The sequence below is a fragment of the Lentinus tigrinus genome, assembly GCF_003813185.1.
Source record: "Lentinus tigrinus ALCF2SS1-7 unplaced genomic scaffold L226scaffold_5, whole genome shotgun sequence".
NCBI classification, from domain to species: Eukaryota; Fungi; Basidiomycota; class Agaricomycetes; order Polyporales; family Polyporaceae; genus Lentinus; species Lentinus tigrinus.
In genome coordinates, this window is record NW_027137914.1 from 1 (window position 1) to 120,818 (window position 120,818).

General features: G+C 55.9%; 45 protein-coding genes and 1 non-coding gene across 46 annotated transcripts; 19 read left to right on the forward strand and 27 right to left on the reverse strand.

Moving 5' to 3' along the window:
- Nucleotides 1-1,828: 1,828 nt before the first annotated feature.
- On the forward strand, nucleotides 1,829-4,886 carry L226DRAFT_456739 (uncharacterized protein; the record flags this gene model as incomplete). Its single annotated transcript, XM_067675319.1, has 12 exons — nucleotides 1,829-1,986; nucleotides 2,041-2,164; nucleotides 2,227-2,276; nucleotides 2,326-2,445; nucleotides 2,498-2,546; nucleotides 2,599-2,672; nucleotides 2,725-3,186; nucleotides 3,245-3,258; nucleotides 3,313-3,803; nucleotides 3,861-3,920; nucleotides 3,971-4,780; nucleotides 4,842-4,886. The coding sequence occupies 12 exons, from the start codon at nucleotides 1,829-1,831 to the stop codon at nucleotides 4,884-4,886; spliced, it is 2,457 nt and encodes an 818-aa protein (XP_067538617.1).
- Nucleotides 4,887-5,019: 133 nt separating this feature from the next.
- On the reverse strand, nucleotides 5,020-6,803 carry L226DRAFT_531432 (uncharacterized protein). Its single transcript, XM_067680082.1, has 6 exons — nucleotides 6,464-6,803; nucleotides 6,337-6,399; nucleotides 5,712-6,274; nucleotides 5,427-5,646; nucleotides 5,307-5,372; nucleotides 5,020-5,257 (listed from the first exon to the last, which is right to left on the reverse strand). The coding sequence occupies exons 1-6, from the start codon at nucleotides 6,650-6,652 to the stop codon at nucleotides 5,084-5,086; spliced, it is 1,275 nt and encodes a 424-aa protein (XP_067538618.1). The 5' UTR covers nucleotides 6,653-6,803; the 3' UTR covers nucleotides 5,020-5,083.
- Nucleotides 6,804-6,998: 195 nt separating this feature from the next.
- Nucleotides 6,999-7,792, reverse strand: L226DRAFT_502336 (21 kDa subunit of NADH dehydrogenase; the record flags this gene model as incomplete). The annotated part of the gene is made up of 4 exons (XM_067677875.1): nucleotides 7,640-7,792; nucleotides 7,469-7,582; nucleotides 7,283-7,406; nucleotides 6,999-7,224 (listed from the first exon to the last, which is right to left on the reverse strand). The coding sequence occupies exons 1-4, from the start codon at nucleotides 7,707-7,709 to the stop codon at nucleotides 6,999-7,001; spliced, it is 534 nt and encodes a 177-aa protein (XP_067538619.1). The 5' UTR covers nucleotides 7,710-7,792.
- A 341-nt stretch (nucleotides 7,793-8,133) lies between these two features.
- L226DRAFT_550950 (uncharacterized protein) lies at nucleotides 8,134-9,555 on the forward strand. Its single transcript, XM_067682790.1, has 3 exons — nucleotides 8,134-8,963; nucleotides 9,024-9,076; nucleotides 9,132-9,555. Exons 1-3 carry the CDS (start codon nucleotides 8,468-8,470, stop codon nucleotides 9,369-9,371), a joined length of 789 nt encoding a protein of 262 aa, XP_067538620.1. The 5' UTR covers nucleotides 8,134-8,467; the 3' UTR covers nucleotides 9,372-9,555.
- Nucleotides 9,467-11,809, reverse strand: L226DRAFT_502341 (serine carboxypeptidase). The gene is made up of 11 exons (XM_067677876.1): nucleotides 11,398-11,809; nucleotides 11,275-11,341; nucleotides 11,104-11,216; nucleotides 10,956-11,046; nucleotides 10,833-10,906; nucleotides 10,745-10,777; nucleotides 10,593-10,686; nucleotides 10,484-10,533; nucleotides 10,012-10,426; nucleotides 9,783-9,949; nucleotides 9,467-9,720 (listed from the first exon to the last, which is right to left on the reverse strand). Exons 1-11 carry the CDS (start codon nucleotides 11,580-11,582, stop codon nucleotides 9,621-9,623), a joined length of 1,389 nt encoding a protein of 462 aa, XP_067538621.1. The 5' UTR covers nucleotides 11,583-11,809; the 3' UTR covers nucleotides 9,467-9,620.
- An 866-nt stretch (nucleotides 11,810-12,675) lies between these two features.
- Nucleotides 12,676-15,060, reverse strand: L226DRAFT_610053 (uncharacterized protein; the record flags this gene model as incomplete). Its single annotated transcript, XM_067686117.1, has 3 exons — nucleotides 12,676-14,852; nucleotides 14,906-14,931; nucleotides 14,987-15,060. The coding sequence occupies 3 exons, from the start codon at nucleotides 15,058-15,060 to the stop codon at nucleotides 12,676-12,678; spliced, it is 2,277 nt and encodes a 758-aa protein (XP_067538622.1).
- Nucleotides 15,061-15,253: 193 nt separating this feature from the next.
- On the forward strand, nucleotides 15,254-17,968 carry L226DRAFT_531435 (gamma-glutamyltranspeptidase). Its single transcript, XM_067680083.1, has 11 exons — nucleotides 15,254-15,855; nucleotides 15,912-16,218; nucleotides 16,270-16,681; nucleotides 16,735-16,750; nucleotides 16,804-16,903; nucleotides 16,956-17,018; nucleotides 17,071-17,187; nucleotides 17,238-17,295; nucleotides 17,348-17,632; nucleotides 17,687-17,752; nucleotides 17,811-17,968. The coding sequence occupies exons 1-11, from the start codon at nucleotides 15,485-15,487 to the stop codon at nucleotides 17,852-17,854; spliced, it is 1,839 nt and encodes a 612-aa protein (XP_067538623.1). The 5' UTR covers nucleotides 15,254-15,484; the 3' UTR covers nucleotides 17,855-17,968.
- Nucleotides 17,969-18,385: 417 nt separating this feature from the next.
- On the forward strand, nucleotides 18,386-20,564 carry L226DRAFT_480625 (mannanase). The gene is made up of 14 exons (XM_067676892.1): nucleotides 18,386-18,485; nucleotides 18,541-18,571; nucleotides 18,631-18,865; nucleotides 18,919-19,020; nucleotides 19,082-19,182; nucleotides 19,238-19,289; nucleotides 19,347-19,446; nucleotides 19,506-19,612; nucleotides 19,671-19,820; nucleotides 19,874-19,940; nucleotides 20,004-20,012; nucleotides 20,070-20,260; nucleotides 20,313-20,364; nucleotides 20,417-20,564. The coding sequence occupies exons 1-14, from the start codon at nucleotides 18,408-18,410 to the stop codon at nucleotides 20,483-20,485; spliced, it is 1,344 nt and encodes a 447-aa protein (XP_067538624.1). The 5' UTR covers nucleotides 18,386-18,407; the 3' UTR covers nucleotides 20,486-20,564.
- A 450-nt stretch (nucleotides 20,565-21,014) lies between these two features.
- On the forward strand, nucleotides 21,015-22,157 carry L226DRAFT_567752 (uncharacterized protein; the record flags this gene model as incomplete). The annotated part of the gene is made up of 7 exons (XM_067684073.1): nucleotides 21,015-21,180; nucleotides 21,235-21,411; nucleotides 21,460-21,648; nucleotides 21,706-21,713; nucleotides 21,759-21,902; nucleotides 21,973-22,044; nucleotides 22,128-22,157. The coding sequence occupies 7 exons, from the start codon at nucleotides 21,015-21,017 to the stop codon at nucleotides 22,155-22,157; spliced, it is 786 nt and encodes a 261-aa protein (XP_067538625.1).
- A 491-nt stretch (nucleotides 22,158-22,648) lies between these two features.
- L226DRAFT_531437 (Metallo-hydrolase/oxidoreductase) lies at nucleotides 22,649-24,278 on the forward strand. Its single transcript, XM_067680084.1, has 4 exons — nucleotides 22,649-23,389; nucleotides 23,444-23,741; nucleotides 23,792-23,851; nucleotides 23,913-24,278. The coding sequence occupies exons 1-4, from the start codon at nucleotides 22,935-22,937 to the stop codon at nucleotides 24,225-24,227; spliced, it is 1,128 nt and encodes a 375-aa protein (XP_067538626.1). The 5' UTR covers nucleotides 22,649-22,934; the 3' UTR covers nucleotides 24,228-24,278.
- A 137-nt stretch (nucleotides 24,279-24,415) lies between these two features.
- L226DRAFT_502352 (uncharacterized protein) lies at nucleotides 24,416-26,239 on the forward strand. The gene is made up of 2 exons (XM_067677877.1): nucleotides 24,416-24,649; nucleotides 24,741-26,239. The coding sequence occupies exons 1-2, from the start codon at nucleotides 24,638-24,640 to the stop codon at nucleotides 26,043-26,045; spliced, it is 1,317 nt and encodes a 438-aa protein (XP_067538627.1). The 5' UTR covers nucleotides 24,416-24,637; the 3' UTR covers nucleotides 26,046-26,239.
- Nucleotides 26,240-27,433: 1,194 nt separating this feature from the next.
- L226DRAFT_480635 (meiotic nuclear division protein 1) lies at nucleotides 27,434-28,682 on the reverse strand. The gene is made up of 9 exons (XM_067676893.1): nucleotides 28,660-28,682; nucleotides 28,540-28,602; nucleotides 28,473-28,487; nucleotides 28,373-28,415; nucleotides 28,240-28,320; nucleotides 28,149-28,183; nucleotides 27,986-28,093; nucleotides 27,776-27,935; nucleotides 27,434-27,720 (listed from the first exon to the last, which is right to left on the reverse strand). The coding sequence occupies exons 1-9, from the start codon at nucleotides 28,660-28,662 to the stop codon at nucleotides 27,611-27,613; spliced, it is 618 nt and encodes a 205-aa protein (XP_067538628.1). The 5' UTR covers nucleotides 28,663-28,682; the 3' UTR covers nucleotides 27,434-27,610.
- A 753-nt stretch (nucleotides 28,683-29,435) lies between these two features.
- Nucleotides 29,436-32,784, reverse strand: L226DRAFT_567756 (uncharacterized protein; the record flags this gene model as incomplete). Its single annotated transcript, XM_067684074.1, has 3 exons — nucleotides 29,436-30,807; nucleotides 30,859-31,592; nucleotides 31,645-32,784. The coding sequence occupies 3 exons, from the start codon at nucleotides 32,782-32,784 to the stop codon at nucleotides 29,436-29,438; spliced, it is 3,246 nt and encodes a 1,081-aa protein (XP_067538629.1).
- A 384-nt stretch (nucleotides 32,785-33,168) lies between these two features.
- L226DRAFT_610060 (NADH-ubiquinone oxidoreductase 20 kDa subunit) lies at nucleotides 33,169-34,413 on the reverse strand (the record flags this gene model as incomplete). The annotated part of the gene is made up of 7 exons (XM_067686118.1): nucleotides 33,169-33,365; nucleotides 33,424-33,538; nucleotides 33,600-33,680; nucleotides 33,748-33,927; nucleotides 33,994-34,209; nucleotides 34,276-34,326; nucleotides 34,386-34,413. The coding sequence occupies 7 exons, from the start codon at nucleotides 34,411-34,413 to the stop codon at nucleotides 33,353-33,355; spliced, it is 684 nt and encodes a 227-aa protein (XP_067538630.1). The 3' UTR covers nucleotides 33,169-33,352.
- A 593-nt stretch (nucleotides 34,414-35,006) lies between these two features.
- Nucleotides 35,007-36,931, reverse strand: L226DRAFT_567758 (kinase-like protein; the record flags this gene model as incomplete). Its single annotated transcript, XM_067684075.1, has 3 exons — nucleotides 35,007-35,390; nucleotides 35,439-35,906; nucleotides 35,963-36,931. 3 exons carry the CDS (start codon nucleotides 36,929-36,931, stop codon nucleotides 35,007-35,009), a joined length of 1,821 nt encoding a protein of 606 aa, XP_067538631.1.
- A 725-nt stretch (nucleotides 36,932-37,656) lies between these two features.
- Nucleotides 37,657-39,895, reverse strand: L226DRAFT_531442 (DNA glycosylase). The gene is made up of 10 exons (XM_067680085.1): nucleotides 39,369-39,895; nucleotides 39,290-39,310; nucleotides 39,073-39,168; nucleotides 38,921-39,012; nucleotides 38,755-38,867; nucleotides 38,690-38,696; nucleotides 38,589-38,639; nucleotides 38,095-38,530; nucleotides 37,959-38,026; nucleotides 37,657-37,882 (listed from the first exon to the last, which is right to left on the reverse strand). Exons 1-10 carry the CDS (start codon nucleotides 39,845-39,847, stop codon nucleotides 37,842-37,844), a joined length of 1,404 nt encoding a protein of 467 aa, XP_067538632.1. The 5' UTR covers nucleotides 39,848-39,895; the 3' UTR covers nucleotides 37,657-37,841.
- A 675-nt stretch (nucleotides 39,896-40,570) lies between these two features.
- Nucleotides 40,571-41,704, forward strand: L226DRAFT_543568 (uncharacterized protein; the record flags this gene model as incomplete). The annotated part of the gene is made up of 5 exons (XM_067682209.1): nucleotides 40,571-40,725; nucleotides 40,778-40,853; nucleotides 40,912-40,950; nucleotides 41,002-41,304; nucleotides 41,360-41,704. 5 exons carry the CDS (start codon nucleotides 40,571-40,573, stop codon nucleotides 41,702-41,704), a joined length of 918 nt encoding a protein of 305 aa, XP_067538633.1.
- A 1,692-nt stretch (nucleotides 41,705-43,396) lies between these two features.
- L226DRAFT_610063 (uncharacterized protein) lies at nucleotides 43,397-44,455 on the forward strand (the record flags this gene model as incomplete). The annotated part of the gene is made up of 5 exons (XM_067686119.1): nucleotides 43,397-43,486; nucleotides 43,536-43,611; nucleotides 43,662-43,700; nucleotides 43,758-44,060; nucleotides 44,114-44,455. The coding sequence occupies exons 1-5, from the start codon at nucleotides 43,479-43,481 to the stop codon at nucleotides 44,453-44,455; spliced, it is 768 nt and encodes a 255-aa protein (XP_067538634.1). The 5' UTR covers nucleotides 43,397-43,478.
- A 538-nt stretch (nucleotides 44,456-44,993) lies between these two features.
- L226DRAFT_610064 (uncharacterized protein) lies at nucleotides 44,994-45,565 on the forward strand (the record flags this gene model as incomplete). The annotated part of the gene is made up of 5 exons (XM_067686120.1): nucleotides 44,994-45,003; nucleotides 45,070-45,144; nucleotides 45,192-45,229; nucleotides 45,291-45,366; nucleotides 45,537-45,565. The coding sequence occupies 5 exons, from the start codon at nucleotides 44,994-44,996 to the stop codon at nucleotides 45,563-45,565; spliced, it is 228 nt and encodes a 75-aa protein (XP_067538635.1).
- A 151-nt stretch (nucleotides 45,566-45,716) lies between these two features.
- Nucleotides 45,717-47,678, reverse strand: L226DRAFT_502366 (uncharacterized protein; the record flags this gene model as incomplete). Its single annotated transcript, XM_067677878.1, has 4 exons — nucleotides 45,717-46,640; nucleotides 46,695-46,747; nucleotides 46,799-47,114; nucleotides 47,166-47,678. The coding sequence occupies 4 exons, from the start codon at nucleotides 47,676-47,678 to the stop codon at nucleotides 46,035-46,037; spliced, it is 1,488 nt and encodes a 495-aa protein (XP_067538636.1). The 3' UTR covers nucleotides 45,717-46,034.
- Nucleotides 47,679-50,696: 3,018 nt separating this feature from the next.
- L226DRAFT_457144 (uncharacterized protein) lies at nucleotides 50,697-52,087 on the forward strand (the record flags this gene model as incomplete). Its single annotated transcript, XM_067675351.1, has 6 exons — nucleotides 50,697-50,864; nucleotides 50,923-51,119; nucleotides 51,171-51,246; nucleotides 51,303-51,341; nucleotides 51,391-51,693; nucleotides 51,743-52,087. 6 exons carry the CDS (start codon nucleotides 50,697-50,699, stop codon nucleotides 52,085-52,087), a joined length of 1,128 nt encoding a protein of 375 aa, XP_067538637.1.
- A 302-nt stretch (nucleotides 52,088-52,389) lies between these two features.
- L226DRAFT_610067 (uncharacterized protein) lies at nucleotides 52,390-53,787 on the forward strand. The gene is made up of 5 exons (XM_067686121.1): nucleotides 52,390-52,643; nucleotides 52,718-52,834; nucleotides 52,891-53,094; nucleotides 53,151-53,264; nucleotides 53,329-53,787. The coding sequence occupies exons 1-5, from the start codon at nucleotides 52,533-52,535 to the stop codon at nucleotides 53,560-53,562; spliced, it is 780 nt and encodes a 259-aa protein (XP_067538638.1). The 5' UTR covers nucleotides 52,390-52,532; the 3' UTR covers nucleotides 53,563-53,787.
- Nucleotides 53,788-53,844: 57 nt separating this feature from the next.
- L226DRAFT_531447 (DUF580-domain-containing protein) lies at nucleotides 53,845-56,747 on the reverse strand. The gene is made up of 18 exons (XM_067680086.1): nucleotides 56,324-56,747; nucleotides 56,150-56,265; nucleotides 55,966-56,097; nucleotides 55,875-55,912; nucleotides 55,628-55,805; nucleotides 55,542-55,568; nucleotides 55,456-55,484; nucleotides 55,265-55,399; nucleotides 55,173-55,210; nucleotides 54,964-55,111; nucleotides 54,830-54,905; nucleotides 54,746-54,765; nucleotides 54,588-54,689; nucleotides 54,470-54,535; nucleotides 54,329-54,409; nucleotides 54,229-54,271; nucleotides 54,106-54,166; nucleotides 53,845-54,033 (listed from the first exon to the last, which is right to left on the reverse strand). The coding sequence occupies exons 1-18, from the start codon at nucleotides 56,543-56,545 to the stop codon at nucleotides 53,983-53,985; spliced, it is 1,563 nt and encodes a 520-aa protein (XP_067538639.1). The 5' UTR covers nucleotides 56,546-56,747; the 3' UTR covers nucleotides 53,845-53,982.
- A 1,099-nt stretch (nucleotides 56,748-57,846) lies between these two features.
- On the reverse strand, nucleotides 57,847-59,210 carry L226DRAFT_567767 (protein serine/threonine phosphatase 2C; the record flags this gene model as incomplete). Its single annotated transcript, XM_067684076.1, has 5 exons — nucleotides 57,847-58,020; nucleotides 58,072-58,782; nucleotides 58,836-59,040; nucleotides 59,096-59,111; nucleotides 59,189-59,210. 5 exons carry the CDS (start codon nucleotides 59,208-59,210, stop codon nucleotides 57,847-57,849), a joined length of 1,128 nt encoding a protein of 375 aa, XP_067538640.1.
- A 279-nt stretch (nucleotides 59,211-59,489) lies between these two features.
- L226DRAFT_457810 (uncharacterized protein) lies at nucleotides 59,490-60,899 on the reverse strand (the record flags this gene model as incomplete). The annotated part of the gene is made up of 6 exons (XM_067675400.1): nucleotides 59,490-59,831; nucleotides 59,884-60,186; nucleotides 60,243-60,281; nucleotides 60,332-60,407; nucleotides 60,457-60,653; nucleotides 60,708-60,899. 6 exons carry the CDS (start codon nucleotides 60,897-60,899, stop codon nucleotides 59,490-59,492), a joined length of 1,149 nt encoding a protein of 382 aa, XP_067538641.1.
- A 917-nt stretch (nucleotides 60,900-61,816) lies between these two features.
- On the forward strand, nucleotides 61,817-62,579 carry L226DRAFT_456894 (kinase-like protein; the record flags this gene model as incomplete). The annotated part of the gene is made up of 5 exons (XM_067675333.1): nucleotides 61,817-62,005; nucleotides 62,057-62,145; nucleotides 62,204-62,300; nucleotides 62,356-62,463; nucleotides 62,517-62,579. Coding segments are annotated over 5 exons (546 nt in total), but the record flags the coding sequence as incomplete, so codon positions are not given.
- Nucleotides 62,580-63,407: 828 nt separating this feature from the next.
- Nucleotides 63,408-64,336, forward strand: L226DRAFT_281930 (uncharacterized protein). The gene is made up of 2 exons (XM_067673566.1): nucleotides 63,408-63,429; nucleotides 63,488-64,336. The coding sequence occupies exon 2, from the start codon at nucleotides 63,730-63,732 to the stop codon at nucleotides 64,249-64,251; it is 522 nt and encodes a 173-aa protein (XP_067538643.1). The 5' UTR covers nucleotides 63,408-63,429; nucleotides 63,488-63,729; the 3' UTR covers nucleotides 64,252-64,336.
- A 46-nt stretch (nucleotides 64,337-64,382) lies between these two features.
- L226DRAFT_531452 (eukaryotic translation initiation factor 5C) lies at nucleotides 64,383-66,361 on the forward strand. The gene is made up of 7 exons (XM_067680087.1): nucleotides 64,383-64,520; nucleotides 64,585-64,864; nucleotides 65,070-65,251; nucleotides 65,324-65,748; nucleotides 65,807-65,932; nucleotides 66,003-66,116; nucleotides 66,179-66,361. Exons 1-7 carry the CDS (start codon nucleotides 64,421-64,423, stop codon nucleotides 66,218-66,220), a joined length of 1,269 nt encoding a protein of 422 aa, XP_067538644.1. The 5' UTR covers nucleotides 64,383-64,420; the 3' UTR covers nucleotides 66,221-66,361.
- On the reverse strand, nucleotides 66,242-69,735 carry L226DRAFT_502386 (uncharacterized protein). The gene is made up of 11 exons (XM_067677879.1): nucleotides 69,415-69,735; nucleotides 69,216-69,310; nucleotides 69,096-69,126; nucleotides 68,784-69,035; nucleotides 68,551-68,720; nucleotides 68,436-68,499; nucleotides 68,339-68,379; nucleotides 67,901-68,286; nucleotides 67,647-67,832; nucleotides 67,469-67,588; nucleotides 66,242-67,415 (listed from the first exon to the last, which is right to left on the reverse strand). Exons 1-11 carry the CDS (start codon nucleotides 69,652-69,654, stop codon nucleotides 66,703-66,705), a joined length of 2,298 nt encoding a protein of 765 aa, XP_067538645.1. The 5' UTR covers nucleotides 69,655-69,735; the 3' UTR covers nucleotides 66,242-66,702.
- A 1,942-nt stretch (nucleotides 69,736-71,677) lies between these two features.
- L226DRAFT_550966 (uncharacterized protein) lies at nucleotides 71,678-73,455 on the reverse strand. The gene is made up of 5 exons (XM_067682791.1): nucleotides 72,519-73,455; nucleotides 72,368-72,459; nucleotides 72,131-72,310; nucleotides 71,960-72,068; nucleotides 71,678-71,901 (listed from the first exon to the last, which is right to left on the reverse strand). The coding sequence occupies exons 1-5, from the start codon at nucleotides 73,359-73,361 to the stop codon at nucleotides 71,821-71,823; spliced, it is 1,305 nt and encodes a 434-aa protein (XP_067538646.1). The 5' UTR covers nucleotides 73,362-73,455; the 3' UTR covers nucleotides 71,678-71,820.
- Nucleotides 73,456-73,591: 136 nt separating this feature from the next.
- On the reverse strand, nucleotides 73,592-77,976 carry L226DRAFT_610074 (uncharacterized protein). The gene is made up of 16 exons (XM_067686122.1): nucleotides 77,858-77,976; nucleotides 77,648-77,798; nucleotides 77,551-77,588; nucleotides 77,287-77,491; nucleotides 77,191-77,235; nucleotides 77,035-77,133; nucleotides 76,963-76,981; nucleotides 76,693-76,899; nucleotides 76,579-76,637; nucleotides 76,348-76,520; nucleotides 75,834-76,289; nucleotides 75,743-75,782; nucleotides 75,615-75,684; nucleotides 74,082-75,557; nucleotides 73,958-74,013; nucleotides 73,592-73,906 (listed from the first exon to the last, which is right to left on the reverse strand). Exons 1-16 carry the CDS (start codon nucleotides 77,950-77,952, stop codon nucleotides 73,742-73,744), a joined length of 3,354 nt encoding a protein of 1,117 aa, XP_067538647.1. The 5' UTR covers nucleotides 77,953-77,976; the 3' UTR covers nucleotides 73,592-73,741.
- A 6,631-nt stretch (nucleotides 77,977-84,607) lies between these two features.
- Nucleotides 84,608-89,187, reverse strand: L226DRAFT_610076 (uncharacterized protein; the record flags this gene model as incomplete). Its single annotated transcript, XM_067686123.1, has 14 exons — nucleotides 88,683-89,187; nucleotides 88,614-88,631; nucleotides 88,540-88,563; nucleotides 88,376-88,486; nucleotides 88,275-88,324; nucleotides 88,057-88,218; nucleotides 87,472-88,005; nucleotides 86,569-87,423; nucleotides 86,480-86,498; nucleotides 85,214-86,428; nucleotides 85,107-85,158; nucleotides 85,019-85,047; nucleotides 84,817-84,958; nucleotides 84,608-84,768 (listed from the first exon to the last, which is right to left on the reverse strand). The coding sequence occupies exons 1-14, from the start codon at nucleotides 88,932-88,934 to the stop codon at nucleotides 84,608-84,610; spliced, it is 3,624 nt and encodes a 1,207-aa protein (XP_067538648.1). The 5' UTR covers nucleotides 88,935-89,187.
- Nucleotides 89,188-90,019: 832 nt separating this feature from the next.
- Nucleotides 90,020-91,420, forward strand: L226DRAFT_550967 (electron transfer flavo protein alpha subunit). Its single transcript, XM_067682792.1, has 3 exons — nucleotides 90,020-90,264; nucleotides 90,317-91,046; nucleotides 91,104-91,420. Exons 1-3 carry the CDS (start codon nucleotides 90,044-90,046, stop codon nucleotides 91,194-91,196), a joined length of 1,044 nt encoding a protein of 347 aa, XP_067538649.1. The 5' UTR covers nucleotides 90,020-90,043; the 3' UTR covers nucleotides 91,197-91,420.
- L226DRAFT_281996 (FAD/NAD(P)-binding domain-containing protein) lies at nucleotides 91,227-93,176 on the reverse strand. The gene is made up of 9 exons (XM_067673567.1): nucleotides 93,000-93,176; nucleotides 92,729-92,934; nucleotides 92,609-92,680; nucleotides 92,158-92,543; nucleotides 92,088-92,105; nucleotides 91,849-92,022; nucleotides 91,704-91,793; nucleotides 91,598-91,648; nucleotides 91,227-91,545 (listed from the first exon to the last, which is right to left on the reverse strand). Exons 1-9 carry the CDS (start codon nucleotides 93,026-93,028, stop codon nucleotides 91,258-91,260), a joined length of 1,314 nt encoding a protein of 437 aa, XP_067538650.1. The 5' UTR covers nucleotides 93,029-93,176; the 3' UTR covers nucleotides 91,227-91,257.
- A 148-nt stretch (nucleotides 93,177-93,324) lies between these two features.
- L226DRAFT_457900 (ribosomal RNA-processing protein 12) lies at nucleotides 93,325-97,633 on the reverse strand (the record flags this gene model as incomplete). Its single annotated transcript, XM_067675408.1, has 9 exons — nucleotides 93,325-93,441; nucleotides 93,504-93,863; nucleotides 93,895-94,484; nucleotides 94,537-94,653; nucleotides 94,708-95,278; nucleotides 95,328-95,657; nucleotides 95,720-95,954; nucleotides 96,008-96,753; nucleotides 96,914-97,633. The coding sequence occupies 9 exons, from the start codon at nucleotides 97,631-97,633 to the stop codon at nucleotides 93,325-93,327; spliced, it is 3,786 nt and encodes a 1,261-aa protein (XP_067538651.1).
- Nucleotides 97,634-97,788: 155 nt separating this feature from the next.
- Nucleotides 97,789-97,878, reverse strand: L226DRAFT_t62. Its single transcript has one exon. It is a non-coding gene; the product is annotated as a tRNA-His (tRNA).
- A 107-nt stretch (nucleotides 97,879-97,985) lies between these two features.
- L226DRAFT_480681 (uncharacterized protein) lies at nucleotides 97,986-99,208 on the forward strand. Its single transcript, XM_067676894.1, has 5 exons — nucleotides 97,986-98,152; nucleotides 98,214-98,242; nucleotides 98,299-98,636; nucleotides 98,692-98,775; nucleotides 98,824-99,208. The coding sequence occupies exons 1-5, from the start codon at nucleotides 98,096-98,098 to the stop codon at nucleotides 98,961-98,963; spliced, it is 648 nt and encodes a 215-aa protein (XP_067538652.1). The 5' UTR covers nucleotides 97,986-98,095; the 3' UTR covers nucleotides 98,964-99,208.
- L226DRAFT_480684 (uncharacterized protein) lies at nucleotides 98,949-101,446 on the reverse strand. Its single transcript, XM_067676895.1, has 10 exons — nucleotides 101,321-101,446; nucleotides 101,173-101,259; nucleotides 101,078-101,119; nucleotides 100,995-101,022; nucleotides 100,780-100,941; nucleotides 100,502-100,586; nucleotides 100,360-100,447; nucleotides 100,243-100,309; nucleotides 99,870-100,193; nucleotides 98,949-99,819 (listed from the first exon to the last, which is right to left on the reverse strand). The coding sequence occupies exons 1-10, from the start codon at nucleotides 101,371-101,373 to the stop codon at nucleotides 99,139-99,141; spliced, it is 1,617 nt and encodes a 538-aa protein (XP_067538653.1). The 5' UTR covers nucleotides 101,374-101,446; the 3' UTR covers nucleotides 98,949-99,138.
- A 517-nt stretch (nucleotides 101,447-101,963) lies between these two features.
- L226DRAFT_531461 (uncharacterized protein) lies at nucleotides 101,964-104,650 on the forward strand. The gene is made up of 14 exons (XM_067680088.1): nucleotides 101,964-102,228; nucleotides 102,281-102,470; nucleotides 102,531-102,651; nucleotides 102,708-103,039; nucleotides 103,103-103,113; nucleotides 103,169-103,237; nucleotides 103,289-103,435; nucleotides 103,488-103,548; nucleotides 103,600-103,726; nucleotides 103,796-103,950; nucleotides 104,010-104,131; nucleotides 104,200-104,289; nucleotides 104,347-104,415; nucleotides 104,470-104,650. The coding sequence occupies exons 1-14, from the start codon at nucleotides 102,154-102,156 to the stop codon at nucleotides 104,569-104,571; spliced, it is 1,671 nt and encodes a 556-aa protein (XP_067538654.1). The 5' UTR covers nucleotides 101,964-102,153; the 3' UTR covers nucleotides 104,572-104,650.
- On the reverse strand, nucleotides 104,498-105,837 carry L226DRAFT_282176 (uncharacterized protein). The gene is made up of 5 exons (XM_067673569.1): nucleotides 105,823-105,837; nucleotides 105,516-105,751; nucleotides 105,149-105,402; nucleotides 104,933-105,025; nucleotides 104,498-104,876 (listed from the first exon to the last, which is right to left on the reverse strand). Exons 2-5 carry the CDS (start codon nucleotides 105,688-105,690, stop codon nucleotides 104,724-104,726), a joined length of 675 nt encoding a protein of 224 aa, XP_067538655.1. The 5' UTR covers nucleotides 105,691-105,751; nucleotides 105,823-105,837; the 3' UTR covers nucleotides 104,498-104,723.
- Nucleotides 105,838-106,675: 838 nt separating this feature from the next.
- Nucleotides 106,676-108,496, reverse strand: L226DRAFT_543584 (uncharacterized protein; the record flags this gene model as incomplete). The annotated part of the gene is made up of 8 exons (XM_067682210.1): nucleotides 106,676-106,819; nucleotides 106,875-106,967; nucleotides 107,028-107,278; nucleotides 107,353-107,707; nucleotides 107,808-108,006; nucleotides 108,064-108,109; nucleotides 108,163-108,367; nucleotides 108,431-108,496. 8 exons carry the CDS (start codon nucleotides 108,494-108,496, stop codon nucleotides 106,676-106,678), a joined length of 1,359 nt encoding a protein of 452 aa, XP_067538656.1.
- A 96-nt stretch (nucleotides 108,497-108,592) lies between these two features.
- On the reverse strand, nucleotides 108,593-109,138 carry L226DRAFT_282427 (uncharacterized protein). Its single transcript, XM_067673570.1, has one exon. The coding sequence runs from the start codon at nucleotides 109,001-109,003 to the stop codon at nucleotides 108,689-108,691; it is 315 nt and encodes a 104-aa protein (XP_067538657.1). The 5' UTR covers nucleotides 109,004-109,138; the 3' UTR covers nucleotides 108,593-108,688.
- L226DRAFT_282172 (uncharacterized protein) lies at nucleotides 109,036-110,017 on the reverse strand. Its single transcript, XM_067673568.1, has 3 exons — nucleotides 109,688-110,017; nucleotides 109,485-109,634; nucleotides 109,036-109,425 (listed from the first exon to the last, which is right to left on the reverse strand). The coding sequence occupies exons 1-3, from the start codon at nucleotides 109,894-109,896 to the stop codon at nucleotides 109,158-109,160; spliced, it is 627 nt and encodes a 208-aa protein (XP_067538658.1). The 5' UTR covers nucleotides 109,897-110,017; the 3' UTR covers nucleotides 109,036-109,157.
- A 701-nt stretch (nucleotides 110,018-110,718) lies between these two features.
- L226DRAFT_531464 (DUF803-domain-containing protein) lies at nucleotides 110,719-114,179 on the forward strand. The gene is made up of 14 exons (XM_067680089.1): nucleotides 110,719-111,247; nucleotides 111,303-111,431; nucleotides 111,482-111,506; nucleotides 111,557-111,589; nucleotides 111,637-111,665; nucleotides 111,718-111,822; nucleotides 111,882-111,909; nucleotides 111,968-112,094; nucleotides 112,152-112,272; nucleotides 112,331-112,382; nucleotides 112,430-112,477; nucleotides 112,535-112,540; nucleotides 112,594-112,617; nucleotides 112,676-114,179. Exons 1-14 carry the CDS (start codon nucleotides 111,146-111,148, stop codon nucleotides 113,866-113,868), a joined length of 2,022 nt encoding a protein of 673 aa, XP_067538659.1. The 5' UTR covers nucleotides 110,719-111,145; the 3' UTR covers nucleotides 113,869-114,179.
- A 1,274-nt stretch (nucleotides 114,180-115,453) lies between these two features.
- On the reverse strand, nucleotides 115,454-115,768 carry L226DRAFT_428245 (uncharacterized protein; the record flags this gene model as incomplete). The annotated part of the gene is made up of 2 exons (XM_067674673.1): nucleotides 115,454-115,577; nucleotides 115,638-115,768. Coding segments are annotated over 2 exons (255 nt in total), but the record flags the coding sequence as incomplete, so codon positions are not given.
- A 350-nt stretch (nucleotides 115,769-116,118) lies between these two features.
- Nucleotides 116,119-117,166, reverse strand: L226DRAFT_282489 (uncharacterized protein). Its single transcript, XM_067673571.1, has 4 exons — nucleotides 116,771-117,166; nucleotides 116,395-116,712; nucleotides 116,193-116,336; nucleotides 116,119-116,136 (listed from the first exon to the last, which is right to left on the reverse strand). The coding sequence occupies exons 1-3, from the start codon at nucleotides 117,041-117,043 to the stop codon at nucleotides 116,229-116,231; spliced, it is 699 nt and encodes a 232-aa protein (XP_067538661.1). The 5' UTR covers nucleotides 117,044-117,166; the 3' UTR covers nucleotides 116,119-116,136; nucleotides 116,193-116,228.
- Between the last annotated feature and the right edge of the window lie 3,652 nt (nucleotides 117,167-120,818).

Here is a 120,818-nt window from a genome sequence, read left to right on the forward strand (position 1 = left end):
CGTATTAGCCGGGAAAGGGGGGCGGAGTTCAGGGGTAGTCGGGTCGGGGTTGTGTCGGAGAGATGGCAGGGCGGACTTGGGCACGGGATGTGACACAAGCAGAAGCACTTCATTCTCTCAGCTTTGGACAGGTTCGGGATGGCAGGATGCACTCCAGTGTCCACACCGATGGATCCGAACGTGCGGCTCGTCAAGGGAACCGGAAGATGCGGACCTATCGGAAATGAAGGACGTTCCCTACCAAGCCGCAATTGGAACACTGATGTATGCGGCACTCGGAACTCGACCGGATATCAGTTACGCGGTCCAAACCTTGTCTCAGTTCAGTTCGCGGCCCGGAACGGCGCACTGGACTGCAGTCAAACGCGTGTTCCGATACCTCAAGGGGACATTGGACTACGGCATCACATACGGGCGCGAGGGGGAGCCACGTACACGGGCATACTACAAGAATTTCCGTCTGGAGGGGTACACAGACGCGGACTGGGGAGCGAATCCGGTAGACCGGAAATCCATTTCGGGCTACGCGTTCCTGATCGGCGGAGGACTAGTTGCTTGGAGTTCGAAGAAGCAGGTTGCCGTGGCACTCTCTTCGACAGAAGCTGAGTACATGGCCGTCTCTTACGCGGCCCGGCATGCGATCTGGATGCGCCAACTTCTTGCGGAACTCAGTTTCGAACAGAAGCGCGCGACGGACCTGCGAGCGGACAACAAGTCGGCCATTGCGCTATCGAAGGACAATATACAACATGCCCGAACGAAGCATATAGACATCAAGCATCACTTCATCCGGGAGTGCATCGATGTGGGGACCATTTTTTTGAAGTACGTACCAACTGCAGAGAACATCGCCGACTTATTTACGAAGGCTTTACCACGCGAGCGTTTTCATTACTTACGGAAGCAACTCGGCATCTTGTCCGATGACGAGTTGAGGGGGAGTGTTGGAGTATAAGTACGATACTTACTTACGATACTTATGACTCTTTGTATTGTTTACTTACTTCCTTTGTATTCGGATTACTTATGATACTTACATCTCAGCGTCTATGTATACAATCTATACTTGTTCCTCTCCTCGTACATTGTGCCACTCCAACAGGTTAGACATGCTACACACGTTGCCTGAGGCTGCTGCGAGCGAACATTTCGACCGAACCATATGTGTAAAGGTCTATTCATGGAACTCCTCTTACGAGAATGGAGGGCAGAACCCGAAGGTCCGCTGACAGCGGAGACAGTCGCACCTCGCAGCGTCCACACGGACAGTGACGGGAGGCCCATGGTGTTCCGGCCTCCCGATTCTCCGTGTCATGCTTCTGCCTTACGTGCTCCTCCGCCCTCCCGAAGCCTGCGAGCTCCTCCGAGAGCAAGACCACACCTAAACAAGTTCTATCTCTGACAGTGCGGGGCTGAGAAAGTTTGTTGACATAACACACCTATACTGTTGGCTCCCGACCGCCGACCATCGATCGAGCACATGCTGACACCGATCCTCGACGAGCATTGAACCAAGGGTGAAGCGCTTCGGACAGTTCGCATCATTTTACTGAGCTCCTTTGTCCGATTCTCTTCGACAACCATCTGTAAAGGATCCCCTCAATGTATGCATGCAGGGACTCGCTCGCTCGTGAAGACGATAGTAAACGACTTCAAATACGCCAACTGCCGAATCGGGATATGAGGGCGGAGGCTGTGCCGGTGCGCGTGCGTGGCACCGACATCGCGGTCGGGCTCAGGCTCAAGCTGCGCGCTCTACCCCGCGTCTTCCTCCTCCTCCTCCTCGTCCGCCGTTCCGTCTCCCCTCTATCTCCGTGCTGCTTGTTCGATGCCGCCAAATCGTTCCGAATACCAGCCGCTCGCCCAGAACGTGGACGAGGAGGAAGACGTCGCGGAGGGCCTGAGCCCGCAGCCGGCACGCGGCTTACGCAGGGCACAGAGACCGGTCCATATTGACTTGAGCAAGCTGGATCACGCCTTCAAACGGTACGCATATTGCCCACTTTTGATCAACGAATGAAGCACCGAAGGCGCATCAAGCTGGACAGAGTCTATTGCCCAGAAGGTCAAGCGAAAGAAGAAGGTCGAGGACAACTCCAAGAAGGAGATATGGCACAGCGTATTCGAGCCTCAATATGTTGCCGCTATCGTTCAGACAGGTCCTGTAAGTCTCATGAGTTTCTGTGATGTACCGCACTCCCAAACATCCGTTGCGTTGTGTGTCAGGTCAAGACGCTCGACCATAAACCCCCAATGACCGCGGCCGACTTTGAGTCGTGAGTGGTGTCGCTACAGATCGTCCGTCCCTCTGGCTGATGATACAAGATACGTGCAAGCAGTGCGCGATGCTATTGCGGAGGGTATCCATCCAAAGATGATCACAAAGGGGTCTTCTGGCTCGTACTTTGCGCGGGCCAAAGTTGATGGTCGCGTTCAGACCGTTGCGTATGTCGCCCACGGTCTCCCTCGTGACATCTGACTGAGCATATGACCACAGAGTGTTCAAGCCAAAAGACGAGGAGCCATATGGGCGGCTTAATCCCAAGGTAAGTCGTGCGCCGTTCGCCCTCCTATTGCTCCTCAACCGTATGGTACCAGACCACCAAATGGTTGCATAGGCAATTCCGCTGGATCATTCCATTTGGACGTGCGTGTCTCATTCCTAACTTGAGGTGAAGTTTGTCTGTTATTTCTCGTCAAGTTTTCGCGTTGACGGTTTCCCAGTTATATCTCCGAGGCTGCTGCATCACTGCTGGACGAGCGCTTGAGTCTCGACATCGTCCCAAGGACGCAACTTGTGTCTCTATCATCCCCAGCATTCTTCTACGATTGGCTTGACAGAAACGCGGCAAAGAAGGGCAAGCCACTCCCTGAGAAGATTGGTAGTATGCAGTTCTTCCTTCATGGCTACACGGACGCGTCGGACTTCCTGCGAAAACACCCCTGGCCTGGACGGGCTATCTCGGATACCTTTGACGATGACAGCCACCGAAAAGGCAGCTTCTACAAGAAGTTTGGAGGCGCGCTAAAGGTCATATGCGGGAGAACGGGTGCTGAAGATGATATGTACGACGATGACGACGATGCAGACAGCCGGATGTTGTACGACAGGTCGGAGAGCCGCTCAGGAGAACCGTTCTACTGGACACCAGCCTTACAAGACAACTTCCGAGAGGAGCTGGAGAAGTGCGTAGTTGATCCATCGTGCACAGGGATGCACCGCTTACACTCACTCATTCTGCAGACTTGTCATACTAGGTGAGGTAGATTGAGGGCTGTGTCGCAGAACGTTCTATTGACATCGTTGGACAGATTATCTTATGCTCAACACCGACCGCGGCGCGGACAATTACATGATCAAGTACTGCGAGGGCGACCACTCAAAGTCCCTCGTCGATGTCGCCCCTTCACGAACCTCACGACCTGAGATGCCCATGATGACAGAGCTGCGTCGGACCGAGACAGTCGGCGGCGGACAGACAATTATCGGCGGTACCTCGACACCCCCGCTCTACTCGCAGAACTATGCCTCCTCCAATCTCCCGTATACCAAGACACCCCACATACACATAGCCGCGATCGACAATTCCCTCTCCTTCCCGCACGAGCACCCGAAAGGCTGGCGCTCGTATACGTACGGATGGCTCTACCTGCCTGTGACCATCATAGGACGTCCGTTCAGCCAGAAGACCCGAGACCACTTCCTGCCGCTGTTGACGTCGAAGACGTGGTGGAGAGACACGACGTACGAGCTGCGGAAGCTCTTTGCGGTCGACCCCGACTTCCATCCCAAGATGTTCCGAGTGAGTTTGCGCGTTCGTCATGAGTGACGCACATCAGCGCTGAATGGAACGCTGCAGAGGCAACTGGCCGTCATCAAGGGACAAGCATGGAACATCGTGCAGTCTCTCAGACATGCGGTAAGTGACTGAGAAGAGTACTGAAATTTCACGCTTAACCGCCACTTTAGGATGAGGGTCCTCTGGAGCTCACGAGACGGAAGAAAGTCTTGGTCTGGGACGACGAGATCCCCGTAACAGAAGATATGCTCCCAGATCTCTCGAATGGGTCCTCGCACTCGGCACACGTCCCGACCATCTCCCCACACGCGTCAATAGCGTCCATGCCACCTTTGCCCCGCCGGACGCGCAGCCAGAGCATCTCCGGCTTCCCTCCCCCTATACGCCGCACGTCGACCGACATGACCGGCCTCTCCCGTCCCGTCTCCTTCTCTGCCAAGTTCCAGCGGGTCCACCCGGCGACGACCGGCGTCACGGTGCTCGAACACATGGAGCGCCTTGATGCCGTCGAGGCTGGGCTAAAGCGGCTTGGGGTGGACGACGCCGTGGAGGATGGTGAGGGAGAAGAGGTGGACGTCGGCGAGTCTTCGTCCTCTGTCCCAACCCGAATGCCCTCCTCGGCGCCGCCCACACAGACGACCTTCGGCTCACCCTCGATCTCGCGCGAGCCGTCAGGAGGCGAGGGCGCTCCCGCGGCAGGTCTACTGTCCCCAGCCGCGCTGTCAGATCGGCTGCCTGCGGTGCCCGAGGCGGAGGACGGCGATGGGTACGCGACGGACGCGCTGTCGATGTCGTTTGCGGAGGAAGACCTCGTCGCGATGTCGAAGAGCACGAGCCAGATCGAGGCGCCGCACTCGGCGCTGCACACGCGGTTTACGAGTCACCACTCACCGCCGATTCGCGAGGAGGAGCAACCGAGTTTGGACTGGATGCAGGCAGATGCCGCGGAGAGTCCGAAGGCGCGGACGGTCATTGTGGAGGTACGTGTCTGTTTCAGTGTGGCTTGCCGGCAGTTGCTGATATTAGGATGCGATGTTGCAGCGCCTCGAGACTATCGACGCGAAACCTCTGTGCTCGTGCTGGTGAAGGCATTGCGCGTTGTCTTGCGGGTTCCTTTGGATGGGATGTTCTTCGTTATTCTGCTTTCGCGATGCTTTGCATGTGGATCGTTGTCGCCGTTTCGCACGTTTCACTTTCGTGTACATTTAGATTACTATGCTTGGAGGCAAGATATAATGCATAGATGCTACTAGACTACAGAGGGATGTCTTCAAAGATCAATATCACTCTCCTTCAGCCATGAGCCACTTGGCAAAGTCATCGAGACGTTTCTTCTCGTTCTCCTCGTTGTCGCCGAGGAGGACGTCACTGCTCTGCCCGCTCCGCTTGAACCGCTGTCTGCCGGCGTACAGGGAGGCTTCTATCCGCCGACCGGAGAAGAACCTCCCGTTCATTTTCTGATGCTCGATGAGCCGGGAGTTACGGTATAGACAGGGTGGCACTCACAATCACGCATGCTTGTGCACTTAGGGGATCCTTGAACTTCACGGTCATTATACCCTCCGGTTCCTCCTACACAGGACTAGTCAATATGCGCTACAAAGATTTTGAAGGAATGGGACACACATCATATAATACAACGTTGGTAACCTCTCCTAGGGTTGAGCATTCTTCTCGTACGTCATCCTTCAGGTCAAGGAGGAGGGACTTGTCTTCCTCCAGCTCCTTGAGTGTGAACATGCGCTTGAGTACTACCACTCTTCCGTGCTTGTTCATGACGTTGGCCTTGTCTTCTTCTGTGATCGCGGGGCCGAATCCGTCTTCGTCGTCCCATTCCCCCAGCTTCCTGCAATGCAAGACAGCCGTCACAATGAGCAGACCTGAGGACAAGCGCAAAGGACAACTACGCACTTCTGCATCTTCCCAATTCGCCTTGTTGCTCTCTTCTTGTCCACCACCGTCTTCCTTGGCTTCGCCGCCGCTCCCCCACCACCGCCCTGGCCGTGGCCGTGGCCTTGCCCGCCACCCTCATGCTTGTGTGAGAACTCCGCTCTCTGTACGTGCATCGTTGTCGAGGGCTCGCCTACCCGCAGCTCCGCATCATCCAGCATCGTGATTGCAAGGTCCACCGACTCCTCCTTGAAATACACGACCAAAGCATCGCCCGAGAAGCTGCCGTCCTCGCGCGCGTACAGCTTCACCTTCGGGAATCCCTCGTCGTCCTCCTCGATGATCCCGAACTTGCCAAAACGCGCGACAATCTCGTCAGCGTCGGCGTCGGATGGGAGGCCGGTGATGTATATCGCGGTGTTCTTGGACTTGCGTTCGGGAGCGGCGGTGGAGGTGGAGGCGCCGTTGTTATTTGAGGGAGCGGCTTTCTTGCCGCGTTTGTTGCCTGCGGCAATGTTTACGGGCCCGTCTTCGGGCTCTTTGCGCTTCTTGGTGGTGCGTTTGAGGACCGGTGCGGCTGGGGTCTGGAAGGGCACGAGGAGGGGTGAGTTGGGATGAGTTGCATTACGAGGAGAAGCAGACGTACCTCCTCGTCCACGCCAGCAACAGAATACGCCGCCTGCTGGGCCTTCACGAGGTCCTCATCCAGCTAGAGTTCAAGCGGGGAGGTGAATATGGGGAGTCTGGTCGAGATCACATGCTGAAGCACTCACCACTGGCAGCCATGCACCCTTCCCCGCGTCATACTCGAGCTCGGTCCCATCGTCCTGCTCAAAACGCCATGCGCCCGCTTGCCGGTCGAAATGGACGCGTGGGTCGTTGGCGAACGCGGCGGCCTGGGCCTCTGCAGAGGACCCGCTTGCTAGTACGGCGGGAGGCGCGCCATCCTCTGACGTCGACATGTTGTATATTTGATTGCAGTCGTGGCGAAACTTCAGTGGATAGAAAGCAAAGTACAGCAATACCAGACAGGAACCAGAGCAAAAGACACAAGTGTAGATGAGACTCGCGACTCCAGGTGCATAAGAGAGGGTGTATGAGTTGGGTTTAGAGTAAGGTGGCGGTACCGGAAGTCCCTTCCCACGGTGGGAAGGACCACCAAAGTCTGAGTTGAAACGGCATAACGACAACAATATTCAACGTCTCACCACAGCGAAGACAGCACAGAGTATACGCTTCATTCAGATAGAAAGGACTCCGCACACAACCGAGTGTCAATGATGAGATAATGTATTGCCTGTCTCTACTCTACTTCACGAGCAACATCGGGAAGTACGCGTGAGGGTCGTGGGGCGCATCCTCGACGCGCTCTGGACGCCAACGCTTGAACGCCATGGGAGGAGTGGGAGGGAGCTTGGATTCGGAATAGGCCTTGCGAGCCGAGGCGATCGTCGCAATTGCTTGGGTGAGGTCGACGGCACCCTGCTGCTCAGCGGGAACGTCGGACTTCTCAGCTGCACCAGGAGCGGCGATACTAAAGTAGGCGTGCATCAGGATGAGGACAAGAGTCGCCGAATAGAGCCAAAACATACACTTGCTGCGCCTTGGCGTGGTCAAGGAGCAACGTTGACAGCTCTGACTGGGTCACCACAGAGAGTTGGGGGTATGCGCGGCGCACATCACGCTTCCAGTACGGGTTTTGCGCGGGATCGGAGGCTACAGGCAGAGTGATATGAGACACACCAATCATGCGGGTAAGATGCGTCCGTGTTTCCAACCTTTCGTGGCAGGCGTCGAGTACTTCTCTGGCCTCGAACCAGGAGGCGGATAGCGGTTGAGAGTAGGGATAGGGAGACCGCTGGAGATATTAGGGTCCACGACGACCACGTCTCCTGCAGAAGTGCAAGTGATGAGCACGTGTGTCGGATTCGCATGAAGGGGGAACGTACTGAATTTCTTCCAAAAGCCCTTGGGGCTCAGGTGGTAGAGCGTGTGGTCTGCGACCATACGAGACGCCATGGCCGACGAGCACGGGGGAGAAGGCAGCAGGGGTCGTTGTCGGCGAGTCGGACTCGAAGAGCCTCAGCGAACAGCGACGTCGCGGTTGCGCCCGTGCCGGTCACATGCTCTGCCTCCAGCCATTCGCGGCGGCCCAGCGCCCGTTTCAACGCATTCTCGAGAGTCCACGTCCTCGAAGCTTGACTGTTACTTGACATTGCCGCCGTTGCGCACACACATCCGCAAATGATCTGCCCGCTATTGCCTACCACGGGACACAGAGCGCGTTCCTCTGGCAGATGCTCGATACAGCTTTCCGGTTTTACGCGCTGGCGGGAGTAAGTGCCCGACGTCGGACACATTCGACGTGAAGTCGGTCCATTGCCACCCTCTCGTTTGCAACAGAGTTGACGTGGAATGGACGCGGGCGTATTGTAAGTGCTCAATTAGTTCTGTCCGACGCTGAAACTCTCGCCGAAACAGCGGAAGTTGTTGAGTACCCGCTCGATGAGCTCCCGATCGCGCAATCGCGAGCCTTGCTTTACACCACGTTGCACCATCCGTACAACGCTGGTCTCTTGCTGTGGTCGCGGCCGAACGGCGACTTCGCAATGTTACGTGGTTTGCCCCCGCTGTCGTGCTCGTTGTTCGATGACTGGTCAAAATGACCGCCGCCTATAAAACTTCAGGATGCGTCGCCAGATTTTTCACCGTCAGCTCCCCGCACTCGCCCTAGCCTCCCTCTACTACACTCTCCCGCTCTTCTCTCCTCCCTCACCATGCCCGAAGTCGCTTTCGCCGCTCCCGTCGCTTTGCCCGTTCCTAAGGAAGACGTTCTCGGTGGGTCCATAGAGACTCCTGAAGTCACCCGGGATACCCAGCAAACACCAGCAGCTGCAAAGGAGGCACGCGATCCTCACGTCCTCCCCACCTTCACGTCGCGCTCGCAGTCACCCATCCTCTATCTACCACCCCTGCTCTCTTCTCTGCCCACTGGAGTCGTTCATCCCGGCTACCCAACTTCGTCCCCAGCATTTTCCTCCCCGAGCGCACCGCGTCCGCTCTCGACCGAAACACGCCTTCCGTCCATCGACCCCGCGTCACTCTCTCTGCATCGCGCATTGCATAACTTCCGGCCGGTCACGGAGGAGTACGCCACCGTGCCGTACTCCGAGGCCTTCAATTGGGGAGAGCTTGAGCTCCCAGAGGACGATGAGCGCGAATGGTATTGCGTTGCCTTCCGTAGCAAGCGGAAGGAGGGCAGTGATGGTGGTCGTGAGTACATCCTCCTCCGTCGTCAATATACGTGCTTTGTTAACAGGCAAACCCTTGTAGCTCTCTACGATGCGGACAAGAAGGCTCATGAGGAGGCGGTCTCCAATGGCGGCGTATGTGCACGATTATCATCATCTGGTTCTCTACTTACGCTCCATTCCTGCGTAGTTGATTCTCTATTGGTATGGTACGCCGCATCAGACGACGGGTCTCAACCTTGCGACGTGCATCTGGCAATCCCGTGCCCACGCCGCCGCGGCGAACTCCCGCCCGCACCACATTCGCGCGATGCGTCTGGCTGCCGCATCTTACGAGCGGTATGAACTAGAGCGTTATCGTCTGCAGAAGGTCAAGGGCGAGCGTCGTGTGCGCGTGCAGCCCTACGATGGTGGGGATGTCGGCTGGTAGTTGTGCTGAGAGTGGTTCCTTCGATTGTTAGTCCCTTCCTCTTGTCGTCTTGTTATTCGCTGTCGATACGCTTTCGGTATATTATATCGCACTTTCTTGAACGGGCTCCTGAGTATCTCTATACACGTACCGTGGGATTCCGGTGTTACAAGGCTACCTCAACGCATTAATGTTCAACACCTTCATCGACCTAGAACGCAATTATCCATGTGCAGGCACAAAGGACCGCTGTCGTCGCAAACGTAGATATCATGCGATGGTCTGTCCGTGAATGGTTTGGTTGAAGAACGCAAGTGCAGCCTCGCCCCTACCCAGAGTCTCCGTTCCAAAGTTGCCAAGGTTGTGGCCGCTGGAAAGTATTTCGGTAGTGAGCTCGGCTGCCTGTCTTCTAGTGTAGAAGGCGATACTCACGCGCCAGTGAATCGGACGTAGCTAAACGGCGGAAGCTGTTTGAATTGACCGACGGTCTGGCCCCCCACTTTGTACGGGCTCCACTGGGTGAAGTAGAAGTCGAACGTGGCATTGGTGTTCAGGTCGCTAGCAAGTGCCTCAGTCATCATGTAGTTTCCAACGAAGTCCTGCGGGCCACAAGCAGTCAACTCAACCGTAAGGCGCTCCGAAGAGGACAACTCATGCTTACGGCGTCCCCAGACCACATTCCGACCAGGATGTTCTTGTTGATCAGTCCCTCGAGGAGCGGCCGAGAGTTGCGGATCCAGCTTCCGGTCGACTTGAAGTTGTACGCCACATCGATGTTGTTCTCTGTATACGTGGACGACGTGGCACCAATCTTAGACGTGATGGCCGGGTTGGTGAGGTACGTCGTCGTGGACAGGTCGCTCGCGTTCGAATTGACGTGAAGGGGGCTGTAGCTGCCGGAAAGCGGAGCGATGAAGTTTTCGTCGGCGGCCAGGCCGGCGTCCCAGCAAATGAGCCGGTTGTTGGTGTCGTTGGCGTAGCAGTTTTGGACCTTCAGCTGGATTCCGGAGTTGTCGGTGGCGTACCATAGGCGGTCTTGCTTGAGGATTGCTGATGCGGAGACGAGCTGGGTGTACCTGTCGATGGGGCAGCATGGGTGAATCCATATTGTGAATTGTGCTCTTTGCACTCACGGGTTGCCGACAGCATAGTCCAGGTAGTATGGGAGCTGGAGAAGAGGATCCTGTAATCTCATGGTTCTCAATGATATGTTGCAAGTATCAATGATAGTTTCGTACTGACCATGTAAGGTCCCCCGATGCCAATGTTCTTTACGTTAATCTTGACACCTGGGATAGTCCCGGCATCGATAGCGTCATTCTGATCCAAGAAATTCCTGGGTTATCAATGTCAGGGTCGACTGTGCAAATGCTCAATGTCCGCGGACGACCCACGTGGCGAAAGTAGAAACAAGGGTTCCTCCATAGCTGTTTGATCCCAGTCAGCCATCTGGGATGCATAGGGCAGGTGTATGGTACTGACTGTTCACTCCAGAGACCGAAGTCGTTCTTCTGATACTTTGCAAACCGGGAGTCCGCAAAAAAGATCTGAAGGAACTGCGCAGACTGTCAGTCTGATTGATCACCAGGCATTTCATGTACTAACCTGCCAGACGTCGGAGGCGGCCGTCTGTGTGTCACTAGTATTCCTTGACCCGTACGAGAAGCCAACGCCAATGGGCTGGTCGATGTAGAGTCTGACCACTCAGTTCAGTCTCAGTGTTCTACCATCCCATGACACGGTCGACACTCACACATTGGAGACTTGATTGAAAGAGTACATATTGAGGGTAACCGTCTTCTGGTCGTCGTTGAGACGGCATGGTCCGTTCTCCGTGAGCAGGCCGACCATGCTGGACGTGCCACCCTGCATTTATGCCAACCTCAACACCTTATATGACTGAACGAACCAATCGGCGACGTACCTCTCCTTGAAGCCATACCGTCAATGGAGCCGTGTCTGGGTTGTTACGGGCCTCGAAGAACCAGAACCTGTTCCCCGCCAACATTGAGACCTGCTTGGAAGGGATTAGAGGGCGAGAACTCACCAAACGCTACCATCAGTGGAAATGTCCCCATAGCCAGAGGCTTGGTAGACACCGGAGGTTGTCTCGCAGACCCCGCTGTTCTCAACAACGCCGCGGAGTTTTCCCGGAGTCAAGGCGCTTGCACCCACAGCGGAGGAGGCCACGGAAAGTACGGCGACAGCAGTGACAAGCAGAGCAGATAACATGACACACGTGGGTTACCGACGACGCAGTCTGGAGACGTCCCGGGGTGAAGCTCTCGCTTAAATACTCCAGGCTGACACACCCGGCGCAATAGGCACTTGAAATGCTCGCATGCCTCTCGGCTCAATCAACTCTGGCAGTCGTCTCGAAATCGCGATACCTACGAATTCGGGTTGAAATGGCACGGTGTGTCAACAGGGCATGTGTTGGAGGACAATGTGATCAGCGGTCGCGATTCCGCCGAGTGGGAGGTAACGCTATCCAAACGCCCGTGCGCTGAGTTGCATGTGGTAGAACTACTAGAAGGGCAGAGCACGTCGGAGGTGGTCGGTGCTTTCGACATGCGCTTGCTGAGGGGATGCCGCTCGAACCTTGAATAGGAGGAGATTAGTGAACTGCAAATCCCCGAAGATAACTGTCTCCAACGCACCCGTGGATGGTTGCGTGTGATGATGTTGCCAACTGGGGTACGGCGGCGAGTTGTTGGCAATCAGCATTCAACTTCAGGATTGACGATGACCTCACGGATGGAAGACAGTGAAGGTCGGCTCAGGGGCTCGGTGGATGTCCTCGCAAGGAACGTGGTCAGGAGAGCATAGAGCTACTGGTCCGAAGGCGCTCCCCGGCAAGCTCTGATGTTCCTGAGCTTAGAAGTCGTGCGGATTGTGAGCGGAAACAAGCTATCTTTCTAGAGCTACGGGATGCCCGAGGGATCTCGTGGCGAAGGAGGTTGAGCGGGAGATGGTTGGAAATCGCTCTCACTCTGAGACGACAAATCTCCTAGCCACGCGTGCTTCAATGACGCGCTTCATATCCCTAAGCACGCTATGCGTAGAGTTCACTGGATCGCCCTGCTCAGTATACAAGAGCAACGCTATATATACAACACTCACACCCATAATCGCTAGGGTTGCGCTGTCCAATCATCGTGCGTTATTTCGGCCCTGTCGGTGCGCCACTCGAGCTCCGGGGCGGACCTACATAGCGACTTTGGAAATGATCATGAAAAAGGTGGCGAGCGGGCGCCCCAAATGGTTCAGGTGAACAGATGGTATTTGAAAAGCAGCCCGACAATCCGGAGAAAAGTAAGTGCACTCAATCAGTCCACGACTCGATGGTGTCCCTGGACTCCTGAGAAGACCGTGCGGACTCGTCCGCCTCGATGTCATCCACCTCGGACGAAGAGCGCACCGAAGCGCGATGACCACTCCTCGAGGTCGACTGACTGATGTCTTCCACTGCGGATTCTTCATTCGTGGTCAAGTGCGGTCCGCGAGACAACTTCTTCGATGACAAACCAGCACGCATGGTACCCTTGCGAATGCTTCCATCAGAGGAGTAGTTCAACAGAGTTTCGCGTGCGTGACTCACCGCCCGAACATTATCTCTCGGAGGAAGTCCCGAATCCCCCACGCTTTCTCCCTCTCCATCATCGTCCTCGGCTCCCCGCAGAGGCGATACGTAGATACCAGGCGCAGGAGCGAAAGGCATTTTTGGAGGAGCGCTAGTCTCCGGCTCTCCTTCGTCCAGGTCATCGTCACCCCGGGGGCCATCCTGCGCATCATCGTACCGGGGCCATCGACCCTTCTCTGCCCAAGGCTCCTCGTTGCTGTATGCGGACTTCGTCAGCGAGTGCGGTGTGGACAGCGCCGGCCCGTCGCGATGAGTCATGGTCCAAGCAGATAAACCTCCACCTTCGCTCTGCTGCGAGTTGTGGGGTTCCTGGGCGTGGGGCGACGGGGTGCGTGGTTCCGTGTCGCCATGATGGTGGACCCTTGAACCTTCCAGGTCGGGTGTAGAGATCCCAGTGAGTCTGAGAGAGGCCGACGATGACTGGAGCACAGCTTCCGGAGGACGTGTTAGCTCAAGAGCATCGGCGTTGGGTATATGCGACGTTGGGGCTCTGGGCTGACTCCAAAATACTTCCTCAGAGTTGCTGTCCGCGGGAGGAGGCGAAGACGAAGAGGCATCTAGGACGATATCGCCGCGGTCGAACTTCTTCCATTTGAAGCCCAGCGTCTCATAGTCGACTTGCAGCTCAGGGGGAGTCGTGCCATCCTCGTTCTCAAGACAGTAGGGAGATGGAGCGAGTTCATGACTTCTAGATAACTCAGCCAAGAAGCGTTGCGCAGGTCCAGAAGCGGGTGATGGCGTGGGGGATATGATCCTCGAAGCGATGTTCATCCACCGAGCGTGTCCGAAGGCATGAGAAGGTTCCTGAAAGCGATCTTCAGCATACAAGGGCAGAGGTAGTTGCTGTGGGGAAGGATGGCGGAAATCCGCATGGACAGCGAGCGTCGGTCCCGGCGTTGAGAAAGGCGGTGCTGCCTGCAAAGGTGAGAGATAGGGTGATGGTCGGTTCAATCCTACGGTCGAAACACAAGCAGGGGAAAGAGGGACAAGATCTGTACCAGAAACGACGAGAGGCGGATTTCCAGTGAGACAGGCAGGTCCAGGAGTAGAGAACGGTACTGGCATCTGCGCAGTATACGGGTCAATAAACGCGGGGATAGCATATATTGAGGGAGTGGTTGGAAGAGCGCGAGCAGGGGTAGGGTCGACTATTGCTGAGAACGTTGACGCAGGTCCTGCAGTAGAAAAGGGAAGCTCGAGTCTCCCCGACGGCCCAGGCGTGGGCATTCGATCCTCAAGCTGTGCGAGAGACACTGGTGAAACCTCGCGGATCACGAGAGGCTCTTTGACGTAGTTCCAAGGTGGCTCCAAGGGCTGTGGGGTGAGATCATGAGGCCAAATTTCGGGAACTGTAGCTTCTTCAGATCCCTCAGGAGGAATGAAGGCAAATGGTGAGGCCTCGACCGCCGGCTGACTAGTGATATCGGGATCTTGGTCTGGCACCGGACGACTTGAGGGTGCTGTCGGAAGTAAGAGACGTAGGGGATGTTTCGAACCGAGAGTCGTGATTGTATTCCGCAGCCAAGGAGGCAGATGATTGGTCACGTCGAGGGCGGGAGGATCTTCATCGAAAGCAGAGCGATCGAACGGATCATGACCTTTCACGGATGACCTGGGGCCGTCCATCTTCAGGACAGAGAAGTCTTCCCCAAGGGCTCCGCGATCAAATGCAGTGGACGCATCCACCGGAGTTGGGGGAGCGTCGTACGTTGTTGTCGACGAGGACGAAGCTGCTCTCTGACGACGAGGGCGCGCTGCACTAGTGGAAGTGGCATGCAGAACGTTGACTGTCTGGATCATACGATCGTAGTGTGAGTTCATGCCATCTGTTCGTTGGCGTTTCGCTGAACGTCCAGAGCCTAACGCAACCAGCATTATTTATGGCTCATTGTATGGACATACGAACACTCACCATCAAGATGTCGCCGACCGGAACGTCTGCGCACATTCACAGTCAAATCCTGCACGCATCTAGATGTTCTACCATCCTCACCGATCAGGTTGGAGCCCGTTCAGTAGTAGTCTGTGGTCATCGAGTGGTATTGAATGCTTCAGGTGCATAGACATGGCTGTTGTAGCTCTGTCTGTCGAGTGCGAATAGGAAGGTGGTGGTGGGCAGGACAGGCTGGCGGCAAGACGCGTCGCGCCTCAACGCGTGGTGTCACCGTCACGTCACGGTGGGCGCTCGTCATCCTCGCCATCGCGGCCTTCGATTTCGCCATTTTGTTGGTTCCAGAGTCAATCGATGCCCCGCGTACTATGCATGCACCACGTCTCTACTGAACGCTTGTCATTATTCCAGCCATGCACCATCTGTCTCCCTCCTCCCGGAACCCTGCTCCATACTGTGCGACACTATGGTCGTCGCTTCAAGTTGAATCCTGCTGACTGAATAGGCTTATCACGATTACTCACGTCGCCGACCTGCCGGCAATCGTGGTCTGCACTTATCACGTCGCACGCGAGCTCCTCTGGAGCCAACGATCCCCTCATGCTAAAGCCAGGTCTCATCGCGGAACCCCAGAAATCGGGCTATCAGCAACTACAGGCTCGCTCGAATGCCTCCAGGTCCGTCTACTATGTGGTTCTAGTCGCTGCATGCACTGGCTATCTCCTCTATGGACTGTGGTCACACCCGCACCTTGGCTCAGCATTTCATTCTTGTCTGTCCGGAAGCTCGCGTACGCGGGTACCTTCCGCGTCGAAGAATCCAGCTTACATCATTCAGGCCACCCACGGAGCTGTTGCTAGCGAGAATGAGCTATGTTCCGAGATTGGGGTGGACACGATGAAGGCGGGAGGGAATGCCGTGGATGCTGCCGTGAGCACGACCCTATGCATTGGTGTGGTCAACATGTTCTCGTGAGTAGTCATGAGTATGATCTGCGAGGTATATTCATGATGATTTCGTATGCAAGCTCGGGCATCGGAGGAGGAGGCTTCATGACCGTTCGTATACCACCCTCGGTCGCCAATGGCAAGTCGGAAGTCTTCACCATTGACTTCCGAGAGACTGCGCCTGCACTCAGCAACAAGACAATGTACATTGACGATCCTCTTGCGTCGCGCTGGGGTGGACTCGCTGTAGGAGTGCCCGGAGAATTGCGCGGGCTCGAGGAGGCTCATAGACGGTGGGGAACGCTCCCTTGGAAGGATTTGGTCAAGCCCGCAGCGGACCTGGCGAAGGGTTGGACTGTGCAAACAGAGCTTGAGCGCAGGATCGAGGTGACTACATGTACCTACCGGTTTAAAGTGTCTCCTGAACATTCTCCGCAGATGTTCTCTCCCTTGATGCTCAATGCACCAGATTGGCGTGCTGTCTTCGCGCCTGACGGGCAGCTTCTCAAGAAAGGTGACATCATACGTCGAACGAACCTGTCCAGGACTCTCGAGACCATTGCGCAGGAAGGTCCCGGAGCGTTTTACGAAGGGCCCATCGCCGACGCTATTGTAGAGAAGATCAAAGCGACCGGTGGCATCTTGTCCCACGAGGACCTCGAGAACTACCAAGTCATCGTGCAGCCCGCGCTCCAGGGTTCATATCGGGGACGGAAGATTTACACCCCTCATGCGCCCACTTCCGGACCTGTCCTGTTACATATGCTCAACCTGATGGAGCACTATCCGGACCTCATCCAAGACGGTTCAACTTTGTTGAATATTCATAGGTCTATCGAAGCGATGAAGTGTGAGTCATGCATATGCCTAATGTTCCCGCATGACGTTAATCCTGTTTCCCAGTCGGTTTCGCTGCTCGGTGTGCCGTGTTCTGTCATCTAACACATACAGCTTAGCTGACATCAGGTCCAGTACTCGAGTTGGCGATCCCGCATTCCATGATCATGTCGAGCGCATAGCCGAGATCCCGACGAAGGAGTATGCGGATGACATTTTTGTGAATCTCACAGACGTGCGTATTCCGTTTTATATGAATACTTTCTCCGTCCTGAGCCCATCTCTAGGATCGGACTCACTCCCCGGAGTACTATAACCCTGTGTACGATGTGGTTATTGACCATGGCACTGTAAGTCGCTATGCGCATCTATCTGAAGAAGTGACTCACAGCGCATCCATAGAGCCATTCATCTATAGTGGACAAGTATGGTATGGCAGTCGCTTTGACGACTACTGTCAACCTTGTCTTTGGTTCTGCAGTATTAGATCCCATAACGGGTGTGATCCTTAACGACGAGGTCAGTGCAGTCCAGCGACGTATATGCAGTACTGAACATTATGGCTGCAGATGGATGACTTCTCTACTCCTGGCACTCCAAACGCATTCGGCCTGTATCCATCTCCCTGTATGTCTTCCAACTTTGATCCTGTTCTAGACTTGACGATGTGCCACCCCAGACAACTATCCCGAACCGGGGAAGCGTCCCTTGTCGTCTACCACCCCCACAATTATTGAGAACGCAGATGGAACCCTGTACCTTGCCATTGGCGGCTCTGGGGGCTCCCGTATCTTCCCCACCGTGTTCCAGGTACTCCTCAATCTAGACTGGGGCATGGACGTGAGTGCGGCGATCGAGCACGGCCGCGTGCACGACCAGCTCTTCCCCACCATGGTGGACGCGGACGACATTCTTCCGGCGGATCTTTTGAACGGCCTAAGGGACAAGGGACACAACATCACAGGTGAGCGACTTCGGTGTCCGGACGGTCCGCTCGGTAGGCTGACGCGTGAGGAAGTGTCGGACACGGGACGCGTTGCGGCTGTAATCCAGGCAGTGGTCAAGGTCAACGAGACTATCTACGGTATGTTTGATTTTCCTTCCTCGTGTCATGTCGACTAGATGAACTCACACTGTACCAGCGGCGAGCGATTCGAGGAAGAATGGCATTGCAGCTGGGTATTGAGTATGGCTACCTTTATCTCCGCTTCAATCAGATTCGGGTTTTAGTTGTGTATATGTCGAGTGCGCTTAGGATTACACGTTAGGTACGTTTGAAGTCTATGAATAGCTAACTGGCTTTCAAAGATGTGCGGCGTCATCCATCTTTGCTCAACTACCTCCGGTGCGCTGGCGGGCCCGGATCCAAGCGATGTCGCGGTGTTGTCACGTGCGCGGTGAGTTGCTGTCCGCCCAGCCTGTTCCGTCTCTTCTGATTGGTGTCTCTCGTGTTGTGACTTCTTCCGCTTCTTCCAGATGCGCCTTGCATAGGTCTCTCCTGTCACCTGGGACAAAGTTCCATCTGGATACTGTCCACGAGATCCAGTGTAGCCTCACATAAGTAGGCTCTGCGTTAAGAGGCAGGGATAAACTTCGCATGAATATGTGTTGCGGAGTAACGCCGGACCCGGTGCATCATGCCAGCTTCTAGTTCTGCGGACAGCTGGCGACTCGTTATAAGGAGCGCATGGCGTGCTGAAGCCCATCTGTTGTTCCGCGACCATTGACTTTGTACAGACATGTTTGGCCTCCGCCTTGTGGGACTGTCTGTCGCACTAGCACCATTCGTCGGTGCTGTGTCTCCGATATGGGGACAGGTGAGCTCACGTCGTGCCGCTTCACCTTGAACGCGAAACTGACTTTGCCCGGTAGTGCGGTGGTATTGGCTGGACCGGCGACACCAGTGCGTCCCGACCCATCAGTTCATGCTCACTACACGCAGAAATGACTGTTCATGTGCAGCTTGTGCAACCGGAAGCGTATGCACGGTTATGAACCCATACTACTTCCAATGTCTTCCTGGGACAAGTGCACCCACGCCTCCCCCGACGAGCTCCCCATCCACCACCACCACTGGCCCTACCACTACCTCAACGCCCGGGACGACCACCAGTGCTCCGCCTCCGTCTTCAACGGGCTTTGTCAAGGTCTCCGGGCAGAAGTTCACGCTCAACGGGGAGACTTACCCTCTTGTTGGGTGAGAGTGCATGGTAAAGGTCGCATGAGCAAGAAGCTGACACCCGCGCTCAGCGCGAACTCGTACTGGGTTGGGCTCATGGGCTATAGTACGGCAAACATGAACCAGGCCTTCTCTGATATCGCGAAGGCCGGGGGCACTACCGTCCGCACATGGTCTGTGCATCCCTTTCCTACTGTCCAGCTTTCCCTCTCATTCATGTGGTGGCTGTTGCAGGGGTTTCAACGATGTCACGACTGCAAATGGGATCTACTATCAGCTCTGGCAGAATGGCAAGGGCACAGTGAATACTGGAGCCACCGGCCTGTGGAACTTTGGTAGGTCATCCCTAGCAGTCGTTCTTGCTGGAAAATGACTAAGCTCGGTATGAAGACAACGTCATCGCTGCTGCGAAGGCGAATGGCATCCGCCTTATCGTCGCCTTGTAAGTCACTGGTCGACCTATCGTAGCTGGCCACTCAACCACCGTGTCTGCTTTCAGGACAAACAACTGGAGCGACTACGGCGGTATGGACGTCTATGTGTCGCAGATCACCGGGACCCAGAACCACGACTACTTCTACACGAATGCCAACGTGATCGTGAGTTTCAACGTCTGCTGCTGTGCGAGAAGCAGAAACGAGCTGAAGCGATGCACTAGGCTGCGTTCAAGTCTTACATCCAGACCTTTGTGACTCGGTACAAGGACGAGCCTACCATCTTGGGCTGGGAGCTCGCCAACGAGCCGAGGTGCAGGGGCAGCACCGGGTAAGGGGTCTTGCATTCTGTCAACGCTATGCAACTCTTATCATGTGCCCGACCGTAGCACGAGCAGCGGAACGTGCACAACCACGACTATCACTCAATGGGCTAGCAACATCTCAGCATTCATCAAGTCCATTGACTCTAACCACCTGGTTGCCATCGGTGATGAGGGCTTTTTCAACGACCCGGGTAACCCGAGTTACCCTTACCAGTTCGTCAATTGTTACATCTGTATACAAGCTCCCAAGCTAATCCTCGCGGCAGGGGCTCGGAGGGTATTGATTTTAACGCGAACCTGAACATCACTTCAATCGACTTCGGGACTGCTCACGTAAGTCTCAGCCCATTCACGTTGCGAAGTGTCGTTGTAACTTACTCGAACATTGAATTCCAGCTATACCCGGTTAGTGTGATTTTGCATACGGATACCGTGTACAGTACATGCTGATGTCATCTGCAGGAGAGCTGGGGGCAGACCACCGACCCCGTCGGCTGGGGTTCTCAGTGGATCACCGACCACGCCACGTCTGGAAAGGCCGTTAACAAGCCTGTCATCTTGGAGGAGTTCGGTGTCACGAACGACCAGGCGTCGACCTACACCTCTTGGTACAGCACGATCATCAGCTCCGGCCTCACTGGCGATCTCATCTGGTGCGTTCACCCTTGCGCGTCCGGATAAATTCATGTAACTGACAACTCGCAGGCAAGCTGGGTCCCACTTCTCTACAGGAAGTACTCCGGACGATGGCTATGCCGTAAGTGCTACTACTGTACGAGGTCTTCCAATGCGGCTGACCCGAGTGCTAGATCTATCCGGACGATCCCGTCTATCCCATCGAGTCGCAACACGCCGCCGCTATCAAGGCGAGAGGGTAGGCGTCCGCATGCTAACAAAGGGGAAACTTTGTCTTGTAATCTGCTTGTTGTATTCAATCGCAATCTTTTACTTCCAGAGTCCTGCTGCGCCCCCGGAAACCTTTGCGGTGTCTTAATTTGGAATGCTAAGCGCTCCCCGTTCAAGTCGACGTGGTTGCGTCACCGGGATTCTCCTTCTCGTATGACCACCATGAGGATCTCGTTCTCAACCTACATATATGCGCACATCAACACAGAACACCTGCCCCACCCCTACAAATACGCGAGAGAGCCTGACGAACTCAACTCCCACAGAGCAAATGCTCTTGTCGCGGTTGACGCGGTCAGGCTCGATCCAAATTTCAGAAGCCTGTCCGCCGACACGATCTCCCGCCAGAAAACGTGAGACATGCGGATGTCAGCCGCATGGGTATAACTGGCTCGCGCGCACGCTCAGCCTCCCCACCTATTCTTGCCCTTTTACTACGACCTGCTTGACGCAGTCGAACACCATTATTGCTATACTTTGACATCTCTACTTGCTTTCACAATGCCTAGGTCTACGAGCGACAGCTTCCGCGACAACGAGTACGCCTGTGCGACCTTTTCGACGCCGTTTGGTACTCCGTTCTTTGGCTGGGCTGAGGACGGGTATCGTAAGTTCACGATGGATGAGCTGAGGGTGCAATACGAGGCCTGGGAGGGGCATCAGGCCGGTGAGTCCTCTCGCACGTGCGTTCGTTCATTCGCCGACCTGAGTTCCGCTGTAGCTCTCAGGGCGCAAGCCTCGGCTCTGGAGCTTGAGTTGGAGATGAAACGGATGGAGGAAGAGGAGGCAGCGTGGATAGAGGAGGCAGCGTGGATCGAGGAGGCACTGTTCGAGGAGGAGAATGAGGAGGGGAAGGTCGGCGTTCAGAACCCGAACTACCTGACCGTAGAGGATTATGGTATGTTGCCACTCTACTTCTCAGTAGACACCGCTGATCGCCTTCTAGTCCCTGAGATCGCCTACGACACCAAGCCGCTGACAATCAGAGAAGTCGATACGAGCAGCCTCAGCTGGAAGGGCCCTTCGAAGTTCATCGTCATTGTCCAAGACGTTGAGGCTGACTCCGCTTACATCCAAGATAAGCTCGACGTCGGCGAGGCTTTTGTCACCTTGGAGGAGGTCTTACAGGACATTGGTCAGTACAAATTCGCTTGTACGCGCTATGGTTCGCATCGTCTGACTTCCAGCTTAGTTCTCGGAGTCAGCGACGCCACGGACACGCCACCCTGCAAGACTTCGACTTAGCTCATCGGCGCCGATCTTTTCGAGCGCGATGCGTCGCGTACAAATGACGATATCGCCGCGGAAGAGCTTGAAGATGAGCGCAAAGTCGAAGAGTGGCTGTTCGTCGGCGTTAAGAACGATGAACTCGATGACGAGGTCGTCGCTGTAAGTGTCGACATCTTGAAGAATGATTCTGTGGCTGACGAGATGATCCTTTGAGTGCAAAAATGTACAGAAGCAGCGGCGCCCGAGCATCGACAGAAGCGTCAAGCGCAGTCGACGGTCACTTGCACCTATCGGCAACAAGGTGCGGTGAAACTGGTCTTGCACGAAGGTGAGCGCCATACGATCCTTACCACAGTCCATTCGTTGACCGACTATCATGGATAGGCCGCAGCATACGGCCTAGTCGACATCTGATCGAGCGGGTGTAGGCGGCAGCGGGGTGTGAGCGGCGGTGTGGCTCCCGTCAATCATGCTTTGTTTCGTCCACAGCCGGGATACGGGGAGGTCCCTTCCCGAACAGGTGAGTGGTTCTTTCCCGAGGGAGGGACTTCGGTCCTGGCGCATACCTCTTCGTGGTCCTCGGGATGAGTACCTGCTCGTCCAATAGGCGACGAGCAGGGAAACCAAAATGCGCGGATTCGTGTCTTGGATGACTTGTCGGGTGTCTTATGTATCACGTTGCTGGTTGGTATCCGAATAGCATGAGTGCTTTCCGAATTACATGGGAATATACTGGTGTGCGCGAGTCAGCATTCGGAATGAACCAAGGTCGGAGTCGCGAATCTACCCTCCCGACCTCATAGGCGCCCGCTGACGGCATAATCCGGGAGACACGTGGACTGCGCAGTTGCTCGCCTGTTCTGAGTCTCGGCCTTTGCTGTCTTCCTCGCTCAGAGAGACGCTTTCTGGGCACATCGAGCCTGGCGACACAATCATGCAGAACCTACGACAGTCTCTGACAAGTCTCATGACCACTTGACATTGCTCAAGTCAGCTGTGGATAGCCATTCCGAATTGTAGCGGCTATTCGGAATTCGGAGCCAGAGCATGAAGCTGCTCCTCCTAGTCTCGCCCCTAGCTGCCACGATATAAAACCAGGTATCTCGGGGTGCGTCGTCAATCTCATACTCTTGGCCCGTTTCTCTCGCCGTCCGCACCTTGCCTTGCTTGTATCCATTCCCAAGGAGCACCATGTTTAGACTTGCCAGCCGCACTTCGTCGGTTCGCGCCTCGGGGACACACGTACGACCCCGTTCCGTCCACACCCATGCCGTACCACCGCGGGGAGTACTCCCATCTTTGGTGCGGAACACCCCCGGGCCTTTCCCTGCCGCTTCGGGATCGGCGTCACCGACCTCTGCGCGGGGAATTGCCTCCTTGTCGCGCGCGAGCATCAACAAGATTCCGCCTGCAGAACCCTGGAGGCGGCACCCCAGTTCTGACCCAGAGACACCCAACGTGTTTACGTTCTTCGAGAAGGCAACATCGACGTGGCAGTATATCGTCGTTGACCCCCACACTTCCGAGGCCGTCATCATCGACTCCGTTCTGGACTATGACCCCGCGTCTGGCGTCATATCCACTGCCACCGCCGATGGTCTCGTGTCTTTTGTAGAGCAGAATGGCTTGAAGGTCATCAAAATTCTGTGAGCGGCCTCATATATCCTTGGTAGTCCGGGCGCCCATTGACTCCTAAATAGCGAAACGCACGCTCACGCGGATCACCTCACAGCCGCGCAGTATCTCAAACAACAACTTGGTGGGGATGTCCCCGTCTGCATCGGGCAGCGTATCAAGCAGGTTCAGGAGACCTTCGCTCCTATCTATGGACTCGAACTCTCGTCGATGGACAACGCATTTGACGCCTACCTCAAGGATAACGAGGAGTTCAACCTTGGCTCTTTGTCATGCCATGTCCTCCATCTCCCCGGACATACTCCTGATCACGTTGGCTTTGTCATTGGCAAAGCCGTGTTCACTGGGGATTCCATCTTTAATGTACGCAATGTCAAATTCGAGGGGTTGACGCCTGCTAATGATCGGCTTAGCCTGATGTAGGTACTGCACGCGCAGACTTCCCGGGAGGCAATGCGGAGACGCTCTACGCAGTAAGTTGTCATCTCCGAAGTTGTCTGTTTCAAGAAGCTAACGCACTTGTGACGTCTGCAGTCCATGCAGCGGCTTCTGTCCCTGCCCGGGGAGTACCGCCTCTATGTCGGGCATGATTACCCACAGAATCGAGATCAGACGTGCTTCTCCACCGTCGCCGATCAGCGTGCAGAGAACAAGCACGTCAAGGAGGGCACAGATGCGACATCTTTCATTCAGTGGCGGAAGGATCGCGACGCCGTCCTCGGAGCCCCTCGACTACTGCATCCCTCCCTGCAGGTCAACATCCGGGCCGGAAGGCTTCCACCCGCGGACGAGCAAGGGAGAGTCTTTCTGCGCACGCCGGTCAAGTTTGATGCCGGCGTGAAGCTCTAGTGGGTGCTCGTGTGTCGTTGTTCCATGTTCCATAATACCATTCCGTCCACCGTCTCATATCTGCCCATGGCGCTTGGAGAGCGTCCGGCGTGAACGAGCCATGTGAACACATGTTCTTTCGCTTGGGTGTTCGCTTTCGCAATCGGGGGGGGGGGGGGGGGGGGGGGGGCGGGGTCCGGCCAGTCTGCGATGGTCTCATCCCATAAGTGGCAGTGCTAAAACACAGGAAGCTTGGTGATTCGGACATGACGGCCACGCCGTCTGGCACGGTCAAGTCATGATTTCCTGGACAGTATCGCTGATCTCATGATTAATGACCGTCACCAGTAACGCCCCTTACACGCTCGCCCTATATTCACCGGCCTGTCGTGACCTAAGGGTATAAAGTGAGAGGATCCCGAGTCAGAAGCATGATGTGCGATGTACGTCCACCTCGCTAGCCCCAATCCTCCTCCGGCTTACATGCCTTTGGACATTTTGGTGAACGCCTTACCTCTCGAAATTTGGCAGCAGATCTTTACCCATGCATGTACCGATGGAGGTTACACCGGAACCTCCTTGACGCTTGTCAACAAGTTCTTCCACGGAGCATCCCATCTTGTCCGCTTCCAATCTCTCTCTTTCTCTTCACTACGGCAGATCCAGGGATTCCTCTCATACATCCGGGCCTACCAACAGAAACAACACGATTCGAAACTCCGAATACGCCATCTCCTCCTCTCCTTCCCCAACGCCATATCCGCCGAACCGCCTTCGCAAGATGACGTCGGACCCTCTCAATCCCTCAACGTATGGTACATGATGCGGCAGCAGCGCGAGCACGAAAAGGCTGCTTGGGACATGCGGTTCATGCAACTCGTCCCGAGTCTCCTCCAGCTCGCGGCGCCCCACCTCGACACTCTCGCGCTACTGCAATCCGACGCATTCGCGATCCCGTCCATACGAACTGTCCTCCCACGCTTACGCGAACTCACCCTCCTTGTGGGCATCTCGGTCACGCTCAGCGACGACCAATCCGAATTCAAACCTTCATCGACATCCCCACCAGGCACGGTGGGCGGATCGTTGCCTCCCGAAACCGGCTACGCGCACTTCACGCTGCACGCGTTGACGTCTGCGACCGCATTTCGGACCGACACGGCAGCCGTTTCTGCGCAGAATCACTCAGTCTCCCCCACCACCACATCTGCAACATCATCTCTCGGGGACCGTCCGCACGCGCGCTTCCCCGCACTAGAGCGTCTGCACATGGTCTGCGGCCGGCACCGCGACTGGACGCTACGCGAGCCGCTAGCCCACCTCATGCAGCTTGCGCCTGCGCTAACCCACCTGCGCATATCAAACACGACGTACACCCATGGCCAAGATGATTCTATCCAGGAATTTCTGCGCGACGCGCTTGGGATGCCGAGTGCTCTTGTCACGCCCGGGGACGGTGGTGACGCTAGTGGCGGTCACACGCAGGGATCGATGCTCGCGCCCTCTGCGCCCCACCAGGCCCAGAACCCACCAGGGGACGAAGTTGCGAAGTCTGCTGGTTTGCCGCAGTTGCGCCGCGCGGTGCTGCACTCTGTTCCGCCGCCGGACGGAGGGCGCTGCGGGAACACGCACAAGAACTATTGCGGGCTCGTGGGCGCGGTGCAGGCGATTGCGGACGCCTGCGAGTGCTCCGAAGATGTAAGTGTGAGGTGGATCGAGGGCGAGCGCATGAGGTGCAAGGACTGGGGACGATTGATACGGGCACAGTGGATGGACAGGATCACGGGTGGAAACGGGTGTTGGGAAGACGACGGTCTCAAACAGACGTTGGAGGGTTAACCGGGGACGGGACACTGTGGACGTTGGGCTCTGGACTTGAATTGATGGTGATACATGCCTTGCTGTCGGACTGTTCCCGATCTTTGTATCGCTTAGGGCGCTTTGCTGTTGCTGTACTCGTTGGTTTCGACATGCTATCTGTGATTGCACTGCTCTGGATGCACAATGTAGTCGAAGACAGACAATATTCGACCACGGTCCACCGCGTTTCTGTCAATTTGAAACGGTCGGCCACAGTGTAACTGTTGATGTCATTTGCGTCGGCTTCATCAACGATCACACCAACTGCAATGCACCCCAAGGCTCGACTCGAGAACAAAGAAGCCGGTGACTTTCTCCATGAACGGATGTTTCCGTCGCTCGTCGAGACATCTACGTCGGTCGCCATAGGTAGAATACGTTAATTTGCAATACGTTGCGTGCAAACAAAAGCACCATCTTATCCACATATGAATTCATCTCAGAAGTACGTGATCCCGATTCCCTTGGAGGACTCGGACTGCCTTTCTTCTCCCACTCCAGACTCGAGGACTGGTCGGACGATTATGAAGAGCCGAAGATTTCAGTTCTCGTTCGGGGAGGGGAGCCCATGAAGCTACGTACCATGGCGATCTTCGGCAAGGCTGAGCAAGTAGACTTTACTAATAGTTCAGCTGTAGACTTCGAGGGTCACGATCGCACAACATTGTTGCATCACAACGTGCAGGTCAAGTGTCGAGAGGGGAAGGCCTGCTCCGAGAAACTCCGGCTGGCTCTTCGATCAAAAAGGTGTTCTGAGTTTGAAGGTGCCTTGCTTGTGCTTCGCGTCAGGGACAATTGTGCGAGGATGTTCACCAGATGGATTGAGGCACGGCAGGCATCTGGCGTTTCGGACGGGCGAAAAGGCGAGCCATATACGCCACGCGAGGATACCTTTTGTCTCATTTCGGAGCCCAACCAGCCAAAAGGTTTCCTTTCAGCCTGAAACCTGGCCAAAAGGTAACCTCGCACGGCGAATTTTGGCCCATTGGCGCGCCTTTTGTCCCGTCCGAAACGTCGGGATGTCTGTCATGAGGCCTACATACGCTAGCCGCTTCTCTGTGGCAGCTTGTGCGTTCAATGAGGTAGGGTTGAAACTATGTGTCCTTCAGTTATACCTGTTGAGCTGCCGGTCACGGCAGGCATCATTCTTGTAGAAAGAGTTGGCATTCTCCGGTGGAAGCTGTCGGGAAAATCTCGTCAGCACACAGCCATGACACAGTTCATTACGACCCACATTCGGCCAGATTCCACTCGCGCTCATCTGGGAGAACACCGCCCTTGAGCTCCATGTCGCGTTGGATGTCTCGGAGGGCGGTATCCTAGTTGCGAACCCACGGCATATGTAGTAAAACATCAATGTGGATAACAGATGTCGTATGCGTAGAGCAACATCTATCAGTACAAGAGAACATTTGATCAGTTAGACAATAGCATCAGCGGTACCGTGACAAGCATCGCGAGGCCCATACGGGCCCGAGTACACGCCCTCAACCTGAGCAAGAGCAGATTGCAAGGAGCCTTTTGCATCATAGAGCTCCTGGCCATCAGGTATCAATGTCCTCGTACTCTTCATCTATCCCCAAATACGTCCGGATGTCCGACGCCTCAATGCCGTTCTGACGCGTGAAGTGGGAAAGCAACATAGAATAATTGTCTGCGTACGAATGGCATCAGCAAGGTCGTTGAGTACATTCGCGCATGCGACCTACCCGTCCAACGCACGGCGGCCTCCTTCGCAAGGAAGAGTGCGCGACGCTTTTCCTCGAGTTTCACGGGGTCACACGCGCCGTACGCAGCCAACTCGGTTTCTAGCTGGGCGAACTCCTTCTTCAATTTTGACAGTTCCTCGAGGGCTTGAGCGCGGTCGTCCTGGGAAAATGTCAGGCCGAAGGGCAGGACATTTGCTGCAAGCTACTCACGCTCTCAGGTCTTGATGCTTTCTCAGCCTCCAGGGCTGAACGGAGGTCGGTAACCTGATTCCGTAGCGTCGTCTGTTGCTCCCTAACAGTAGCAAGACGGTTCTGCATCTGCATGGGGCGGTCAACCGCGAGTCTTTGGACAACTGTTGGGGGAAAGACGGACAATTGCACCTCGTTGTGACGGGAAGCTCCAGAAGACTGGATATATGTGCATATAATCAGTCCGAACCCCCGTGCAAAGAGACGTTACTCACAATTAGATGATCCAATCTTGTCCATCTGCACGAGCCCATCGTCTACCAGCGATTGCAACACTTCCTTTACCGATTGCGATACTGGGGATGCCAAGTTGTGGATGTTGATGCGAGTAGGAAGCCCAGTGCTCACCGATCCCCTTCATCTTGGGCGCCATCTTCTCCAACTCTTTGAGCTATTATATCGATCATTTCCTCCGTATATGCATGTCTCGAGGCTCTGATACGCCTACCTGGAAGAAGTCTTTCTGTGTCCCAGGCTCAGTAAGTTATACCCGATACGCCGACTCAAGTACTCACCGTTTCATGGAATATCTCGAGCAGCTTCACGCGCTTTTCTTCTGCGGAAAGTCCTCGCGGAGCCTAGGGGCACGCTCGAGGTTAGATGAGGTAGGCACGACAACTGCTGGCTTGACGCACCATGTCTACGCACTAGAAACCAGGGAGGATGCTGGAGGTATGAGAGAGAGAAGTCAGTCGAGGATCCGCTTGCACGAATGCGGATGCCCTCAGCTTCCATCGAAGAAGCAACATCAAAACTCTAAGCAAGAGCCAGCTTCTTGCCGCGGAACCGAACAAGCACTCACGGGAAGCACCTTGCTTATCGTCGGGCTATAGCAGCCCTTCCGGCGGTACAGAAAGAGCGAACGCGAATTAATAGGCAAACCTGGGGTCTACATATACATCGGCCACCGACAAGAGAGAGCAAAGACGATGGGCAACGATTACATTGGAGATGGAGGGAGGGAGGTGAGCATGTGAGGAAGGATGCAGGATGCAGGATGCGTGACGGTGATGCGATAATGCGCGATACGCAAGATGGCGCAGCGTTCGTGGAGACGAGCAGGGGCTGGGTGCAAAGCGCAAACAACAGCGTAGACGGCATACTGTGAGACAACGAGACAGGAACGCGGGAGCAGTGAGCGACGAGAAGCGGGAACCAGGCAGAAAGATGGCGCGGGTAAGACGGAGGCTGACGGAAGGTATGAAAGAGGGATGATGAGTGTCTGCGAGGGAGAATCGTCCGGTAGATCAGAAGGATGGGGTGGGACGAGAGGCAAGGGATGACTTGAGCGATGTATGTAACACGGAGCAGCATGATGCCCCATTTTGCATTAGCTGGTGGATATAGCAAAGTCGACTCTGGTGAGCCGAGGTAGACGTACAAGAACCACATAAACAAGAGATGGTGGTGACTACCGGAGGACCTCGAGACGCTGGTCGCTCGACGGATAGCGGTATGCAACGAATTCGGGGTCCTGGTCCACGAGCTCGGCGATGTTCTTCTTCGATGCAACCGACATCCTCGGCGCATTGCTGCTGTGGGCAGATCCGGGGCCACTGAAGCCGTTGTAGCTCTGCTCGTCCCGCTGCTCAGAGGTGGACGATCTATAGGGGTTGTAGTCCAGCGGTTCCACAGAACCGTTGGCTGTGCTGTTGGTGAACACCTGTGAGTCCCTGTCGACCTCCACAGACTTCTTGCCAAAGAGGGACGCGAGCCCAAACTTGCTCCGCCGCTGCTTCGGCTTATGCGGTGTGGTCAAAGATCGCTTGCCCGCCTGCGTAGCGCCCCATTGTGTCAGCGCGGGGCTTGACGCGCCGAACTCCGAGTACTTCTCCTCCGCCAGGAACGGAGGCACGTTGAGTTGGCCTCGCGCATAGGGGCTACGGCTAGGGAGAGTCTGCACGGCCGGATGCGGTGTCGAAGCCATGCCACCAAATGACTGCCGCCTGGTCTCCTGGGTTCGGAATGGCGCCTGCGGGGGCAAGAGGCCGCGACCGGTGGATGGCGTCTGGAGCAGGTCATACATGGTTTGAGGCCGTGCATCGGGCATGGGGTGTGACGGGAACTCGACACCGGCATCGCCAGGCAACGGCGGCAACGACTTGTCACGACTGACCATGACCACGGACTGTGGACGGTTAGGAGGAGAGGCACCAGGCGTCGCCGGCCCAAGGCTAGACAAGGTCCTTGACGAGCTGTGCGTCGTCCGTCCGCGGCCGTCGAGCTCATTCTCGTTGGAAGGACCAAGCTCGAGGGCAGATATACGGTGATCTGGGACAACGTCTTGCACGACCTGTTCCTTTTGACTGTCGCTGTTGAGCTGCGTCTCAGGAACAGGGTAGCGGGAAGACGTCGGCGAAGGCAGGGCACTGGAGGGCGCAGTGGGCGGTGAGGGAGCCCATTGAGATTGCGAGAATTGGTTAGGTGAGACTGAAGAAAGCAGCGATGGTGTAGAGACGTGCCGTCTCGATCCGCCTTCACGGTCGACTAAGTAGGACAGCGGTGGTGGTGGTGCAAGAGGCATGTCGTCCTCATGCCTGTCAACGGAGCGTGATACACTGGCGCCCTTGCCAGCAGCTTTGGAGTGGCCAGTGACCAACTTCCATATCTTCTTGAACCCGTTCTTCTTCTTGGTGGTAGCAGGCACAGAAGACGCAGGCGGCTCCGGCGAAGTGACCGCCCGAGGCCATGACTGCGACGCCCTCAACGTCGGTGTGTTGCTGCTGATATCGATAGCTGACGGGTGAGCAGCGAAGTAGGCTTGCTCTTGCTGCAATGCCACGCTACGGGGAAGTGTGAGCAAGAGACACCAAAGAGAAGTTGCTGAAACCTACTGCATATCAATCATGCTGCCAGACGGTGCCATACTGTCACGACTATGCCAGGCTGCACTGAGGTTCTTGAAGCCGAAGAAGCGGGATCGTCTAGGGGACGCGGAACCGAGGCTCTGCATGTCCGAGAAGGACGCTTGGGATTGGGCACGCAACAACGTTTGCGGGCGATCACCACCAACAGTGAGCACGCTGCTCGGGCGAGGCGAGAACGACTGTGAGTACCGCGAGTCCCGGGGATTAGAGAAAAAGCCGCTGTCCACTTGCGGCAGTGGGCTGGCGAGTGGCATCGAGTAGACCGACGCGACGTCCGCCGCGGACCGCGAGCTTCGCGACGATTTGCGCGCACGACTCCGCTCGCGCCTCTCCTCTTTCCGCTTGCGCTCCCGCTCCTCCTTCTCCTCCTTACGAAGGTCTACATGCTCCACGATCATTCCATTCTCGAGCAGCGTGACTTCCCGCGAATGACCTTGGACCGGGCCAGACGAAGAGGGCACCGCGGCAACACGTGGAGACTTGATGCGCAACACACCCGTATCGTCCGTAGGCTGCGAACTGCTGCCAAGCTCGTAGGCAGATCGGCGAAGCTGTGAGAAGGTGTCTCGCATCTTCTCGTCCAGCAAGCGAGACTCGCGCAGCGCCCGTGCACGGGCCAGAGCATCCGCCTCGAGGAGGGAACGTTGCGACTTGACATACTGATCGAGGGTCTGTTGGCGGGACGACGGTTCCTTGGGGTTCTGTACACATGTAAGGAGGTAGGGCAAAGAGAGATGGGCAAAAATGACGCACGATACTGAGCCAGAACTTCAGGTTCTCCTCCGTGAGTTTCCCACCCTTAGCCCGTGGACGAGAGTGATTGTCCGACGACGCATGACCTGACGCCTCTTCCTCCGCTTCTCTCCTGCACAGATCCTCGTAGAGAACGTCGCTCTCTCTCTCCCACACTCCAGGACTTGTAACGTCTACATCCGCCATGTCTTGGTCACGCATCGCACACTCCACGCAAATCTCCTCCTTGGGCACTTGCGGCGGGGAGAATGAAGGCTGCATAGCAGGCGCGGTGGAAGGAGTGATGTACGTAGGGTGCTGTGCGTACGCTCGGGGTTTCGGGGAAATAGGAATCTGCATGGTGGTGGGGTTATACGTGGGTCCAGCGGAGAGGGGTACGATGGGCGACATCCCAGATGCACTAGGACCAGCGCCGATGCCGCCTGCCGGAAGCGAAGGATGGCGAGGTGAGGACGCCGCACCAGACGACACGACAGGTGTACTTGGACCTGCACCAGGTGGGAGGGACAGGTTCACATTGCTTGGAGAGCCTGGAACATTGGAATCGTACTGATCACCACTGGGTCTGACACTTGACAACCGCTGGCCCATGTCTGTAGACTGAGGAGGTAGGTCCGCGTATGACCTTCGTAGATCCGCAGGAGGCTCGTTTGATAGTCCGTTTGCAGCCGGAGAGTCTGGGAAGGAGCTGTTGACAGGAGTCTTACCGGCCGCTGGCGAAGTGAGCTCGGCGCCGGAAGCCTGCGCCTCGAGGACAGCGGTATCCAGTGGGCCACTATGTGTAGCGGGGTCCCATCCTTCCACTGGTTCTGCAGTGATATTCTCGCCAATCCAGGCTTTCTGCGGAGGCGATGTACCCGGGGCGTGCGTCTTGTCATAACTGGCTCGCAGGGCTGCTGTCATGCCCGCGTCGATTGCGGGGTCAAAGCCGCCAGGTCGTGAACGAGCCGAGATGGGGGTCTTGAGAGAAGTAGGTCTTGGATAACGGTCGTCGCTATAGTCAAATTCGTTCAAGGAGAGTCTCTGGGAGTAGCTGTTGGAATGGGTGTGACCGGTGGGATTCGGCGAGACGAGCCCCATGGCGACCTCGTTGAGAGGCGCGCCAGAGTCTGGCGAAGGATGATGTACGGCGGTCGCCATGCTCTCCAGGTCAAGACTCCTTGAGCGAGTGCGCCAGGAGTGCGCCCGCGAGGAATGGGGAAAATGAGGCGGACAAGGTGGGTTGATGGGCGTGAAGGGAGGGCGGAGAACACAGCCCGGCGGATGAAATTACGTCTACGCCACAAAGGAGCTCACCAAGTCACCAGCGTTCGACTCGGTGTCGCTGCTGTACCGTTGTGCGTGAAAGCGAGCCTGAAGAGCTCGTCGTCGTCGAAGGTGGTGGACAGGAAAGCTTAGGGAAGCGGGGACTGTGACCGCGGGGTCCTGCCTGGAGCCCCGCCTGTTTGGTATTTGCGGTGTTTGCCGGAGCCTATGTACCTCGACTCTCGAGTTAGGCGACGGCTCGAACGGTTCTGAGCATTTCCCCAGTGTCTCCACATCTCTGATTACCAGAGTCTCGAATGCGAGTGCATTCTACATCATCGAGCAGCTGACACCAACTAGTGACTAGATAAATTTCGATAGACCAACCCACAAGGTACAACTCTGACTTGTGTCTACGGTACGAATGACGGGAGTGCTCCAGTAGTCTGCAATATGAGCTCAACTACTTCCGATACCTAGTAGATTCAAAGTCAGCTTCGACAGGCTTCTGGGGTACCGAAGTCAAACGCGTACCAGAGGACACCCTTGCGGCTTCGCCTCATCTTGCGTTGAAGCTGTAACATACCGTACAGCAGAGCCTCCGCTGTCGGAGGACAACCGGGAACGTAGATATCAACCGGGACAATACCTGTCATCCCGACATGACAATCAGTCATCCATGATTGCAGCTCGAAGGATGCAATACTCACGGTCACATCCCCGCACGACGGAGTAAGAGTAGTGGTAGTATCCACCACCATTCGCGCAGGAGCCCATGGAGATCACCCATCCTATGCGACGAGATACCACACGGTCAGCATATGTAGATGATGCGGTACAGAAGGGCCGGAAACGCACGAGGCTCGGGCATCTGGTCGTACACCTTGCGAAGGGCAGGGGCCATCTTGTTCGTCAGAGTGCCCGCGACAATCATGATGTCGGACTGCCTAGGACTGGCACGGAAGACAACACCCAGACGGTCCTGGTCGTACCGGGCGGCAGCCATGTGCATCATCTCGACGGCGCAGCAGGCGAGACCTGTATGGGAGGAAATAGGAGACATGATTGAGCGGAGAGGTTGGCGAAGATCGCTGTGTCACGCACCGAAAGTCATGGGCCACATAGATCCCTGTCGTGCCCAATTCGCGATCTTGTCCAGCGTCGAGAGGACATACTCCGCACGGTTCGAGGGAGTCTCCAAGCTCAGTTGGTTGGAACCACGCTTCGCAATTTGGGTGATAGGTACGGCAGGGTCGGTCGAGCTAGTGGGTACGGTTGAAGGCGACGAGACAGACTGTGATGAATGTATCTTGCGGCATGCTTATGTCGAATGTCGACGATTTATAAGAAACCTCGAAGATACAACAGAAACCCACAGGAGCGTACCGTAGACACCAACTTGGGGTCGCAAAGCAGCTCGCCGACCAGCGTTCGCAACTGAGAGCATACTGTCAGAAAAGAAAGCGTCGAAAAGCAAGTGTTAGGTGGACACGCACGAGCTGAGCTGAAAATAGGGAGCGACATGGTGGCGGAGGGGGGCAAAGTCTCGACGTGAGCAGTGTTGTGCTCGCCGTCGGTGACGATGGCGGAACCTGTTTGCTAAGCGCACATTCTGATTGGCCAGTCGGGCCAAAGCTCGTCCCGGGCGTCTCCGGCATGCCTCTCAAGTCGCTCTATTCGAACCCCGTGTCGGTCATGGCTATATTCAAAGGCACTCTACGTAACTCGTACATGCGCATGTTATGGCAAACATAGAAATGAATTGATGGTATTGTATCCGAGGCTACATGGACGAGAGCGCGGTCCTTGGCAGTACAGTATGCAATGGAGACAATGCGGTAAAGTGAACATGACATATTCAAATGCAATGGTATCTAACATGTGCGATAATGGCGGAGGAACGGAGGTCAACACATAATGAAGAGATTGTACGATAGTGATGGAAGCCGAACCCGGAATAAGAATACTAGGGACCGTTCATTGTCCATGCGCCGCCGCCAGAGCGGGCGCATTTACTTCCAAGTCAGACGGCCGCACGGACAGATTATGGACGCCACACGCCATTAGTGCGCATGCCTTGAGAGGAAGGGAGTGGTATCGGAGAACGGAGATGATCTTCAGTCGCGCCCTCGGCTTTCGAGCGCACCACGCAGCCATGAATGGTTGCGGACCTCGTGGATGTCCGCGCGGAACTCCGGCTCCTTTTCCAAGCAGCGCGCCATGAGTGAGATCGCCGACCTACTGAGACGGCCAGACTTGGGCTCGCGAATGACAACGCGTCCCTCCTTGGCGTCCTGCTCAGTCGGGAACGGAGAGTGACCGGTGAGGAGATAAGACAAGAGCACTCCCAACGTCCATATCTCGGCAGGGGGCGCTTGGTACTTCTTTTTGAGGAGGATCTCCGAAGAGGCATACGCGGTGGTGCCGAAGAACAGGTTATAGAATGGACGAGGGCGAGTTGGGTCTGCAACGACGGCACTGCCAAAATCGATCAACTTGACCTGAGTGATAGTGAGCGGATGTTCAATCATGAGGACACGACGGCGTACCTTCAGATCGGCGTCTACGACGAGGTTCTCGTCCTTGATATCACAGTGGGTAATCCCCTGCGCGTCCAGATAATAGACGGCCTCGACGACCTGCGCGAAGATGTAGCGCGCCTGATTCTCTGTCAGACGCTTATGCTTGCTTTGCTCAATGCATTCGAAAAGGTCGTGGGATGGCCGGCGCGTGAACTTCGGAGGTGCCTCAGGAGCAGGAGCGAGCAACTCGTCATCGTGGACTTCGGAGAGGGAATCGGCGAGCTTCTCAAAAGGAATGGGGATATGTAGCTCATCGATGTTCGTCAATGACTCGGAGGGTGTATGCGGCGCCGAGTCCAGGCTTGACCCGGCGGAAGACGAAGACGTCAGGTTGGGGGTTTCCGACGGCGGCGCGACGCGCTTCCCATGCGCAGAAGTGGCCTTGCCCTTCTTCTGCTTCCTGGACACCCACGGGGTACCGTGAAGCTCTTGGACCTGAGGTGACCGGAGTCAGTACGTTCCCTAATATAGCAGACGCGTAGATCACTCACCAAGTAAAAGTACACATCATCCTCGAACAGGTCGAGGCACCTAACGATGTTCTCGTGGTTCACGAGGCTAAGGAGCATGACCTCCGTCGGAATCCGACCATATACCTCGTCGTCCCACCAGGCGTGCTCGGGCACTTTGTCCTTGATGATGAACTTCACGGCGACCTCGTGACCCTCTGTCCTATGGCGGGCTGTCATTACGAACCCGTAACCTCCGGCGCCTAACTCGTCCTCGAGAAGATAGTGGCGCACGAAGTGGACGTTGAGAAGGTGGTCGGGGTGGAAGCGAGCTGAATAGAGACGGCCCTCACAGAGTGCCGAGTCTTCGGCGATATCGTCCTGAAAGAACAGCGGGCCATCATCATGCGCGTGCGGGGGCGGGAGAAGCAGAGATGGAGGATCGTCTGCATCGTCGCAGCCGATATTGGATAGCGTGAGAGAGGGAAGGGAAGATAGCTTGCTCCCTGACGGAGAAGCATCGGGATGGAGGAAGGGTGACGCGGAGAAAACGGGTGAATTAGGTTGGCAGGTCTGTCGTGTCGGGGTAAAGGGGGACGCGGTAGGGTCTAGGGCGCGAGAAGAGTAGCTGGGTGATGGGAAGTGCGTGTTTTCTCGAGATGGCGAGAACCGATTGGAGAAGTCGTGAGAACGCTCGGACGCGGAAGAAGGGTGGTGCGGAGAAAGACGACGGTAGGTGGGGGAGCTGTACTGAGTCTTCTCAGGGTGGAGATAGAACTCGGAGTGATCAGTGTCGATGGGGTGGTAGATATCCTGCGTGAAATGATGCTGCTCATAGACATTGCAGGAATGAAGGCGGTGGTCGTGATGCTCCGTGAGGGGAGTATGGAGGCTGTCGCCGTCGTCTGAGGACATATCTCCCGAGTCCGAGGATGGCGAGAACACGCCGAACAAAGGCGAGTGTGCGGGGTGGACACAAGAAAGGGAGCTGCTGCTGCTTGTCGCGAGCATGGCTGGAGGGCGGAGGGGCGGGCGGGCGGGCTGGATGGGTGGCACGGAGGGAGAAATGTGGGGGCGAGAGAAGAAAGCGAACATCCTGTGACGGTATTTATTCGAGGGCAGAGCATGGCGTCCGAAGTAAGAGAAGCTTTGGCCGAACAAGTGGCCACTGGGCACGAGAACTCGCGTGGCTGAGCCACCGGCCGATCACCTTCATTAGCTGTCAGTCTCCCATTTCCCTTCTCGTACCTGGGCAGAACCGCATCACCTGCGTGTACTGTGTCCTATCTCATGTTCTTGCCATTGTCCGCTGCAGCCGCGCAACATCTGTGCGCCCCACATGCACGACGGCGGACGCTTTTGTCGCATCCATCATGTCTTCCCAAACGTGTTTTCCCTCATTGCGACTGCGCCAATCATGCAGGTCGGGGAGCTGTCTGGGAGTATCCATGCGATCGACATCGATGCGACAGGACAAGGTCCGACGTACGTGGCCGTGAGGGTTAGAGTTGGGAGCCAGAAGGTGTGGCTGGCGGGGTGCGACCAGATGCCATCCATCCACGTTCCACACCCGCACGCGATCGTCCACGCAGATCTCTCAGCGTAACGCCCATTACGTCAGCAAACCAGTATCGCTGTTCTCACCATTTGCACTGGAATGCATCATGCTTGCGTTATCTGCACTTCCAAGGCTGCGCAAGCCATCACACACACAACGAGTCGATGCGCGTACGTGTGAGCCTTGTGAAAAAGGTTTCCGGCAGGAGCAAACTCGAATTACCGGGGAATACATGGACAGGCGTCTAGGTTGCCACTTTGAGACGTTAATCCGAGGTTACACCCCTAGCCACGGTAGAGCACAGTGGATAATCCGGACCACGGATATTAAAACCCGCATGGTCAGGTGTGCAGAAAAACTTGGTCACTTGGAGTCCTCAGCAAGTGCCCACATGTAGTACACTCCTGAGAGTCATCCTTCAGCTTCAGCCACCGCGAGTAATTCCGACACGGCGTCGGGAATCAAACGATGGAAACTCACCCAAGCTCCGGTACGGCCGCCAGCACTCAGTCAGTGCTTCCATCTCTTTCGGTGTCAAGAGGGCGCCTCTGTGTGAAAGTCCGCCGTCTCAGCCTGGCACTGCCATGGGTAGACACAGAGCAGTCGTAACACGCACTTGATCTTGTTCTTCCCGTTCAACCTCGTCTTCATTTGCGCCACGGTCAAGCCTTCCGGCAACGGCGGGACTTTGACTTCCGTCCCGCCCATGTCGTCCGGCTTCCCAAGCATGTTGAGTGTGCGGTTGATTGACGGCGTGAACGGTTCGGGGAGCCCCATGCTCGTTTCAGCCCCACCAGCCGTGGCGCCGTCCGCAGCCTGACCCTTGCCCTTCTTCTTTGGCGTCGACGGAAGAAGCGTATCGGGCGCCGGAGGCACAGAAGACGCGTCAGGCGTCGTCGCACGTGCTGCCGCGAGCACTTGCTGGCTGCCGCTGACAGGGCTGTCATCCGCGTCTTGATCAATCAACTTGTCCTTGCGGAGTGACACCGGATAGGTGGGCGCATGAAGAGCAATGAACCAACGTAACAAGCCGCGCTGTACACCCAAATCACCTGAACTTGCCATCATCAGCCTCATGCTGTCGTGACAGAGATAAGCCCCGCGACGTGCCTACTGGTAGGATGTCCGGCCGGCGGAGAGAGAACATAGCAAACATGTTCACTTGGGGAGTGTTCAGAATAGAAGATCACGAGAGCCATAACCTGACGCACCCGTCCACTGTACACTGGACGTGAGTAAATGCGAACCAGATGCCGTCAATGATAGCAGTACTAACCGTGCCTATCCCTCGCACTTCGATGAGCATGCGGTGCAGCTCCTCATCATCGGCCTCAAGTAGCTTTCTGGTAGATAGACGTCCATCCGCGAACCTAGAGGCCAAGTCGAGGACTGCATAGCAACATTCATATTTGATCCGGTTCGGAGGACGGTGGACCACTCACTGTATTCGGCCTTCCTGGCACTCAGCCCAGCCGTCCGCAATGTGGTGATGTCCTTTGTGCCAACCTGGTGCGCTGTAGGGAAGAAGTCGCCGCTACCGGGTTTCCGGACAAATCAATCCAAGCGACGTGTCGCAAGCTGACAAGACACCCACTCATACTCCGACGAGGCTTCTGGGATTGACGGGTCGAAGAGACGTCTGAACTTATGTGTAATTGCTGCTGCGGCCTTCCATGATATTTGCTGACCCCTGTGCATCGGACGGAGGCATCAGACCATGTAACTAGTCCACAACTTCGCACAGGATAAGACAATGCCGGGACTTCTATGACGCTTGTTCCCGGGCTCATGACAGATAAGGGTGTTCTTACAGTATTGAATGCGCCAGAGTCCTGTCCATCATAATTAATCTGGGCGTTGCGACACAGGTATCCCGAGAAGTGAACGCACCGGAAAGGGTCCACCCGCTCGAGGTGTTCGTATGGCTTGCACTTGACTCGGCGGAAGACATCCTCGAAGCGAGGATCAACACTTATGAGGTGTTGCTTGGCCTCTTCAAAGGAGAATGTGAGCACGGCGGGCACAAGCTCGCTATCGTCTACTGCCCCCGCCTCTATCGCTTGGGAGAGCGCGATCTCGATCGAATTAGCAGTGATACTCTGGGCTGCACGAGCTCTCTTTGCAGGTGCCTTCGGTGCAGTTGTGCGCTTTCTCTTGCTGCTGCTCTCAACCGAAACCACGACTGATTCTTCGCCGACAGTCGTCCCGTTTCCAGAAACCAAGGTTGTAGCACTTCTAGTCGCCGAGCGGGTGACTGGCATCGTGAAAGTGGAAAGACTGTTGGCTGAGCGAGCGTGTTGGGAAGCAAACGGCACAGAGGCTAGCTTGAGTGCGAGTCGTCTTGAGGCGGCACCCGCGAAGATACGCATACAAGGGCGCGGTTGTGGTCCAAGTTGGAGTCAGTGGTCAAGCGGTTGCTCTTTGGTTCGGCGTAGTCATCAAGTTCCCGGCGTTGGCGGATCCGGAGCCGCAATTGCATTGCAACACGCGCTCCCCCCGGGGCCGCGGCGTTAATGACGCGTCGTGGGTCACGTGCAGGCACGATCGCGTTAATGATGCCGCTTAGCTTCAACTTGTACTGCGACCGTCGACGACTCGCTGGGTCTGCGTGCATTTACCACACACTACCTTATGTGCTCCGTTCAGTCAGAAAATTATGTCTGCTTCAAACGCCTATCAGCAATTCGCCTTGGAAACCGACCTTCCCGATGTGAGTCGAACACGTAGTCGTTGAAGATACGCGTGGACCTGACCTATCCATAACGAATAGATCAAGCTTGACCGCTTTACTGTTCAATGCAATGCTTCCTGGGGCGACATGATTCCGTTTTGGGACGCGTACAGGACCTGGTTATCTGCTCGAGGTTTCAAGCTCTACCCTCTTGTCCGTGTCGCAAGCACCAAATTGTGGGTTGCACCTGAAACAACGGCATCTGCATCGTTGCCGTATGCATTGCGTCTTTCTGAACAGCAGTTCGTCAAGCAATATTGAGAGGCATCTGTGCGTAGTGTGCTATCATCCATGTTGTCTTGGCTAACCTCCCGTTCAGCTAAAGATTGCTCCGGCGCATGATGCTGTCGGACGCGATGTCATGCTCAAAATAACCAGCAAAGACTCTGTAGAATATCGCATATGTCAAGACCTCTTGCGCTGCCACATAGCGTCTAAGGGAAACTTCCAGGGCGTGTTGCCACCCTTAGCTATCCTCGACACACCCTACCAGTTCTCGTTCATTGTGACGCCACGGTTCGTCCGAGTCATCGTGTCCATTTCCTTCTTCTTACTCCATTTTCTGCAGGTGGGGACATTCTGGGAAGCCACAAATGTTCGAGACGATCGGAGACGTCATCCACTATGTACGATGCTTATTGAAGGTGTGTTCACTCGCCAAGGACTGTCTGTTACTCACCTCATTCATGTCCGTATATCTAGGGTCTTGCCTTTTTACACAGTCTCCGGATCGCGCATCGGGTATGCTTACCCACACAACGACGTCGCTCAGCCTCCTGACCTGTTTTGTAGGACCTTGACCGCCACAACATCCTGGTCAATTGCTATTCGTTGCATCGACCAGTCTCCGCCCTGAATACGGAGATGAGAGAACATCGACGCAGTTCAGAGATAGCATATTGTCTCTTTGATTTCGACCGCGCACTGCAACTTCCGCTAGACACGCCACTGAAAAGTTGTCGCGTGGCTGCCTCTGGCGCGATGGTTGCGCTATCTCCCTATCATCCGCTGGATGTGTCTTACGGCGAGTCCGAGTACAATCCATTTGCGTTCGACGTCGCATGTCTAGGGAACATGTTCAAACTGTATTTCTCGGTAAGCCGATTTTTTCTATCTCTCGTGGTAGCACGACATCACTAAGCCGCTACAGCATGCGACTACTGAATTTCCCATGTTAGCGCCATTATTCGACAAGATGACCATTCATTTCGTATCGGAGCGCTTCAGCGCCCCAGAAGCTCTGGAATTTCTCGAGTACGCCATCAAGACTTCGACCGCCTCTACTCACGCTCTCCCCGTAACACTGGATGTGGATTGGGACTGCTTGCAGGACCCCAGCATATACTGGTCAACGCTTCCTCCCTCATTCCACGTTTCGTGGGCAGCCTACAAGATGCCTCCTCTAAATTGGACGTACGATGTCTTGGATCGCATCGCCGCTCACCCGGTCGGATGGAAGTTGTTGATATTCCTGCGACGCGTTGTCGGCATATAAATTGCTTCGGAATCAACTTTCTGAGGTGTTTGACATGAGGGGTAACGACTCCGCACGATACAGTGAGTGTCCATATGCCAACTTTGACTCGTCGAGTTTGACAGTCGGTAGTAAGTACTATTCAACTGTCCAGGAAACTCCGCTTTAATGGGTGACCTGCCAGCAATGGATGTCCTTCCGCGTTTTGACACCACTGGCTCACCCCAACACAGCGGGTCAAGCAAATCATGGCAAATCGGATTGCATTGAAGACACCGTATCTGCTGTTGTTACGATGTACTATGTTCGATCTTGTGAGTCTGATATGCTGAGTATGCGCTGCGAATATACTTGTCCGCCTGTTGTGATGCACAAGTCTGAGAAGCGCGTGGAGAAGATCCTGTACGGGCCCCACTTCTTCTCGCCGTTCCTTCGCGAATCGCGAGGGACTGCACGCTCTTACCTTAGACGCGAGGCCCAGACCAAGAACGCACGTGACTGCCAACAACGCTGTTCAACTTCGAACTTGAGCTCAAAGTTAAACTCATGCACCTATGCCCTGCACCAGTTGCAACTACGACTTGGATGTCGCAGAAATTGGCCGAATTTGATTCTCAGGCAGGCTCTGTTATGGAAAGTGACAAGAGGATGCATCACACGGCGGGCAGGTGCCCAGAATTAGCCACGAGAAATTGCTAGGGAAGTTTCGACTAATTTCACCTTATCTGTAGCTTTTCCCCGTATTCTTGCCCACTGAAAGGGTTGCCTATCCGATGATTCTCACAACATCATGGAGCCTCGAGGAGATCTCATTACAAAGAGTCCTTTTTTGAAGGAGAAAAGGCTGCCAGCATGCAGCATTTCCTTTGTTCGAGAAGTTGACTCGAGTTAGGTGACCTCAACGGATGCCTGAAATCTTGAAATTGCGGAATATGCTACCTTTCAGCTGTGTAACATCCAGGCTGAAAGGTAACATATTCGGGGTCGCCTTTCTGGACAATGGAATGGTAGAATATTACGATCCTTTCAAGTTCCCAATTAGTGCCCCAGATATGTTGCCTTTACTGGCCAAGGACAATATACAAAGAGGTCACCTTTCCTACGCTCGAAAAGCAGGGAAAGATCTCAAGGTAAGGTAAAATCAGTCGAAAATTCTCATGACACTTCTCGTAGCCGGTTCTGGTGCAACGCCCGCCGTGTCAAAGAGACGATGTTCTCCCTGGCGAATGGTATATACCAAATGTGCGTGGCAACGGTGCTTACTATGTACGCCTCATAGCTGACGGTTACGAGTCAACAGCTTCCTGTAGAAGACATTAACTCATATTACAACAGAGAGGATGGCTTCCCGTCTTGGTGCGATATGCACCCGTTCTGGTCAGCATATCGTGGCTGGCTCTCCGCGCGTGGTTTCTATCTACATGCATTGCGCGAGCATGAGGCTGTAGCTGGGGAAATGTGGTGTCCTCCTCCATTTACTTCCACTGCACCGCTACCTTACGCAAGACGACGCATTGGTGATGAGACTGGCTCTAGGCCACCAAGTCCATATGTGAGTGGCGGTACGCTGGATTATGCATGCTCGGTCTCTGACGAAAGTCACAAGCTCAAATGCGCCCCGGCCCAAGACAACCGTGGCCGAGACGTCACTATCAAGTTGGTCAATACGTTCACACACGAATACCGCATCTATCAGGATCTCCTGCGATGTGATGCGCTATTCGGACAGGACTTTCAAGGCGTTCTTCCGCCCGTGGCGATCTTAGACACGCCATACAGGTTCTCGTTTGTTGTAATGCCCACGTGAGTGTCATCTCGGTGCAGGTGATGTGTAGTGACCCCCTCTGCGTAGCTGGGGGGACTACAATACGTTGGACGACTTCGAGACCGTCGGACAAGTGGTTGAATTTATGCACTGCATGTTGAAGGTGAGTGTGGCATAACTCAACCACTCGAATGAAACTTATTCATGCTGCAGGGATTGAGTTTATTGCATAGTCGGCGGATCGCTCATCGTGTAAGTCCGATGTTGTGGGAGGCCTCTCTGATCTCTCATTGCATGCCCTTGCTATAGGACATCGATGAACAGAACATCATGAACAACTTCTATTCCCCTTGGGACTTCTGTTCAGCATCCAAATCACGTCTGATCGAGCACAGGCGAAGCTCCCCCGTACTTTACTGCCTCTTCGACTTCAACATGTCTGTCCAATTTCCACTGGAGACGCCCTTGCACGAGTGCCGACTTGTTGCAGAGACAGTAATGTTCGCGGGCACGCCTTATAGCCCGTGCGACGCGCATTACGGGGCATACGATTATGATCCATTTGCTCACGACGTCGCTTGTCTCGGGAACATCTTCCGTGCACAATTTGCGGTAAGCTGCACGTCAAACTGTCTCAAGGGAGCTAACTTATCCGCATCTCGCAGACGATTGCGGGCAGCGTTCCGGAGTTCGCGCTACTATTCGACAGGATGACGACGCACATCAGAAGTGATCGTTTGAGTGCATCCAATGCGCTAACATACTTTGACCAAGCGGTCAAGGGATTACTAGACCATGTACTCGAGAACAAGGTCGTGCTGGATGGCAGCTTGTATTTCGAGGATACGGACAGGTATTGGTCTCTCTTGCCCCCAGAACTTGTATCTGCCTGGGCAAAATACAGGACGCCGCCGGTCTCCTTGGGTCACAAAGTATTGCAGTACATTTCTAGCTACGACTTTGGTCAAACCGCGTTATGTTGTGTGCGCCGTAGGCTGCAGATCTAAAGCACCCATGACAATGTTTTCTCCGTTCCATCACTTTATTAGAGCCCCGAGCTGATTCGATTGTCAGAGTTCATATTCTCGGTCAGCGAGGGATGCTGGCCCGGATGTTCCCAAGCTTCAATCGAACAGCAATGTGCTCTGCACAGGGACGACGTCGTCTTGAGGCGGTACTCGCTGAGACGCGAATGCAAGGGTGTTGTCGTAGTCCAAGGTTGTAGTCAAGCGTCGCGACTCGCTCCATGATTCGATGCAAGTCGGAGGCTGCCCGGGCGCTCGGGGAGCGCGATGCGTTAATTACGGGTCGTGGGTCACGTGCCGGCGCGATCGCGTTCGTGCGCCACCGTGCCTGGGCTCCGCCATTCTGAGGCTGTCCCTTCTCTTTCCCAACCACCGCACAATAGTTCCTTCCGGAATTCTGTCGTCTCGGTTCGCCTTATATACTGCGCGTCGCGCCTCTCCTGCTTTCATCTCTACCACCACCATCCGCCCCCGACTTTTCACGACCTCTCTTCGTCGGTTCACAGCTGCTAGATCCACCATGTCCGGAAGTGAGCATGTGCGATTGCGTCATACACGGAGTATTCACGACTGAGCTTCTGTTTCGCGTCGTCCAGAGTATATTGTCGTATTCAAAGACAATGTCTCTCAGAACGACATCGACAAGTACGCGCAAGAGGTCGCCGAAAACGGTACGCAGCACCGCAGCCACTCCACCCGCAGTACTGACCCTATGCAGGCGGCCAAGTGAATCAGCGCTACGATACTGTCCTCAAGGTGCGATAATGCTCTTGGATGTCACTTACGGCTCGGGGCCTGACCTAGTAATATGCGGTAGGGCTTCTCCGCGTCCATCTCGGACTCGTACCTGCAGCAGCTGCAGTCATTCACAGGCAGCGTTATCGACTACATCGGTGAGTTCCCTCAGCCCCCTCGACACCTCTTCCTTCGTGCGTTGCACTGGGTTCTTCCCTCCCATCATCACAACCCCTTCTCTTCGTTCCTTCGAGAGAGGAACGTACACGCTACCAGCGCGAGGCTCCAGACCGTGGATAGAGCGCTGACCGCCTACTCTTGATAACAGAGCCCGACGGCATCGTCACCACTCAGTAAAGACTCTCGCTGCGATCATCCCCCTCCGACTCCGGCGGCGAGTCTTCGATGTGAATCAACTGATGGACCCGGATTGTACTTATGTGAAAGGATGACGGACTTGCGATCGCTGCTGTATCACCAGGGTTTGCCTATGTTCTTGGAAAGTCTAGTCTAGTCGCTTTCTGTAGCTTGGATTACCATTGGTATCATATACAGAACTTGTGCTCCAACATCGTACACACTTGATGTACATGTCCAATGAGTGATTATTAAAAGGAATGCTGCTGATAGTGGTACAACGGAAGGTACATCGAATGGAGGGTATCGCGGAATGCGTGATTGAAAGAAGATCGTAACAGGTCGTAATCCGAGGCTACAAACGACGAGACTGCGATAGGACACAAAGGAAATCCGGGGTATGGACAAAGAGTCTCTGATGGAACGATCACGTCAAGGTCCGAGAGTCCAATATGTCTAGCTCCGCTGCTCAGGCGGGTACCACTACAAGGGGCGCACCGTTCACGACGCCCTCGTACGAACCTGCCTCACCTACTGCAACAATCCCATTCTCGTCCACCTTATCCGCCGCATCCTCCGGATCCACGGCCTTCGCGGAGAACGCAGCACCGGCGGCCTTGCCCAGCGTTCCCGAGGCAGGCGGCGTCGGAGGAGTAACCGTCACCCCAGGCACACCTTGCTCTGGGTCTCCGGGAACGTGTTCACCCTGGACAGCGGCCTTCGCGGGAGGTGCCACAAAGGCGGGCGCATGGTTCGCTTGGGGTAGCGGAGGCGTGAGCATGATTGGACCAAGCCCGGGATCTCGCACCCCGGACGCAGGAGGCGCGGGCGCGGGAGCGCCGTCTGCGGGGGGCTGAGGGAAGTCCCACGGACGCGGGACGAGCGCGGCGGGCATGATCCACGTCGCCGCGCAGACGACCCCTTGGCCTTGGTCCTGCTCCCGGATCGCATTGAACTCGGCGTCGATGTACTGCGAGATGTAGCGGACGAAGGGGAGGACCTCGCGCACGCCCCCGTTTGCGACGGACAGTGCGGTGAGGAAGTTGATCACTGTATGCGCGATGGATGGCACGTTCTACAGAGTATCGTTAATCAACTGCACGAAGAAAACCTGTTTCAGTCTACTTACGCCCAAGTACTTGACGGACGGCTCTGGCATGACAACCTCCAGCCCCCACCAATCTGTGAACGGTGATGTCAGCACTGGGCTGGACCAACACATAATAGGCTTACATGTGATGACAGACATACGATCCGTTGGTGGGTAGACACCTGCATGTGACGGAAGGATGGATTTCCCAGTCGCATATCCAAGAGCCATGAGCTGCGGGGTAATCTGTTCAACACCCTCGATGACGGTCTTCGCAGTGGGAACAGCTCCGCTCAAGAGTCCAGGCGCGTTCCCGGGTTGCCCGAGTCCGAGGTCCGGCACGGTGATCAGGCTCACGACGTCCAGGTCTGAGAGCATCTCCTTGAGCTTCTCAAACGAGGACGTTGTGACACTCGTGATGCCTTCAAGGGTTTTGCTGGACATCGCGGACAAGTCCAGCTCGCGCGCTGCCGTCTTCGGGGAAGCTCTGGGAGTAGGCGGTGAAGAGACTGGGACCTTGTCCAGCTTTGAAAACCGCTTCTCATGGGCCTCTGCGTCCGTGTAGGGCAGACAGACCGCATGGATAGGCCCGCTGGTGAGAGCCTTGATCTCTTCACCAGAGCTCGTCTTGCCTACGACCGCAGGAACGTCCGAGCTCGGGAGTCGGCGGAGCTGTGCGATGACCTTCTTCGCGGCCTTCGGCTCGAGAAGCTGCGCCTTGACCTTCGAGACTTTCTGCCTGGGGGGAACAGCGGCTGCTGCAACCTTGGAGCTCTTCGGCGGAGCAGCAGCAGATGGTGCGGCGAAGGGGCCGACGATGAGCTCACGCACGACCAGAGCGGACTCGTGAGCACGCTTGTCGGAGCGGGCACGCAGGATGCGCCGCTCAGTGTACTCGCGCCGGGCTGTTGCCTCCTTCTCCGCTTCCTCGCGCAACGTCGGAGGGGCAACTTTGCGGTCCTGCGACGCTCTCGGCTGGACGAGCGTGCGCCAGGAGAAGCGCTTCTCAGCACGGGGACGCATTGCGGGCCCGTTAGCGGAAGTCGTGCCGGGGTCGGTGGCAGAGGGAGGTGCAGGTGATGGGTCTTCCCCTTGAGCGGATGAGGTCTCCGTACCTGAGTCTGCTGTGGCACCCGCGTCGACTGCGCCTTCTGTCCCGGTCGACTTGTCCTGAACGGAGGTCTTGCTCTCAGACGGCAGCTTTCCTTCTCCCTTCAGCTCTGTGATGAGCTCCTTCGACTTCCCGGCAGGGTGAGACCAGAATCCGAACACCATGATTCCGCAGCGTTCGAGTGTCAGGGAGAAGAGAGACGAAGAGCAGCGAGCTGTGCAGGAAGAGCCCTTATAGCCCGGATGAATATGACCGTAGGAAGGTCTGTGTCAGATTGGCTGAAGATCACAGACGGCGGGCGTGGAGGAACGCTAGGCGATGGCAGGCCACTGAGCGCGACGATAATGGTGGACACTCGTTGAGTAGCCTGCATTGGTGAGGTCACGATCACGTGCTTCTGCTGCACCTTTGTGGCGTCAATTTGATCGAGTGCACACTGCAAAGAAAGTATTCTTTCTCCGGATAGCAAAGAATCAGAAATCGAGTTACTGAAAGTAAGGAATTTATTGAACCTAAAACTTTACCTGTAACACCCTTATACTTCCCATGAAAGGCCTACAAGCAACTCCAACTTGCCTAAATGAGACTTTCCTCGAAGTTTACTTACTCCAAAAACGTGAATTATCTGACCTCGTGAAACTGAATGATGCTAACGTTTCCGCGGGGTATTTATCAGGAGGAAAGGATGCTCCCGTTGCAGTGGCAAGCTCGCAGTCCAACAACTCTGATTCTGTTTTCCTCCCCCATCTCGCCGCAGACACAACTGATCTCTAACGTCGCAGACGTGTGCACACAATGCGTATGTCAAGAAATTTTGCACACAAACTCAATACCGGGAATGGATAATCGGTAACGTGTTGTCCGACTCGGAGTCTGCTTCAGTATCACTGGCATAATGCATGACTTCTCTAGGAGCTCGACAAATCGCAGGGAGCAGGCCAGCCAGAGAAGTTCGATGCATACGAGGGATTATTGGATCGTCCTCATGCTATAGACTGGCTTCATGCCCGTGGCACACGGGTGTCAATTCGAGCAAACGCAGTCTATATTCTAGGACGGCCGGCTGACTCGCAGAGGTGAGTGGTCTCTGTGATCGTATTCATTAACATAGATTGCATGTAAGGTGCATGGTGATGTACGAGCCGTTTCTGACCTTTCTTACCCCCTACCCGGCCCATTCGTCAGCTTAGCCTGAGTAGAACGCGGACGCGGCCGGGGTTCTGTACGAGGGACATGCCAGCGTGTTTGACACGCGGCTTACGTCGGAGGGGATATGAGTCCGCGTTTTGCCGTTTGCTAGGACTCGCGCGCGGCCAGTACTGGTTCTACTTCAACTAGAAGTCCAAAGTGTCACACGTACACAGAAACTTCAGCTGTATCTAACGCGATTCCGATGAGCTACTAATCTCTTATAGGGCTGTGCTCGAGCGCAAAGTTGGGACCGGTCTTCGCCGGAACGTGCTTGCTTGCCTTGAGGCCAGAGGGACACGATGAGTGAAGCTAACTCGGGGTGAAAGCATGAGAACAAGCGAGTATGATGCAGAGTCCGGCGCAGTATGGCCAAGCACAAGCATATGAGCTGCGGGTCTGTGGACTATGTACAACACCATCAAAATAAGGATGATCGATTCCGTCTACAGGAACGGAGCGCAGGACCCTAGGTACCTTTGGCATTTCATAACTAGTGCACTGATATGGGCATGGATCATACATAGGTCGTCAAAGCTGGGGAGTATCACACGTCGGTCTTGCCTCTGAAAGCGTTACAGGGCAAGATCTTCGCACCCGTTTGGGCACACAGCAAGGGAATCGGACGGCGGAGGAGCGTGGAGTTTGTATCCCGCATCATATCAAGAGCCTCGTCCGCGGCAGAACTCACCATGTGGGGGTTGCCGACAAGCTCCTTTCCTTTCCTAATCCATTTATTGTCCCGTTAGGGCCTAGCCCCATGTCGGACACAATACAGACAATGTACGCTACCATACGAGAGAGAGAATCAAGGGATCTATACAGGACAGGGACTGCCGACAAGCTGATTGTAAAGTCAGCACCTAATAGCTGTGCATCTTGGCGCAGCGTGGACTTCATCTGATGTGCACCAAGAACCATGCAAGGTGTTCTAGGATATTTGTGTAGGTACAGCAGCATGTGGTAACTCTCTGTCGGCAGCCTCGAGGCACTTGTCTACGGCGGTCTGGTGCCACATACTCCTCCCGCGAGGACCATGACCGGTAAGAAGAGAAGGATCTTGCGCCCAAGAAGAACAAAAGCTCCCTAGGAACAGCACAGCCGAAAACAAGGGACCCCGAATCAGGACCTATTGTTTCCGACCGTCGCACCAAACCACATCGTTCCAGAAGATAGCTGCGGTACAATCCAACACGTTGGTTACGCTCAATTAGAGCATCCAAATACAGTAACTCTTCCCATATTCTGCAAAGTGCGAGTCATCCTGAATCCTGTAAGGAGAGAATTCCTGATTATCGGAGCACATCGCGCTCGAGCTTTGGGGAAGATGGAGTCATAGTGGTAGCTGCCTATTAAATTACATAAGTACCCATGGGATTGGAGTTACCGGTCCAGCAATATTACTGTAGTGGCGACGTATTATGTAATTTTTCGCGCCGTTCCCACAATCACTCTGTTCGAACCGTTCCACTTTGTAGTACGCGACCTTGCGCGACTCACTGGCATTAGGTTTGTCTGCCCGTAATTTCTACCGTATACCACCCCCTGCGCTGCCGCTACGTCACACAACTATGTCTGTTTCGGACAGTCATCAACAGTCGACCATGGAGGCCGATGTTCCCTATGTGAGTTGAACACGTAGCCCGAAGATGCGCGTCGACTTGACCTATCCACATCATGAATAGATCGAACTCGACCGTTTTACTGTTGAAGGCAATGAAGGCAATGTCTGCTGGAGTGACATGGTATTCTTTTGGGACGCATACAGGACCTGGTTATCTGCTCGAGGTTTCAAGCCCTACCCCCTTGTCGCCGAGTTGTGGGTTTCACCTGAAACAACGGCATCTGCGTCATTGCCATATGCCTTGCGTCTTCCTGACCATTCCGACGAACAATCTCTAGATAATTCCGTGCGTAGTGTGCTATGATATATATTGACGCGACTTACCTCCCATGCAGCTCATGCAGCTGAAGATTGCCCCGGCGCAGGACGCGTTCGGACGCGATGTCATGCTCAAAATAACCAAGAAGGACTCTGTAGAGTATCGCATATGTCAAGACCTCTTGCGTTGCGACATAGCGTCTACGGAAAACTTCCAAGGCGTCTTGCCGCCCTTAGCTATCCTTGACACACCCCACCAGTTCTCGTTCATCGTGACGCCACGGTTCGTCCGAGTTATCATGCCCACTCTCTTCTTGTTGATCCGTTTTTAAAGGTGGGGACATGCTGGCAAGCTACGATTGTTCGAAACGGTCGGAGACGTAATCCGTTATGTACGATGCTTACTGAAGGTGCGTTCACTCGTCAATGACCCTGTTGCTCCCCTCATTGATGTCCGTCTACCCAGGGCCTTGCCTTTTTACACAACCGCCGGATAGCGCATCGGGTATGATTCCACGTGTAACGCGTCGCTCGCCTTGCTCACCCTTTCGAAGGATCTTGACCACCAGAACATTTTGGTCAATTGCTATTCGTTGCACCGATCGGTCTACGACCTTCAGGCGGAGATGAGTGAACATCGACGCAGTCCAGAGATAGCATATTGTCTCTTTGACTTCGACCGCTCACTGCAATTACCGCTAGACACGTCACTGAAAAGTTGTCGCGTGGCTGCCTCTGGCGCGATGGTTGCGCTATCACCCTATCACCCGCTGGATGTGTCTTTCGGCGAGTTTGAGTACAATCCGTTCGCGTTCGACGTCGCATGTCTAGGGAACATGTTCAAACTGCATTTCTCGGTAAGCCTATCCTTTCTCTCGTAGTAGCGACATCACTAAACCGCTACAGCATGCGACTACCGAATTTCCCATGTTAGCGCCGTTGTTCGACAAGATGACCACTCATCTCATATCGGAACGCTTTAGCGCCCCAGAAGCTCTGGAATTTCTCGAGTACGCCATCAAGATCTCGACCTCCTCCGCTTACGCTCTCCCCGTAACTCTGGCTATGGATTGGGAATGCTTGCGAAACTCCAGTACATACTGGTCGACGCTCTCTCCCGCATTCCACGTTTCGTGGGGAGCGTACAAGACGCCGCCACTGAGCTGGACATACTATGTCTTGGACCACATCGCCACTTATCGGGTTGGGTGGAAGTTGTTGACATTCCTGCAACGTGTTGTAGGCGTTTGATTCAACTTAGCATCAGCTTTCTCAGTTATATGTCATGATGGATTCTTAAGTGAGAACGCCACACGACTCAGTGAGGTTCCGTACACGAACTTGCAATTACGAGTTTGACAATCTCGAAGGATCAGCGATCCGTAAGGCCTTGAGGCATTGAGGCCTCAAGGCCTTAGGCTTCTCGAGCTTCCACAATCCAGCAGATCGAACCTAATATCATCGGAACCGGCCGCGGCGCTCCGTCCCCTTCAGCTTGTGGGCATTGTGGATACAAGTTCTCCTTTGGGACACTGACTCGAGCGGCCGATTATAGAGCGCGTTGAGCGCGTTCTTGGACAAACATGTGGGGCTGATGAATCCGAGACTCAGACGGGGATAAAAGCTCACGTCCCACCTTGCCATTGGTCTCAAGCCCTTACTCCCTCACTGCTCCTATTCTCCTCCTCCTCCCAACATGTATTCTCGTTCTCAAAGCCGTGCCGCAACCGCCATGTCGCACGCGACCGGCGGTCAGTCCGCCGGCCCATTCAATTCATACTGGAAGAACCTGTTGCCCGGTCCCCGCGTACGTCTTCCCCTCTGTGGTCGTGCTGGACCAGCCTATTCGTGTGCATGGCTGACTTTGCGTCAACGTAACAGGCTCCCAAACAGTTGGGGTGGGCTAGGCTCACCACGGATATCAACAACCTCTTCCGTGAGGGTGACCTAGTTCGCTTGAAGGACGTCAAGCCGTCTCACGACACCGCCGCGCCGCTGGTATGTTCCGCGTTTTTTTTTAAGTTCAACAACCATAGCTAATCGCGCCTATCCAGGAGCAGGATCAGGATGGTGTCAACTGTGACGATACCTACCTGTTCGAGATTGAGAAGTACATAGAGAAAAAGGTGTACAAACTCGTCAGAGCATCGCGCGCCGGGAATACGCCGGTGGCATTAGCAGTTCCTCACGCACACCTCACGGCGAACCTCAAGGAAACCCCAGGAACTCACGCGGAAAGGTTTGATGTCGGAGAATATGTATGTTCCTGGCCACCGCTTGACTACAAGGCGTCACTTACTCACCACCCTCATAGGTGTACGTCAAGGCAGCTGCTGGAGGAGCCATGAAGACCGAAACTTACAGCGGGAAGCAGTACCCCATCAAGGATAATCTACGGGGCAAGGTGTACCAATGGGTTTCTCCTTCAGTACGTACTAGCGGATTTTCAGCCCGGTGCAACCTCTTATGAGTCCTGTTTTGGTTCTCGGCAGGGCGTGGTGATCGAACCTGAGGGTCCTCGAGCAAGGACAACTAGCCAAACCCAGAGTATGTGGCACTATCAAGTCGGCTACCGCATTCAAGAGACCCAGTTGGAATGGGTGACCTGCCAGCAATGGGTGACCCTCCACGTTCTAGAGATATTAGAACCCCAGGAAGCCGCTGTAGAGAACAATCAAGTCAACAAAATCGGGGACAGCCCCGATCGCAGAGTGGTTGGCTATTGAGACTGTAGTTCATGTACTTTCCCTTCCTCCGAATCAGCCTCTTGAACGCAGTCTGGCCACGGGCCGTTATCACCACGTTGATCTGTTGTTGTACGAATGTATGTATGTCCGATGATTTACAGAAACGTTCATGTTTTATCGCCCGAAGATAACTCAAAGAGGGTGGTATACGCCAACGTCCGGGTTGGCGATGATAGTTTCGTAATTTGAACCCCTGCGCTGATGATCTTCTTGCACCTCCCGTATACCTGACGTTGGGCCATACTTTGGGTCAGCTACAGATGCTAGTCTCAATACCCAATAGATATTCCAAAGCCTCAAGCCAGAGATCGGTGACGCCACACATCGTGTATCAAGTACAGTATTGCAGCCGCAGAATACAAGAACCCTGGAACAGACGCAATGCGGCAATTTACGCTCCTATACTCGCGGGACTCCTCGAACAACGTCCGGATAGGTCGACGCGATCAACTGTGGAAGGGTAGGTTTGCCGTCAACCAAGAGTTCACCAACCGCCACCTAAAGCGGAGAGAGAACACGTACTGCGAACAGGGCTGGGGCACGGATAGCGAGTACTTGCGGGTCTTCTCCGAGACCGACGAAGCTGCGTGAGAGGGACAGTCAGCCTGAGGGAGCGGATATGCAACTGGAATAGTCAGCACGTACATCGTGGAGACACCAGCCTCAATCGCAGCGGAGAGCGTGAGCGCTGAGTGAGTACTAGGCGTGAGTAATGCACAACCAAAACACCGAGTGAAGCACCTACAGCATTGCAATCCGATGAGGAACGAGAACAGTACTACCGGCGCAGTGTACTGGCCGTCCGTGTTGTATGCAGGGTGCGTGTCTGGAAATTACGCAATCATTGTTAGACAGACCCATAGCCGGTTGAAGAGTGCATACTCACAGCGGAGATAGAGATACCCGAAGAGAGAGCACAGAAGACCGATCGCGTATGCACCCCAAGTAAGCGCTGATTTGGTATCGTGAGCGATGCAACAACAAGCATTAGCAACGATGCGTACTCATTCCGACGAGCGAATCATTGATGAGGGCGTCGATGCCGCGGTCCTTGAAGAGACGCCAAGTGTCTTTCGCGGCACTGAGGTAAGGTTTGCCGTACAACGCTGGAAGCGCGCTCAGCTGATGTCCACGATGTCCATGCTGCTGCCATATTGCTCACCAATTTCAATGTACGCATAGCTGCACAAGAGAAGGGTCAGCACTCAATGTCTCGTCCCGACTTCAGGGTTTCACTGAGACTCACCGGTTGAAGTATTGAACGAGGCTCTCGATACATCCGATGAAGCACTCGGCACAGAGTGCCAGGCACGCCTCAACAGCTAGAATAAAGACATCGCGTCAGCATCGTCATTCACTACAAGCCAGTGAAGAACTTACGATGGCCTTCAGCGTTGGCACTGTTGCGGGCCGCATTGAGTAGCATCCGGATCAGCTCCAGGAGGGTGACGATGAGCGAGCCGAAGGCGATGGAGCCTAGTGAGAGAGTCGAAGCACGGACGAACGACGTGAGCGTTGGGTGCTTGGGCTAGTGGTCGGGAGTGTCAGACCTCTGTGTTCATACTTCGAAAGCAAACCGCGATACGCACCATGAGACCCTGCTCGCGGGGGCCAAAGTAGTACCAGCCTGCAAGAACATGTCAGCTTCCTGCGTCTCCGGACACGAGGTGTTGATACTGACTGCCAAAAGGTCCACCGGCGAGTGTGGCGAGCGCAACGTTCCCAATCACCTGCGAGGTCCACAGGAAGGAGAACGTCTCATAGATGATGAAGCCTGTGACTTTCGCTGAGGAGCAGGTGTCCCCGAGATCGCAAGCTGAGCGCATATTTAGCTTCTGTGATTGTAGCATGACAAAGAGTAGTATGATATACTTGGGCTTCCTGGGGTATATCGCGCATATCTGCGTATACGGATTCAATGAGACCGAAGCCAATAATCGAGATTAGGAGATACTCACGTTGCGATGACAGTGAAGGTGTACCATCTGAAGCGCATATACCCATGAGCACTCGATGCACAACACATCGCAGTCATTGGACTTACACACTCAGCCCTGCTTGCAAAATAAGCGACATGAATGCGACGAAGTACACGCTCGGGTGGTGCTTGGTGACATCCATAACGACTTGCAAAAGCAAGGACGCAAGGGGAATGCGAGAACGGTAACCCCAGTAGGCAAGGACCGATATTAGAGCGATCACAGTGAAGATAATCGCTCCGGCTGTTCAAGACGTGACAGTTGAGTTCGAGTTCGACATCTCACTGCGTATTGGAGCGTGAAATCACGTACAGTAGTATTCCGTGATCCAATAGTACACAGCGATACCACTTCAAGCACCATGGTGAGCGTCAGATTTCATAGTCCGCATGGAGATACTCACATGTTGAGTAAGATGGACAGAACCAGCGTGATGTGCATGATGGCCCTCGTGAATGCACGCGTGAGGATGAGGTAAAGGGCAGAGAGCAGGAGTGCTGCCCCAGTCACAAACAAGAGCAGGTAGACAGTGTGGCTGAAAGTTGGTATGTCAGATAGCCTTGCGCAGATGAGAACTGGGAACGCACTTGTTGAGAGTAATACTACTGCCCGTCCCGTCCGAGCCTACGCCACCGCCCAGGCCGCCAGCATCCCCAGTGAACTTGGACAGGGTGATAACGGATATGACGATGAACCCAGCCAACTGACATGGTGGAGTTTATGTTGGGAGACCGAGGCACCGTGCACTCAGAGGGACTCACCTGAGCGATGAAAAGGATGAGGAATATGGGGTCATTGATCCTCTTCTTGGGCTTGAACCGTTCTCCCTCGTACGGCGACTTCTGATCTCCACCATACCCACCACCTCCTCCTTGTCCATATCCTTGGCCATATCCTCCTAGTTCGTACTCGCCCTGGCCATAGGCAGGCTGTCCGTACGAAGGAGCGTAGACCGGGGCGGGTCCTGGCGCAGGGGCGTCCATGGTTTGGTATTGGTGTGGCGAAGAGGGCTTCCAGCTCATTGCAAATCGTGACTAGGAGGACTACACGCTCTTCTGCGAGTTGAAATATAGTATACACGGGGTGTCGTTAGACGAAGGGGCAAAGCTCGGCGTTACTGGGTATTTGCGGCAGAGAAAATGCGCTAGCCCCGGTGTTTCGCGGGTATACGCGCGTATCGGTGGGTATGGGACGGTTAAGCTGAATACGACTGAGCGCAGGCGAGGGGTGGGGGAGGACGGGGGGTGTGTCCAAGGAGGATGCAGCGCGGGCGAGGCAGAGGCCCTGCCACAGTGCTGCAATCTGGCTGCAGGGATGCTCGATGCAGGCATGATGACGTCTGCAGGAACGGCGAATGCCGTAACGAGGGGCCTTGGCATCCTTGTCTCGACCGTATCTTACACCTTTTCTGCAGGCGTCCAGAGTTGTAGACAGTCGTGCGCTGACATCGAGTAGAGCGACGGAAGCAAGGGTTTGTGGAAAGTAGAGACGGCCGGTTCTGTGTACACATCCGAGCCGGCGGTGTCCGAAGAAATAGAGGGATTCTCGCAAGTACCATCGCAGATGAGACACCTCGAGTTGATACTACAGTATCCCATGTCTTGGGGACCAACAAGAGTCCACAACTCTCGAAAATCATGAGATCTGTAAAAATAGCCACAACCGTCCCCGCAGTATTCTCCACAGAACACGCGTGTTCGTCTAAACAGCCTGACATTGATCCGCTCTCGGCGCTTTCCTCACATGAACCTCCAGAGTCCAATGATTTCCTAGTACCCCAGCTAGGCGAATGGGGCTACTAGCATTGTCGCCCTACATTGCGCTGCCAGTGAAATCGTAGTCGGCAAATTACATATGCACATTGAGATGCGTAACGATCAGGACATGTTACGAGTATCTGGGTGAGAGTAGGGTACCTCTGATGGTATGATACACCTGAATGTTCGGTATGTTCGACGGAAACATTTGTAAAGTGATTATTATGCAGATGATGACCCAAAGAAACTGTAAAGGATCAACCAAGGGAACAAGATGCAGTCTTAGCTAGGTGCTTGAAGATGTGGGTGTGAAATCATCTGTGGGGTCGGGTATGATGCAGATCGTGTTGTCGCTGGTAATGACAGGCGACGACGATTTCGGCGGTATATTGTACAGGAACCGTCGCGAGTGCTTCCGAAGCCTGCATCAAGGAGAAATTGAGTCAGACGCCCTGTCGGCCGTGGCTGGACCGCAACGCCAGAAGACCGTACCCATGCAAGATGATCGAGCCTCGGCAAAGCCACCGTCAATTTGCCTTCACGTTCTCTGGAGGGTCCCGGAAGCGCACGACCAGCACCGTGACATTGTCTGTCGAGTAGTTCTTGTACGCGTGCTCGAGCAGCTCCTCCGCCGCCTTCCTAGGGTCCGCCAGCCCCCGCACGAGATCGCAGGCGCCTTGGTCATTGACCACGTCCCAGAGCTGCAGCACTGATCAATACGGGAACTCCTATAACGGTATCGAGTCACTTACCCCATCGCACGCCAGAATCAGGAACTCGTCCTGTTCACTGAGCTCGGTCTCGGTCGTATATGGCGAACCGACTACGAACTCCTTCATCGACGAGTCACCGAGACTGCGCGTTACGTTGAGCACACCGTTAACACGCCCGCTCATGACAAATCCGCCCGCGTCCATGATTCTCTTCGCCTCCTGCTTATCCGAGCCCTTGTGGTCGTACGTCAGCCGGACGGCCTTCCCTGCACGACAGAGCACGCCTCGTGCATCCCCTGCGTTCGCGCAGTAGAGCACTCTGCGCACGTTCGCCGGAGGTACGACTGTCTTCTCCGACTCCGCCTTTGGAGGGTCTGTGTTGGCAGACGGAGGAGAGTGTGAAGAAGCGGTACCGAGGCTCTTGATAGCATGTAAGAGCTTACTCGTCGTGCCCTTGGATTTCGAATCTTCCTCGTTGGAGTTGCTGTCGTCATTGTTGCTGTTGTTCAGAGTCTCGCCTGGTGACGGTATCGAGGATACGGGGAACTCGAAGTCTGGTGACAGGAATGACTGGCCACCATTTTCGTCCTCGAGCCGGAGGAAGGCGGTGACTGCGGTGCATCCAGAGTGCATCTTGCCATCGGACTCCTCCGAGAGCCTAGACAAGTTCATGTCCACGTCGTGGAAAGTCTGATTAAGGACATCGGGAACGGCAGAATTCTTGTCTTTCCGGAGTATGTTCAATAGGCACTGGGGGAGCACTGTAGGCGCGTGTGGGGAGTAGCATGGAGACGGAAACATACCAGAGCAAAGTTCTGCCCGCACCATTCTGCGGCTTGCTTCCCTGCGTGTCCGTCGAATATTGCGAAGAATCCCTGACCCCGTACGCCACCAAAAGGCACGACGATCGAGTGCGCATCTTCCATGAACCGCCGGGGTCCCTTGGAGTCAGTCACCGCACACTTGAAGGAGAGGCTAGGTGGGACCGCTGCATCGTCCGATGTAACTCTGTTGGTAAGCAATTCGTTAAGTCTGTGTACGCGTGAACGCGGTGAGTACTGACTGAGAGGTGCTCTGGGCTATGGTTGTCGAAGACCGCCACACGCGAACATCAGATACGTCCGAGTGTAGATGAAACGTAAGGGACCAGACTCACAAGGTCCGTCAGCAGAGGCCATGGGGTTTAGTTGGAATGATTGGACGCGAAGAAGAGGATGATGGTGGGGGAACGGAAGAGAGTACTATTGTGGTGGGGTTGTGCCGAGGCCCGCCTCTAGTACAAGGCAAGCGCTTCACCCCGCAGTCTCACCGCGTCATTCCACGTGCGGAGAACAGTCCGCAGGGTTAGGGTTCCGCTTTCATGCGCTGGGCGGGCCCGCGTCGTGAGCTCTCCTCTCAGGGAACACCAGTGACGACGCCTCAATTGATGGGGTGAGCGAACATGCCATAGTATTGCTCTATATCCGCAGCCTGCGGCGTACAAAAGATAGCACGGTAAAACCGAGACTGTAGCTGGAAATGTAGTCAAAAATTTTGTGACGTAGGAAGACCGGCGGTGTCCTGTATTTTGCCCAGGCAGATGCGAGCTCTGGGGACAACAGCGTCCAATACCTGTCCGTATCCTCGAACTCCAAGCTGCCTGCTAGCTTGGCATCGTTCTCGAGTACGTGGTCTGATAATCCCCTTACCACTTGTTCAAAGTATGTTAGCGCACTAGACGCGCTCAGACGATCGCTTATGATATGCGTCGTCATCCTGTCGAATAAGAACGCGAACTCCGGAACGCTGCTCACAATCGTCTGTGAGATGTGTATAAGCCAGCACCCCTGAGACATATGATATGTGGCTTACCGCAAAATGCGCACGGAACATGTTCCCGAGACAAGCGACGTCGTGTGTAAATGGATTATAATCGTATACCCCGAAATACACGTCCCACGGGTCGTACGGCGTGCCCCCGAACCGTGTTGTCTCTGCAACAAGCCGGCACTCATGCAGGGGCGTCTCCAATGGAAATTGAACAGAGAAATTGAAGTCGAATAGGCAGTATAGGACGGAGGTGGTTCGTCTGTGTTCTATCAGACGCGATCTGGTTGCTGAACACGTCTCCCAAAGGGAATAGAAGTTGTTCATGATGTTGTGATCATTGATGTCCTAAAGCACATAGCAGTATGAGAGAGCGGAGACGCCTTGCATAAACCCAGACGTACACGATGGGCTACTCGCCGACTGTGTAAGAAGCTCAATCCCTGCAATGTGAATGAGTTTCACTTCAGGGGCCGAGATATGCCACGCCCACCTTCAACATGCAGTGCATGAAATCCACCACCTGTCCGACGGTTTCCAAGTCTTGCAACGGATTAAAACTTCCCCAGCTACGCGCGATGAGTCAATAGGTATCACCCGCACTGAGGCGAAACTCACGTAGGCATTACAACAAACGAGAACTTGTATGGCGTGTCCAAGATCGCCACAGGTGGAAGGACGCCTTGAAAGTCTTGTCCGAACAGCGCATCACATCGCAGGAGATCCTGATAAATGGGGTATTCGTGTGTGAACGTGTTAACCAGCTTGATAGTGACGTCTCGGCCATGACTGTCTTGAGCCGGGGCACATTTGAGCTTATGACTTTGTCAGAGACCGAGCATGCATCCATTCAACGTACTGTCACTCACATATGGAGAAGATGGTGGTCTATAGCCAGTCTCATCGCCGATGCGTCGCTGTGCGAAAGGTAGAGGTGCAGTGGCCGTAAAGGGAAAAGGACACCATATTTCCCCAGTTACAGCCTCATGCTCGCGCAATGCTTGTAGATGGAAACCACGCGCGGATAGCCAGTCACGATATGCTGACCAGAACGGCCGCATATCGCACCAGGACGGAAAGCCATCCTCTGTGTGATAGTAAGAGTTAATGTCTTCTAGGGGAAGCTGTTATCCTAACCGTTAGGCTTCCAGGTGCGCGTGGTGAGGAATCGTTTGCCACGCACATCTGGTATATTCCATTCGCTAGCTCCCGGGAGCACGCTATCGTCTCGTTGATCGAACCTATCGTTACTTTCCATAGCCTAAAGAAGCAGAGACTTTCTAGGATGAAGTCAGCCAGTCTCTGCGACGTCCAAGTCGGAGTCGTATCGATGGTTGCGGTTACGGTGACATCGCTTGGCGCAACGCGTCTGTGGCTGTACAAGTGGCCGAGCACGTGGATCGTCACCAGTCTACGTACACGGTACGGAACGTTCTTCAACTTGATTCATGAACTTCAACCGTACAAACGTCCTGTCACATTGTCTCTCTCTTCATATTGTCCCGCGTCTGGAGACTAGACTGCTTCAGCGTCAGTGTGTCAAGCTTCCGATTTTCTGGCTACTATCCATGCCAGTGAGCGTCGATATGAGCAGCGCTTCCTCGCAACAACCAGTCGATTACCCCTTCGTATGTGACGGGTCCCTCGTGTTTGGAATTTCTAACACACAGCATGGTTGAAGAATTACCAACTTCATGAAGAGATCGCTTCCGGAACCGCATCGACTGTCTACCGCGCGACCTGTAAACGAGGCAGATTGCGGAATCGTCTGGTCGCTGTAAAGAAGGTGCGCGTTCTACCGTAATCCGTACCCGCCTCATCTCCGACCGCGGGTCCCTAGACTACACGTCAACAATCCGAGAATGTTTCGTCTATCAAGGATCCCATCTCAACAGCGTCACTTCACGCAACATTGTGCCACCCGTCCGTCGTGTCTCTCATCTCTTTCTTCCTCGCTCCCTCCGGCTTCTACCAGGTCATGGAATTTTGCCAATTCGGAAGCCTTACAGACCTCCTTTCTGCGAGAACTCCCAGAGTTCTCACCGAAGATGAGCTCCGCGGCGTTGCGAGAACGCTCATCGACACCCTGGTGTACTTGAGGAAGGAGAGGGTACTGCATAGAGACATCAACCCCAGCCATCTCCTCATGGCTTCAGATTACCGATTGGTGAGCAACCAATCTCTCCTTATGCTCATGACGCTCATATGAGGCGCATAGAAACTATCCGGCTTCAGTTCGAGCACCAGGTTACCCACTATCGACTCGACTGAGACTGCCTTCTGTGGTTCGGCCAATTACGTCTCCCCGTGCGTAGACGGATCTCAATGTCTATGGTTTGAGCGCATATAGTAACGTTATCTCAAGGGAAATACTCGCTGGACAGCCGTACAGCTTCCCGACGGACGTATGGTCCTTCGGTTGTGTATTGGTGACCTGTCTATCAGGGCAGCATGCATTCTTTGTACGCGATAAATTCACTCTTTGTTGGAGAACCGCCATAACGCTCCATGTCGTAGGCACCGACGCCGGATAAGGTTTTCGACAATATCTGTTCCGCGAGATATACCCTACCAGATACCGTCTCCTATGAATTGCAAGACCTAATCTCCGGGCTTCTGCAAAAGGTTCGCTGGTCTCTGAATCCTCTCATTTTCACAGTCTGATTGTTACCCTGCAGAACCCATCAGATCGTACCCCGCTTCACAGGTTGCTTTCTCATCCGTACTTCAAGCCGTCTTTGCCCATCAAGTCCCTATCCAACCTCACCCAGTGTCACGCGTCGCAACTGCATTCGCAAGGCCTCCTCTCTGAGATTAACGATAACCTCTCCAGACCCACGAGGCAGTATCCTTCATCAATCTCGCGAAGCCCGACGCGTCTCCGGCCGCCACCAGCGAAATCATTCAAGGCAAAGCATACGGTTGACATCAAGAGAATGCCGCTCGAGGACATCACTAACATCACTAACCTATACCAAGACGATTCTCTCAGTCTAGACGATGTGGATCTACTGCAAGCACCTCCGCGGCGTATTGTCTCCGCTCCTGCATATCCTCTGCCCAGTATAACTCGCGATATCAACGACTCTCGACCTCCGACCCCTGCGCTGACCGCCGATTCTGGATTTCCCAGCGCGTCTTCTCTTGCTAGCCTGTCGGAACAGCGGGATCGCGGCATATCCGCCTCTCTGCCGCCACGGTTCTCGTCTGGTCGACCTCTCTTGGCATCTCCACGAACACAACTGAACCGAGTCTTGTCAGATCCCTGTGCGCCGCCGTCTCAACCACCACAGCTTGTGGACGATGCCCCGCGACGGCTCTTTTCTAAGGCGACGAGCTCTACCGCAGTGTCACAAGGCCATCTACCTGGATCTCCCCCGGCTTCCCGCCCCTTTGGAATGAAACATCGACACGATCAAGCTTTCAGGAAAGCGAAGACGTTTAGCACTCGTAGGCTCAAGACAGAGACACACAAGGTATCGCGCGGACAACTGGTTATTCTGCCTTCGAGGTCTGTACTTGTCGATTTCCGGGAGGGAGAAAGACGCAAAGGGCGTCCGGGAAAGGAAGTCCTGGTCATCAGCTCTGACGGTCAGAACGTGGGTGACCCTTATTCTGAACTCTCTCATGGCTGACGGCAGCTTGTTAGGTTGAGGTCTACGAAGCACCTCACCTCAGCACGCCGTGCTGTCTCGCAGAACCCATGGCCACCTACACCACCGACCGCCTGCCGACCCAATATGTCAAGCTGTACGATGACGCTGCGCACCTCGTCGATCAACTCAACTCCCGCATTCCTAAGGTTAGTTGCCAAGGTGCTTGTTTTGATGGGCGCTGAGTTCGGATCTTGCACAGCTGGTGCACTACGCAGAGGATGCCAGGTGCTCCCTCATGGCAAATGGGCCTCCCGGAGACATAGAGGCCCTCCTCCCCGGGGACGACGACCCCAGCTCCGGTCGACGAGAAGCGATCCGTCTTCGGTTGCATCGTGGGAAGCGCACCCTAGAAGTGTCTCGACACGTCTCGAAGGCAGGCGCAAATAAGGACGTCGGTGAATGGATGAAGAAGGTGCTGCTCCTCAACAACTCCCTTGAACTGGCTGAAGAAGATCTTCTCGCGCTCGATGGTTCCGAACGAAAGGCGCTAGCTTCTCTGGGAGACTTCTTGCGCATCTGTGACGTTGCGGAGGGAATGGAGGACGGTGGCAATTTTTCGGCGAAGACGCAGGCACTTGGGGAGGATGGACGAATGCGACTTGAACGAGTATTGCGTCACTGGGAGGACAAGCCTGAGGATATTGCGTCTGACCAGGAAGTCAGAGAACGTGCGTCACGGTCCTCGCAGAGTGTAGTGTCATCGGTGGTGGTCCCGCCGCGCCCGCGTAAGTTCTCGAGTAGTGCGATGTTGCGATAGGTTTCGGATGTATTGGTGCGGTGTAGGAATGTGAGGCGATGAAGCGCACTGGTTGCAGGGATTGCCTAATCTGGCTGGATCACTCGATCAAGATTCGGGCGTACAGGATTTGAGGGACCTTGCAAGCGGCTGCAGTTCTTCTCTCCCCACCGTCCGTCGAAACCTGTGGATGTCTCAGCAACCAGCCGCTGAAAAGCCTTCGCTGCAGGGGGTCCGTATCAGAGCCAGGAAACGTGCCGTTAAGGCCTCAGCCAAGCACGAGCCCACCGGTGAGCTCTCCGTCGACCCCGTCTTTCAGCTCCATCGACTCAACCTCATGCCCGCCACGTCCAGTCTTCAGAGACCAGCTGCTCAAGCACATTGAGAACGTCCCGCCGAGCGATTTCGACGCCATCACCAACAAACTAGTCCAGGCCGGCTCCACCCTCGAGTTCCTCAAGTATGCAGACGCCCTCTTTGAGATACTCCTCGTCGGCGGCCTCCTCCAGCCTGGCGGCCAGTACGTCGACGACGGTACCCCGCTCTCGCCGTTCTCGTTCCTTAACGCCAAGGCCCCTGTGGAGGTGGCAGACATGAAGCAGTATGTTGAGGTTCTGAACAAACTGATCCGGAGGTGAGCCCCGCTTCTGTTCATTTTGCCAACCTTTTACTACCTGTTCCACTCTCGTCATACGTCTTTGCTCGCAGGCGGAGTAGTGCATGTATGAATGGCTTGTCGCGCTGTGGGACCTGCATCGACCACACATTGGTGCCAACTTCGCTCGTTTTTCGTTTTCATGCCCCCTCTTCTTTGAGCGATCACCAACAGCTTTCTTCAGATACAAGTACCTTCAGAGGCCGCTTGAAGAGACCTCTCTTCCGAACCTGTTGCAATACTTGAATCGATGGCCTGAAGATCAGAGGGAGAAGATTGCTATTGCCATTGGCCTCCTTATCGCGCAGGGCCTTGCGAGTGCGAGTTGCCTGCAGAGTCTGACGAAGGATCATCTCGTCAAGAACGGTGCGCCCTCCCCCGCTTCCGGTCTCTCGCACGCATCCTGACGAATTTGCTCTGCGCTCCGTTGCCGTCCAGACCTGTCGGCGACCACCATCACGCTCGTCTTCCGCGCCTACCTCTCCATGCAGTCCATGGAGCACCTCGCCGGCGCGCTCAAGCGCGGCGGCATCAAGGACCTCACCGCGTTCTTCCCGCCCAACAAGCGCGACGACAAGACGGTCGACGACCACTTCCGCAAGGCGGGCCTGCCCCAGATTGCGGACTGGTGGACGAAGCGCCAGCACGCGTCCCTCAAGGATGGGATCATCAAGGCGCTGCAGGAGATGCTCGAGCACGGTGACTCGCACGCCGACATCGTGAACGCGATCAAGGCCCGCCAGGAGCAGCAGCCGCTCCCTGAGAGCGAGCTCATGTCGTGCATCTGGCAGGGCCTCATCTCCTCTGTGGAGTGGAGTGCGCGTCAGGACCAGAACGAGGCGCTTGCTCTGCGCGAGATCACGGTGCGTGTTCTCTGGTGCCTAGAGGAGTGAGAGCATGGTATACTGACGGTCAAAGCAGAACTTCACCGATATCCTGGAGCCGTTCTGCAACGGGCCAAAGACCGAGGTGGCCCTCATCAATACTGTACAAGTGTATTGCTACGAAGACACGCGTATCATTAAGGCATTCCCGCAAGTGCTCAAGGTTCGTTCCCTCGCCCTGTGACTCCCTCGTCGCGTCATCATGACGGGTCCTGACTGGCGTCTTGGACTAGGTTCTGTACAATAAGGATTGTATCTCTGATCAGGCCATCATATACTGGCACCAGAAGGGCTCCAAGCCCCAGGGCAGGCAGCACTTCCTACAGGCCGCCCAGCCGCTCGTCAAGGTATGTCTGATTGATTGGCTCCTGATGTTGGAAAAAAGGCGTTTGCTCACGCATATATGCAGTTCCTGCAGGAGCAAGAGAGCGAGGACGAAGATGAGGAGTGACGGACTCCCATACCAGCGTAGCATGATATTTATATACCGTCTCCCACTGGTTTCCATGTGTATCAAAATGAAGCTCCGTAGGCTCGCAGAATCGATAGGCATCGCACACCTATTGTCAGGCTCGGGCGCAACCCACGAACAACAGGTTCACGTTGTGCGAACAGAGTAAGACTTTTGGAGAGCAAAACACTAAAACAGGGAAATGGTCGGCTTGCTCAAGGATGGAACAAACAACGAAAAGAGAATACGGAAGTATGAGAAGAGAGAATCACAGCAGCGGACTCGGAAACAGCGGACTCAAGACATAGTATACAGTACGCTACGCTCAACCGATCAAGATCGTACACCTACTTTACTGTTCAGCCCAGAAAGCGAGCCACGTACACAAATTAACAGAGTGAAACTGCTTGCAGACCAAGGCAGCACAGGCAGCGGCAAGCCAAGTGAGATTTTGCTCGATCCTACGACTGACGCGTTCACCGTCACCACGCCTCGGGCATCTGGGGAAAGTCGCCCATCCAGCCGTTGGCGTGGCCCATCTGGAGGAAGATGCCGTCGGAGCCGTTGACGGGGAGGCCGAGGTCCGTGAGGCTCTGCTCCTGGAGCCAGAGCGGGATCGAGCTCGGGTTGAACATGCGCTGGTCGTGCGCCCACGGCCCGACCTCCTGCTCCGTGAACGGCTGCGAGGGCACGATGCTCGGGTCGATGAACGACGGGGGGGCCATCATCGCGTCCGGCCCGCCGCCCGAGGGGAGCGGGGGCATGCCGCCGGCGGTGAGCCCGACCTTGCGGCGGAGGTTGGCGAGCATGATGCGGAGCGTGAGCGCGTACCGCTCGGCGGCGACGTCCGAGAGGAGCTGCGCGAGCTGCTCGACCTGGATCGTGATCGCGGAGAGGTCGAGCTCGGCCGGGAAGAGGTTCGCCATCTTGAGGAGGAAGAGACCAGAGAAGGCGGCCATGACGAGCGTGTCGTGTACGGCGTAGCGGAGCGCGGCGCGATAGGTCGGCGAGTCGAGCAGGTTGGAGAGGCAGTTCGAGGCTGCGTCTTTCGCTTGGAACGCGAGCTCGCGCTGCTCGAAGGGCATCTTATCCCAGGAGACTCCGCGGAGCGCGACGCAGACGAGCCAGAGTTTGGCATAGTGCAACTCGCCGATCAGGATTTTGCGCGGGAGCGCATCCTCGTCCATCGTTTGTCCTGGGAGGCATGTCAGCGAGGCAGTCACAATAGGAACGTGTGTATATGCGTACTATGAAGGTCATCGCAATCGGTCCACCACTTGTCCAAGGCAATATTCGCTCGCCGGATAAACGCAAGCGTATTGTGGTTGACCTGCCCGTTCAGCGGGGACAGAGTTTCGTAAATTTGAGCTATGCAAATCATGGTTAGTCATGGCGCAAGCGTCGGTCCGATGCAGCAGGCACTCACTCTTTTGCGCAATCAGCTCCACCTGTGAAATCAGTCGCACATCCGTTGGCGACGCCATGGGATGTGAGAGCAGCAGACGGCAGTGTTTGATGGAACTCTCATCCCGGAGCACAATGGGCCGGCCTGTCCCCAAGCTCATCTGGTGGTCGAACCAATACAAGCACAACCATATGCGCGCGGAGACCACTGCACCACCGCAACACACGGTCAGCCAATTCGTTCAGGTCCCAGTGACACTTCGTCCAGGCACTCACCGAGGTTCCGCTCTTCCTCATCGCTGCGTTGCTTCCCACCATCGTCAGCGAGCTTCTCGAGCGCACGATGGAGCCCCAGGTCCAGGGCCATGCGCATGGCGTGGCCGCTGGGGAGCCACCCATTTGTGCTCCATGCTGCGAGCAGGAGCATGCCCTGGACGGCCTCCTTGCGCACGACCGGGCCGAAGAGAGACGACCGAGCTATACCTTGCGCCTCCTCGAGAGACTTGTAAAACGCGGGGATGAGCGGGCCGGTCCCGCTCCGGATCTTTGCCGCGACCGCCAGGATCGCGTCAAACGTCCAGGGGCTCCGCTCCATAAGCCCCTCGTAGGTGTCGTAGGAGGGGTCAAAGACAGGTATGAAGATGTGGCAGCCAGAGAAGAATCTGGGGGAGACGTGAGTCGCGCGACGGGACGGCTAATTTGGGGGGCATTCACATGTGGTAGAGCTCGCGAGCTTCGGTATCCGATACAAGGCCCTGCGTACGATTGGTAAGTCTTTTTGGCATGGGAGAGCAGACGGATTTATCGCTACCTTCTCGACAACATGAGGGAATGCATTGCGAGGAGTGGGCTCAGCCCGCTTGCGCTTCTTCACCCTAGAACACAGTGGTCAGCGAAGATTTACCGGACAGCTGGAAACTACCTGCCTCGGAGGTGAAGCAGACGTCGCGGCTGCGGCTTCTGCCGCAGCGTTAGCGAGGCCTTGAAGGGCTTCAATTGGGGCATTGAGAGCAGAACGGGGGAGCGTGTCCTCAGACTCGTCGTCCGAAGATGGCGCGGTGCTAGGCACGATGCCGTATGTCGCATATTTATGGGGCTAAAGTGCGGGAATATAATCAGCCAAGACGGGGAAAGCTGCCGAAGATAGCGCGGTACGCACCGGTGGGGCAAATCCCGGGAGGGGAGGGAAGGCCCTGGGGCGGGAAGGGCCTTCTCCTTGAGGCGAGTTGTACATTTCGGAATGGGTGCGAATGGGAGGCAACGGGCCTGACATGACGGGGCTGTCGCGCGTATTGCCAGGATAGACGGGTTGGTGGACGACCGGGGGGCTGTGGTTCTGGCTCTGGCTCTGGATGGCGGAGAGGATGCGGTCGAGAGACGACTGCATACCAATCATCTGGCTCTGCATGACCTGGGGGACGATTCGGTGAGTGGCGGGCATGCGATGGGGTAGCAGGTCGAGGATACGTACGAGGTATTGACCCTCGAGGCGGGAGAGACGCCTGTGGGCGGGGAGAGGTGGTGGATGGGGCATGAGCAGGGGTTGAACATGGCAGGCGACGGGGAGGGGCAGGAGAGGGGGAAGACTCACTCGACAGAAGCAGTGGACAAAGCCTGGACGTTCTTTTTCTCTGGTTTCTCAAACACACATTGTGCACCGCTCAGTTGGCAGCGTCGACAGGGAGCCTGGCAGAGAACAGCCCGGGCCGGGCGGATGGGCGGGCAGGCGGGACGGGGGGGTACGGTTAGGCCGGCGGGACGCAGAGGATGATGGAGAGAGAAAGACGGACCTCGCCCTCGCACCTGTTCTTGCCCTTGCGGCAGTTGGTGCAGGCCCGCGCGCCCCGCTTCGGGATATGCGACGGCGGGACCGTCGCGGACAGGCCGTGGCCCGCAGAGTCGTGGGGGGAGGCCATCTCGGACCGGCCTCCGCTGCCGTTCGCGTTGGTGCTGAAGCTCTGTGTGCGTCTGCGCTTGCCGTTGGGCTGGTCGTCGTAGGTGGAGGACGTCGTGGGCGAGAGCGACATCATCGGGGACGGAGACGAGCGTCGAGCACAATCACAATCGCAGGGGACGGGCGCAACTCAAGGCGGGACGCCGGGGCCTCCCTTTACACGGCCCCGTCCCTGGCCAGTCCATTACCGCGAATATAACCCATACCAGGCTTAAAGTTATCGAAATTCCTGCAAAACCCCGCCCGGCCCACCTGACCCGCTCCGTGCGCGCGCTTCGAATTCGGGAACCTCGCCCAGTCCCTCGTTCGTGAATCTCCCTGCGTGCGTCCATCCCCTTCTTGTGGTCTTAAGGTTATCTTCCTCGACTATTGCGCTCGAAATCACCGCAATCGCCATATCGACCACGCCAGATGGCGACTGATTAGCCCGACGTCGACCGCCACACCCAACACAGACGATGCACATCACTCGCAGCGTGCACCGACGTTCGCAACCGCACTCGCTGTCCAGTGCACCCGGCGTAGACATCGCCGGCCTCGCTCCTGTCCAAGCCCTCGTCAGCCCTCTCGTCGTGACCGTCGATGGAACACGGCCAGCTTCTGTTGTCATCAACCACCCCTCGCACTCGCAGGCCTCTAACGGCACCCCGCTCCCACACCCCGGGCCACATGACTGGCCCTCCTCGTCGCGCACCCACGAATAGCTAACTTTCGGGGCAGGACCTTAGGCCAGGGTTCACCCCATCTCGCGATCCACACCTCAAGCATGACGGCGTTCATACACTAACACTGTACGCGTAACCCGGACGGTGGCTACCTCGCCTTCGTGCATCCGACTTCCCTGTGTGAAAAGCCAAGCTTCGTTCTTGCTCGGGATTCGCACTCGCCGTGTAAGTACTAAATTCACGCGTTTTGGTTGGGTCGAGTTGGGTTCCTGACCGTTTGCCCCCATGCTTCAGCTTACATGCTGCGGTGCCGATATGTTCCTCGGATCTCGACGACCTCGCTCGTCAGAAACATACGAGAACATACAATATAGCGATGCCCATGTGGCCGCCGTGGACCCGCACAACAGCCCTCAAGCTTCAGGCACAGAACCCCTCACGAACCCATCGGACTTCCAACTGCTCCAACCCCAGACCAGCCCAACGACTTCCTCGCACAACATCACAATCTCGCCTACGCGTCGAAGCTTGCGTGCTGCCGCACGACGTCAAAAACCCCCGCGGCTTGTTCTTCCCGAACGGGCTAACCCGTCTGCCATCTCTGGCACGGCACCCTCCAATCCTAATCCTATGGCAACGTTGCGGGAACCCGCGATGCGCTTGCTCATGTCCGTTCTCCACCCGCAGGCAACGGCACCGGGACCAGCACCAGTGGCAGGAGGCCAATCTATGTATGTAAAGGGCCCCGCGGGTCACTAGTCACTCATGACACACGTCTCACAATTTTTAACGCGCTTCGTCGCAATGCACACCCGCGCCTTCTAGCGTCCTCCATCGTGAAGCCCGTGTAATCTCGACGCCCGGGATCACCGTCTGTCCCTCTGTTCCGTCCCGCACAACGTACGCGGCAGTCGGAGGACCGCCGCGGCCACCACCCTGTCGTGCTTCCTCTGTGCTTCGAGCTTCCGCCGGGTCTAGCTCCTGCGACCACTATGTGCCGGGCGACTTCTTCTTCTCTCAGCTGGTGGTTTCTCCCGACACCTTCGTGTTGATCGCGTCCTGCTGCAAGACTGCATCATGTGCCCCCCGCTGCTGAATGCAGCCCCTCCGGTCGGGCATTGGACACGTACAGCGGCCTCCCGTGCGGCCGCCGCCCCCTCCTCAGGCTTGTCATATTTGCGATCACGTCGCGGCAACCTAACTCCGCCCCACGACGCAAAGGCTACCAAACGCTATCAGGAGGTTGAAGCATCGTGCGGTCTCCGACCTGTGCATGTGGTGGGCATGGGAGCCAGCTGCTGATCTCGCTCACGTTTGACTTCGTGGAAGGACCGATGTGACGAGATACGGGATGGCTGACGTTAATGCGGAGTTTGCGGTTCTCTTTGCGATTTATTCTGTGCGATATTATCCTGGCTTCGTATTGGTTTGTTGGTGGATCCGTAGTTGCCCATGTATGTGAACGTAGGTATACAAATTTCCACTATACTAATACATAAGTCCATCCAAGCCCGAGAAAGAAGAACGGAAAGTCAAGAGACACCGAAATAACATGCAAGATGGTATCGAGAGCAGAATCACGAGATGCGCTCGGCCGCGCTGGTGACGACAGACAGACCGAGTGAACACACCACGGCCATGAGAGGTGAGATGAGATACTGTAGAGAAACGCGTCAGTTGCGGAGCTCTCACTAGACATGCATATTGGCCACGTACCGCAATGGTGAGATAGCCAGCGATCGCTCCTTGGTTGATATCCACGATCTCGGCCACGCTGACCAGGAGCATAGCAGATGGCCCCGCTGGGATCAGAACAAGCAGGAACCTGGACGGCGTTGTACAGATGAGCGCTGTACACCACAGACCATTGACCGAGGCCGCACTCACCATACGAGTTTGTCGTCGACATACAGGCCACGCCCAGCTGTCCCCCAGACGAAAAGCAACGCGATCGCAGGCATGATAATGAAGCGGACGAACAGGACCCATGATGTCGCAAGCACCCCTGGGTGCGAGGAGCGCACGATAGCGAGCTCCGCACCAACCGTGAATGTTTGAAGAACGACGCTACGATGACTTGGGTTAGCACGCCCGTCCACCAGCCGGCACAGATACTGGACGTACAAGAGTTCTCCGAGATTTACGATGCTCTGAGTAATGCTGCTGTACAGAGCTCCGTCCTCATCCAGGACTGCCTGATGGAGGGGTGGAGTAATCTGGGCAGTATTGGTCAGTGAGTACTAGTCAAGAGTCGTGCACAAGGGGCGATACTCACCCCAATAATCAAGGCAATTATGGCACCCAGTAGCACTGGGCTGATGGAATTGCACGCCTTCTTCAACGGCTTCTCGAGAAATTTGATTCGCTCCGGCCAGTGGATATCTGGTTTGTCGGCGATGTCGTCCACGGCGCGGGGATATGCGCTCTCTCCGGCTCGCGTCTCGTCTGATCCCTCGGATCCGTCATAGTCGTTATCGTGCAGCAGTCCAACGCGCTCGGAGTCTTGTACCACCGATGTCAACCTGCCTGGACCAGGGCGCAGCCTGTCCTGGCTCTCCGGGTCGTCGTCGTGCTTTTGCCCGTCGTCGCGAGCCATGATGGTCGGCGCGAGCTGGAACGTGAACGTCTGCTGCACGATGGCGTTCAGCAGAATCAGAGACTTGGCCCGGTCCAGTGTCTTGCTGACAGACTCCCCATCCTGGGAGAGCGTGTCAAGGACGCCTGTGTGTTCGAGAGACTGCAGCAAGAGGAGGGGGAGCGCGTTCGAGTTGGGGCGGCCGCAGGCGACGACGGTCCAGTATGGAAGTTTCATGACGCGTTTTCCGAGGTACCCGATCGCATGGGCAAAGAGGGTGCTCACTAGACCCCAGAGCGGGATGATCCACACAATGGAGAGCTTCCTTGCGGTGAGCTCGGGGCCCATCTCCTCGATGATGAGGCATGGGAGGAAGAGGGTGGTGCAGAGCTTGGAAACGTTGCGGACGGTTTGGTGGTTGAGGTATCCGCGGCGCGCCATCACGTATCCGGCCAGGAGGGTGAGTAGGACGGAGATGGAGCCCTGGAACGCGCCCGAGAATGTCTCGAGGAGCATCCCCGACGAGTTCGCAGAGCCGCTCATCTTCGCGGACGGTGGAGGTTAGAGGGAGAGCGAGAGAGGTGGTCGCGCGACAGGCCGCAAGATCTTTGGATTCGGGCCATGACGCACTCGCCGCTGTCCTCGACGTGTGCTCCAACCACTGCAGACGCGACTGAACACACCCGCCAGGCCATGACGTCATCACATACCCGACGCCCATCGTCGTCTTCCCTTTTCGGGCAACTGTCTAGGGTTAACTTCGCACCGCGGGACCCAGTTGACAACTTCGTGGTGATTGTAACAAAACTACATGTGTACGTATACTTGCTCTACAGACCAACTTGAATCAATGGTGTTCATGCGTGATGCGACTGAAGGATAAAGATTCCAGCAGCGTTTCGGTGGCATTCCTTCGAACTGCCCTAGACCTCGATAGCCCAAGGCCACGGACTTGGCTCCGACCCAGTTGCGCGAGCGATCTCCTCAAGCTCTCGCACGGGTCGGTTAGAGGACAGGAGCTGGTGACGATTGCCGCCTATAGCCTCTCCACACTCCGCGCAAACAGCGGTCTGCATAGCACCACCGCACTATTGCATCTGGTCAGATTCGTTCAGTGCTCTCCTCGAGAAACGACATACCTCTCCTATGACGAAGACGTGGCCATTCGGACACTTGTAGAAGTGACCGACGTGCGCTGTGAACATAGCGGGGATGAGCCACCGTAACGTGAGTCGTGACGTTGAAGATGGCAAGACTGCTCACAGAAACCGAGGCCCCGGACCACTTGTGTCAACTCGTCGAGCGAAACCGGCTGGTAGAACGTATCGCGGCGTAAGGACCTCTCCAAAGCTTCCCAATCACCGAGTATTGCCTGTGCGGGGAGGAGGAAGTCACCCTGCATCCATTCCGCCACTTGACTCCTCTGTCCCCGGCGGGTGGCCCGCATGCGAACGTCATTGACACGCTCCCGGGCTCCTGCGAGCTTTTCATATGCACTGTCCGCCATCTTGACCCGGTTCTCGACGCTCATCTTGTGCGTCTGCCCCATCATCTGGACGTTGAACCGGAACTGCTCCATCTCGATCCGCATGATGAGCAGCACCGTGCTCGCCTCCTGCCGGTGACTCTCGGACTCCTGTGTGATCTGCAGCGCGATCTCCGCATCTGCAGCGCAAGAGCGCAGAACGAAAGACGTGTACGTCGCCCAAATGCGCCTGTTTGCAGGTGGGTACCTCTTCGCGGCTGTGTCTTCGAGCATGCGAGTCGGAGGAGCCTTCTCGGGGCGCTGAGAGATGCGGTCGAGCCATGTGCCTAGAATCTCGACGAGTGTGAGGCGGATGTTGATCGTGGTCCAGAACGACTCGACGAGGAAACGCTTATCGGCCCGGGGAGGTGGCTGCCCGACCCGCAGCCTGGCAGCGCGCATGGCGTACTCGTGCGGGTTGCGCGGTGCTGCCATGGGGTTCGCAACGATGTCGTCCATCTCCTTCTGGTACAGGTATGCGAAAGATGCCTCCCACGCGTGCGAGTGCGCGGAGCGCGTTTGCGACACTGCGGCCGCATCCTTGTAAGCGGTGAACAGCTGCAGGACGATCTTCTTCCATGTCTTCGCCTCGTCGTTCGGAAGTCCGTGTAGTTTGGTATTGAGGGGATCGATGTCCTGGAGAGTAAACGGGATGACACGCTTTGCCTGAAGGAGCCCAGTGTGGCTACGCTGGAGTGCTTTGAGCTCCTTCGTGGATAGTGTTAGAGGCGCAGCGCCAATATTCGAGGCGAGTTCTCCAATGGCTGTTGTCAATTGCGGCTTCGAGATAGCATCAAGCTTCGTGCGTACGGCGCCCAGAGACTTCGACATGTGGAAGGCGACGTTGTTCTCGAGGATGTCTAGGTCGGCGCGCTTGAAGACACGACCATACCGAGGAGCAGTGATCGCACCGCGACATGTCGGACATGCAGGAGGCTGCTTGAAGCCTGGGGGCGGAGCCTCCAGGCCGACCCATTTCTCTCCCTCTGCATCGCGGCGGTAGTACTCGCTGAGCTCGCAGACGCCGTCCAGGGTCTCGACGGTGAAGACATGGTGGCAGTTCGGTAGGGTAATGGTGAGCTCGTCCAAGCTATCGCTTTCGATGTCCAGGTCTGCCAGGGTTCGCTGCATCACGACATCGACGACGACGTTGGTACGCAGATCGTCTGGAGCGCACTGAGGACAGATCTGTATGGAACAGTCTTCACCACAAACTTGGCGGGGATCAGCTTTCATTGGCGCGTCACGTTGTGAAGTAAGTAGACGCATACCTGATGGGCAACGATGTCCACAAGGTAGGACCTGCTCGCAGTGCTTGTTGCATGGAAGACGGGCACAGATCTGTGAAGACAAGTACGTCAGCAAAGGGTATATTCTCGATATCAGGTGGATACCGTACCGCGCCACATGGTAATGGGCAAGCTTGGTGCGAACAGCGCCTAGACAATAGTTAGACGAGACGAGACGAAAACCAAAATGTGTAGACCTACCAAGTGCACGGCTCCTGGCAGGGGGCGCACGGGACAGAGCAATAATTCTTGCAGCGAGCGTGAGCGCAGACCTGTCGACAAGCTTCTTTGCAGGCGACAGTGCATTCGTGGTCGACCGAACACTGCTTCCCACAAAGATGCCCACAGAAGAGAGGCCTCTGACAGGGATGCCCGACATGATTGACTCGCTTCAGTTGAGGCTTGCCGTCATCCACGTCGTTCTCTCCGCCGTTGTCATCTGGGGGTGCTTCAGGAGCAGCGTTGAGGACCTGGCACTGATGGCATTGGGCCTTGCAAGGACGGCCGCAGCAGTTCATGATCCCACTGCAAGGTGCACGACAGGCATAGCGACGAGGATCGTCAGAGCACCGCATGGTCGCTTCGTGTTCGCACCCCGGGAGGGGTTTCTGAACCTTGACACTGCATATGACTTGGTCCAAGTTGTCGCGCTGATAACTATGGGGGTATCCGTTATGATCCTGCGCATTACTTGACAAGCATATCGAAAACCTACCAAAATATTTTGGCCGCGGTATGACCGCACGGGAGTGGAACATCGGCAACCTCTATATAGCACTGTCCGCAGGGTTCCGCACATTGCTTCGTGCAAGGATGGCCGTAGGGACATAAGCGAGTGCAGCGTTGCACACACGATACTGAAACATGTCGAGGGTCATCCGAGTGACACTAAGATAGAGGTTGTAGTCAGGAAGATGCTACTGGTAGACTGTTCGTTGTGAGTCACCTTGTATGGGCAGAGATGACCGCACTTGAGACGCGTGTCGCACTGCAGGAGACAGCCGCCTGATAGTAGTTGCCAACTGAGTGGTGGACAGGTGCACACAAATTATTTACGCACCATCAGGAGCAATGCGAGGGAGCTGACCAGGCTTGGACACGTGTTCCACGGCGTCAGGATGACGGTGGCAGGCCACAGGGAGAGCGCTGCCAAGGCAGTCACGCTTGCGAAGTTCGTCGATGATTTCGCGCCACATCTTGCTTCTCGCGGAGAGATTGGTGGCATTGCCGAGGATATACATGCCTTCCCGCGCACGTGAGAGCGCCACTAAGGGACAATGTCAGTATCACTACTGGACTCTCAGGCTACCGTGACGGAGAAGAGAAGTACCATTTGTCCTGTTCTCCGACTGGGACGGTCGCCGTCAGCTCAACTATACTGGGCAAAATATTAGATACTTACTCTGAGGAACCCAATGTTGACGCGTCCTTTAGAACTGTGCCCGTGCACCTCGTCTTCTTCTGCGCCGCCCGAGTTGCGAACAAGCGATAGAATGACGATCTGTATTAGGCTTCAAGAGTCAGTTGCAGCTACCATAACCACGGCAACATAATTGACCTTCGCCTCCTCTCCTTGGAAGTTATCGATGGTCCTCAGAAGAACCTGGGAAGAAATGTTCACTACGATAATCACGCGGACGATTCGCATCCTTACCCTGCGCGAGACCTTGACGCGCTCGAACGCGCTGTTCGACTGTGTCACATCTTCCGCCTCGGCATTCCTGTCATCAAGCTCCGCTTGATCCCTCTCATCGAGGACGACGGCGACTTCATTGGACAACGCGTCTCGCAGTCGTGAGAGCTGCCCGAGGTAAGCACAAAGGACGACGATATCTCCTTCAGCAGAATACGGGCCTTGACTACAGTACCGCACTGAGTCAACGGAGTTAGAATTGGTAGAAGGTAAGTGGACACTAACCGCAAAAGATAGAGAACCAAGTCCTTGATCATGTCCACCTGGGTGCGATGAAGTAAGATGAGACGTCGACATTTGAACGTGAGAGATTATTGTGTACCTCGAACTGGTTGTATTTGCTGACAAAGTCGTCTTCACCACCATTCTCCTTGTGGTCGTGCGTGAAGAAGAAGACGTCTTTGGCCATCCCTTGGACGTGTGGGTAGTTCTTCACCAAGTCGTGGTCCTCGAGCCGTGGATACAGCGTCATCCTACATAGAAGATAACTGAGACCAGCCGATTGTCCCGCTGTGGAGTAGTTGTTCCATACCTGACCAGGTCCGCAATTTCAGGCCGCATTCGTCGCTGAACGTTGATCTGGGACATGGGCAACCCAGAAGACGATAGTCTTTCCATCAAGGACATGTCGAACTTTTTTTTTTTTTTTTTGGATTCCGCGTTTATTGCCCTCGAGGGCCTAGCCCTATGGTAGGCAACAATCTGCCGTGTGTCTACGATGTGTACGTGCGCGAGGTATTCCCGGGTCGTGGTGTAGGGGGGTGGGGGTGTGTGAGGGTGGGCAGCTGCATCAGTACTTCTGAAAATCCATTATCGAGGATTATTGTATTGTTTGGCATTATTTTCGAATATAATACAAGTAATACAAGGGGTCCAGAAAATGACCAACTTCAATTGACCCCATGTATCATGATATACACTTTCTGGGCCGTATTATGCAGGAAACATGCAAGATTGAGCATGCCAGCAATGAACAGCAGGCAGAGGGTTAGGGGGGGTCAGAGAAATAATACGATAATAACAGATAATAACCAATAATGGATTTCAGGAAGTACTGATGTGGGCTGCGGTAGTAGCAGTGAGATAGTCTAGAAGGAGTAGAGTTAGTAGAAAAAGGCGACAAGGAGAGAAGAGAGTAGAGTAGTGGGTAAGTAGAAAATGAAGCTGCTTGACGACGACGCCCCAACGCGCATGGCTGCGCACTTGCAGCAGGAATCCAGGTTCTAAACCACCCCTGCGTGATAACCAACGATTGCGCTGTGGGACCGCCATAAGGCACCTCTTTATGCAGGGGTGGGGTACGTGCACTGGGCAGACACCTTGGGACTAGGTCCCAAAACAACGCCGTCAGAACTCCCCTGGTCCCAACGCGGATTACAGAGCGCCGCCGCCGTCTAAAGTACCAGTACTGAGCAAGTGGAGAAACGATCAGGGAAGGGTCGGGGACGGCGAGGAGAGAGGGAGGGAAGCGAGAGGGTGTGAGAGACAGCAGAGGAACAGGGGAACTGGGGGGGGGCCGCAGGGTGCGCTGTCACATTGGTAGAAGCTACAGGGTGAAACGTGTCAGTGTTCGTGTGCATATGTAGAGAAAAGAAACTCAGTCATCGTCGTCATCATCTGCTGGATCCGGGGCAGCAAGGTCGCCAAAGACAGCGCGAAAACGTCCGGTCGCGTTGATGTAGGTGAATAGCGGGCGAATGGCGTCCTTGGAATTGAGGAGGGTGGAGAGGTTGCGGCCGGAGAAACCGAGCGGGCGGAAGTGGACAGCGCGATGTAACACGTAGGTAGGGCAGGCAAGCAGGTAGTGCGCGACGGTCTCCGGGGCTTCCAGGCAGGTCGGACATGTCGCGGTCATCGCCTTCCCAATGCGTGCGAGGTAGGTCTGCAATGGAACATGGTTAGTGCGCAGTTGAATGAGGAGGTTAGCGTGCCGTCGTGGTAGCGCCGCTACTAGCGCGCCATATTTCTTCGAGGGGAGTGATTTGTCGACTTCTGCGAGCCGGATGCCCCGACGGGAGGTGCGCCACCGCTCTGCTGCGATCCGGTCGAGCTCGGCCTTGAAGCCTTGGCGCGCCCTGGTGGCGCTTTGCGGGAGCGTCCTGCGGAGGACTTTGGGGAGTTGTCGTGAGGAGGAGGAGCGCCCACGCGCAGCCTCCTTCGCCGCCGCGTCTGCCACCTCATTGCCCGGGACGTCGCTGTGGCCGGGGACCCAGCGCAGTGTGAGCTTGAGGTGTGGGTGCTTCTCCTTGAGTGCCCGGACGCCTGCGTGAAAGAGGTCAGTAAGATACCTGCCCGCGCCGGATGTACGCAGCGACGCGGCTTGTATCGCGGCCATGTTGTCGAGTGCGATCGAGGCCCGCCGGGTGTTGGTGAGTTCGCGCCGCAGGAGCTCCACGCCGAGGATCGTCGCGACAATTTCTGCCTCGTAGACTGTGTGCCGCGCGGAGGGTCCTAGGTGAAACTGGAGGGTCTTTGGGTGTGTGCGTCCTGGGATGTAGAGGACCGCGGCCGCTCCGACCCCGCCGTCAATGTCGGACCCATCAGTGTAGACCCGGAAAGCGCCATCGCGCACCCATTGCACATCGTCCGCGGCCGCGGCCTCCCTGTCCTCGAGGATGTGTGTGCGGTGGCGAGGTTTCCACTGTGGGTGCAGTCTCGCTGGCTGGATGTGCTCCGTGTTCTTGTAGTCGAGCCAGGGCTTGTAGGCGTCAAGGAGCTCATGGATCGCTGAGCGGTGCGACTTGACGAAGCGCTTGCCTGCACGCTGAACATGGGGAGCAAGAGGGTGGGTGTCGGGGAGGGTGCAGAGGCGGACGGCGGCGCGGTGGCACAGTTTGTCGACCAGTAGATCGAAGGGGAGGACCTGTGTGTGCGCCTCGAGGGCATCAGTGGGCGCAGAACGTAACGCACCTGTCATCGCCAGGAGCGCCTGACGCTGCACCGTAGCGAGTTGCCGAAGGTGGCCGACCGAGCCGTGCTTGCGTGTCTGTCCAGGGAGGGTGCGCACTGGGGTAATAAATGTGTCAGCGGCGTACAGCATACTGGGCACTACCACCGCCATGTAGAGCCTCTTGACGGCGGTCAGGGTCAATCCATTGCGTGCAGTGGCGAGACGGCGGACTTGTGCCACCAGCTTGCTGCCCTTGGCATATGCGGCGGCGGTGTGCTGCTTGAACTTGAGGGCCTGGTCGACCAGGACCCCTAAAAAGCGTTGGTGGTCAGTGGGCGCAATGACCGTGCCACTCGTCAGTCGCAGTGCCGGTCCGAGTCCTATGCGCTTTGGCTGTGCCTTGCAGTTGACGAGGCCGAACTTGTCCAGTGAGTACGCTGAGTTGTGGGATGTCGACCAGTCCATAGCGCCACCAGGACGGTCCATGAACCTGCGGACCTTGCTGTGGCAGATCGCGAAGGTCTTCCCAGTGGCTACGAGGGCGACGTCGTCCATTGAACCCACCGCGGTCTCTCCCTCTGCTGTGTGCGCACTGTCAATCAGATCGGAGTTGTAGAAGGCATAGAGTATAACCGAGAGCGGGCACCCCTGGTCGATGCCGCTGACGATGTCGAATAGGTCGGAGGTGTAGTCGTCGAACTTGAGGCGCGTCCTGCGTCCAGAGAGCTTACCGCGCAGCCACTGGACATACTCCGGAGGGACTCCGCGCGCGCGCAGGTTGTAGTAGAGCCGTTCCGGCGAGGCGGCGGGGAAGGCTGACTTGATGTCGAGGAAGACGATTGAGGCGACATCGCCGCGTCGCCATGCATCCTTGACTGTCTTGGTGACCAGGTGGATGGAGTCTGTCGTCGTCCTGCCCGCGCGTCCTCCAAACTGGAGGTTCGCAAGCAGGGAGTGGCGTTCAGCTTCAAAGACAAGAGTGTCAGCGACGCACCGCGAAAGGATCTTGGACATGCAGTTGAGGAGTGCAATCGGACGCCATGCCTTGGCGACAGTGTAGTCGGACTTCCCGGGTTTCTGCAGCACAATGGTGTCAGAGATGCGCCAGCGGTCGGGGTAGTAGTTCAGCGTGAAAGTCGCGCGGAAGAGTGACCCTAGGATGGGGGTTAGCGTGTCAGCGCAGTGCTTGTAAACCTCATTGGGGACGGCGTCGGGCCCTGGGGCCTTGAAGGAGCGGAGGGCCTTGATTGCCTGGAAGACCTGATCATCCGAGATCGGGCGAAAATTGAACTTCGGTTTTGGAAAGGGACCTGTGGGGACAGGAGCGGTGCTCGGAGGTAGAAAGAACGTGGGGTGGAACTCAGCTGCTTTCTCATCATTGGAGTTCAGTGTGCGTTCACGGCCATCTGGGAGAGGGACTCGGATGGGTGGGATGCGCGCGCTGCTGCCGTCGGAGGGGCCCCTTTTCAGGAAGCGGTTGGCGTCCCAGATTGTCTTGCCATCGATGGAGTCGATCCATGCCTTCCAGTAGTCGTTTTTGGCTGCGCGGATGTGGTCAGCATAGCGATTGCGATAACGTCTGTACTCAGCGTGTGCCGGGTGCGCCGTGTTGGTTCGGTGCTTGAACGCGACCCGCCCGAGGCGCTCCTTCTCCTTGCGCATCTTGGTGAGGGTCTTGGACCACCAGCGCTTTGCGTAGGGCGTCGCGGCCGTGTTGGGGACATGTTCTGCGATCGTGCTTTGAATGTCGTCCATGAGGTTGTCCAGGGCGTCGTCGAGGGCCGCGATGGATGTGATGTCCTTGGGGAAGTGGCGCGCGGAGATCTTGTCGGCGAGGGCGGCGTCAAAGTCGTCCCAATCCACACGGCGGAAATCCTTTCGTGCCCTTGGGGGAGCTGCTGTTGTGCGAAGGTCAAAAGTGGTCTGAATGGGGTAGTGGTCCGTTCTGGTCAGTCGTTTGTGGTGTGCGACCCTGCAGGTGTGAAGTCTGGTCAGTAAGGACGTAGTACAAAAGACGTTGTCAGGCCGGGTGAGGTTCTTCGTGCGCGTCGCTTCGAGAGTCGGGAGGCTGGGTGGGAGAGCCTGTTCGAGGCTAAACCTGGTGAGGTAGTTGATGAGCACCTCTGCGCGTCGGAGGTTGTCGGTAGTGAAAAGGTGGTGGTTTGCCGGGTCGTCCCAGCTCGGGTGGTGGCGGTTGAAGTCTCCTAGCCAGATCAGTTGGTCATGCTCGCCGTCGGGGTCAATCGCGAGGGTCCGGGTCGCTCTTGAGGCTGCATGCAGAGCGGTGTCGTGGTCTCCGTCGACGTACAGGTTGAGGAGGTGGACAACCTGGTCTTGAGTGCGGATGGTGATAGCGGAGACGTCGGAGTGACGAACTGGAATGGGGTTCCATGAGTTAGTGGAGAGTCGTGTGTTGACAAGCAGGAGCGAGCGCGTGCGGCTCGCCCCGTCCGCGCCGTGAACTGTCGGGTAGACAACCCGCCAGCCCGGCGTGCTGGCTGTGAGGCCCGTGCGGGTCAAGCAGGGTTCCTGTAATGCAATGATGTCGTAGTTAGTGATTTCAGGGTCGCCTAGGAGGTCTTGCTGCGCGTCGTTGGACTTGTTGACATTCTGTTGCCAGATCTTCAAGGTGGTGTATGGTAGGGTGTGATTCATTCGGTTGCGGCGGTGGGAGTAGGCTGTTCGGGCTCGCCGTAGTAACGGTCGAGTCGGGATTGCATGGCAGGGCGGTTTGTCGGTCGAACAGGTTCGTCGGCGCGGTCAAAGCGGTGGCGAATTTGGGACCAGACAGTGGGCGGCGGTGGCGCGCGTTCGAGTTCGTCGTCCTCTGCGATCCATGTCTCCGGGTTGTTTGTGACGAAGAACCTAAAGCCGCCATCAGCTTTTCGAGTGATGCGCGCACTCACCTTCGCTCGGAGTGTGGGGCAGCAGCGGTCCCATGCTGCATGTCCGTCAACACCGCAGTTCGCGCAGCGATATTCGTTCGGGTCGCGCGTGTCGCATTGAGACGTCGGGTGGGCACCCGCGCAGTTGGCGCAGGTGTCGTGCGGGGCTTTGCATTCGCGCGCGAAGTGATTATCATACTTCTGGCACTTTGCGCAGCGCTTTGGCTCGTCGAGGTCGCGCCTCACGTGGACCTTCCTGCCCGAGAGCGTGAGTCCCTTGAGGGCTGCATTGGCTTGTTCGATGCCGGAGATGGTGAGGAGGAGGTAGGCGGTGCGTTGCCCCGGGAAGCGACGTTCGATGGGCTTGATCCAGTCAGCGCGGACTATCGCATTCTCCTTGAGGTCGTTCGCGGCCTCCACCTCACGAAGCGAGGCCGAGGTACGCGGGTCGAAGTCGATGGGGACTCGCTCTGCCACGAGTTTGTAGGTGCGCTCGAGGACCTGCGCGGTGAGGCCCATCTTGCGCGCGAAGGGTTTGGCGACCGACGGCTTGAGGATCCAACGGGCCATGGCAGTAGACGAAGCCGTGATGACTACATCGTGATGTGGCAGAACTTTGGCGGACTCGAGGGTGCCACCACTGGGTGGGCTGAGCCCGGTCTGTTCCATCGCGTCTAAGGCTCGACGTGCGCGGTCGAGGACTTCTCCGTCTTTGAAGTGCGCTCCATCTTCGGCGGTGAGCGTTGCACCGCGGATGAGGATCTGTCTCTGCAGCAGGTCTGCGAGGGTGGCCGCGCGACGCACACGCGCCGGCGCCGTCTCGAGGGTCAGCATTTGAGCGGGTGGGGATGACGTACCTGTACCCGCCGCGACCGTCGGGGTCGCTGCGAGCACCTCCTCCTTTGCTTCCGTCAGGGCACGCTCCGCCCGCCGTACGCCCTCGCAAGCCTCCCTTAGCTCCGCCGCGCACTGCCTCAACTCCTTCTGCGTGCTCGCGATGGTCCCCTCCAGCTCCTCCATCCTCTGCTCAACGTGTGAGGTGTGTTCATCCAGCCGAAGTCGGAGTTGGTCTTCGGCGCGCTCGACCACTTCAGCGCTGACTGCTGTCTGTGCTTCACGCGCGAAGAGTTCGGTGGCGAGGTGGGCGAGGGCGATGAGACCTTGACGAGAGAGGGTGGTGGGAGCGACGGAGGCCAGATGGAGGAGTCCCGAGATGAGCGCCGTCCCCGTGTAGGCATGGGTGCCTTCCGGGATCAGAGTGTGGTCGTGCAGGAACGCGACGGCGGCATCGAGGTCTGGGATGACCTTCTCTGCTTCCTGCCATGCTTTCTGGCTCGGTGTGGTCTTCTTTGCTGTGGTGTGTCGCGTCTTCGGTTCGGCTGGTGTGCTGGCACGGGCGCCTGACGTCGAACGTGTCGACGACGGCGTGTTGCTGGCAGGTTGCGACGATGACGGGCGCGACGTAGGTGGCATGGTGCACAGAAAGGACCCAGTGATATCTAATAACCTAGTACCAGTGCCAGCTGCCGAGAGAAACCGCACTCTCCAAGCCTCCCCCTATGAGGTCGGAGCGTGGGAAAAGCCGAGCTGGTGGTGGTAGTAAGCCAAGAAGGGTCCCCATGTCGAACTTGTAGATCATCTTGCCGTGAGGGTGATCCATAGAGAGCGCTGTCAAAGGTATCAGCAGGGTAGGTCGTGATCATCCGCAGGACGCACAATAATTGTTGAGGGTTGGACGAAGTTGCAGTGGATCCCCGATCAGCACCATGTGCTGAATGCTAGGGACAAGACTGCCCAGTACGTGTGCTTCGAGAACTTGGCCGGCCTCTTCCACAAGTAAGACTTTGGGACCGATTCCCTGAAAACGATATTATGTTCAGCTAGCTGATCGAGGCCGAGTTGTTAAGAAGCATAAGACCTTCAACAACGCAGTGAGTTTCGCGGCTCCTGAACAAGCGCTGGCTTGAGCGAGGCTGAAGAAGCTATATGGGCCAACGTGTGCTCACCGGTCGTAGTACACCCAATGATGTCGACATTGCGGAGGAGCTGTTTCCTTATCTGTAGGGGTTATGCATGAGACCGTGGTCGCGCCCCAAAAAACATGTTCACACACCTCAGCTTGACCTTCCTGGTACTCCTGCGTTGCTCGCGCATGTTTTTCGTGAAGACGCCTGAACTCTTGTGTTTGAGTCTCCTGGTTCATGACGCGGACTTCGTCCGTCCATCTCTTGTGCAACATCTGCCGCTCGGTCGCAGACATCGACCACGCGTCGTCCTCCAGGAGCTCGTGGATTGGTCGAGACGTGGTAGGCACAGAGGGGAGGTCGGAGTATCCGAACGCGCCGAAGAACTGACGCAGATCCAGGAAGTCTTCCGGCCGTATGTAGTCCGGTTGCGACACACGGACAGGCACCGGAGAGAACGGCTCTGCCAGAGCATTCAATGAATTGACAACAATTGGCGCAATCGACGACGGTCCAGTCTGGGGTTGTGGTTCATCTACAGCGTCGATGTCGTCGCCATCGCCCAAATCAAGAAGCATAGCATCATTGAGCCACTCTTCCTCCGGAGATGCGTCGACGGACACAAAGTCGCTGTCCGAGTCCGAGCCTGCGTCTGCAGTTCCCGGCGCCTCCGCCCTGTCTTCATGAGTCGCATCATCGGCTGGAGCAATCTGTTCGGGAACATCCTGTGGACCGTCCAAGGCTTCTGATGACAGAGCGTCGAAACGGTTGGCTGAGGGTTGTTGCGCCGTGTACTGCTTTGCAGTGGGCTGTCGGTACCGCACGGCGTAGTGCGCGTTGTGGAGGAATTCGATGTCGCCGCCTCGGACCCAAAAGTCGTAGAGAGTGTCGTCTCTCTCACCTGCGTCCTTGCCATTCGCTCCGGCAACATGCCAACCATCCTCCTCATTGGTTAAGTCATATATAGCGCTTATCCAGTCGGGTGGATCTTGAATAGACTCGGAAAGCACTGGAGAGGCAAACATCAGATACCGCAGGATGTCTTCCGTATCGACTTGAGTTTTGAAGAAACCCTCCATGAACTCTTTGATCTCGTCCTCAACCTCGCGGAGTGCGCGGCGGTACCCTGAGAAAGCGTAGTTCAGACGCGACTTCCCGGCCACCATCTCTACATGTTCGATTGAAAACTCCGCGATACGTTCGTCTGCGGAACGAGAACCCAGACGGACAATCTTCTGGGTGATCTGCGCGTCGAGGACGGAGCGGAGCATATGGTCGAGGGCATGGTTCGTGAAAGCGATCATCAAGATGGGCCCCGCTTCGTTCGCGATGAGCACGCGCAACAGTTCCACTCCTGAGAAGCTCTGCAAAATTTACATGTGAGCTGTAGCACGGCGTATGGTTATACAACTCACCTTTCCGGTCCCGGGCGGGCTGCAAAGACAGAAGGACGTTGTCAGCGTACAGCTTAGATCTGAGATGGACAACTTCGTTAATCACTCACCCCTGTATCAAGCTCAGCTCCCTGGTGAGTGCGTCTACAATTGCGTCGGCTTGGCTGAGATCTAGTCGACTGCTGCGCTTCAACACATCGCGCGCGGTTTCGATAGAAGCAGGGTCGCTGACGTTGAGCTTGAGGTCTTCCACACCGGCCTCAGGTGGGAAGAGTGACGACAGCTGGAATGCGAATCCGGGCAGTCTGGCGTACGCAGGGGGATAGATTTGCGAGGTGCGATAGAACTCCGGCAGACGATGGACGAGATATCGAGCGAAAGGTACGTTCTCGGGATCGACGCGCAATGCTTCCAAGAACGGACGGATGGACTCGAACATGACGGTAGCCTCTATCAACAGCTTGACGGAGCGGCGCTCCTTGATGGGGATCCGGAGCTCTTGAAGAATGCGCAGTTCGACCTCTGGAGAGAAGAAGGATACCCGGATGTCTACTCGATCTGGCTTCTGCTTGGCCGAGTCCGTGAGCTCCTTGAGGGGGCTAGCGACCGTCCCGAGATGGACCTCCGTGGCACCACCGCGCTGCCATACAAGCGCGACCAGGCCACCCTGCGTCAGACGCTTGCTGCTCATGCTTTCCCAAAACGCCGTGCGAGACTGCGCCTGCGGAGCACGCGCGCGACCCGAAGGGGCGTCAACAGAAATCCCCACAGTAAGTCCACGCTGGCTCGGGGCGATCGTCAAGAACTCGGCATTCGTATACACGTTGAACAACACCGTGTCGGAGCCGGCGGCATGTCCACGGTACTTGCCACCTCGCTTCTTGAAGAGCTCGTCGAGCTGCGTGCGACCGCCTTTCTCCTTGAGATCTGAGAGCACGTTTTGGGCAGATGTACGAAGCGAAGCCCTACGAGCTCATCAGTACAACTTCTCTACTAGGAACTTTTCTACATACGTGAGTTCTTCTCTCAGCAGGCGGAACTGGATGTCCAGCAACTGCTCCATCGATTCAGACGGAAGGGGATGCGGAGCGCCATAGAGGTTGGCGGGAAGGAAGGGTTGGTGAGGTGAAGTGAGCTCTTCATGGGTGGGACCGATCTGGATATCCGAGATGTTGACGAAGTCGTTATCATGACGAGGTCCTCCGGGGCGGAGATCACCAGGGCCTTCGTAAGAATTGTGGAGAGCCGCCAGAATGCCTTCATTGTTTGTACAAGTCACAGAGATTGCAGTACGGGGGGGTTGCTTGGCACGTTCGTTGTCTCTGTGCTTCCGATCGACGATTGCCACAAGTCGATCAACGAGCGCGCGAAGGCGCTCTATGACGAAGTGACGGGCTTGTTGAGGAGCAATGGCGATCGGATCATCGAAGGTGACTGGTGTCGAGGATATACCATCGATCCAGGCTTCCGTCCATTTTTGAAGGGCTTTGACGAGGTCGGGCAGGGAAGGATGAGTCGCGACCGCGTTCTTGAAGCGTGTTATATACCTAGCGAAGACATTGTAAGCGGCTGCCGATGTGACTGGAGGTGAGACTTACTCGAATAGTACTTGCACGATGGACGACAACACCGAACTCCCCATCAGGTCTCCTTGTCCAGGTTCCTTGAATGATTTGTGCGTCGAGAAGGCTTCTTCCAGACACGAGCGGATGATCTCGGCGAACCGATCGAAGTGCTCCATGATGAGAGAGTACAAGGAGCTGTATGTAAACAAATGAGCTGATTGCAAGAATGCTAGGGAAATTGTCACTCTCACTTCACCGTCTTACTTGTGATACTTTTCACGACATACTCTGACGAGAAGTACTGCACAAGAGATCAGCATGCAGAAGATGCAATACAAAACACTACACGCACCCTCAGAAGCGGCATATAGCCCCGTCCAAACGAGAGGGACGTCTTCGTCCTCGGTCGCAGGACAACATCACTCCAACTCAAGATATCGCCAACCCTGACGAGACCGTTTTCCTGCCATCCTTGCGTCAACATGCTGAACGTTGTACAAGATCGAAGAAACCTACACTTCCGATAGTTGTCAAGAAGAGCTTACCCCAAGATCAGCTCAAATGTAACACACTGAAGGGTGGCGGCGTACCTGCCCGTCCTCGGATGACTGGGGGCCACATGAGAGATGTCCGAAGAAAATACGTATCTGTCCACGTACCCAAGATGCGTTCCCCGAGCTTGCATTGCTGATCAACGCCACGAAACCGTAGACATCCGCTGCGAATCTAAATCTGTAGTCGTTGTCAAGGAATCTCCGGATATGGTGATTGACTTCGGATGGCTTCATCTCGCCGGGGGAAGCCGCAAAGAAGCCGTCGGTTCCTGCGCCTTGAATTCTCGCGAGTGCGGCGGGAGTCAAGAAAGGCGCAAGATTGTCTATCGTCGTCGATGGACCAGGTGAAGAGGACATGGTGGGGGCGTGGCTGGGACTCTCGTGTCTGAAACGGCAGTCGGAGCCTCGCGAGCAGAATCCGCGATTGTAGTAGAAGTTGCAGACTCCGTTGGGAGCCCTGGGACCCGCAAATTGAGGTGCACCACCTCTCTGGAAGCCCCGATGGCCGCTACCCCACTGCGATGTACGAGAGGTACCTTCGGTGGTCGAGGCTGGACCTTCAATGTGTCGAAATCTGCAATCTGCGCGATAGCAGCCCCCAGGTTTGCCGTAGTATCTGCATATCGGTCGATTGTCTGGGGAGGACATGGTGAGATGGGAAATGGGAGATGCACGAGGTAACACGTCGGAGCTACCTTCATATGAATTCCTGAGCGCTAGAAGATCGCACAGGTCTTTGAGGGCAGACACGAAGTGCCGAGGGCACGCGCAAACCTTATACAACAAATCTAGACTGGATTAGCACTACCGGGAACAGAAACGGGCCCGTCAATGGTCCCTGGACTCTCGTCGAGTTGCCCTTAAGGACATAATAATCTCCTTCAAGAACTCCGAGCATTCAATTACGCTTACATAGCTTAGCACGATGCTATGGAAGAGCAAGGGCTGCACCAGAAGGTCGCGCGAGGCCAACGCTTTCATATGAAGCTGGAGGATCCGCCCTAGAGCGCCCACCGCAGCACAGACCACTCACACCCAAGCATGGGAACGTACACGATGCGAGACGTCCGCGTCATCGATAGCAGCCATACAGCCTCAGGTGCCCGCAATTGGGACGTAAAAGCTGTTGAGAAGGAAGTGAGCGGCCTCAGAATTCACGCATGTTCCGAACGGACAAACCATGAGGTTGGCATCCGTGTATTCCGCACGTGAGCGGTTACATTTCGTGGATACCGGTGCAGAATCTGAGTTATGATGTTTATGTTGAAGCAAGGTCTCCAGCACGAGGTTTGCTAGCGATGGCACGTCCACTCTGGGTGGTTCGAAGCTAAACGTCTGCGGGCCTTGGGTGACGTTGCCGCGAGCGCCCGTTGTGGAGGCACGTGAATGAGACGGATGCGGGGCAGCAATTCCGACCTCGGACAGAGAACTCTGGGGTCCGGGGTAACACTTGTCCTTCGACCACCATGTTCCGCCTTCGTCCAGTCCTGCGCTGCACACCTCTCTCCAGGCGATACGCAACCGCCTCTGGCCCCCATGCTCTTGTTTTTCTTGAACATCGCGAGGGAGCCATCGATTCAGGTTCGCTGTCCGCCCTCGCAGCAGCTCAGCAGCTCGGAGGACAGGTCACCGGTCTAGTGGTGGGCTCCCCAGAACAAGTGAAGGGCGTATTGGAAAAGGCGAAGAAGTGAGTCTGAAACTTACCGGTGTGTCTGGCGAGAGTTGAGATGTCCGGACAGGCTCAAGGGTGTTTCGAATGTCCTTCACTCGGCTTCGGAGCAGTACTCTCATGCTCTCCCAGAGACCATTTCCCCTCTCTTCGAGAAGTTGTTGGGAGAGAACAGTCCATACACCCACGTTGTCTCTGCGCACTCGTCGTCTGCCAAGTCCATTCTCCCCCGTGCCGCCGCAAGGCTCGACCTGCCCGCCATCTCTGACATCACTTCCCTCGAGCACGAAGCCTCCTCCAACGCGACCACCTTTACGCGTCCGATATATGCCGGAAATGCTATTGCGACTGTGAAGGCCCCGTCTTCACTCCGAGTCAAGTTCTTCACCGTCCGCTCGACCGCGTTTAAAGCCGCTGCCGAAGACCAGAGCACTGAGGCGGAGGCGCAAGCAATCGACCCTGTCGAGGTGGCGGACCCGCCCACGCAGCACGTACGGACTGACCTCACGAAGTCAGATCGGCCTGACCTTGGCTCTGCAAGCCGCGTTGTGTCTGGTGGACGCGCATTGAAGGATGCGGAGACGTTCAAGTCGACCCTTGAGCCTCTCGCGGATGTGCTCGGTGCTGCTATCGGCGCGTCGCGTGCAGCTGTAGATGCGGGCTACGCAGACAACTCGCTGCAGGTCGGTCAGACCGGGAAAGTTGTCGCGCCCGAGCTCTACATGGCCATTGGTATCTCAGGCGCCATTCAGCACTTGGCAGGAATGAAGGATTCCAAGCTCATTGTTGCAATCAATAAGGCAAGTGTCACTCCTAGTACTTCTGCATGTCTACTAAACGTGCACGTCGGTTGCCAGGATCCTGAGGCGCCGATATTCCAAGTGGCGGACGTCGGCCTTGTCGCAGATTTGTACGATGCGGTCCCCGAGCTTGTACAGAAACTGAAGTAGTAGGGTCGCGATACGGTATTCCATGGAATGTTCTATACACTTCATCATAGCCCTGGTGCAGCTACAAGGAAGCTCTTGCGTAGTGGAGCATCCCCAAAGCTCTATCCCTTTCAGTCTGAGGCGTCGAGTCCCAAAGCCAATCCCACTGGCTCCCAATCAAGGGACCCAGCGGAACAAGGTTGTCGGCCAGAGGACCGTTGAATTCGTACATGTTCCCTGACTGCCTGGAACCTTTGAGGACATGGTTCGCCATCGGGAGTCGGACGCGTTCATAGGCTGTGAGCGCTCTCGACAGCGTTGACAAGGTGGTTTGACGATGTCCCAATACTTCTGCTAGGATGAATGCGTCCTGCAGTGATATGATGTGAGCTTGAGTACGAGCAACCATCCGTCCAACCCACCTCAATAGCTTGACCGGCTCCTGCCCCTTGATGGGGTGTCATGGCGTGAGCCTGTCATGATACTGAGCAGACCAAACGAAGCATAGCCAAGTGAAACCTGACATACTGCATCGCCAAGCAGCACTACTCTTCCTGTGAAGTAGAATGGTAGCGGCTTCAATTCGTGAATGGCCCATTTGGTCGGCTTCTCGATGCACTGTAGGCGCGGAATATCATTCCGAACGCTTTAATCTCGAGGAATGGTGAAGTACCTTCAGTAATTCGTCTACCTCCGGTTCCCAACCGGCGTAGCATGCCTGGATCTCAGCCGGACTGCAGTCCGTCACCCACACACCATCGTAAGGTGTATCGTATAGTTGTGGCTGGGATGCGAATGTGACGACATTCACGATCGATCCTGCTGATATTGAGTAGCTCACGACATGCTGCATGTCATAATCAGCGAACCCGGCTAATTGACAGTTTATATGGTGAGAATGAATGGACGCACTTTGTCCTTCCCGCAGTACTGAGTGCATCCTGTACTAAGCGACGCACTTGGAGCAACTACTGACACATACCATCATTGGACTATCTATAGTTCTATGCTTCCGCCCATCGGGTTTTACGAGACGGTGGACGGGTATGAGACCCCGGTACGCAGTCGTCCCGCTCCATACTGGTTCAATGTGGTCGAGGAGTTTCGGGTCACCTCCATGCTTGCGAACGTGATCTGTGAGCATTTGCTTCCGGATGGTAGACTTAATCCCGTCGCATCCAACAAGCAGATCGCATTCGGCTGTCGAGTCGTCCGCGAAGTGGAGGGTGATTTGCCCTCCGTCCCTCCCATGAGAACTGGGTGAATATGTGTAGGTGGTGAGACGCTTGCCGAAGTGAGCGACGCCATCCGGGAGGTGATTGATTAGGACATCGAGGAATTGTGCTCTGTGAAAGCGAATGCACCCATCTACAGGATGTTTCGATGAGCTAACTCGGATGACATTGGCATTTGGTCAGGCATCGGTCACGTACATGGCACCTGGAACAAGTAGAATCGAGAACCCTCCTGGGGATGATCAGATCTTCGATAGTCGAAGCCAATGCCTGCGGAGAGGTCAGCAAGGAGATCACAATGTTTGGATGTATACCCACCGGGAGCCTGATCTGGAGGCGCGTGCGCGATACGAGCAAAATCCTCCGTCATTCCAAGCATAGAGAGGATTTCCCATGTCCGGGCCCATATCATGACCCCTGCCCCAATCTCCTTGAACTGGCCTGCGGCTTCATAGACATCCACCTGAATGTCATGGTACCTTGAAAGTGCTACCGCCAAAGTTAAGCCTCCGATACCCCCGCCACTTGCACAAAGCGTTAGCACGGAGCTGTGAGCGACTGATACTTGACGGGACAATACAATACATACCAAATAGCTACCCGGAGCTTCACGCCCATTGTGGAATCGGCACGAAAGCTATGTCAAGAAGAGATGTGAAGCGAAGCGACTCCATCCTGCTCTCCTCTCTTATACCCTCTCTGATCAGGAAGTTCTCCTGCCCAGAGCGCGCCGGAGCCACGCGTCTCACCCCAGGAACAGGAAGACTAACACGGCCGTGGCTGAGGCTGAGGCGGCCGCTATATATCCCATGGGCGAGTCATCGCCGTCGCCCTCACGAGGACACCCAAACATGGAGTCAATCCAAGATCTATGAGAACATACAGCGTACAGATATAGAGCAACGATACAACGCTCAGCGCTTGCCTGCGATGCCGATCCGGCTGCCCCGGTTCTGCTTCTTCGCGGCCTGCGAGAGGGACATATAGGCATAGGGATCCATGCCGCCCTTTTTGACGTCCCCACCAGCCTTCTGTAGGTCGCACGGAGGGGTAGATCAGCCGATAGTCCTATGAAGGGAACAGAGTGCCAAACCTTCGCCTTAAACTCCTGGCCAAACTTCGGCTCCGCCTTCCGCTTGCTCTTTTTGTTGGCCTTCTGCGCGTCCGCATCTGCCATGTCGACGTCCATGTCTGCTTCCTCGTTCTCCCGCCGCCGCTTCTTTGTATCCTTGTTGAATTTTACCCTCCCATTGGGACCGCGCGTGAACCCGTCCACCGACGTTAAGCTCTCCCGGTAGGCGTCGCCCTCAACATTTTCTTCGCCAGCAGCACCTTCCGCGTCCGAATCGGACTCGTCAATGACCATCTTGCCAGTGTCATCTTCGGTCTTGAACCTGGCAGCATCCTGTCCGGGCTTCTTGCGCCTGGCGGCGTTCGCAGCTAGAACAACCATCTTGTCAGCATTGGTCTACAGAAAACCCCACAATGCACTTACTCGTGACACGCGATGCAGCGCCAGAAAGCAGGTCCATAGGCTCATCGTCGTCCACACGTAGCCGTGCACCTGCGTCCTTCCCTTTGCGTTTTGACGCGGCGGTGTTCTGCGACGGACCGTCCTCGTCGTCGCTATCGTCGAGCTCACTCTCGCTTCCGTACAGCACGTCCTCGAAGGCATCTCCGGTGACAGCCTTCGCCTTCGGCACCTCGTCGTCTTCCTCCACCGCGTTCGCGCGCTTCCGCTTAGCTCTGTCCTTGCGCTTCTTGATGTTCAGAAGAACCTTGCGTGCTTCCTCTTCCTGGGCGCAGCCATAGACGTCTTCCCAACCAAACCTTCTGATCATGCGCTCGAAGATATGGCGGACCTTGGCCTTGAAGTGGTTCTTATGGTCATGTGACCACCTCAGCAGCGCCGGCACGAGCACCTTGAGGTGCGGGCGCATGAGATCTGCGGGCATGGTGTGGATGGCAAGCTTGACAAATCCAAGAACCGACTTCACGATCTCGCGGTTGGCTGAGGTGAGGAAGACGAGGAGCGTCGTGAAGATCTCCGACAGCATGTTGCTCGATATGGTGTCTGAAACAGTCGGATGAGATGCGGGGATATGGGTTAGAAGAAGCGGACGGACCTCTGAACTCGAATACCAGACGGGAGATAGCGGTGACTGTGGCGCTGATCATGTGCGGAGATGCACCTGCCAACCCACCCGCAACCATGGTCAGATACTCCTCAATGTTGCCGGTGGCTGAGGCAAGTCAGGATCAGAGGGGAAAATACCTGATATCGACAGTGAACGTACCTTCTCCCGCCCCATCTTCGTCCATGCCCTCGATGTTATCGCGCTTCACAACACCTCCTTCAGTCATCTTCTTTCCCATTGCCACAATCAGGTCAAATGCAGCATTGCGCGCCTTCTCTGATGGCTCCTTGGTGCCCAAGACAGCTTCAGGGATGATGGACGGGATGAGATGGAGTGAATCCTTGGAAATGACAGGGACGAGCGCAGCAAACAAGTGGAAGCGGTCCTTCTTGGCAGCAGCGGCCAGACCATCAACGAGCCCTTCCAACTTCTTCAGCACCGTGGCCGCATTTACTTCCACCTTACCGCTCTCGACGAGACGGGCCAGGGTCTTATATCCACGCTTCTGGACGCCGTTGTCCTTACTCTCAAGGACATCGCTGACAAGGTACATGTTCAGGAGAGCAGTCGCGTCGTCAGAAGAGAGGTACGGAAGGATGAGCAGCAGCAGATCCTGAGTAACGACCGTCATACTGTTGGACGCAGGATCCTTCGTGGCAGTAGCAGACTGCGCTTTCGTGAGGCTCTGCTTGAACAGTGTGACGAGCTTACGATATGCCTGCGCGACCTCCTACAGAGACGATGAGTGGTTACCGACCTGCTCCACTGATACTACATACCTTCGCGTCCGCGATAGCGATCCATGCGCTGATGACATCGCCGACCATACCCTGGTTGTCTCGCCCGACACTGCCAAACACGTTGAAGAGTACAGCGAGCCAACTCTCAGCCTGCGTTCGAAGGAAAGCGACGTTGGCCTGCGCTTCTTCCGCTGAGATCGGATCCGCGCGAATGGTCTCCGGGAGTTTCGCGATCTTCTCAGGGTCTTCGCTCGCGAGTGCGACATTGGAGTCGACCATGACCTTCAGTGCACGGAGTACAGCAGGACGCAGCTCCGGCTGATTGTACAACAACTGCGAGAGCAATTGCGAGAACTGAGTGTTCAGGGACTGGGAGGGGGTCGGGTCGATGTGAGTCTGGGTTTTTGAAGCTTGATTGAGGTTAGGCGCACCTGTTTGAGGTCGGCAGGGGCCCAACAGTACCCCGGTAGCCCGACCCATATCTGCTCAATGAGCACACTCCAAACCTTTGCCTCCGACTGGCGGTCTTCTGCCTCTGCTGTTGCCTGGAGCTCGAACATCCGCTCGGTAAGGGGAACAAAGTAAGACAAGAAGTGTCCGAGAGGGGAGGGATGAGGTTGCCCCAGCAAGGGAAGTAGGTACGCGCGAGGCTCACGACCTGCCTGCCTGCGCAGTGTCAGCTTCCTATCTCACGATGGCCCAGAGAAGGTGATACATACCTATCAACAGTTTCCAGATTGAGAGGCAGCCAACGGAGCAGGGTTTGTGGCCCCAAAACACGCATGGCACTGCCGAGTGTGTCATCAGCTGCCTCCTTATGTTCGAAGGTCTTCTGGATTCGGAGACCAGCGATCTTCGTCACCAATGGCTGCAAAAGCTGTTCTGCAGCAGTAGGGTTCTTCCTGGAGTCACCCCGGTAGCGCAAATTCCCTACTAGAGAGGATGCGACAGACAAAATGTCTGGTATGGCCCGTGCGTAGGTGAGGGAATCGAGAGCATCCGTGGTCTGCGAGATGATCTTGCCCAGTACAGACTTCTTATCTGCGGAGTCCTTTTCCTTGATAGCAGCGGTGATGAGTGCAGGCGTGAAGCACTGGCCCAGAGTGGACAGGGCCTCTGCCGCGGCCTTGCGCGTTGCGGCGTCCTGAGAGTCGACTAGGTTCCATATTGCCTTCCAGACCTTTCCGACCTCCGCTGCACACTCGTCCGCGTTATGTTGGTGGTACGCGAGCATGGTGCTCCCGAGCACCCCGGCCCACGCGGCCGTGAGGGCAGCATCGCTTCGTAGGGGCGGGGAGGAGAGGACGACCTTGAGCATATCGGACATATGAGACTGGATGTTCACGGTAGGATCGTCCATTGAGAGTGCTAGCAGGTCAGACAGGAGGGAGTATGCTGACTGGGAGAGGTACGGGTTCCCGAGACGCGGGAGTAGCAAGAGCGAGGCAATTATTGAGGATAGTGACTGTATGAATCAAAGTCAGCCAGCGCAAACGTGCAAGAGCCTGATCGTACTGCAGTCCCTAACATTCGCTATGTGCAAGAGAGCTCGATGCACCTCCACTCCAGGGAAGATGCAGACGGAACGGAATGCGAATTCCACGGACGTAGACTCGAACACTCACTTCAGCGGGTAACGTGGGTAGCACCGGACGCAAGAATGCGAGGAGATGGATGGCTGCCTCTGATCCCTCCGACTCCGCCTTCTTGCCCTTGAACTTCGGGAGACCACCCGCACTGACTTCAGCAAGCGCAGCCTTCACCCACTCCGCAACCTTCTCCGCATACGGATGCTTGATAAGGGGGCGCGGGGGGGCCGACAAGACATCTTTGACAACCTCCGCTGCCTTCCTGCGCACCTTGGGACGGGGATCGAGGGTAAGTTGGACGATAGTCATGAATGCCTGCCGGAGACCCTGAGTATCAAGCTGAGGGCGCTCAAGAACGGTCAAGACGGTGCCATAGAGGGTGAGCTGAGAGCGCAAGGGTGGTGCATGCGCGGACAGAGTGGGGAATAGCGGGGAGGTCAAGGAGAGGATGGTGGACAGATGCGAGCGGATCACCGGAGGAGGGACATACGGCGCGACTGCGGCAAGAAGGTAGAGCACGGCAGGCAGCACATCGCCCTCCCCAAGGGCAGGTCCGGACGCTCTTGAGGATTGGAGAGCACCATCAAGCGTAGTGATGAGCGCGGCGAAGTACGCAGTTGGGGAGGGCTCTGTGTTCTGTTCGCGGAAAGTGGCCTCGATCGCGCGGAGGAGCGTCGCAGGAGCTTTCTGATGTGCAAGGGAAGAAGATGTGTGGGGGCGGATTTTGGACAGCACGGACTCGACATTGTCGGCCATGGTTGTGGATGTCGCGGAAGCTGTCCTCAGCGATGTCGATGAACAGGCAGCCTTGGTCGATCAAAGGCAAAAACTTGCGAGCACGCTGCAGTGCTTCGCCAAATTGATCGGTCGGGCCGTCTTACCGGAGTTTTTTTGGGCAAGGAAAAAGGAAGTGTCCCAGGGAGGATTCGAGCCTCCGTTTTCACGATCTTGCTCTCCAAGAGAGCCACAACGTGATGATCTAACCACTAATCTACAAGGACGTTGACGGAGAAGTCTCCTTGTATTGACATACCGCGTAGAGGGTATACTACGTCATGCTCAACTGGGCCAACAGCAAGGCCAAACAACGCGGATGCCGCTTGCTGTGGCCGAGCGCGAATACTGCGAGTCGCGGATGCAGGCCTCGCCTCCCAGCCTCTCCCCACTACATATTCAGGCAGTCCTCCTCGGTTGCTATCCTGAGGTCCATTCCCAACCATGAGAAAGTCATCCTACGTGATCGCGTTCTTCGCCGTCGCTCTGACGCTGGTGCTGGTGAGTGGTGGCAGCGAGTCCATCTTCGCGCGAACATGACAGTGAAACCCTACCCGCGCAGAACATCCTCTCCGTCCAGCGCCCCGACTGGTCTGTCTCCTGGCCCTCGCTCCAACGCAGGTAACGTGCTCACGACCTACTCCCAGGCTCATCGTGAGCGACTCGGATATCATCCACGACAAGGTCGTCGTCGAATATGGCCTCAACCGTCGCTGCGAGACGTCCATCATCCAGCTCCCCAGCCCGAGCGGCTCCAAGCGAACATACGTTGGATATGACTGCCGTTCCTTCCCTATTCGCGAGGTAGATGGCTGCGACAAGGGCAACAAGAAATTCTGCATGATCTGGAGTACCGCGGGCTACTTTGGCGAGCTCGGCATCGGGTTCGCGATCGTTGCTTGCCTCGCTATCCTCTTCGGCGTGACGACGCACTCACGGAGGAGGCGGATCTGGAAGTCGGCGTCGGTGCTGGTTGCGCTGCATGGTGAGTGGTCAAGAAGATCTGTTCTCGGTCTCGTGCGACTCAACTCCTTGGGAAGTGCTGTCGAATATCACCGCGTTTGCTGTGGTGACGGAAATGTACCGTACCGAGGCATTCCCTACGTTCAACCATGCCCGCCCTGGTGAGTTCCGCGGCGCGGTACTTTTCGACGAAGGCTGACTAAATGTAGGGCTCGCCTATGTATTGAACACCATCTCATGGGTGCTCGGTATCTTCATCACGGCCGGAGTGGTTACCACCGGTATTTCCGCCAACAAGGGTCATCGGTGGGCCGCAGGCAACCGTGCATACCGTCCGATCGATGGTTGAGTCTGCTAGTCTACTGATAGACATTTGCAATCCATCCCGCTGAATCGTGTTGTATCTCCCGTGTTACCCTCATGCCTGTCCACTCAGTTCTCTATGTACACGTACATATACCTAGCTATCCTCAGCGTCACGTAGATTGAAAATATATCAGTCGGAATCCGTCAGTCCTTGGTACTTAGTAGTCATCGTCCGGGTAGTCCACATCATACAGACGCAGCGTCTCATTCCAATCGCGCTTTCTCCGCCTCCGCACAGAGAAGTACCTGGCCTTGCTCGCCCACCGCCCGCGTACGCGACCTTTCTCCCTACCGCCACTCTCGGCGAAGTACTTCTCGGGCTCTTCCGGCAGGCCAAGCGTGCCCACAGCGAGCTCCATGATGCGGTCGTGTAGATCCTCCCGCTTGTCCCGCATCTGCCGCAGCGCGGGCTTCCCTATCCAGAGGAGCCGCGTGAGCGACGTCAGGGCGCGGAACGCGGACACTGCGTCCTCCATCCACCGTAGGCTCATCCACATAGCGGCAGGAACGAGGACGGCCGTGAGTGGTGCGAACGGAAGGGTGACGAGCATGGAGAAGAACCAGATGCAGAGTCCAGAGATCAACCCGTAGGTCAGCTTATACTGTGCGATCTCATCGTACGTGTCCCAAACGGGACCTGTACGCTTGAACTGGTGCACGGCGATGAACGTGGTGATAAAGACAGGGAGCCAGAGGAGGAGGCCCGGTAGGGAGATGGCGAGGAGGATGAATGACCAAGCAGCCCGCAAACATATTCGGTAGAGGATGATCGGGCGAGGGAGAGGGCGGCGCACGCGGTCGTCTTTGATTCCCCAACGCGACAATTGGTCTTGATAATCCTGGAACAAAATGTCAATATCATGCGGCGTGAATGAGAGTAACAACACACCTTCAGGTCGCGCCCAAGCTGGACAATCTTCATATCCTCGCGAGCGACTTGTTCAGGTGGAGGCGCTTCGCCATCGCTCGAGGTTTCGGTGCGCGGAGCTTCCGCAAGTTTGAACGCTTCCAGGAACGTACGAACGACACGGACGTAGTCGCCCAAGGACATGATTGTCCCAAGCGGCGCATACATGCTCGCGGCAAGCTTGGCTATGCGGATGAGCCTCCACGATGGTGCATCCAGCGTGCCCGAACTGATTTGCTGGTGCATCTTCGCAGTCAAGGATCGAATCTCGCCGTAGTCGATTGGCGTAAGGAGCTCAGGGTTGTTCTATGAGTGCATTAGCATTAAGTTGATTGTTCCTGATCAAACATCGTACCTTTGGGGTAAATTTCATGGGGGGATGGAAGGTGACAAGTACGTCTGAACGGAAGTGCTGTCGGTGCCTGCAGACGCATGAGAACAATCGTCAGAACTAGGAACGTCGGATACGCACATGTAGGTGATCGAACAGGTTAGTACATCAATCTCAAAATCCGGGTTGTGGCGGTTGCGGGAAAGCGCATCCGAGACGAGCCGTGCAACTGCGAGGAGAAGAGTTCAGTGGTCAGCCTCGGGCAATGCAATAGCACACGTACCTCCAGTCTTGAGAGGAGCAATGGTAGGATGGTACCTACTCATCCCTTCTGGGAAGAGACACACGGCATCCCCAAGCTCCAATGCCTGTTAACGAAGTCAGAACCTGCGAGACGTCACTGGAGTATTGCGAGAACAGAGCGCTGAATGGAATGTGCTGGTGTACGCCAACGATTGTCACAGTGTCGCCATTGCGCCACGACAACAAGAACTTTGCGCACTTGCAATGTAGGTGCTGGCACATGTTCTCGACAAGGACAAGATAGACTGAACGGCTCACCTCCATGAGATGCTGCATGACCTCGGAGTTGTCCACTTCCCCATCCCCATAGTCCTTGCGCCTCTTGAGTGGCACCGTTCCCGCAGACTCGATCAGCCAACTCGTGAACGTCTTCTTCCCAAATTGGGTGGATTTTGCAGTCAACCTGAGAAGGTTGCGCTTCTGTGAAGGGTTAAGTCAGAGCTTGCACGCGTGTAAGGCGCCGAACTCCGAACCCGCCATGGAATGGAAGTGACTAGCAGTCTGTTGGGAGACGTTGAATCGCATGAGGGAGATCTTCACGTACGGGAGCACTCACAATGCGTCCGTGAGGGAGTTGCTGTGGTTAGCGCAGACTATACTGTCTGTCCGTCAGGGACGTGGTTGCCACGCCGTGAGACGGATAGAACTCACCATGGGACGCCTCGTGGCGGTATATAGTCAACATTCTCCACCACTATGGTACCATAGAATATCTTCAGCACGAACTTGAACAACCATCTGGACCCCGCCATGAGTGCATGCCGCCACGATGTACCAGTGCTTGACTCTCGTCGCATACCGGATGAATAGGTACGACCATGGGGTCGGTGAGCCTGCCGGCGGCGGCGTCATAAGGGTTTCGCAAGCCAATGGTCACCAAGCAAGCAGGTTGTATTAGTTCACGTCGATGATGAGAGGACGGAGTAGGTACAGAAGCTGGCTGGTGCGCAGCTGGCGGGACTGCGGGCGGGCTTGAGATGACCGTTTGCCCCACAATTCCGGCGCGGCGGTCCGCGACCTTCGAAGGTACAATGCTTTAGCGCTAAATTCTTTTACTCCTCCAGATCTTCCGAGTGGTCTTCGATTACCTGCATCGACTACAGGCCTTAACATGCGACGTTGAGCTCATGACTTCTGCGAATGACATTTGATCGTTGCTGTGGGAGCAGTAAAGGTGCGGCGGACTCGACTGATGGACAGAGTCATGACTTGCTGCCTCCTCAGGCCTATAACCCTCCCACAGAAATCTGAGTATACAGAGTCCAGACACAAGGGGATTCAATGGCAGATCCTGATGTCTACCATCATTTTTTTCTGTCTGCGGAGTGAGTCAACCTTCCACTCATTCGGCGTTAACCTCGCATTTTCAATCATGTCGTTGGCATATAGACAGTTGATGCGCTCATGAACGGCTTCCATTCACCGACTCCCGAAATTCCATCCACGATTGTGTCTTGAATCTTTGCCCCATAAGTACCGGCATACGAAGAGAGCAGCAGTCAGCTTTACCACGGATGCAACTTTGCTTATGAAGGCACATATATTGCGGTCGAGGGGCTTGTCCTACCAACTTCCTCCGCCGTCTCACCTTCTGCTGATATCCCCACCGCCGTGCACTTCTACTCTTTTATCATGCGTCGCGTCCGTGCAGGCGGGCTTTTGAGCATCTTTCTGCTTTATCCGGGCATGGGCATGGGGAAGCTCACGGTAATATGGATGCGCATGAAGTTTTCTGTGGTCTCACCCGGTTGAGCTTTAGGAAAGAGTGGTCACACAAGTCAACTGGGCACCTTGCGACCCAAATTTCGTATTCGCCAATGCTCCGGTAGACTGCGCTTTCTTCCAGATTCCTCTCGACTACCAAGACCTCTCTGCTGGCATAGGTCGCCTATCGCTGATCAAAGTCAACGCAACCGGGCAGCGCAAGGGTACCTTGTTTGTCAACCCTGGTAACGTTTGGGTCTTTGTCAACCTCGTGGCATACCTACGTCTCATGCAGAACTACACAGGAGGACCCGGAGAATCAGGTGTATCCTACCTCGCCTTCTCAGCCCCGGACATTCTAAATACCACTGGAGGCAACTACGATATTGTGAGCTGGGATCCTCGCGGCGTCGGCATTGACACGGTGTGAGTACTATGTCCCCATGATTTTTCCCCGTAATAGACTAATTTCTAGTATGAAGTCCGAATGAGATATTGTGCTTAAATCGTTCGGACTACACCGCCTTCTTCAACGGGACAATTGAACAGACCGGCATTCAGTGGGGTGGCAACTTCACCGACCCCATGGATATCGCCGCTCTGAACGCCCAAGCACCGGTGATGGAAGAGAAGTATAAGCAGCTCGGACAGAAGTGCATGGATGCCGCCAGCGGCACTACGCTGAAATATATTGGAACGGCAGCCAATGCCCGAGACATGGCCGCTCTGGCTGACGTATTGGATGGACTGGGCAGCCCTGTGAATTACTGGGGCATCTCGTATGGGACGCTCCTCGGAGCGTGGTTCGTGAACAGTACGTTCAAACTATCATATCCGGATCCATAACTTAATCCTTGGAACTGAATGACATCGACAGTGTTTCCTGACGTACGTGCAATTGAATCTTCTGCACCTCCGATGCTGTTGGGCTCACCGATCGAAGCGTGTCGGTCATGTTATCCTCGATGGAGTCGTCAATATACTCGACACAGCACAGAAACAGAGTTACTTGGTCTGTTCATACGCTCGTAAGTTACGGGAAAATGGCTGAGAGCGCTAGCAGTCCTGGGGAGACAAGATCCATGACGCCGACAAGGTCTTCCAAGGTTTCACCACCGCTTGCGCCCTCGCAGGGCCATCAGTCTGTAACGTTACCTCGGAAGGCTGGAGCGGGACGGACGTCATGCATCTATTTGACTCGATGATCGATGTAACCAACCTGAACCTCGGTCGTGCACTCAACCTGCTAACCTATCATACAGGCTGCGCACGCCGCAGAGGTGAAGAACGGATGGGTTCCGGTGCCCTCGAACTCGCTACGAAGTATGGTGTTACCGTGATCATCGATCGTCTAGACAAGCTGACATGCATCAGGCGCGCTGTTCACGGTCATGTACGAGCCAGTTTTGTGGCAAAGCTATGCAGGCGAGTTTGCTCGGCTCTTCAAGACAGTACGGACAGAGTCGGCTCCCGCGACAAATACATCTATACAGTCTCGCAGGTGGGTAGCATGCAGTATGTTCATCTCAGAGTATCCGCAGCGGACTCACATATATCACTTGCTGGACAGAAGCAGCAAGTCAAGACGACAGTCCGTCCCCCAGGATGGCGTCAGCTTTGCAGAAGCAGCTATCTATTGTGCTGACGGCATTGACTCTGACGGTACGACCATGTCTGGGCTGTTCGACTATATTGTGAACGTCACCAGGACTGTATCGCCATTGAGTCAGTACACATCGTACTATGTTGCCCCCGAGAGTTCGTGGCTGAGCATTAGGTTCCAGTCGGCGCAACATGGCCCATCGACGCCTTTTACTGCTCGTTTTGGCCGGTACGCGCGGTCGAGAGGTACACTGGTCCGTTCAACAAGACGCTGGGCAACAAAGTGCTCGTCATCGGGAACACGGTCAGTCTCAGAAGACGTCTTCCATGTGGTAGCGGAAAGGGGGTTGCTCACAGGTACACGCGCATCAGGCGGATCCCATTACGCCCTTCCGTCAGGCCAAGCAGCTAGCAGATCTCATGGGTAGCAGCGCAACTTTGATCCGGCAGAACGGATTCGGGGTGTGTGTCCCCGCTGCTCTTTCATGTGTATGCTCAGGTTGAAAGTTCGATTTCTAGCATGCGAGCCTAGCGCAACGCTCAAGCTGTGTGACCAACGTCATACAGGCTTACCTCAACAACGATACGGTTGGTCTTTCTCTATGCTATCTCTGTGCCCTGTAGCCCTGACCGTTCTTGTAGTTGCCTGAGGACGATTGCACCGTGTGCGAGGTCGATGACGACGACGAGCTCTTTACGGGGGTAACTACGCGCGAGGTTATCGCACAACTGGACTTCTCGTGATCAGGACAACAGCTCTCTGCGTGAAACGATCGCTGTGCTAGGCTCTCATATACACGAAGTCAAATATATACTGTTGTCAACATCATTTCGTCATGTTCGTACTAATCCCGCTGTCGCAGCAAACAGTCGGATGTCTTCCGGCTACTAACTCTTCAGTTGGTCTTGGCATCTGTAGCAGTGGAAGGTTGGCCTTCGTGTGCTATGGGCTGCTTCATCTCTGTCCAGTTGTTCTTCCGGGCTTCCTGCTCCAGTCTGAACTGACGGAAAAGAAGGGCGAGCCCGGCGAAGTATGCAATCGCGAGAAGCTAACGATTACTTCGTAAGCACCAGCGTCGTACGTTTGAAGCATAAAGGTACTCACAATGATCCAAACGTACCAGAAGACGTTGGCGCCGTTCGAGATGGGGCCCCGTCCCGTCTGCGCAGGCCATTCCGACCGGAAGCCCGTGCGGACCTGGCGGGGATACGCGGGAGGTCAACAACCACATCCAAGCCCTGACAGATCGGAGAATGGACATGCTGCGGACAGCATCGAACCGCTGCTGCGCGGCAGCACTGTGCGTAGTAGTACACTTACCTGGAACATCGCGAAGGCGATGATCAAAAGCCCGAAGACGGCATGGAAGTAATTCTGGAATGGACGGCGGCCTTCACCCTTTGCCCAGGCGCGCGGCTTGTAGTAGTGGATGGTCGCGCCCACGGCGAGCTGCGCGAGGTACAGCACGAAGATGGTGATGCCCCATTTCTTGTGCACGTCGTTGGTGCCACCGGACTGCGCGAGCACGACTGCGTGTATGCCAAGAGCGACGCCGGTTATGATTACGGGGCCCGCTGTCACGACCATGGGGCGTCAGCGTACCACAAGGGAAGGTGGAGGCGCGCGGATGCTATGCCACATGGCATAGGGTGGGATGCGAGGGTAGGGAGAGCGGAACGAAACGCACCTATCGCGAACTGGACAATCCAGTGCGCAGTGAACCAGGCCGGGCTGTACGTGCGCGTGTACCTCGCGAGGAGCGCGCCGAGAGGGAGCAGTCCCAGAAAGCCGATCACGCACAGGACTGCGTGCCCAATGATGTATTTCTCGAATGGCAGGAGCGGAATGACGAGGCCGGACATGTCGAGAACGCCGGAGGGGGCAGTGTAATAGCGGACTGAGCGTGTTCCTTTGTGCGAATACCTGTCATTCGAGCAACCTCGTATGTCAGAACGTAGACATGCCAAGCATGGGGCTAGGGACACACGACGTACCAGGAGGATGCAGGAACCTGGCATTGCGGGCATGTTTATAAGGCAACCACTCTCAGTGGTGGGATTTGAAGAGGTCTAAAGTTGCCGGACTATTCTGTCGTCGAGCAAGCCGGCCGAGTCTCTTTCGCACCAGCCTGTGGTGAGAAGCTGCGCACGCTCCTCGCTGTGCGAGGAGTGAGCATCCGCGATCGAGCCTACTCTGTTCGTGTGAGAGAAAGTAGTAGGCGTGTGGGAAGAGGAACCTGTGCTTACCCGCACCCTCTTCTGGCTACAGGGCAATGCGATGAGACAGTGATGTGCTGGCACCTTCGACGCTCGGACATCGTGGAAGGCGGGAACTGTAAGCATTGTTCAGCCGCCTTTTCCGGAGGAGGATTGCCTGAGAATATTGCTGTGTCCATGCAGGCAGTCTGTCATCCAATAGCAAGGCTCGAATAAGCAAAACGAGCTTTCAAGATGGTCCGCAACTCCCAGCACCGCATTTTGGTTGTACCGCTAGTGGTTGAAGATGGTTGAAGAAGTTGTAGTCTACTAGAGACTCAGAAACCTACGAGCCTAAGCGCCGTGGCTTTGATGATGCAACCCGCTTTCTCGAGCAAGGTATCGTCAAATCTATCTATTTAGATGCACAGAGTAAGTACTATCGGATGCATAAGGTACAAGGAGTCGTGAATTCGTCCGCCGCGAGTATCTATGAGACATGTAGAGGTCATCAACAAATTTCATCTGGCGAGAAACGTCTGTCCGTCGTTCAAGATGATGAGGAACGTCCGCCGTCCAACCCTTCGAAACGAAACAGAGCAGCGAAATGAGACCGCTGAAGAGGGGAGATGAGATGCATGATATCAGCATCTCATCTCCTGTCGGAGTAGCGCGGCTCGTCAGTGTAACTAGGACGCAGGGAGTACTCCTCGGAAGGGGCCTTTGGGGTCGGCCGCTCTTGACGGAGCTGCTTCGGGAGGAAGGCAAGACCAGCGAGGTAGAGAACTGGGACGAGCTGAAAGTTGATGAATGTCAGTGCCATGTCGGCTAAGAAGTGAGACGGAGCTTACCACAACCCAGACATACCACACGATGTTGGCAGCGTTGCTGATCGGTGGCCTGCCAGACACACTCGTCCATTCCTCGTTATACCCGTTGCGTACCTGTCATCGTGAAATGAGATGAGAAACATATTGGAACTGCGGAGAACGGGGAACGCGCGCCTGGAAGAACCCAAGACCAATGACTATGATCCCAAGAATGGCATGGAAGTAGTTCTGGGCGGGGCGCTTCTTGCGCACGGTCCAAGAGGTGGGCTTGATCCAATGAATGATCGCGCCGACAGCACATTGGATGAAGTAGAGGACGAAGATGGCGACGCCCCACCGCTTGTGGTCGTCGTCCAAGTGCATCGCGCCGGCGGAGGACACGGCCGCGATACCGACCGCGGCGCCAGAGATGATGACAGGGGCCGCTGGAACACGCAACAAAAGCAGCCGGGCATCATCAGCATGCACCCACATGAAACGCTAAACGGGGGCGCCGTACCAATGGCAAACTGGAATATCCAGTGGCCCTGGAACCAGCCGCTTGTGAACGTGCGGGCATAGCGCGCGAGAAGGGCGCCGGCGGGGAGGAGGATGAGGAAGCCGATGGTGCAGAGGAGGGCGTGGGCGACAATCATCTTCTGGAACGGAAGCAGGGGCGTCGAGTCAGAGCCGCCGGCCGCATTGGGGTCGCTGACAGGGTCGGCCGTGCCGTTGCCCGACGAGATTGGCTGGGACAGATCGAGGGTGGTGGCGGCGGACTCGATGTGCTGCTCGAGCGAGGCGTCTACCGCGTTGCTGTTCGGATTTGTAGTCCCAAACGCCCAGATCAGCTTGGGCTTCGTGGTCCCGTCAGACTGCATCAACGCGGCATTAGCAACAGGCGTGTCTGACACCGACACCGACAGCCCCGAGCGCCGTCGGGCTCGGGCTCGGGCTCGGGCGACGTGTGCGTACCGGGATCGTGAACGTCAGCTTCGGCTGGGTCCCGCTCAGATCGCTCGCGGCGGCGTCGGCGCTGGCGACGCGAGCCGGCGACGAGTCCACGGTGGGCATCACTTCTCCGGAGGCCTTCCGCTGCGACAGCGTGATCTTTCCGTCCGAGTTGGGCCACATAATGACCATCGGTGTGTTGGCCATCTGCGTCCCGAAGCCACTGTCATGAGTGCGGAGGTGAGCGACATCGACGTTGTGTAGACGCAACACTCCTCACAGAGCCATCCAGCCAAGGTTTGCTTTGCCGTTGCTCTGCATCGTGTCTGCATTGGTGGTGAATAACACATTGCCAGTGCGAAGGATGCTCGACACTCACATTGTACGGTCGAACCGTTGATGACACCGGAGATACACATGTAGGAGCCTACGCATTTTGAACCACCAGTCAAGCCCGACGTCGAGTTGGTCGCATCGGAGGCCGCGGCGCCCGTAGCGGACGGACTTGACGCTGCAGCAGACGACGTCCCGCTCGCATCTCCATCGCCACCTCCGCCATAGTACGAGTCATCGTCGCCCCTCCCCTGGTGGTCCGGACATCTCGGTCAGCACAGCGCACGCCGACGTGAACACTACAGTTGACTTACCCGGCCGTCTTTGGCAGCGACTAGAGAAGCGAGCCCGAGCAAGAAAAGTCCGAGACCCGAGCGCATGGTACGGCAGCAAGAGACAGAACGAGTTCCGGTGGACACCAGACAGCTTCTGTACCCAGGGGCTATATACTAGAAGACTGCCTGGGAGGAGGGAGGTGCTGCGCTCACAGCGGGCGTTTCACGCGCGGCGACATCGGTGAGAGCGGATCGTACCGCATAGGTAATTGCGCGCGTCTTGAGCCTCGCAATTGGTTAGAACGCGCGGCGTGTGGGATAGTTGCGTTCGGGAAGCGTTTCATCAAACCCAAGAGCCCTGGTTCGCTGCTCCGCAGGCCTGTCAGGATGCACGTTTGCACAATCCGCAGCAGAGATATGGACGCAGACGTACTGTGGCGTTCCATGGATATGTTCTGTCCTTCTTGTTCGTGACAGCTGCTCTCGATGCTTCCTACTGCGCCCGCCCAACTGCCTAAAATGCACAAGTCCGTTCGTCATGGCTGTGCATTCACTATCAACAACCCCTACCAAGCAGACCAAGCCACTCACATTGAGTATCTCACACCTCATCGGGACTTCCAACCGCGAAAGCTATGCTCCATGCTTTCCAAAATACACATCTCAGCGAAGCAGAAGCTTCTTGCACGAAGAGTGGCAAATTGCCACAACTCGTCAGAGTACGCACGCCGCGAGGCGGTCATGGGTTCTTGTAAGGTGATCAGGCTCAAGCTCGAACGAGAACCGTAGCTAACCGTAGCAGCATAGCATGTCTACCCGACCCTGCCCGCTGCATTGCTCCACAGGCGTCCTGCCTTCTTCGCGGGCGCGGAGAGTTGCATCTACCCCTCGGAGTGAACCCTGTAAGTATGGCTGCATCCTCGTCCAGATCGCCTTGGCGCGACGAAAATAACCAGCGCTGTGTGCTGCGCCGTGAATCCCGAAGACGTCTGGGTCGTGCAACACGGCAAGTTCTGACCGTATCCCCCGCACAGCTGATATATGCCGAATCGGTCAGAGCCACCGCAACCCCGACCGGTGAGGAACAACTTACAAGGCAGACGGGCGTCGCGAGATGCGGGGGAATAGACTCTCACATCTGTGACAGTAGTTACGACAGACTGTGATCGCAAAAGCCGCAGTGAGAACGACCCTCCACGCGCGCACAGCCTGCCGTGACGAGCAAGCAGCATGGCTAAGATATCTCCAAATCCCCGTGTGAGCTCGGGGGTCGGGTGCAGTGGAGGAGGTGCATACCGTGGAGGGTTGTTGCGCTGCCTCTGCGATAACAGTGGACATGAGACTCGGGAGACCGGCACTAGGACTCCTAGTACTAGTAGGAGGCTTGCATAAGACGCCACGCTGTCTGGCATTGTCCGGTGGCGTGCACATGCGGATCGCTTTGCGAAGTTCTCCTCGTGCCGGCATTGTGCGATATTGGTTCGCGCCACAAACGTCACGAACATGGGCTAGAAACTTGGACTGCACGGAGAGCTGGGAGGAGATGACCTTCCGCGCACGACGAGGACCCTTGGCGGAGGCACGCGTAGCATAGTGCAAACGATGCTCTGGCTCTGCGCAGCGGTGCACAGAGTTATGGGGTGCCTTCGGTTTTCGTTCGATGTGGTCTAGCGTGTCATGATCACCTGGGCAAACCACGGCAGAGACTATGTAGACAGCGGGAAGTAGCGTACCAACGTCAACGTTGATGGGGACAAGGTTTATAGCGCTACGTAGTACATTGCTCCGCACTGGGAGCGACGTCCGACAAAAGTCTACGGGATGTTGGCATGGCGAGCAGGCAAAGGTAAGATTGATCTGCCCAAGGTGCCAGTGTGATGCTGGAACATTATAAACATGCAACACTGGTCAACAATGAGCATCAGAACTCGACGGGCAGTCGCGGTGTAAATCGCACCTTCAAGACCCAGCTGATCCAACCGCAGCATGTAGTGCCCCTCAAAACGGTCTACCCTCAACGGCGAGAGGACGGAGATTCAATGGCTAGAGCGAAATACTGAAAGATGGTCATGCAAGGCACCACTGAGGCATCTGAATCATCGGCAGGGAGTGCTAGTGACTGGTCGTTCTTTGGTGATGAGATAGAAGGCTCAGTGAATTCGATTGTGATGGGAAGGGCTGTGGACATGTGTTCGGACTTGGTAGCTTGCAACACGGGCACCGTGCCTACTGCCCTGCAGCTGTTGCAAAGACTGAAGTACTGACATCCGGCGGACAGCATCCGGGCAGCAGCTAGGGTCGGACAAGAGGTTGTGGGCCAGTTGAGATAGCTAGGCCAGGTCGAGTGCGGCCGAGAGTTGCGCAGCGGATGTAAGTATCAAGAAACCAGAGGTGGTAACGGTGCAACAGCGATTCGAGAAGTCGGACGACATGGCCACCCGAGTTCGATCATCCGGCTAAGTTCTAACCCATTCGGGGCCAGCGCATCACCGGCCACGGTCCCTTTCTGGGACATGCTCGGAGCGCTCCCCGCAGAAATGGCCGGGGTCGGCGGGCGGTGCAGAGGCCGGAGAACGGCGGCAGAGGCTGCGCAGCAAGCGAGGAGGAGCTTGGCACTGGCAGCGCGGACTGGCCACCAACGGTCACCGGTCATTGCCAGTTTGTCTTCCCTCGACCGACACTTCTGCTTGCCCGCTGCGGGCTCTACTCGGCTGGACTGGTGAAATACGTGTTACGACCTTTTAATTCACGACCATGTCCTCGTCCTCGGCGACCGCGACCTCCACCACCTCCTCCGCTCCTTCTGCTTCCTCTTCCGCGGCGTCTGCCTCCTTAACCGTCCCCGGAAACCTCAAGGCAATTGCGTCTCTTTTACTGGCATCGGCTCCTCGTCTCATCTCTGCCTGCACAGATCGTCGGCATTATCCTTGCGATAACCAGTGGCTTGCTCATTGGCTCCAGTTTTGTGTTCAAGAAGAAGGGCCTTCTCCGATCTCAGCGCGGCTTGGTGGCGGGCGAGGGTGTTGCATATCTCAAATCGGTGCGCGCCGCGGTTTCTCTCTCTCTATCCTTCTGTTCACACTCGCGCAGCCACTATGGTGGATAGGAATGACCAGTGAGTCCATGACTTAGCCCTAGCGAGGATATGGCTTACCTTGATTGCAGTGATGATCCTTGGTGAAATATGTAACTTTGCCGGTACGTATCTATCCGTCGTTATGCCGTCCAAGGCTGATCTTTCGTAGCATATGCATTCGTGGAGGCCATCGTTGTGGTATGTTCGACCTCCAAGGCTTCCTGCTACGACCCGTAACATCCCCTTTTAGACCCCTATGGGCGCACTCTCGGTCGTCATATGTGCAATCTTGTCGTCTCTCTTCCTCAACGAGAAATTGAGCTTCTTCGGTTGGCTTGGATGCGGTCTCTGCGTCGTACGTCTGTCTCTAGTACTTCAGACTTCCTCGTTCTGACCCCGCCGTCTTCTCGTCAGCTGGGTTCCGTCATCATAGCGCTGAACGGTACACAACCCTTGCTGCTCTATGGCCGCGAATGTCCGTCTGACATACCCGAGCTTAGGTCCGCAGGAGGCGTCCGTTGGCCAGATCGTTCAGTTCCAGAAGCTGTTCTTATCCCCCGGCTTTCTGGTGTACGGCTCCGTCCTCATCGCCGCCTCTTTGGTGATTGTCTTCTGGTTCGCTCCAAGGTGCGTCCTTGGATCGGACTTAGCAGTCTTCCATTCGTGACGGTCGTGGCCTTGAAGATATGGCAGGCAGAGCATGCTGTGGTACATCATGGTGTGCAGTATGATCGGCGGAATTAGCGTCAGTGTCACCACAGGCCTGGGATCTGCAATTGTAACCACTGCTATGGGCGACAACCAGGTATGTGTCTGGAATATCACGTCATGCGAGCATGATACTCACACGTCTTCTTGTTTAGTTCAAGCATTGGTTTATTTACTTCCTAATGGTATTCGTCGCTGTAACACTAAGTGAGTAACGGTCACCTCGGGCGAGTGACGTACTGAAGTTCCGAAAGTCACGGAGGTGTACTATCTCAATGTGGCGCTGGCGCTCTTCAATACTGGTTAGTGGTTTTCAACTTTGCGGAGTGCAACGGCTGACAGTCGGTGCATATGTTTAGCAATGGGTTCGTTTCTCCGATATCCGGCTGCTGTTAGCTTAACTGACGTGGATCTCAAGTCACACCGACATACTATGTGATCTGTATGTTGACAAGTTTAGTCTGGAACCGCAGTCCGTCGCTGAAACACTCCGGTTTTAGTCACCTTCTTTTCGATGGTCACCACCATTGTATTGTTCCAGGGCCTCAAGGCACCGGTCCTTCAGATCATCACCCTCGTCATGGGATTCTTGGTCATCTGCGTCGGCATCACGGTGCTCCAGTTGTCGAAGATCGATCCCACACAAATCAAGAAATTGGACCGCCGCTCGACGCTCCTATTGCAGGCGGCAAAGAACAACACCGAGGGGGTGGACGAGAAGAACCTCTCTGCCATCGAAGACCCTGGCATGGATGCGCTTCGTGGGAGCTTCGGCACAATGGGCAGTATCATTCGGGCTCGGAGTGCGAGACGCATGAGCATGTCCAGCCGTGCCTCAGCATCAATCCGCTCCCGCTACAGCACCCAGCCCATTCCTCCGCTTCCTGGTCAGCACGACCCACTGAGTGGTGTCAAACGGCATCAACTATTTGACAAACCCATGCCCACCACCCCTGAAGCGAACGGCGACGACCGCTTGTCCATGGCTAGCCAGCCGTCAGGGCTCGGCTCGCCTTTCACGCAGCGGAAGCAGACCATCAAGTTTGGCGACGAAGACGTCGTGCATTCATATCACGTCCCTGGTACAGGGGACGATACGGCGACTCACGAGCGCAGGAACGCGCTGCACAGCAGCGGCGGGAGCTTCAAATACGACTCGGTCAGTAGCACCGGTGGCTGGTCAGACAAAGCCGTAGTCGGGACTAACGGCGGCGAGCAGACGCCAACGGCTGGCAGCCAGATCCTCAATCTGAATCTCCCTGTTCTCGACTCCCGGGAGGACATTTCCGATCCCACTGCCCCGCTCACTGCCCCGCCTGTCCTCAGCGGACGCACCGACTCCTTCCCCCGTCCAACCCTGTCCTTCGATGGACTACCCTCCACTGCTACCACCTCCTCATTCCCCTCCGCCATCTCGTCAAGGCCTTCTTCTGGAGGTCGTGATCGTCAGTCGATTCCAACGTCGTCCCCCTCGACGCGCTTGCGACACATGAACCTATTCGGACGCTCACCAGGCGGCCGACACTACCCTCATGGTGACCGCGACGAAGACCGCGAAGAGAGTGTGAGTTTGTGGAACCGACCATCCACAGAGAGCCTCGACACCGAGACGGGGAGCGAGAGTGACCTCCCGGGCGGCGGGATTAGGCTGGTACCTAACTCGAACGCACGGCATCAATCGGACGTGTTGTGACAAGTTTCTCCTCCCCTTGTTTTGTGTGTAATTTGGATTCTCTCCCGCCTCGAACTTGTGCTACAGTACCTGGAATCGTATGGTAGATCTGATAGATACCTGTGGGATAGATACTACAAGACGGACAACGACTGGACTACCAGCTTTCGACTTCGACTCTTCTTCGCGCGTTCGGCTTCACATTTTTCTGATCCCTCCCTGACCTTTTCACAGTACGGACTGTGTATCTATCCGACGCCACGCTACATCGTGTGCCCTTGTCCATGTCCTCCGCGGAATGGACGTGCCATGTCGTAACTGTGAAGGAGCGTGCATGTGAATTGCTCCGTCGCTCGGCCTCTGCCGATGGGCGTACTACTGCCGAAGCTGACACTAGACAGCGAGGTCGATATGGTCCCCAGACCAGGGCGCTCGACATCAGGGACGCAGTGCGTCCTTCCATGCCTTGGTGCGACGAGGAGCGACCCCTCTCTCCGGAGTCTCCATGCGCGCGAGCGATGCCGACAATCCGCCACTTGACAGCCGCCCTAATGGCCGCCATTATGCTTCCGCGAACGTGTGTCATTGGGATACTTAATGGGTACCCATGTGGGGACACGTCGGGTGTCCGACGCGTTTCTGATGCTTGTTTCCGATTCGATCGCATGGCCGAGCCCGCTTGTCGCCCGATGGTTCTATGGTTCTTGGCCATCGGTCGATTCGCGTTCGTAACTCGTGCCATAAGCGTTGTATGGACGGTGTCCCCGCTCGCTCGCGCGCCCGCCGGACTTTAACGTGTCGTCGGTGTGTGTAGATCATCGTCATCTCCTCGGCTCGCCGCGCCCATGACCTGAGAATTCATTATGATAATGGGAACGAGGTTCCTTCTTCTGGCCTCGACGCATATCGGTTCTTTTACGTGTCTCACTGCTCGGTCGCAATATTTGCGAGGAGCATTCGAGGAAGCCCCCCTCAGGCGCCGGCGCAGGAGCTAGTAGCGACATTCGACGGCCTCGGGGTACGAAAATACAGTCTCGCATGCATGGGACATGTGCTGGCTTCATGACGCAGCATGGACAGAGAAGATCGTGCACACGCGCTGGTCCCAAAGCTGGGGCGCCGTTTAATAAACACGACTGGAGTAGCGGACAACACCAGCTGCGATTGAGAGAAGTCTTGTAAGGTAATGAACATGCCAGGGGAGTACACCGATGGGAATACAGAACATGGGGATGCACTAACACGAGTAAGCAAGCAATGGACGCCCGAGGGAGATGCCAGTAAACGTCACATAACAGTACTACTGAGCCTGAATCGGAGATTCCGGGAGTGTCAGTAAATAAGCTAAGGTAAGATCAAGCGAGAGCGATGCTAGGCGACAAAGCGTACAGTATCCATAACAGCGAGGAGCTTAAGCGCATGCCAGCGCAAGACAAGAGATGGGATATTCCGAGGGTGACAGGTGGCGGTAAGATGGGTACATGCCGGAGATGGCGAGGCGATAAAGGGGAGAATGCGGGTGGGAAGGGGAGCCAATAGTATGGTAAGGCTCGGACCCAACGGTGTTGCGAGGTGGAACGGGAGAAGAAGGTGGACAAAGAAGGGGTTACAGAGACACAGAGACGGGAGGGCGGCGGAAGACCTCGTCGGAGAGGTCATACACCCTAGGTCGAATGCCTCGCCTCGAAGTTGCTGGGTACACGCACTTCAACTTACGTTTCGAGCATTGACTGGAAGGGACCACATGAGCATTCAATCATGGCAAAGTAGTGAGCAAAATCAGCACTCACTTGCAAGTGCGGTCAAGTGAGCCTGCCGGCGGGCTCTGGCACGCGATCTTGCGCTTGCGGCAGAAGAAGCACGCGAGAGTCAACGGCTTCTTCGGACTATCCTCTATCAGGGATGACGGCCGAGGGATGGGGGGCGGGGCCGGGATGCTCGGGATCGACAGGACGCGGTGATGAGGAAACAGAGCCGAAGACATCTCATCCGAGGGACAACTGCTGTTGTGGAGGTTGTGTATGTCGTGAATCTGTTGCGGGCGCGGTGCGTGTATAGGATAGTCTCCATAGCGTCTCGCAGAGGACGAAATGGAGTGCGAGCCATGAGCTGTGTACTCCCCCGACGACTCGAAGCGAGGGAAGGGGTAGTATGGGTACGAAGTAGACGGGTGCAACCGCACGTGCTGTCCCTTAGACAACGAGTAACCCCCGTGTGAGAGGGTGTCCAGGTTGGGTTGAGGGTGGGGTTGATACTGATCGTAACTCAACCGCTGCGCATAGTCGCATGCTGTGATACATTAGGAGGGTCAGGGCTGACAATGTATATGATGTGCGCTTTCATACCTTGCTCGGAGATCCGATCGCAATAAGTAGACTCCTCTACCGGCGACTCCGCGTAACTCTCGTCGTGGTACATTGCGGAGGTATATGGAAGCCTACTCGTGCGTACGGAAGCATCCAAGGAATATGGCAGGAAAGAATACGATCCTGGCTATAGAGGATGTCAGCAGAGATGACTTCAACTTGATCAAGGGGACGGACGTACAGCGCTGCCAGCATCACCCGACTGCTGAGACGTTGTCTTTGAGTACATTTGCATGTACGCATTCTTGTCACTGCAATCCACACCGTCTCCATCGCGCTCCTGGTACTGCACAGTGGGCGTTCCATAATGGGTGCGAGGGGAATCCACTTGACTTGTCGGGGTGAACGACGAGTCCCGCGAAGCGACAAGCCCACTCCTGGGTAGGCGGATGCTCACGTCAACATTGAGCGCACTAGCTGGAAGCAAACTCGGCGTGATCAGAGGGTAGGCGGCTATCGTAGTATCGGCTTGCTGACTACAGCCCTCCGGAGCGGTTGCCTATTGTAATGAAGAGGTCATGCTTCGGAGCAGGCCAAACAAGCGGGTCACGACTTACTGGGTAAGGGGTTTGAAGAAGAAGGCCATGGTGCGGTGAAGGCCCGCCATATTCTGAACTCGCAGGAAGACTTAGATGGTCCCCCGAGCGTCCCGACGCATATTCGGCACCGTCGTAAGTTTCCGAGGAGTAATAGTAATTTGTGAGCGGCGGGTATTCCGCAACGTAAGGCTGGCAAGAAGCAGGGGGATCGACCGGTGTCCCAAGGTAGTCAGAGTCCGAGTCGATGTCCGTAGCGCCGTTACGCAGCGGCGGGACCTGCTGTGGCGACATTCGGGGAGCGCGGATTAGGAAGGTGTGCAAGAACGCAGTGATGGGCGCGGAAGCGTCGGATTGGATCGCAGTGCCGGGGAGGTCGAGTGGGCGGATGGTGCAGCGGAGGCAAAGGGACAGGTTGAAAAGGCGAAGTCTTTGTAGGTCCCATCTCCTTATAAACGTGAAGGGTGCCGGAAGAGTAAGGAGGTCAGGGTTGAGGATAACAGGCGCCCGCGCACAATCCGGTTAGATTCTCCAAGAATCCGACAGTCAGATGATGCCCACGCTATCATCTCTTGGATCTTGCTCAATTTTGTCTTTCCGTGACACTGATGTGCTTCCGAGACGGCCAGCTCTCACCCGCGTCCCATAGGCACCCGCCTGTCCACGTCGACGTCTGTTCGCGCGACCTCCGAGGACTTTGGACTCGCGTTCTCACAAGGGTGATGGAACGAAGGGCCGACCCTTGGGAATGCGCGATAGTGGTGACGCGTCGGATTTGCTCACTCTTCTGGGGTCGCCAGCGGCCAGCCCGGCCTGCAGCAAAGGAAAGTGACTATCCTTCGATCGAGACGTTGCTCTGGACATCAATATTGCTTATCCGAGTGCGTCCCAAATCCGGGGTCCTGCCTGGAGGTCCGCTTAGATGTTGGAAATCTGTGCTGTCTATTACAGGACCAATTGTCCGGGAAAACCTTGCACTTTGATCATGCAGCACGCCTCACTCACCCCCTTCGGAGATGTCCGTAAAGAGCATCCTGGGACCACGGAGAGTCCGGGGCACTACCGAGGCCCAAAGTGGCCAATGACGACGACGTCAATCATCTGGATTTCCTGGAGAGGCCAGAAGCTATGCCTCGAGGTTCCCCACAACGTTCTACAGATTGCCGAGGCCGACCATGATTATTTTCGCAAGTGGCCGCTCAATACAACGTCGCAAGTGCGCGCTGCTCACACGGTCGAGCAGAATGGCGTCTGCGATGACAACGAAGCGCTAGTCACGGCCAAGATTCGTGCATCGCCCGTGGACAACCAGCCATCGGCGGAAGCAATCCGAAGGTCCATGGGCCTTGCGGACCATCGTCCGGTCTTCATTCAACCACGCAGACTCCACGGTGCGTCACGTCGGCCTGTGGCCACGAATACGCATGGCATATGCACAGCTCGGAGGAACGCTGCAACCTTAGCGAGTAATCACTCTCTTCCATCCACGAGGTCCGGAAGGGGCTATGGGGAGCGTCGATGCCGAACAACGCGCACTGCGGTCTTGACTGCTGATCAGGCAATGTTGAGCGCGGCCGTTCTATGCACGACGCCTTGAAGGCCAGCTTCCGCACGCTTCGGTACTGGTGTGGTCGCTGAACAAAGATGAGCAATGTCATAGCGCCACCATTGAATGCTGCTTGGCAGCAGAGGTGAACTACTGGGGCACGTTTTGCAGATCCGACGCTGCATGACGCCTCGTCGGTTACTTGTGGCATCCGTCCTGACATACATAGTCAAGAGCAGTGCACGCAAATACAAATTCTCTCGACATACCCAAGGGCTCGACAGCCTTGTTCTGAACCTAGCTAAATCCGTCGCGAGGGCACTCGTCGTGAGTACAAGGTTGCTGTTCTTCTCGTTCGTGACTTCCAGCCCTCCAAATGCGGATAAAGCGTATGACCAACCCACAAGTCCCAGCGACTGCCTGATTCGCGACGCCATGCCCTTGCCAATGGTCTCGAAGGCCGTCAGTTTGAGTTATAGTGCTTCCTATTCCTGAAAGCGCACCCTACGTGCTGCCACTGCGGGTCGTCTAACGCCACTCAGTGGACCAGCCTACGCGCACCCGCATCCCGACTGAAGCGGCTTTGTGCTTGCCCATCCTAGGACAACTTGGCAAGATCAAACCTTGCCCTGGAATGCTGCCAGCGTTGAAGCACTCGCGCGCAATCCGCATGCGCTCCTGAAGAAGATCAGAACGTTCGCGCGGGCACACGACGCACCTTTCATTTCGCTGAGCTCGGCGAATCGCGCCGTTCTCTTCGTTATTGGTGGGAACGGCCCTCTCGGCAATAACATCCCGGCCCTCGGCGCAAGGCAGGTCACAAAACAGGCTTGATTGAGGAGAACGCTCGTGCCTTCGCGGTCGGGGCACATTCAAATGCAACGAGTCTCAGGCCTCAGGGCCTTTCGAGAGGCAGAAGACGGGGTGGGGTGCAATACGCTGAGGGTGTTGGATCTCATCAATGAGGGAAGGCACGCAAGCCGACGCACAGGAAACTTCTCACCCATCTTTGTCGCCCGCGTTCGCCTTTCCCGGTGGCTCTCAAACACGCCATGGGATCGACCGGAATCTAGAACGCGCGTCACGTTCAGATTAAGTTGTCTTTCCAGGACTTTGCGGCGTACAGCGAACCCAATCTGAACTCGGCCCTCGCGCTCTTCGGCCCTTAAACGACTCGCTCTCCTGCGACCGGGAAGAGAGACACAACGCTGGATTCACCACACGAGGAATAGTGATGTGGCCATCATGGTTGGTTGCACAGCAGAACCAACGACAGCGCGGTGGACGAGATTTGCTCCCGCGGCGCCACTGGAGAACCCTACTGCAGGAGGCAACTTCCCTCCGCCGATGGGGACCCTCAATTGCGGGAATAAGAGGATCTCAGAACGTACCTAGGCTAGGCCTTTGACAAGCCAATAGGAGCGGCTTCGCTGGCAGCTGGAATAGCATGTCGTACGAGTACCCTCGCCGCCGGCATGGGGGAGAGTAATGCATCTGAAGCAAGTTCACTGAAACACGCGGACACCGGATGAGAAGAAGGCGAGATGGGCGGGCTCACCTGGCACCATTAGATCGCAAAATGCCAAGTCTGCGACCTAATTGCGACTCGAACCAGATGTTGAGCGGCCAGCGAGGGCCGACGCGAAAACGTCTGGGCTAGTGCTTCCATGGTTCATGTTCGAAGAAGTTGGCGCACAAGCCACACACAACTGATCGAGGACTGATCAGTTGGACGTCTCGGCGATATTGCTTATCGATGCACTATCGAAGAAGAAGGGGGAACTTGAGCTTGGCCAAACTGACTGCAAATGCTGCCAGACGCACCGGTAGACGCGCGCTATCTTGGGACCATGACGGTGGGATTGCAGCGGTCTCTACAAGGTCCGAGATGAAGGACCTGTGGTCCCATGTGAGGTTCGGCATAGAACGCGCGAAGATCACTCGAAGAAGAGGCTGGGTGTCCGGAGCGCCCACCCATTTCTTGCTGACGTCTGCAGCGAAGGTAGTGTTGCCACCCTACCCGGATGTTGGCGGAGCAAAACGACGCGAGACGGCGCAGCTCCTGAAAAAAAAAATAAAGGAAGGTGCCTGGTAGCTGTGTGGCATGCTAACGAAGACAAAGGGTCAGTACAATGCGTGTTAAGCATCAGAGTTGCAGGCCGTGCACGTGTCGATGGCCATGCACGCGCTATCGCAACGTTGCCTGCGTGCGAGCACGCCAGGCGATGTCGGAGAACCTGTCGTCTGTTCGTTCACCCAAGCGCGGCGGTACCCGGGTGGTCGGGCGCAGCCAGAGAAGACGGTGTCCTGAGGAGCATGAAAACAGTTAGCATAGTCAATGTACCGAAGCGTGCGAGGACCCCGGATCGTGTTCTTCATTGTGACATGTCAATCCACCGAACTGGTAAATGAACAGTGAGACCAGGCCGCACAATATTCGCCATGAGCTCACTGAATGCTGCAACGCATGTTGCGACGTTCGGCGTACACTGTCCTCATGCACCGCGTTCCACGTCCATGAGA

Coding starts and splice junctions, on each gene's coding strand:
- L226DRAFT_281930 (XM_067673566.1), top strand. CDS start 63,730: ATGGCAAATGGGCCTCCCGGAGACATAGAGGCCCTCCTCCCCGGGGAC.
- L226DRAFT_282172 (XM_067673568.1), bottom strand. CDS start 109,896: ATGTTCGTGACGTTTGTGGCGCGAACCAATATCGCACAATGCCGGCAC. Junction 109,635..109,687: donor CAGCGCAACAACCCTCCACG/GTATGCACCTCC, acceptor GGGGATTTGGAG/ATATCTTAGCCATGCTGCTT. Junction 109,426..109,484: donor TCGCGACGCCCGTCTGCCTT/GTAAGTTGTTCC, acceptor GGCATATATCAG/CTGTGCGGGGGATACGGTCA.
- L226DRAFT_480681 (XM_067676894.1), top strand. CDS start 98,096: ATGAGAAAGTCATCCTACGTGATCGCGTTCTTCGCCGTCGCTCTGACG. Junction 98,243..98,298: donor TCCGTCCAGCGCCCCGACTG/GTCTGTCTCCTG, acceptor ACCTACTCCCAG/GCTCATCGTGAGCGACTCGG. Junction 98,776..98,823: donor GTTCAACCATGCCCGCCCTG/GTGAGTTCCGCG, acceptor GACTAAATGTAG/GGCTCGCCTATGTATTGAAC.
- L226DRAFT_531452 (XM_067680087.1), top strand. CDS start 64,421: ATGTCTCAGCAACCAGCCGCTGAAAAGCCTTCGCTGCAGGGGGTCCGT. Junction 64,865..65,069: donor CTGAACAAACTGATCCGGAG/GTGAGCCCCGCT, acceptor AGCTTTCTTCAG/ATACAAGTACCTTCAGAGGC. Junction 65,749..65,806: donor TTGCTCTGCGCGAGATCACG/GTGCGTGTTCTC, acceptor CGGTCAAAGCAG/AACTTCACCGATATCCTGGA.
- L226DRAFT_550966 (XM_067682791.1), bottom strand. CDS start 73,361: ATGAGCGGCTCTGCGAACTCGTCGGGGATGCTCCTCGAGACATTCTCG. Junction 72,311..72,367: donor GTAAATCTCGGAGAACTCTT/GTACGTCCAGTA, acceptor AAGTCATCGTAG/CGTCGTTCTTCAAACATTCA. Junction 72,069..72,130: donor GTCGACGACAAACTCGTATG/GTGAGTGCGGCC, acceptor AACGCCGTCCAG/GTTCCTGCTTGTTCTGATCC.
- L226DRAFT_282176 (XM_067673569.1), bottom strand. CDS start 105,690: ATGTCCGGCCTCGTCATTCCGCTCCTGCCATTCGAGAAATACATCATT. Junction 105,026..105,148: donor TCGCCTTCGCGATGTTCCAG/GTAAGTGTACTA, acceptor TATCCCCGCCAG/GTCCGCACGGGCTTCCGGTC. Junction 104,877..104,932: donor TCTGGTACGTTTGGATCATT/GTGAGTACCTTT, acceptor AGTAATCGTTAG/CTTCTCGCGATTGCATACTT.
- L226DRAFT_480684 (XM_067676895.1), bottom strand. CDS start 101,373: ATGACGCCGCCGCCGGCAGGCTCACCGACCCCATGGTCGTACCTATTC. Junction 100,194..100,242: donor CCATGAAATTTACCCCAAAG/GTACGATGTTTG, acceptor ATGCACTCATAG/AACAACCCTGAGCTCCTTAC. Junction 99,820..99,869: donor AGCTTGGGCGCGACCTGAAG/GTGTGTTGTTAC, acceptor ATTTTGTTCCAG/GATTATCAAGACCAATTGTC.
- L226DRAFT_282489 (XM_067673571.1), bottom strand. CDS start 117,043: ATGTCGCCACAGCAGGTCCCGCCGCTGCGTAACGGCGCTACGGACATC. Junction 116,713..116,770: donor TTCTTCAAACCCCTTACCCA/GTAAGTCGTGAC, acceptor TCATTACAATAG/GCAACCGCTCCGGAGGGCTG. Junction 116,337..116,394: donor CGGGTGATGCTGGCAGCGCT/GTACGTCCGTCC, acceptor CTCTATAGCCAG/GATCGTATTCTTTCCTGCCA.
- L226DRAFT_531432 (XM_067680082.1), bottom strand. CDS start 6,652: ATGTCGACGTCAGAGGATGGCGCGCCTCCCGCCGTACTAGCAAGCGGG. Junction 5,647..5,711: donor CGAATTGGGAAGATGCAGAA/GTGCGTAGTTGT, acceptor CTTGCATTGCAG/GAAGCTGGGGGAATGGGACG. Junction 5,258..5,306: donor GTGCACAAGCATGCGTGATT/GTGAGTGCCACC, acceptor ATCGAGCATCAG/AAAATGAACGGGAGGTTCTT.
- L226DRAFT_480635 (XM_067676893.1), bottom strand. Junction 27,936..27,985: donor AAGCATCAAGACCTGAGAGC/GTGAGTAGCTTG, acceptor ACATTTTCCCAG/GACGACCGCGCTCAAGCCCT. Junction 27,721..27,775: donor GGCCGCCGTGCGTTGGACGG/GTAGGTCGCATG, acceptor ATTCGTACGCAG/ACAATTATTCTATGTTGCTT.
- L226DRAFT_550950 (XM_067682790.1), top strand. CDS start 8,468: ATGCCCGAAGTCGCTTTCGCCGCTCCCGTCGCTTTGCCCGTTCCTAAG. Junction 8,964..9,023: donor GGAGGGCAGTGATGGTGGTC/GTGAGTACATCC, acceptor AAACCCTTGTAG/CTCTCTACGATGCGGACAAG. Junction 9,077..9,131: donor AGGCGGTCTCCAATGGCGGC/GTATGTGCACGA, acceptor ATTCCTGCGTAG/TTGATTCTCTATTGGTATGG.
- L226DRAFT_480625 (XM_067676892.1), top strand. CDS start 18,408: ATGTTTGGCCTCCGCCTTGTGGGACTGTCTGTCGCACTAGCACCATTC. Junction 18,486..18,540: donor TGTCTCCGATATGGGGACAG/GTGAGCTCACGT, acceptor TTTGCCCGGTAG/TGCGGTGGTATTGGCTGGAC. Junction 19,821..19,873: donor AACCCGAGTTACCCTTACCA/GTTCGTCAATTG, acceptor TCCTCGCGGCAG/GGGCTCGGAGGGTATTGATT.
- L226DRAFT_282427 (XM_067673570.1), bottom strand. CDS start 109,003: ATGAGGTGTGAGATACTCAATGTGAGTGGCTTGGTCTGCTTGGTAGGG.
- L226DRAFT_550967 (XM_067682792.1), top strand. CDS start 90,044: ATGTTCCGCCTTCGTCCAGTCCTGCGCTGCACACCTCTCTCCAGGCGA. Junction 90,265..90,316: donor GTATTGGAAAAGGCGAAGAA/GTGAGTCTGAAA, acceptor ATGTCCGGACAG/GCTCAAGGGTGTTTCGAATG. Junction 91,047..91,103: donor TCATTGTTGCAATCAATAAG/GCAAGTGTCACT, acceptor GTCGGTTGCCAG/GATCCTGAGGCGCCGATATT.
- L226DRAFT_531461 (XM_067680088.1), top strand. CDS start 102,154: ATGCGTCGCGTCCGTGCAGGCGGGCTTTTGAGCATCTTTCTGCTTTAT. Junction 103,727..103,795: donor ACATCTATACAGTCTCGCAG/GTGGGTAGCATG, acceptor CTTGCTGGACAG/AAGCAGCAAGTCAAGACGAC. Junction 104,132..104,199: donor TGCTCGTCATCGGGAACACG/GTCAGTCTCAGA, acceptor CACGCGCATCAG/GCGGATCCCATTACGCCCTT.
- L226DRAFT_610074 (XM_067686122.1), bottom strand. CDS start 77,952: ATGTCCTTGATGGAAAGACTATCGTCTTCTGGGTTGCCCATGTCCCAG. Junction 77,236..77,286: donor GCGTCAAGGTCTCGCGCAGG/GTAAGGATGCGA, acceptor ATTTCTTCCCAG/GTTCTTCTGAGGACCATCGA. Junction 76,290..76,347: donor ACCGCGGCCAAAATATTTTG/GTAGGTTTTCGA, acceptor ATACCCCCATAG/TTATCAGCGCGACAACTTGG.
- L226DRAFT_531464 (XM_067680089.1), top strand. CDS start 111,146: ATGTCCTCGTCCTCGGCGACCGCGACCTCCACCACCTCCTCCGCTCCT. Junction 112,273..112,330: donor CTGCTATGGGCGACAACCAG/GTATGTGTCTGG, acceptor CTTCTTGTTTAG/TTCAAGCATTGGTTTATTTA. Junction 112,618..112,675: donor ACCGACATACTATGTGATCT/GTATGTTGACAA, acceptor CTCCGGTTTTAG/TCACCTTCTTTTCGATGGTC.
- L226DRAFT_531442 (XM_067680085.1), bottom strand. CDS start 39,847: ATGCGTATCTTCGCGGGTGCCGCCTCAAGACGACTCGCACTCAAGCTA. Junction 39,311..39,368: donor GAGCGGGTGGACCCTTTCCG/GTGCGTTCACTT, acceptor TATGATGGACAG/GACTCTGGCGCATTCAATAC. Junction 38,868..38,920: donor TGCCAGGAAGGCCGAATACA/GTGAGTGGTCCA, acceptor GTTGCTATGCAG/TCCTCGACTTGGCCTCTAGG.
- L226DRAFT_531437 (XM_067680084.1), top strand. CDS start 22,935: ATGTTTAGACTTGCCAGCCGCACTTCGTCGGTTCGCGCCTCGGGGACA. Junction 23,390..23,443: donor TTGAAGGTCATCAAAATTCT/GTGAGCGGCCTC, acceptor ACTCCTAAATAG/CGAAACGCACGCTCACGCGG. Junction 23,742..23,791: donor CTGGGGATTCCATCTTTAAT/GTACGCAATGTC, acceptor TGATCGGCTTAG/CCTGATGTAGGTACTGCACG.
- L226DRAFT_531447 (XM_067680086.1), bottom strand. CDS start 56,545: ATGGACGCCCCTGCGCCAGGACCCGCCCCGGTCTACGCTCCTTCGTAC. Junction 55,211..55,264: donor CGCCGGTGGACCTTTTGGCA/GTCAGTATCAAC, acceptor ATGTTCTTGCAG/GCTGGTACTACTTTGGCCCC. Junction 54,034..54,105: donor GTGCCCCAGCCCTGTTCGCA/GTACGTGTTCTC, acceptor ACCCTTCCACAG/TTGATCGCGTCGACCTATCC.
- L226DRAFT_281996 (XM_067673567.1), bottom strand. CDS start 93,028: ATGGGCGTGAAGCTCCGGGTAGCTATTTG. Junction 92,935..92,999: donor AAGCTCCGGGTAGCTATTTG/GTATGTATTGTA, acceptor GCTTTGTGCAAG/TGGCGGGGGTATCGGAGGCT. Junction 92,681..92,728: donor GCCTCCAGATCAGGCTCCCG/GTGGGTATACAT, acceptor ACCTCTCCGCAG/GCATTGGCTTCGACTATCGA.
- L226DRAFT_531435 (XM_067680083.1), top strand. CDS start 15,485: ATGCTAAAGCCAGGTCTCATCGCGGAACCCCAGAAATCGGGCTATCAG. Junction 17,019..17,070: donor TGGTTATTGACCATGGCACT/GTAAGTCGCTAT, acceptor GCGCATCCATAG/AGCCATTCATCTATAGTGGA. Junction 17,753..17,810: donor GGTCAACGAGACTATCTACG/GTATGTTTGATT, acceptor ACACTGTACCAG/CGGCGAGCGATTCGAGGAAG.
- L226DRAFT_502386 (XM_067677879.1), bottom strand. CDS start 69,654: ATGATGTCGCTCTCGCCCACGACGTCCTCCACCTACGACGACCAGCCC. Junction 69,311..69,414: donor AGAACAGGTGCGAGGGCGAG/GTCCGTCTTTCT, acceptor GTTCTCTGCCAG/GCTCCCTGTCGACGCTGCCA. Junction 68,721..68,783: donor TCCCGGGATTTGCCCCACCG/GTGCGTACCGCG, acceptor CCCGCACTTTAG/CCCCATAAATATGCGACATA.
- L226DRAFT_502341 (XM_067677876.1), bottom strand. CDS start 11,582: ATGTTATCTGCTCTGCTTGTCACTGCTGTCGCCGTACTTTCCGTGGCC. Junction 10,907..10,955: donor CCGCCTCCGACGTCTGGCAG/GTTAGTACATGA, acceptor CAGTCTGCGCAG/TTCCTTCAGATCTTTTTTGC. Junction 10,778..10,832: donor TTCGGTCTCTGGAGTGAACA/GTCAGTACCATA, acceptor GGGATCAAACAG/CTATGGAGGAACCCTTGTTT.
- L226DRAFT_610067 (XM_067686121.1), top strand. CDS start 52,533: ATGTATTCTCGTTCTCAAAGCCGTGCCGCAACCGCCATGTCGCACGCG. Junction 52,644..52,717: donor ACCTGTTGCCCGGTCCCCGC/GTACGTCTTCCC, acceptor TCAACGTAACAG/GCTCCCAAACAGTTGGGGTG. Junction 53,265..53,328: donor ACCAATGGGTTTCTCCTTCA/GTACGTACTAGC, acceptor GGTTCTCGGCAG/GGCGTGGTGATCGAACCTGA.